The following is a 144,179-nucleotide window of genomic DNA, read 5'->3' as shown; positions in this document are numbered from 1 at the left end:
TTTCTACTAGTAAGCAAACTTTCTCCAAATTCATTTCAGTTACAAAGCTAGTGTCTAAGAAAGTTCTGACTAAACACCAAGCCTACCTATGCTATAGGTGACTAAGTGCTACAATCCAAAAATGAGATAGGAATTGCAGTTGGTCAAACTTTTCAGTAAATTCTACCTTGGGGTTACTTTGATTTGAATTTACTGAGGAAAGAATTGTCTTCCTTCTCATCTAATGTTCTACAAAGAGTAACTGCTTTCGTTCACTAATTATCAAATTTGTTTATGCACCTGAATACCTAGAAGACAGGTACTCTTTCTGAAACACAATGATATAAATGCTTTATTAAAATTCCACTATAAAATCTAAAATAAATAAAAAGTAGAGTAAAATGCACAACAAATCACACCCAATACTAATTGAAAATAATAACATTTTAGAAATCTATAAATACATAACATGAACCAACTAACTAAATCTAATGTGATGGCTGAGGATGACATTTGAAGCAAAAATGCTTGATTTAGACAATTAAAAACATTAATTTTGTCTTCTGATGAGCCTGTATCATGATGATGTAGGAGAGATTTTGGGAAAAGTGCTTAAAATTAAGAATATTAAGAATATTAAGAATATTCTAGCTATTATTGGATTTTTACTTTTGTCTGCAAATCAAGCAACTGTCACTATTTAATTTTAAAAGCCAACATTTGGACCAGCTTATGGAAAACTAATGCTGGCAGGCAAGACAGGTTGAGAAACTCTGGCCTCTGTAGTCATAAATTCTACTTAATTGATCTGTCTTACTTCTTACTGGGTAACATTATCAGTTAAAAAAATAATTAAAATTTTAAAATATCAATAAGAGAAAAGTATTTTTTTCATATGTAAAATAAAAACTAAAATGTACTGAACATTTGTTAATTATAAGACATTGTTCTAAGTGTTTTACATGGACCATTTTATTAATTTACATAGTGATAGCAAAAAGTACATGTTATTAGGGGGCGATTTATATTTGTATAACAAAATCTTATATATTTTATTTCATATACTACAAAACTGAGACACAGTGAGATTAAATACATTAGCCAAAAGTCATTAAAATCTTCAATGGTGGAAATCAGGCTTTGGATCTAGAATTTGGCTCTAGAGTCCATGCTTTTAAATATATAAAACTGCCTCCTACTCTGTGGACTTGGCATTTTAGATAATCTCATCATCCTTCCCTGACTTTCAGTGCTTTATTACCATGAAGACTTTATTACCAACTCCCAAATCTAGATTTTGGAAGTTAAATGACATACAGCTTTATGTGATATTTGTTCATTCATCATTTATTTATTTATTTATTTATTTATTTAACCATTATGTAACAAATATTTATGGTATGCCCTGTTATAGGCCTCTGATGCTCAAAAAGTTTGCTCTGGTTGAATATATCACTCTAAGTCTTAATTTAAACCATGATGGTAAGCCTAGATGATATTACCGAAGAAATACCCACTATGTTCTCACCTCTCAGAGAATTCTGGGTTGAACTACAGATTTAGCACAGCTTAAGCCCCAAAATGTAAACAGAGATGATGATATTATTTTCCTTTGACAGCCAGAATCTCAAAAATAGATTCTGGTTTGTCTCAATTAAATTTTCTCCTATATTTGTATTTTGAGAAACTTCAAATCTGCAGAGAAGGTGAAACAATTATACAACAGACATCCCTCTATGTTTACCTATTTTCAACATTAACGTTTTAACACATCCACTTGATCTCTTTTTCTCTTTCTAAATATTTGATGCAAGTCTGTGTGCATAAAACATATGCATATATTTGTGCTAGAACCATTTGAAAGCAAGATGCAGAGAGCATGGTATATCTTCCCAAATATTTTGACATGGATCTCTTAAGAGAAAAGGGCATTCAGTTAGATGTTTAAAATACCAGCATCTCAAGAAAAATAAAAATACCAGTATCTCAAGAAAAAACACTGCTATAATAATACTACCTAATATATAGTACATATCCAAAGTTACCAGTTGTCTCATTGGTGTTCATTATAGCTACTTTTCTCTTCCTTGTCTTTGTTTTTTTATCCAAGATTCATAGAAGAGTCATGCATTGCATTCACTCAGCATACCCTTTAGTATACTTGTATTCTAGAATGGTTCCCCACCCCCCTTTTCCTACTTTTGACTTAAATGACACTGAGACTTTTAAAGAGTTGATGCCAATTGTTTCTGAAGGTGTCCATCGATTTGGATTTGTCTGATTGATTCCTCATTATTAGATTCAGGTTAAATATTTTGACATACAAAAAAAAAAATCCTAGGAAGGTGTTACTGACTTATCTATTAAGATTCTCTTGCCCGAATATGTACGTTTTAAATTACCCTTGGCCTTTGTAGTCAAATCTTTTTTTTTTTAGAGTTAAACGCATTCTTTTTTTTTTTAAATAGATCTTATTGGAGTATAATTGCTTCACAATACTGTGTTAGTTTCTGTTGTACACCAAAGCGAATCAGCCATATGCATACACATGTCCCCATATCCCCTCCCTCTTGAGCCTCCCTCCCATCCTCCCTATCCCACCCCTCTAGGTCATCGCAAAGCACCAAGCTGATCTCCCTGTTCTATGCAGCTGCTTCCCACTAGCTCACTATTTTACATTCGGTAGTGTATACATGTCGATGCTACTCTCACTTCGCCCCAGCTTCTCCCTCCCACCCCGTGTCCTCAAGTCCATTCTCTATGTCTACATCTTTATTCCTGCCCTGCAACTTGGTTCATCCATACCATTTTTTTTTTTTTTTTAGATTTCATATATATGTGTTAGCATACGGTATTTGTTTTTCTCTTTCTGATTTACTTCACTCTGTAGGACAGACTCTAGGTCCATGCACCTCACTATAAATAACTCAATTTCATTTCTTGTCATGGCTGAATAATATGCCATTGTATATATGTGCCACATCTTCTTTATCCATTCATCTGTCCATGGACATTTAGGTTGCTTCCATGTCCTGGCTATTGTAAATAGTGCTGCAATGAACGTTGTGGTACATGTCTCTTTTTGAATTATGGTTTTCTCAGGATATATGCCCAGTAGTGGGATTGCTGGGTCATATGGTAGTTCTATTTTTAGTTTTTTTAGGAACTTCCATACTGTTTTCCATAGTGGTTGTATCAATTTACATTCCCACCAACAGAGCAGGAGGGTCCCCTTTTCACCACACTCTTTCCACGATTTATTGTTTCTAGATTTTTGGATAATGGCCATTCTGACTGGCGTGAGGTGATACCTCATTGTAGTTTTGATTTGCATTTCTCTAATAATTAGTGATGTTGAGCATCTTTTCATGTGCCTCTTGGCCATCTGTATGTCCTCCTCGGTGAAATGTCTATTTAGGTCTTCCGCCCATTTTTTAATTAGATTGTTTGGTTTTTTGTTATTGAGCTCCATGAGCTGTTTGTATATTTTGGAGATTAATCCTTTGTCTGTTTCATTTGCAAATATTTTCTTCCATTCTGAGGGAGAATGTCTTTTGTCTTTTTTATGGTTTCCTTTGCTGTGCAAAAGCTTTTAAGTTTAATTAAGTCCCATTTGTTTATTTTTGTTTTTATTTCTGACCTATCTCAACATAATAAAGGTCATATATGACAAACCCACAGCAAACATCATTCTCAATGGTGAAAAACTGAAAGCATTTCCACCAGATCAGGAACAAAACAAGGATGTCCACTCTTTCCACTCTTATTCAACATAGTTTTGGAAGTCCTAGCCATGGCAATCAGAGAAGAAAAACAAATAAAAGGAATACAAATTGGAAAAGAAGAAGTAAAACTGTCACTGTTTGCAGATGACATGATACTATACATAGAAAATCCTAAAGATGCCACTAGAATTAATCAATGAATTTGGTAAGATTGCAGGATACAAAATTAATGCACAGAAATCTCTGGCATTCCTATCCACCAACAATGAAAAATCAGAAAGAGAAATTAAGGAAACACACATGTTTACCACTGCAACAAAAAGAATAAAATACCTAGGAATAAACCTGCTTAAGGAGGCGAAAGAAACTATAAAACACTGATGAAAGAAATCAAAGATGACATAAATGTTTATGACATAAACATAAACATAAAATTCTCCAAGATGGAGAATTATGCCATGTCCCTGGATTGGAAGAATAAATATTGTGAAAATGACTATACTACCCAAAGCAATCTACAGATTCAATGCCACCCTTATCTAATCAGTCTTCATGTTCTCTGGCCTTGATGCTCTATGTATTTATGTTCTTCATTTTATTTCATGTGTTCTTGGAAGAAGTGTCCAAATTTCATGTAACAGAAGGGGTATTAATCAATCAACCCACTAACTTAATCACTTAGTAACTCCCTAACTAACTTTCATGATTCATATCACCCCCCCAAAAAAAATCAACTAAAAAGAAATTCTGCCAAGTATATCCAAGCCTTTTACCCTTACTATTTTATGTGTCATTAACATATGTCTGATGAATCTATGGACTAATACAGCACTGGTCCATACCATTGCCACTTTTCTCACTCAACAATATCTGTAAAGTGATTCAAGGTTTTCAAAATGTTTTCATATAAATTATGCCATTTGTTCTTTAAGACAGCCATGATAGGTAAGACTAAAATATAGTATTCTTCTTATAAAGGACATTGAACCATGTCTGTGTTCTAAAATTGCTTGTCCAATTTACTTTGTTTCTCTAATTTCAGTTTCCTCATCAGTAAGATGAGGATAATGGGGTTTTGCTAACACCACAGATGAAATTTACCTGCTTGACCCAACCTGGTCCCATCCACCACTCCTAGATTGCTTACTCAAGTGAGACCCAGCCAGCCACTGCCATTGATACCTCTCCTCACACTACCAGATGTCTCAGCCTTCCAGAGGGACAGAGGGCTGGGTTTCCACATAGCCTCCATCAAGTCTGCCCTAGCAGGAACCACAGCAGCTCATCACCCAAGTTCTACCTGACCAGATTCACCATGGCTCAAGCTTTCCCAACGCTGTTCTAAGGGGCCAGGTAACACAACCTGGAATTCAGGGAAATTTAAAATAATGGGATGAATTTTGGCCAGTAAGAAGCAAGACATAAGAAACCATTGATGGGGACTTCCCTGGTGGTGCAATGGTTAAGAATCCTCCTGTCAATGCAGGGGATATGGGTTCGATCCCTGGTCCGGGAAGATCCCACATGCTGCAGAACAACTAAGCCTGTGTGCTACAACTACTGAGCCCTCCTGCCTATAGCCGGTGCTCCACAACAAGAGAAGCCACTGCAATGAGAAGCCCAGGCATAGCAACGAAGAGCAGCCCCCACTGCTGCAACTAGAGAAAGCCCACATGCAGCAACGAAGACCCAACACAGCCAAAAATAAATACATAAAAATGAATAAATTAATTAAAAAAAACACTGATGAATTCATCTTTTTCTCTTTTTCCTTCCCAAACTTAACAGTCTGTTCTGAGGCATAGCGGATCTATACTACTTGTCAGACATCCCATGAGATGAGCATGTAGCCGTGTCTCTTTGCGAAGCAGTGGCCAGCTTGATAATACACCACTTTATATTTGCTTACCCTCTTTCTCTGCTTTACTGTCCTTCTTCCCTCATCCTTACTATCCTGCGAATCCACTCCAAATAAAGATTATATAAAAATAAACAGAATAAAATGATCTGCCCAAAGTCATATGGATAATAAGTAGCAACACTGAACTTAACCAAAAGTATTAGGATTTATCATGCTAATGCTATCTTTGTTGTTATTCTTCTACCACACTACATTATCCTTGAATAACATCAGTTAGAACTTTTCCCAAACAACACCACAAACACATCATTAGAAAGTCAGGTGTATTAAAAAATCTTTTCTGGGGAACTTCAAACACAACTAGCTTCCACACAAGGTTTCTTCCAATTATCACAGCAATTTGTGCCTTTTTGTCCCATCATTTTCACCTCAGCTTTGAGTTCCAATTGATTGAAGGCATTTCTACCTCATTAGTTTTTAATTGGCTAACATGGACACTTTTGAAAATGACCACCCTGACCCATAGCCCTCTCGGTGGAGATCCCCCGGTGCTAACATGCTAAGCATGTGTAGGGATAGTTGACTTCAGTATCACCACTGTGAGCAGATCTGGGCAAAACTCAGAAATTCCTGAAGAAAAACCAATTCTGGAATTGCTGCTGTGGCAATTGACTAGGGACTCAAAAAGAGAAGGATAGCAGAAAGAACTGGACTGAGAATCAGAAAACATAACTATGTGTGAAACTGATATGTTCTTTAACTTCTTTGTGCTGCAGTTTCTTAATCTTCCTAACACTTATTTATGCAAATAAAATAAGCCCATTGAACTTAATTAGCTCTACGATTTCTACCAGCTACAAACTCCAATAATTTCATTGGGTAAACACCAGGGATAATGTAAATAACTTCAAAGAAATTAGACTCCCCTCTTGGAGGAATATTCTATTTTAAAATCATCAGTGGTCCACAAAAGGGCACCAATACTTTCCTAAGAAAGCATTTTACTTTTCAGAAATACATAACAATACACATTTGACAGTCATTTTAATGAGACTTTTATATTTACTAATTGGACAGCATTTTTTTTTTTTTTTTTTTTTTTTTTGGCGGTACGCGGGCCTCTCACTGCTGCAGCCTCTCCCGCTGCGGAGCACAGGCTCCGGACGCGCAGGCCCAGCGGCCATGGCTCATGGCCCCAGCTGCTCCGTGGCATGTGGGATCTTCCCGGACCGGGGCACGAACCTGCGCCCCCACATCGGCAGGCGGACCCTCAACCACTGCGCCACCAGGGAAGCCCTGGACAGCATTTTAAGTATAAAATGCTAAAAGTACTGAAAACCTTTTTTTCTTGTTAACTATCATCCATTTTCAGTGGGTTTTGAGACTTTAATATTACCAATTGTATTTTGGATTAATCTATCTGTATAGCACTTAACATCTGAAGCAGTGCACCACTACATTAATAACTTTCACATGGGTGATCATGATAATAACAATATTAAAAACCTGTAACCACTTTATGCACCATACATTCAATTCCCCAAACTGCCTGTTACTTCTAATTTTCCTCCCTCACAGATGAAATTAAAATTTTTATATTCTTGGAAAAAGCTTCCAAAGGGCAGTAGAGATAACTTAAATTCACTTAGCCACTAGAAAGGCATATTTGTCTATCAGCGTATTCACAGTGGATGAAGAAACATAGAATAACATGTCCTAAGTATACAACAGGGGTCACACAGTGCTGGGCTTGAACCCAGCTCTGCCATTTGCTTATCTGCGAAGCAGGGATAATACTTATATAAGGATTATGACAAGTTTGGAGATAATAATGTGAAGTGTCTGGTGCAGTTAGAGCACTGTAGGCACTGAACAAATGGTAATTATTTTTAAACCTCAGTAATACTTCAGCATTAAAATTCTATCAGCTTAGCGGGTAATAAACCTACAGAACCAGGTTAGTAGATTATCAACGTCAATACTCTAGAGAGCTTTAGAAAATAGTTCTGCTCCTCTAAAAGAGCAGTTTTCAATCTTTCCATCTTCTTTCATTGTCCTTCCTCTCACAAAACACACCCAAGACATATTCAGTAGCTCATGCTAGAAAATTAGTAGTTTCATTGACATCCCACCCTGTCCTTTACCTCTGATAGTCATCATCATGAAGAAAATTCATTTTTATTTGCAAAATATCTCTCCAATGAATCCATTTTTTAAAATATCTTTGCTGCCATGGCCCTCTTTTAAACTCCTGTAGTATTCCTAAAATTGGTCCCTTATGTCCACACATGTCCCTGACTTGTTATATATACAGTAGTGATCTTTTTTTAAAATACTAATATGTTTAATGTCTTCCACTTGTCTTCAAATACATCAAAAGCATCCCAACCCTTAGAATAATAACACAGCCCACAAGACACTACATCATCTGGAACCATTATCTACCTGTTAAACTCAACCTTAGCTACTTTCTCCTTTACTCCCTATGCTTTAATTCATATTAGTCTTCTTTAATTGCTGTAAATGTCCTTATTGTCTTTAATCTCAGGGCATTTGCATATACCATTCCTTCTGTCTAGAATATTCGTCTCATCCTTCTAACCTCACTCACTCTGTTAATCCTTACTTACTTATCAGATCCAGATAAAACATACCTTCCTAAAGGAAGCCCTCACGACACCCCCAACTCAGAATAGGTTAGGCCTTTCTCTTCTGTGCTCTCACGGTGCCTGCTTTTTTCCTTCAGCATAAATACTGGTAATATATCAGGGTAACTCATATATGTTTCAGTGTCTTGTTAATTACATTAACAAATTTATAATTTATTAGTCATAAAATGTAAATCCCATGAAGACAAGCATCATGCCAATTTTTCTCAACTCTATATTCTTAGTGAATAGCAAGCACAGTCAGTATCTACCCAAAGTTGACACAATGAAAAATTAGTCGAACAGAATACAAAAAGAAATCAAGGATTATGTTGTCATTGTTATTTTTCCCTATGGCTTTTGTTTTGAACATTTTTTTCTTTCTACAAACTCTCAGTATGCTCTTTTCTTCTTCCAAAGATGGATTATGCCCTATATATACAATTCAAGCACTGTGCCCACTTATTATGGATCCTTGATAATTGTGTCTGATTAACCAACTGCATCACAGCTGTTTCTGCAGTTTGAGCAACAGACAGTTTTTCTGATCAGCATGAAAAAAATCACTATCAGAGTGAGTGGATATAATTTTGGGTTTTGTTAATATATAGAGCTTTATTATAGAAAAGTACATGATTTCTGCTAGGTTTTTTGAAATGTTAAAAATAGCGATCTAAATAGAACAAATATTTAGAGTACTTCAAAGGACGAGAAGAGATGTTCAATTATCTACATTTCTCTATCTGTGGACAATTCCCAAATTATAAGTTAACTGTGTTTAGAAGTTCAGACATACATAAGTCAATGGTTCAGAACTCAGAATATGTTTTCCTAGGAAAAATATACAAAACAATATATAAATTACTATTTAGGCCCACGTGGCACTATTTAATTATATAGCTGAATTTGATTGCTAGCAATCAACTATAAAAATCCATCTATGAGAAAATATATTTCAAGTTGTAGTTGCGTTAGGGGAGACTGTTATAAGGACTGGAGTGTTATGAAACTGATCACAACAAATATTAAAATGGGACTTTCTGGTTGTATAAGATTGTGCTCCTTCTGAGGAATAGACTGGCATCCTACCTACCTAGGAAGTGGAATTTCTGAATAGGATGCATGCAGGTTAGGCATCTGGGGTGCCATGCCAGCACTGGAATCACTATTTTTGGTCAGTACAAACAACTGAATTCCCCAAAGAAGTTCCAGTTCTGCATACACTGGATCCTATTCCACTGAGGTTCCTAGAAGCACTATTCAACCGGCTTAGCATCTTGGTAATTCATGTTGGAGCAATAAGTGAGAGCGACCTTACCGATAAATAGTGATTAGATTTGTACTTTTTTTTTTTTTTTTGGTCTATGGTGGGTAAATAAAACATTAAAAGTTTATTTTTTGTATTTATCCAAATCAAGAGAATATCCTAGAGTTCCTTTAAATTTGCTAAAATTCTCATAGATTTACCAAATCAATGAGTTATGTTTCAATTACAAATAAACCTAAAAGTGGATTATTCTGCTAGATCATCATGCTTTCAATTTACTAACACAGCCTTTAGCCAAACTCAGAAGTAAAATATACAGTGGGAAAAGAGAACCAATTTATTGCAGAGAAGATCAAGTATTAATATAAACAATGGCATTTCTAGAATTATTTGAAAGACTTTATTGGCTAATATTTATGATTAAGATGAAAATTAGAGACTGAAAGAATTGAATCCAAGTTAGAATTGCACTATGAGAAAAACATACATTTTTGTGGCAGTTCTAAAATGGTATGGTCCCCCTAGAAATAACAATTGGAAGAGAGAATTAATTCATAGTAGGCAGGAGTGCCTGAGTTAATGGAGTTTAATTAAAAAGACAGGGCTTCTTCAGATTTGAAGACAATGACAAATGAAGCCTTAATTACAGTCTAAGCTTCCAGGAACAAGTATGTGCCACCGGGTTTTTGTATAGGGTATATCATCATATTTACTCAGGCAATTCCTTTTATTGCTATTTCCTTTCTTCCAATTTTAAGGAAGACATGTACTGCTTGATTTTGTTTTTGATTTGCTGTTTTTACAGGAGTAGGTCTTTGTTTGATCTTCTCTCTACATAATGTCCCAAATTTATTCTAATGAGGCTAAGATCATCTTTAAAGATCAGAAGTGGTTGATATTAGAAAATCTGGGTTCCTAAAGTTTTATGTTGTCCCCTCTTTTATTATAAATGCCTTGGTTTTCTCTGATATGTTTGGCCATAGTAAAACTTTTCACAAATAGCTTGTACTTCCAGGGAGATGTTTCTTCTCTCAACTCTAATTAATCTACTTCAGTACCTGAAATCTTGTAAGAACAGAGTCCTTGTTGCTGACACTCCCAATATCCTCACACTCAGATAATTTTCTTACCTAAATGAAAATTATTTTCATTATGATTATTGCCCTTCTAAAGCTTTTCATCATTAGAATTATTTTTGATATGACAGTTTTGCTTAAAGGTAGGTAGAGTCGGTCTTGATGGAAAACTGAAGAAGAATCAGGGCACGCCATATAACTTGCACATCGTGACCTACTTGCTGGGGTGGCTGTAATGCCTATACTCACTGGGGCCTTTAAAACAGATTATTTTAAAAGTCTTACTTAAACAGAAGTGACAATAAAAACAACATCAGAGTTTAGGAAGAGCTCTCCTGAAGCTAAAGGTTCTGGGGGCGGGGGGTGAGGCTCAAGGAGGGGATAGTGAAGGACAGACAATGAGCACACATTTAAACAGTATCAAGCAAAAAAAGATAAAAGAACAACTTGCTATGTTTTCATGAGATAACATGTTAGAAACATTCAGGAGTTACCACTTGGGGAACATGAAATAAACTGAATATAATACTTTTAAATGGAACATTAAAAGAGAGAGAAAGAGGGGAGGGGAAAAATAATATAGAAATAGAAGTCAGAGCTCCTTCATATTACGGACAGAGATGAGAGGATATGCAGACGTTTAAACTGAAGAGGATCTACAGGATTTCAGACACAAGATTTGTTCACCAATGGGTGAGCCACATTGCATTAAGGTAATACAGGGCAGGGTATGGACAAGAAGAAAGCCTAATGTATGATCTACCATGAGTGAGGTCTATACACCATGTAATATTATCATAATAATGTACACAGTTTTACAGACACTCTCCTTGTCAATTTCTATTCCAAAATCTGGCAGAACACCTGAAAGTAGCTGCTCAATTGATGTTTGCTGACTTGAAGTCAACTGACATATAAGTCTCATGGTATTGATCTGTGCCTTGGAAAAGAGGGTGAAAATTTGTTCTCTCTAGTTATTAAGGGCAAGGGTCAGATGCACTCCATGGATTAAGGCAATAATCTGTCATAATTTGTCACTGGTCTAAGAAAGCTGTTGGCATTAGGACAAACTCTATGTCCCAGAAAAGTGGTTCTCAACCACTATGTCCTGACTGTACCTGATATTACGTTGGAGAGACCAGTAATTTATTACTAATATTAAAGAACAGTGTTAGTAGACGATTTGCTTTTTTTAAAAAAGTGCATGTTCAAGGTAATACTTATGCCACCTTGCTACTTTCTGATATGATAAGCTTTTCAGAGTGCATCTCACAGCCAAGCTACGAGCAAGAGAGCATGGCCCACAAATTATTTTATCTAAGCCACAGTCAGCAATATTATCTCACAGGAACCATCACCTTATGGGTATAGATATATGGGGAAAAAATGCTGAGAACTGTAATACCAGATCATGATGGTGGAAAAAGAAGGCCTACTGACCAGTGATTGACAGTGCTTCTGTCTGAAAAATATGTTCTCAATTTATTAAATATTTGTCCATATTTATGCCAGGATGACTAAAATCAACTGAAAAAATCCTATAGAAAGAAGCTCCAAAATCTGGACTTTAACTAGCTAACTAAATAAAAGAAGCATGCTGTTTTAGAAAGAAAACAGGGAATGAAAGAGTTTGCAGTCTAAGCTTAAATGTAAGGAATTGTGTTGAATCTTTTGAAAATAAAATTTTGAGGAATAAAGAAAGTCACAGGGATGAACTTAACACTCATTATTATAGAGTATTTAATTGAAATACAACCTTAGATATATATTTTTTCTAAGTGAATTTGAAAGTCTTTAGATATAGCCATATTAATTATAGTCTCTACTACGCCCTAATGTTGCATACATACGGTCAACTTTATTTGTTTACTTCACACTGTCTTCCAAAATGTTTGAGTTTGTCAACCTTCTTTAAAAAGTACCATAAGTAACTATAAAGAAAGGACCACCTTTGTGTAGTTTCATGAAAGACTGCTTCAACAAATTTAAGAACAGATTTATACTGTAAATGTTGATGCCAAATATAGTCCATTAAACAACACTGAAATATAAACAAGTAATTACATAATTTGATACTACAAATGGATATGAACAGAGGAAATAGTTTCTCAGAAAAAACTTGGAAACAGTCTAGACATTTATAGATTAAACATTAAACAAAGTCCTGATCAAATATAAACAGGAAAAAAGTTTAGGGAAATACTAATATAATATATAAGCATATAATTTTTCAATTTTTTCTTTTCCTAAAAGGTCTAAAATTCTCATTCATATAAACACTGGCATTCATTTCTTTGAATAATTTAAGTCTTATAAAACCAAAAGGACAACATTTAAAAGAGCTCTTATAAACTATTTGCTCAATTTACAAAGATACTGTCTAGACTTACTCTAGAAGAGACATTCCCTTGGCCAGACACCTCACTTGAGGAGCTGATCAAGGAAACCTACCTGTGTCCATGATGAATTGAGCCTTGAGTAAATGAACTATTTTACATTACATTTTTTGTTTAGAACTTAAACTTATACTCAAAACTTGGAGGCGCTGAGAACAGCAGTAAGCACCAGTGAGAGCATACTGTCCATTTAAAGCAGGAGAAATGAGTAGGAAGATTTGTGGGTGTTCCCGGGAACTCATCAGTCTCCTGTTCAATTTCAATAGGAGACTCACAAGTTCCTGCAAATGCACACAAACTTATTTTAAGCAGGTACCCTTGGCAGATAAGCAGATGCTGATATTTCCTCCACTTCAAGTGAATACAGTATTTTTCCTCCGTGGAGTGTCCTCAGCAGCTTGGCTGGTGCTTGTGATTCTGTCCAAGCAGTGTGGTGGGCATCACCATCCACTGGTCACTTTTATTCAACTATTCAACAAATATTGAGCATCTCCTATGCTAAGTACTGCTTTTGTCTCTGGGCACATAGTAGTGAATAATTCCTCGCCACTATGGCAATCCTACTGAACAAAGTCTAGTTCATTTTCAATCATGCTTGAGTCAAAATTTAGGTCTCCAATGTCATATGACAAGCAGTGGTGTTTAAAATTTCCTTTGTAATAAATGTGGAATTTAGAGTTCATGGTACAATGGGAAAAAAATATGAATGGGGACTAAGATCTAAATTCTAGTCCAAATGCAGCTAAAACCTAGCAATATTTCCATGGTCAAACCACTTAACCCTTTTTGGCTTCAGTTTTCTTATTTGTCAAATGACCATTTGGACTATTTCATTATTACTTCCAATGTGGATATACTCATAAATGTCTAATTATAAGATAATAGGAAACAGAATGAAAGCTTTTATACATAAAATGCAATGTTGTTGAAGTTGTGTTTTTTCAGGAAAGAGAAAAAAAAACCTGGGCTTCAGCAATCACTATAAAGTTTAAATATATAATTGATTACTGGTATGTTTTTCTACCACCTACCACATAAATTATTTTTCTCATATGGAAATAAATCATTGATTTGCATTTTCACTGGCTTCTAACATTGAAACGTTTTTTCCCCTAGGCTTTAACTTCCCCATTAGATCTAATTATTTATTTATTTTTGGCTTTTTGTCCAGTCTTCATTGCTGCTCGTGGGCTCTCTCTAGTTGTGGCAAGCGGGGGCTATTCCTCATTGCAGTGTGCATGCTTCTCATTGCGGTGGCCTCTCCCATTGCAGATCACAGGCTCTAGGCGCAAGAGCTTCAGTAGTTGTGGTGCATGGGCCCAGCTGCTTCACGGCATGTGGGATCCTCCTGAACCAGGGCTGAAACCCGTGTTCCCTGCACTGGCAGGCGGATACCCAACAACTTCGCCACCAGGGAAGTCCCCCGACTAGATCTTAGATTCTAGCTCATATATTACAAGGCAGGATCAGTTCTTGACCAGAAAGGTGAGGCAGATCATCAAGGTGAACATTTGCTCAAAACTAGGTTGTAATCTTTGTAGTTTTTCTGAACTTCAAGTTGAAGAAAATTCAGTCCAGCTGGTTGGTTTAGAATGGATAAATATTCTAGCACCCCTCTCCCCATAAAAAAGCATCTGTATAAGCAAATGTACCCATCCCCCCACACACACACACACAGAGTCTCCAGTAACCTTTCAAACTAAAAGTGTATTGCTGGTAAAAACAGCACAGTAGGGAGAGACCTTCAAGATGGTGGAGGAGTAAGATGTGGAGATCACCTTCCTCCCCACAAATGTATCAGAACTACATCTACATGTGGAACAACTCCTACAGAACACAGAACACCTACTGAACACTGGCAGAACCTCAGACTTCCCAAAAGGCAAGAAACACCCCACATACCTGGGTAGGGCAAAAGAAAAAAGAAAAAACAAAGACAAAAGAATACGGACAGGACCTGCACCTTGGGGAGGGAGTTTTGAAGTAGGAAAGTTTCCACACACTAGGAAGATCCTTCACTGGCGGAGACACGTGGGGTGGAGGGGAAGCTTTGGAGCCACGGAGGAGAGCACAGCAACAGGGGTGCAGAGGGCAAAGCACAAAGATTCCTGCACAGAGAATGGTGCCGACCAGCACTCACCAGCCTGGGAGTCTTGTCTGCTAACTCGCCGGGGCAGGTGAGGGCTGGGAGCTGAGGCTCGGGCTTTGGAGGTCAGATCCCAGGGAGACGACTGGGGTTGGCTGCATGAACACAGCCTGAAGGGGGCTAGTGCACCACAGCTGGCTGAGAGGGAATCTGGGAAAAAAGTCTGGACCTGCCTAAGAGGCAAGAGACCATTGTTTCGGGGTGCGCGAGGAGAGGGGATTCAGAGAACCACCTAAACGAGCTCCAGAGATGGGCACCAGCCGTGGCTATCAGCACAGACCACAGAGACAGGCATGAGACGCTAAGGCTGCTGCTGCAGCCACCAAGAAGCCTGTGTGCAAGCACAGGTCACTATCCACACCTCCCCTCCTGGGAGCCTGTGCAGCCCACCACTGCTAGAGTCCCGTGATCCAGGGACAACTTCCCCTGGAGAACACATGGCATGCCTCACATTGGAACACATTGCGTGTTGCAGTGTAACAAGCCTCTGCCGCCACAGGCTCGCCCCACACTCCAAACCCCTCCCTCCCCCAGGCTTGAGTGAGCCAGAGCCCCCTAATCAGCTGCTCCTTTAACCCCGTCCTGTCTGAGCAGGGAACAGAAGCCCTCAGGCATCCTACATGCAGAGGCGGGGCCAAATGCAAAGTGGAACCCCGGGAGCTGTGCGAACAAAGAAGAGAAAGGGAAATCTCTCCCAGCAGTCTCAGGAGCAGTGGATTAAATCTCCACAATCAACTTGATGTACCCTGCATCTGTGGAATACCTGAATAGACAATGAATCATCGCAAAATTGAGGCGGTCGACTTTGGGAGCAACTGTAGACTTGGGGTTTTCTGTATAAGACTGACTGGTTTCTGGTTTTACGTTTATCTTAGTTTAGTATTTAGAGTTTATTATCACTGGTAGATTTGTTTATTAATTTGGTTGCTCTCTTCCTTTTTTAATATATATATATATAAATATATTTTTATATAAAAAATATATTTTTTCCTTTTTCTCTTTTTGTGAGTGTGTATAGGTATGCTTCTTCGTGTCATCATTTTGTATGTATAGCTTTGCTTTTACCATTTGGCCTAGGGTTCTGTCTGTCCTTTTTTTTTTTTTTTTTTCTTTTTTAGTATAGTTTTAGTGCTTGTTTTGCTGGATTTGCTTTTTAGTTTGGTTGCTCTCTTCTTTCTTTTCTTTTTTCTTTTTTTAAATACTTTTACTTTATTTTACTATTAATAACTTTTTTTTATTTTAATAACTTTCTTTTTATACTCTTTCTTTCTCTCTTTCTTTCTTTCTCCATTTTCTTCTGAGCCATGTGTCTGACAGAGTCTTGGTGCTCCAGTGGGGTGTCAGGCCTGTGGTTATGAGGTGGGAGACCCGAGTTCAGGACATTAGCCCACCAGAGACCTCCCAGCTCCATGTAATATCAAATGGCAAAAGCTCTCCCAGAGATCTCCATCTCAATACTAAGACCTATCTCCATTCAACAACCAGCAAGCTACAGTGCTGGACAACCTATGCCAAAAAACTAGCAAGACAGGAACACAACCGCACCCATTAGCAGAGAGGCTGTCTAAAATCATAATGAGGTCCCAGACACTCCAAAACACACCACCAGTGCGGTCCTGCCCACCACAAAGACAAGATCAAGCCTCATCCACCAGAACACAGGCACTAGGCCCCTCCACCAGGAAGCCTACACAACATACGGAACCAACCTTAGCCATTGGGGGAAGACATCAAAAAGAAGAGGAACTATGAACCTGCAGCCTGCAAAAAGGAGACCCCAAACACAGTAAGTTAAACAAAATGAGAAGACAGAGAAGAACACAGCAGATGATGGAGCAGATAAAAACCTACCAGAGCAAACAAATAAAGAGGGAATAGGCAGTCTACCTGAAAAAGAATTCAGAGTAATGATAGTAAAGATGATCCAAAATTGTGGAAATAGAATGGAGAAAATACAAGAAACGTTTAACAGGGACCTAGAAGAATTAAAGAGCAAACAAACCATGATTAACAGCACAATAAATGAAACAAAAAATTCCCCAGAAGGAATCAATAGCAGAATAACTGAGGCAGAAGAACAGATAAGTGACCTGGAAGATAAAACAGTGGAAATAACTGACACAGAGAAGAAAAAAGAATGAAGAGAATTGAGGACAGTCTCAGAGACCTCTGGGACAATATTAAATGCACCAACATTTGAATTATAGGGGTCCCAGAAGAAGAAGAGAGAAGGAAAGGGTGAGAGAAAATATTTGAAGAGATTATAGTTGAAAACTTCCTTAATATGGGAAATGAAATAGTTAAGCAAGTCCAGGAAACAGAGAGTCCCATACAGGATATATCCAAGGAGAAACATGCCAAGACACATATTAATCAAACTATCAAAAATTAAATACAAATAAAAAATATTAAAAGCAGCAAGGGAAAAACAACAAATAACAGAGAAGGGAATTCCCATAAGGTTAACAGCTGATTTTTCAGCAGAAACTCTGCAAGCCAGAAGGGAGTGGCAGGATATATTTAAAGTGATGGAGAAAAACCTACAACCAAGATTACTCTACTCAGCAAGGATCTCATTGAGATTTCATGGAGAAATTAAAATCTTTACAGACAAGCAAAAGCTAAGAGAATTCAGCACCACCAAACCAGCTCTACAAAAAATGCTAAAGGAACTTCTCAAGGTAGGAAACACAAGAGAAGGAAAAGACTTACAATAACAAACCCAAAGCATTTAAGAAAATGGTAATAGGAACATACATATCGATAACTACCTTAAATGTAAATGGATTAAATGCTCTAACCAAAAGACTTATGCTGGCTGAATGGATACAAAAACAAGACCCGTATATATGCTGTCTACAAGAGACCCACTTCAGAATGAGGGATACCTACAGATTGAAAGTGAGGGGATGGAAAAAGATATTCCATGCAAATGGGAATCAAAAGAAAGCTGGAGTAGCAATCTCATATCAGACAAAATAGACATTAAAACAAAGACTATTACAAGAGACAAAGAAGTACACTACATAATGATCAATGGATCAATCCAAGAAGAAGATATATCAATTGTAAATATTTATGCACTCAACATAGGAGCACATCAATACATAAGGTGAATGCTAACAACCATAAAAGAGGAAATCAACAGTAACACAATCATAGTTGGGGACATTAACACCCCACTTTCACCAATGCACAGATAATCCAAAATGAAAATAAATAAGGAAACACAAGCTTTAAATGATAAATTAAACAAGATGAAGTTAAGTGATATTTATAGGACATTCCATCCAAAGACAACAAAATACACTTTCTTTTCAAGTTCTCATGGAACATTCTCCAGGATAGATCATATCTTGGGTCATAAATCAAAACTTGGTAAATTTAAGAAAATTGAAATTGTATCAAGTATCTTTTCTGACCACAACGGTATGAGATTAGATATCAATTACAGGAAAAAATCTGTAAAAAATACAAACACATGGAGGCTAAACAATACACTACTTAATAACCAATAGATCACTGAATAAATCAAAGAGGAAATAAAAAATACCTAGAAACAAATGACAATGAAAACATGATGACCCAAAACCTATGGGATGCAGCAAAAGCAGTTCCAAGAGGGAAGTTTATAGCAATACAATCCTACCTTAAGAAACAAGAAATACGTCAAATAAACAACCTAACCTTACACCTAAAGCAATTACAGAATGAGGAACAAAAAACCCCAAAAGTTAGCAAAAGGAAAGAAATCATAAAAATCAGATCAGAAATAAATGAAAAAGAAATGAAGGAAACAATAGCAAAATCAATAAACTAAAAGCTTGTTCTTTGAGAAGATAAACAAAATGGATAAACCATTAGCTAGATTCATCAAGAAAAAAAGGGAGAAGACTCAAATCAATAGAATTAGAAATGAAAAAGGAGAAGTAACAACTGACACTGCAGAAATACAAAGGATCATGAGAGATTACAAGAAGCAACTATATGCCAATAAAATGGACAACCTGGAAGAAATGGACAAATTCTTAGAAAAGCACAACCTTCCAAGACAGAACCAGAAAGAAATAGAAAATATAAACAGACCAATCAAAGCACTGAAATTGAAACTGTGATTAAAATTCTTCCAAAGAACAAAAGCCCAAGACCAGTTGGCTTCACAGGCGAATTCTATCAAACATTTAGAGACCAGCTAATACATATCCTTCTCAAACTCTTCCAAAATATAGCAGAGGGAGGAACACTCCCAAACTCATTCTACGAGGCCACCATCACCCTGATACCAAAACCAGATAAAGATATCACAAAGAAAGAGAACTACTGGCCAGTATCACTGATGAACATAGACGCAAAAATCCTCAACAAAATACTAGCAAACAGAATCCAACAGCACATTAAAAGGATCATACACCATGATCAAGTGGGGTTTATCCTACGAATGCAAGGATTCTTCAATATACACAAATCAATCAATGTGATACACCATTTTAACAAATGGAAGAATAAAAACAATATGATCATCTCAATAGATACAGAAAAAAGCTTTCGTCATAATTCAACACCTATATATAATAAAAACCCTCCAGAAAGTAGGCATACAGGGAACTTACCTCAACATAATAAAGGCCATATATGACCAACCCACAGCCAACACTGTCCTCAATGGTGAAAACCTGAAAACATTTCCACTAAGATCAGGAACCAGACAAGGTTGCCCACTCTCACCACTCTTATTCAACATAGTTTTGGAAGTTTTAGCCACAGCATTCTGAGAAGAAAAAGAAATAAAAGGAATCCAAATTGAAAAGAAAGAAGTAAAGCTGTCACTGTTTGCAGGTGACATGATATACTATACATAGAGAATCCTAAAGATGCTACCAGAAAACTACTACAGCTAATCAATGATTCTGGTAAAGTAGCAGGATACAAAATTAATACACAGAAATCTCTTGCATTCCTATACACAAATGATGAAAAATCTGAAAGTGAAATTAAGGAAACATTCCCATTTACCACTGAAACAAAAAGAATAAAATATCTAGGAATAAACCTACGTACGGAGACAAAAGATCTGTATGCAGAAAACTATAAGACACTGATGAAAGGAATTAAATATGATACAAATAGATGGAGGAATATACCATGTTCTTGGATTGGAAGAATCAACACTGTGAAAATGACTCTACTACCCAAAGCAATCTACAGATTCAATGCAATCTCTATCAAACTACCAATGGCATTTTTCACAGAACTAGAACAAAAATTTTCACAATTTGTATGGAAACACAAAATACCCAGAATAGCAAAATCAATCTTGAGAAAGAAAAACGGAGCTGGAGGAATCAGGCTCCCTGACTTCAGCCTATACTACAAAGCTACAGTAAACAAGACAGTATGGTACTGACACAAAAACAGAAATATAGATCAATGATACAGGATAGAAAGCCCGGAGATAAACCCAGGCACATATGGTCACCTTGTTTTTGATAAATGAGGCAAGAATATACAATGGAGAAAAGACAGCCTCTTCAATAAGTGGTGCTGGGAAAACTGGATTGGTACATGTAAAAGAATGAAATAAGAACACTCCATAACACCATACACAAAAATAAATTCAAAATGGATTAAAGACCTAAATGTAAGGCCAGACACTATAAAACTCTTAGAGGAAAACATAGGCAGAACACTCTGTGACATAAATCACAGCAAGATCCTTTTTGACCCAACTCCTGGAGAAATGGAAATAAAAACAAAAATAAACAAATGGGATCTCATGAAACTTAAAAGCTTTTGCACAGCAAAGGAAACCATAAAGAAGACGAAATGACAACCCTCAGAATGGGAGAAAATGTTTGCAAATGAAGTAACTGACAAAGGATTAATCTCCAAAATTTACAAGCAGCTCACGCAGCTCAATATCAAAAAACAGACAACCCAATCCAAAGATGGGCACAAGACTGATATAGACATTTCTCCAAAGAAGATATACAGATTGCCAACAAACACATGAAAGAATGATCAACATCATTAATCTTTAGAGAAAGGCAAATCAAAACTACAATGAGATATCATCTGACACCAGTCAGAATGGCCATCACCAGAAAATTTACAAACAATAAATACTGGAGAGAGTGTGGAGAAAAGGGAACCCTCGTGCATTGTTGGTGGGAATGTAAATTGATACAGCCACTATGGAGAACAGTATGGAGGTTCCTTAAAAACCTAAAAATAGAACTACCATACGACCCAGCAATCCCACTACTGGGCAAATACCCTGAGAAAACCATAATTCAAAAAGAATCATCTACCACAATGTTCACTGCAGCTCTATTTACAATAGCCAGGATATGGAAGCAACCTAACTGTCCATCAACAGATGAATGGATAAAGAAGATGTGGCACATATATACAATGGAATATTACTGAGCCATAAAAAGAAACGAAATTGAGTTGTTTGTGGTGAGGTGGATGGACCTAGAGTCTGTCCTACACAGTGAAGTCAGAAGAGAAAAACAAATACCGTATGCTAATGCATATATATGGAATCTTAATAAAAAGAAAAAAGAAAAAAAATGGTCATGGAGAACCCAGGGGCAGGACAGGAATAAGGACACAGACCTAGTAGAGAATGGACTTTAGGACATGGGGACGGGGAAGGGTAAGCTGGGACAAAGTGAGGGAGTGGCATGGACATATGTACACTACCAAATGCAAAACTGATAGCTAGTGGGAAGCAGCTGCACAGCACAGGGAGATCAGCTCAGTGCTTTGCAACCACCTAGAGGGGTGGGATAGGGAGGGTGGGAGGGAGGGAGACCCAAGAGGGAAGTGATGTGGGGATATGTGTATATGCATAGCTGGTTCACTTTGTTATAAAGCAGAAACTAACACACTATTGTAAAGCAATCATACTCCAATAAAGATTTTTTTAAAAGTAAATAAAATAAAACAAAAAGGCATATGTAGAATAAAAAAAAATGAACAAAAATACTACAATGAGGTATCACCTCACACCAGTCAGAATGGCCATCATCAAAAAACCTACAAGCAATAAATGCTGGAGAGGGTGTGGAGAAAAGGGAACCCTCTTGCACTGTTGGTGGGAATGTAAGTTGATACCGCCACTGTGGAGAACAGTATGGAGGTTCCTTAAAAACCTAAAAATAGAACTACCATAGGACCCAGCAATCCCACTACTGGGCATATATCCTGAGAAACCCATAATTCAAAAATAGCCATGTACCATAATGTTCATTGCAGCTCTATTTACAATAGCCAGGACATGGAAGCAACTTAACTGTCCATCGACACATGAATGGATAAAGAAGATGTGGCACATATATAAAATGGAATATTGTGCAGCCAAAAAAAAAAAAAGGAAATTGAGTTATTTTAGTGAGGTGGATGGACCTAGAGACTGTGATACAGAGTGAAGTGAGTCAGAAAGAGAAAAATAAATACCATATGCTAACACACATATATGGAATCTAAGAAAAAATAGAAAAATTCTGAAGAATGTAGGGGCAGTACAGGAATAAAGATGCATATGTAGAGAATGGACTTCAGGACATGGGGAAGGGTAAGCTGGGACGTGTGAGAGTGGCATGGACTTATGTATACTAACAAATGTAAAATAGATAGCTAGTGGGAAGCAGCCATATAGTACAGGGAGATCAGCTCAGTGCTTTGTGACCACCTAGAGGGGTGGGATAGGGAGGGTGGGAGGGAGAAGCAAGAGGGAGGAAATATGGGGATATATGTATATGTATAGCTGATTCACTTTGTTATAAAGCAGAAACTAACACACCATTGTAAAGCAATTATACTCCAATAAAGATGTTAAAATTAAAAAGTCTAAATATTATGCATATACCTTTATTCCAACTCTAAGAATTTATCACAAAGAACCAGAAGTGTGCTCTAAGATGCAGAGTATCAGGGCATTCACTGCAGCACTATTCATATCCATATATGGAAACAACCTACATGTCTAAAAGAAGATAACTTATAAGGTAAAGGAAGTGTGGCACATCTATGTGTTGGGATGTGATACAGCCATTAAAAATCAAACTGCAAAAAAAAAAAAAAAAAAACAGAAAGAAAAACAGCACAGTAAACAGGTTTCCTTTATTTTACTACTTGTATGCACTTAAAGGAGCCAGTCTGTTAAATGCTTTATGGGGAGGTTTAATTAAATTCTCCAATTAAAATTCCAAGTTAAAATTCAAGAATACTTGAAATAGCTTATGCAAATAAGAGTAGATCACATTCCTTATCTAAGGAATGAGCATCCACCGGGGCAAAAGCACCATCTCAAGTTTTCCTTTAGTTTCCACAACGGCAAACTCTTCAGCAGCTAACAAAGTCAATTGTAATGCTGACTAGTATTTGACATCTTTATTTTAAGTAAATAATAAATCACTAAGTCAGAGAACATTTACTGAATTGTTTCAAAATTTAGACTAGATGGCCAAATAAATATGGTCCAATTCCTTCCCTTACACTGTTGGCAATAAAGGTTTAATTAATAGCAAGATATAGGTTAATTGTGTCAAATGCACATCCCAGACTCATATATGCAGAGATGAACAAGGAGAAACATTAAATAGGGGTAAATAGCATAAGCCAAGAAATAGGACAAAATGTTAGAGTAATAGTGTAGCAATATGTCTTACTATGTAAAGGTTTAGGGTTCTACAGTCAAAGAGCTATACCCGAGTCTTTGGACCATCACATACTATATGTTTGTGTCGGGATGATATTTAATATCTCTGAGCCTCAATTTGTTCATCTCAAATGGGGATACTAATATTACCTATCTGATAGTGTTTTTGTCCTTCTTATTTTTATTATCATTATTGAAGGTAAGAAATGGAAGGGAAAACAAATTGCATTCTACAGCTCTTCTACTGACTTTAGACATTAATGCTATAATCTTGAAGCTAGAAAGGAATTGATAGAGAAGAAAAATCTCAAGAGTATCAGTCAAATTAACACCTGACTCATTACAGCCATGCAACTCTATTAAAAACCATTATTATTATGATGAACTCTTGTACCTTTGGGTTGAATATGGTTTCTATTCCCAGAGAGTTGTTTCCCAATTACTTGAAAAGTTATTTAAGATGATGGAAAATTATACACATTCCAAAATCATACACATTCCATATGATTTAAAAGAAATCTTTCATTGACATTATTACAGCTCTTTGACAATTAACCTTTCTGCTACTTATCATCAATACTGAAAGAAATTATCTAGGGAATGCTCATGCACTTAATGAGGTCACAGTAAGGAAAATGGTCAAATAAAGAGCAAGAAATATAAATATTTCTTAAGCACAGAGCAATATATTCTAGAATGGGAATTTAGACTAAATAAAAGCTGTAGGATACTTCGAAATTCTGAATTGTCATTTAAAAATTTTTCAGTGGTAAGGGAATTTTTCTTTTTTACTATTACTACTACCTTATTCATTTCACCACCCTTTTGTTGAAAAGTATTTTTTATCCTTATCCCAGTGTCCAATCTTTGAACAAAGTTTAAGAAATAACAACCTAGTTCTTTGTTGATAGAATTTTTTACCTCAGCAAATTACCATGTTCAAGAAAAATGTACTGAGTGGTTGAGACAGGTTGAGATACATCTGAATTTCAAAATTCATCTTTCATGCCAAAATCTAATAGCACACTATTAAGGCTTTTGATTGGAAAATAGGAAAACATTTATAGAGAGTTTACTGAGCTCTAAGAGGTCAAGTTCTAGGGCTTTGGTTTTTTTCCCCCTTATTTCCATAGTGATTGGGATTGCGTTCATAGACTTTAGATAAAATCTGTGAGGGTCATAATGAAATATTCATTTATTTATCCATTCATTCATGCTTTCAAAGATACCTAGTTTGACACTAAGTTCAGAACTGGTAAAAATGGTCCCCAATGCAACTGTACTTACTTTTCTAGCCTACTCCTGAAAACAAACCTATAAAAAGAATATTTTTGACAAACCACTCATATTTTTATTAATAGCTTGTTTCCTATAATTGAACAAACACTATATAAACATCTTAAAAACAAAAGCAACTTAAAATTTAAAGAAAAAATATTGAAAATACATTTTCTCTTCATATATACTTATTTAAAATTATTAGACAAACTCAAGAGCATAAGAAAAAGGAACAGTAACTTTTTTAAGTTTTATTTTGTCAGATACTTAAGTTTCTATGCTGAGTAATACTTAAACACATTAAACATTATTGTCTAGTAGTGTCCCTTCAACAGGTTTTAACTAGTTTTGGTTTACATAAAGAATATTATGCTAGTGCTACAATGACAGGTATAGTTAAAAATTAAATTATTATTATTACACTTCCAGAAAAAAAAATTCATTCGTATTCAAGTATCCCATGAAAAAATCCTGGTTATTTTTTCACAGAATTTAAATGTTGTCGGCTTTGATTATATTCAAGCAGTGACTGCATTGATAATGATTATAAGGAGTGTTTTCAAAATATTTTAAGTACCTAATACCTGTCTTTTAAATTTAAAAAACATATACATGCTTGTTATATAAAATTCAAATCATTTAGAAGTATACGCCATTAAATGTGAGGAATATACAGTTAAATGTGAAAGTCTCTCCTTACATATTCCCTTGTCTACCCAATCCAACAGTCTTCTTGGAAGTAAATATTGTTAACATTTTAATCTTCCAGAGTGTTTCCTACTAGTATGAGTTTTTGTTCGTTTGTTTTTCCCACACAAACCAGGTTCCTACTATCCATTCAGTCCTCCAAATTACTAGCATATTATGACCTTCTTTTAATGTCAGAACATATGTCTGTTTTTAATAGCTGGGTGATATTCCCTGACATGGACACTTGTGAATGTTAATCATTCCCCTACCAATGGCTAGTTTGTTTTGTTGTTGTTTTTTTCCCCTATTACAATCTTACAATTAACATCTAAGTAAGTTTACTTTTGTATATTGTCTGATTATTTTTTGGAAAAACTATATGCAATTTTTTCCTAAATTGCTAGAAGGCAACAAATTGTTCACCAGAAAAGCAATTTCTACTACCATCAACATGGAATACCATTGACAATTTCCTCCTGACCTTAACAACACTAGATATTATTATTCTTTTAATTTTTATAAATTTGGGGGGAGAAAATTGTATCTTATTATTTTTAGTTACTTTTCTGATAAAGAATAAAATGACATATATTAGCACATTTCATGTTTCCTTTAGTGTGTTTTTTCTATAAATAAGCTATTCATACCTTTTGACAATTCTGCTGTTATTCTATTTGGTTGCTCTTATATTGATTTTTATGAGCTATTTATATCTTTATTATGGTTAATAAGAATATGTCTTACATGTTACAATTATTCGCTTGTAGCTTCATGCTTAAATTTATCTTTATTTGTGGTGTCTTTCACTATAGACGTTTTTAATGTTTATATAATTAAATCTGTCAGTTCTTTTGTGACTTTGAGTTTCATTTCTTTGCTTAGTAGGAACTTTCTCACTCTAATATCAAAATAGACTGCTATACTTTTCTCTATTCTTTTACTTTATTTTTTACATTTAGATATTTAATTTAAATTACATTTTTATAGTGAGAAGTGATGGTATTTTTTTGTCAATCAACAACTAGTTGTGTCAGCCTTTTACAGCATTTTTTTAGAAGTACATAATTTGCTTACTGATGTGACAGAGTTTACAATGTAATTTCTATATGTTTGTATATATATGTATCTCTTCCTTGATCTGCTATATTGTTGAATTCATCTTCTTTGATATTGCTGCATCTGTTACCAAATTCTTTCCTTATCATAACTATATACAATTATTTAGTTTGGTAGGGCAAGTATCAGTCAGGAGGTAATTGCAGTAATTTGAGAAAAATCCTGATGGTTCAAAATGGTTTAAAAGAGAGGTGGATATTTGATAGATATTATAAGGCAGTCAGAACTGACAAAATCTGAGCATTATTTGGATGTCATAGGAGGGAGAGCCAAGGGTGACATTACTTTATAATGGGGTGAATTTTGATACTACTTACTTATATCAGAGACAAAGAATGTTGAACAGATCTAAGAATAAAAATATTGATTTCAGTTCTTGGCATGGAGGATGACTGCTGGTCATCTACATTTAAATACAGTGGTGCCCAGGTATACATATACCCATTTTAGGAAAGATCTAAACTAGAGATAAAGATTTGGAAATTATCAGAATAAAGTATTAATGAAATGCTTAGTAGTTAATGACATTAAGTATTCAGAGTAGCAAAAAGAAGATAGCCCAGGAATGAATATTAATGGACACAACATTTAAAAAACAAAAGAAAAGTGGACACAGCAGAGAGGTAGAGGAAATGCAGAAGAGTGTGATCTGAAAGCCAAAGGAAGCAAGCATTTCAGGTAACTCTGTTGATATTCAGGCTAGCTGTTTATAAAATCAGCACAATTTAGGGTATTTTTCTTACACTCAGTTCCAAAGAAATTAAATTTGAATTACTTGGTAATTTGTACCCTTATGCTAAACGTGGCTTTATTTTAGTTCATGTTTTGTTGTCACTGTATTAAATGAGAATATTTTCCAAGATCTGTTATGAATTTTATCATATGTATCACTATTTCAGAGCCAAGACAGATGTGACTATTTATGCATAAGGTGACAGCTAGAATATGAGCAAGAAATATCATAATGAGAATGTTGGTATAAAATCAAATAACAAGTTGCTTATAAACCTGCACTGTTATTTTTGTGTAATAGTGAAAATTTAGCTCCTTGTACTCAAGTGTTATAAAAAATAAAAATGAGGCAAAAAAAGAAAATGCACTATAGAACCTTTCGCTAAAAAGGCATGTGGTTTAGTAAAAAAAAAATACACTGGCTTGGTAGTCAGAACGACTTAGTTCTGAATCCCAGCTAAATTTTTCTGAAACTCAAGTTTGCTCATATTTAACATGATACCCACATATTATTCATATGATTATTATATAAAATAATTTAGGGATTTAAGTAATGCCATTACTTTGCCCTATCTCATATTCTTTACAAATACAAGTACATAAAATGTACAGAAACAAATAATCTTCTCTTTTCTGTGACTTACCTAAGACAGCATATAAAAGGACTTCAGAAAGCAAAGATGGCTTTATAAATGAGAAGTGCCTGAAAACATCAAATCACTCATGTAGATGTCCCTGCCAAGTCTTTTGAATTCATTAGCAGCTTACAATTCCATTAACTTTTGAAAGTATTAGTGGATAGTGAGGAGATCCCAAAATAAAAAGTTTTCATGGACAAGGGGAAGACATAGGGAGAGAAGGGTGTTCCATCTTTTTTAATGTATTAATGCATAGTTTGGTCTATAATTAGTACTAAGCCATCATATATACTTATGCACATTGATCTATCAACATGCAGTGAAACTCGTCTCCATTAATAACTGGACATAATCAAGATTAGAACATAGAGGCTAAAGGAGATTGGAGAGAGCAGATATAAAGATGAGTTTGAGTATTTGAGGAATGTTCCACAAAGACATGACAGAGAAAATGCTAGGCATACACCATATTTTGTGTTTGATATTTTTCCTTCCAATTCACAAAGAAATCTATACTTTCTAGTCCCTTTGCTGGGACCATGTGATGTATTCTGGCCAGTGACATTTGGGTGGAAGTGATATGCCCCATTTCTAGATTGAGGCAATGAAAAGCTCCTTCCTAATTCTCAGCACTCACTCTTTACTTGCTCAGCTGTATATTTTTTACCCTTTAAAGAGCTGGATAAGAGTGTGTGTTCGGAGTCAGGGTACTTGGCTCTGAATTCTGGCTCTGGCACTTTCTACTGGATATAATAACCTTCTACACCTAACTTACTCTTCTGTAAAATAGGAATAATAATTCTCTCTACACCACAGGGGTTATGAGGACTAATTTAGATGATATGTATAAAGTTTTCAGAATAATGCCAGAAAATAATAAACACTCAAAATGCTAACTATAATATTTTCATTAGTGTTTCCCACTCGTGCATTTTTCTATACTTTCTCCTATGATTCTTATATATATATTTTTTGTGTTGTTGCTGTTCGCATAAAGGATGGAACTTTTTTGGAATTAGATTTAGGCTTTGTTTCACTAAAAAACAAATTTTTCTAATAATTAAGTCCAATGTTAGAAGGTACTCTCTTTCTAAGAAATTAGTTCATCATCATTAGAAATATTTGGAAGAGGGAAAATGACTGTCAGTAATAGTAAAGAAATTATGTTTCCATATGTGGAAGTGTAAAAAAAAAAAGCCTCTAAGAACCCTTTGAAATCCACATTTCTAAGAGTTTATGTATCTTTGCACTGCCCTAAAGTTGTATGACTTTTAAAATTACCTTTCACAGGAACAGAATTATCTTGTAATGATTGAGAAATTGCTTTGAATAATTCTTAAATAATTCATCGAACTTCATCGATTAAACAATAGACCAAATCACTATGTATGAAAAGGATAGTCTGTAAAACTTTCTGTAGCAGTTATCATCTAAAATAAATTGGAAACAAAATGTGGTTTCCAGATAAGATATGCAATAACATGGACAAGCACAGTGAAAAAATCAAAACAATGAAGAATAGCACAAGGTGTTTTACTGACTAACGCACTTACACTAGGAGTTTAAATTTGACAGTTCATGAAAATGTTAAAGAATGAGGAAACCTATAAAATATCACAGCACTATCTACTCACGGTAGAGGTTCATGGTTAATATTGAGGCTATCCTTCAGCCAGACTTTATTTTCTCTATCTACTGGTTGAAAATGTGAATATTTACTAGATGTGAATATTTACTAAATCACAATTAATAGACATAATTAATTAATAAATATATGTCAGAAAAGAAGGCTAAATTTGATATGGACAACCTTTATAGGCATATGGGTTATTTCTTCCAAATGTTTGTTTTTATTTTTCGATTTCCTGAAACACTAACATATTCCAAAAATAATATGCAAATTCTGACTTTTAAATTCCATCACTGAAATCTTTTCTTAACGTAGATAGAGCAGAAATTCTCATTTCCAAACTCTTCTCAGAACTAGTTAAACTGGCAAGGAATATTAAGTGAAACAGGCTTAGGCACAAAGTAAGTTTGCAACAAATATGTGTTGCATTCTAAATGGTCAAATAATGGCAAACACAGAGAGAGTGCTTAATCAGTACAATCCACGTACAAAAGTCACCAACATCATATGGTTATCTAGCTGAGAATTTAGAAACCATTCAAAATGAAATCCTATAACTTCTAGTTATGGTGATTCTATTAATTTTATTCCACTAAAAAGTGAGCATCATAAATGTGAAGGATGCAAAAGAGGTATAAAATAGAGCCTCAGTCCTAAAGGAGTTTTCCCACTGGGAAATAAGATATACATGAAAGACAAAACAGTATTAACACACTCTTTGAATAAAAATTCTTTGATTTTCATATTCATGCCAGGTGTCTGGGCCTCATCAGTAGAAAAACTGATGTTTTGTTTGTTTATTTTTGTTTATTTTTACTTCACCAGCCCTTGGGAACTAATACATGCCTGACCAACACTCATCTAAAGCAAATCTTGTGAGCGAGGACACAGCATGTGCACAGGCTAAGAAAGCTTGATGAGTGACTATTTTATTGCAATCACCGGCAGATGGCGTTTTTCATGATTTCCATTTCTGATGGAATTTCTAGTCCTATGGACCTCTTGATTTTCTGTTATCTCTGGATTATGGTAACCAGATGTATAAAGATATTATGTGTGAGTAGGCAAAGCTATTCAGATAGTAGAAAGTAGGGTAGAGTAGAAAGGGGAGGAGAAAAGTCTTTTTTTTCTTTTCTTGCACAGGTGGTAAGGAAACTTATCAAAAAGAGTAGCAGGTTGTTACTGAGCTATAGAGGAAGGTAAGGTAAGTCTGGTAAACTGCTGTTATCACGAATGGCCTGGTAGGCAATGGGGAGAAATTGAAAACCTGAATATTGGTGTGAGATGATAAAAATAGCATTTAATAAGATGACTCTGGAAGACAGATACAGGTGTTGTGTATCAGTTTGATATTTCAAATCTACTGATTTATGTATGACAAGTGAAGTTGTTTTAATCCACATGTTTATGACAAAGACACAAAAGAGGCGTTTTTAGAATTAAAGTTGTTTTGATATGAGAATGAAGTAAGTGGAATCTGGGTGTCATCATGTCATCTGTTGTCACTGATAAGCTCAGCTGCTGAGGGGCCCCCACTGGGGGCTTATGGATAAGAACAGGTGGAGAAGCAACTATGTCAAGGGGACATTTAGACTATATATACTGAGGGTTTGTGAGGAATATCTGAGAGCTTGGTCTGGGAAAAAGCTCTTTGCTGATCTAGCTCTCAGAAGACCTTGGGACACTAGCTCCTGCACTGGTAAAGGGACTCCTTTGTCTGCAGTGGGGTGACAAACAGTGAAGAGGCCACAAAGGAGATCATCTTGATGGTCAACACCACATCTTGTTCCCTAGCAACATGCTCTAGCAACAAGGAACTTTTATTTTGTCACTGGCACCTGAACATCAGCTCTTGGTTGGCAAAACTATCTCTCTGGAGAGCCAACCTCTTAGAAAAGGTACACTTCAACGGAATTTGGACTTTATTTCTGTCATCTCCCCTTTCCTGGAACAATAATGTAATTAATCTATCATTTGTTTGGAGTCTGTTATTTCTTTACTGGCTTATTAAAGAGTCATTACTCTGCATGCTGTTGGCTTGTGAAATTCCCGCAGTGAACCTGTGTTAAATAAATTATTGGCAAAGACAACTTAAGTCTCCCAGCATAATCTGCTGTACCGCCAAAACAAAACAACAGGATATATGAGAGCAGGGACACAGGAGAAGAGGTCAGATCGGAAATTATGGTCACTGTGCTGGCATAAGGCAATATTAGCCCAACTGAGTATGGTAGCAATGATAACCTGAAAGGCACTGTGAAATCAGAAGTGGCCAGATTTAGGGACAAACTGTATATGAATGCACAGAGAATGAAGAAGCAAAGATGCATGAGAATTCTCCTATGAGGGTGACCAGGAAAATGAAGATATGGTTGATAGGGACTAATGGAAAAGGACTACTTCTGGAAGAAATTGCATTTGAGATGACTGTAGAACTTCTAAATTAAAGTGGACTTAGATAACTGGGAATAAATTTTAGTAATTTGGGAGGCACCTACATGTAGGAGATAAATGAACACAAAAATAGGATGGTTTTATTCAAGGGACAAGAGGAATAAGCTGCAAGGGGGCTGAAGGAAATAGGTGTCCTTTAGCATTACCTCACACCAAAATACATTTAGGTATAGTTCTGGCTTAAATGTTGCTTTCCAATGTATTAATCTATTCAGTATTAGCATTTTACAGAAACCATTACATTTCCAATCATGGGAGACTACACACATACACACACGCTCATACATGCACGCACATGCACACACACAGAACACTTCTCAACTAGTGGGACTGCTATATTATCAAAGGTATAGCATCCTGTGTGGTATAGAATGGCCTACAAGTAAGTGTGCTAAGGAAGGTCTGTAGATAACGTGGAGCAGATATCTGGCGGCCTCTTTCACATTCTCCTGAAAGTCAGTTTTCATTTTATTGCAGTGGAAATGAGCTGTTGTGAAAAGAACATCAAATTTTAAAAGACATTATTTCCTCAATTTTGCTCTCTCAAGTAAAAAGTGGTGTGGGAGAAAACAAACACAAATACCATGTTGGTTGCCTGTCTACCCTCTTTCAATTCCCATAATAAAAATGCAGGAAGACACTTATGGTCAAAAGAGTCAAAATTCAAGAATTCATCTAAAGAAAACTGCTTAGAAAAGTTAGAAAAAAATACTATGAATACAAATTCATATAAGGATATATGTATGTTTGAAACATGGAGAAAACTAAAAGGAAAACAATTATTTAAAATGGCCAGTTAATATTCAGATTCTATACAATCAGGATCCACAAGCGAACTTATTTTGAAATGAACTTTGTTCTGTAAAAACTGGTATGTCAATTATATATGTGTGTGTTTATTTTTTTTAATTTATAGTCATAGAAAGAATAATTTCATTTGTCAAGGTTCCTTTTTAGCCGTGGCAACAAAGAATTCAAAACTAAATTTCTTGCTGAATCACAGACATCATAGGTCTATGTTTTTGAATATTTATTCTTCTCTTCTCATTTTGTATATTTTCTTCTTTAACTGTCTTTTGGTACATAGGTATTTTAGGTGATAATCTAACTAACGTCCTTTGGAAAAGCAATTGGGCAAGAATTACAAAGAAGCAAATGAGTAACTACTAGATTTACATGCATCTTCCCAGGTAATTCTGCTTCTCAAATCATGTATCTATGTACGATTTTATTTTGTCTTTGCAAAATAATATACCTGATTATACTACTCTGTTCTGTCTTATAGATGTGTGGTATGTAGTAATCTTTCACAGCAAGATGTGCAAATATGTCACTTATTTTAATGAAGACAAATGTTTCTTGCATATATCATTTAGATCATAGCACACCCAGAGTTTGTCTAGCATTTTATGTAGTAATGCTTATTCTAGCTTAAGTAAATCAACATAGTTGTCTCTGAAGTTACTATTCTATCATTACAATGATGAAATGAATGTAAAGTAATTCTATAATGCAGATAATCAGTTTTCTCTGATTTCTACTTAGCATATTGGTAATTTTTTTTTAATGTAAGATACAGTGATTACTGAGTGTTAGGTGTGTGATTGCCTATTGCCTACATTTGCAAAGAACAAATGGAGTACTTCAACTCTTGTGCTCCACTGACTCTTGATTTCAGAACAAAATTAAGGATAACTATAAATGTATGTCAATGTATTGGCCTTAGTAACAAGGTTCATGAATGTACTGACATCTGCTGAATTCAGTCTCATAAAGTTAATTTACTCTCGGGGCTTCCCTGGTGGTTCAGTGGTTGAGAGTCTGCCTGCCGATGCAGGGGACACGGATTCGTGTCCCGGTCCGGGAAGATCCCACATGCCGCGGAGCGGCTGGGCCCGTGAGCCATGGCCGCTGAGCCTGCACGTCCGGAGCCTGTGCTCCACAACGGGAGAGGCCACAACAGTGAGAGGCCCACGTATCGCAAAAAAAAAAAAAAAAAAGAATTACAACTTCAACTGAATTTGAAACTCTGAGTCAGAAAGATAAAACATATACTATTCAAGAGTTAAAAATGTATGTAGATGCTTTATTTTGTTTTAAAACTCAGAAAGCATCATGTGTGCCAAATTACTCATTGAAAGCAGTAAGGAAGAGAAAGCCAATGAAATAATATGGAAACAAAAATAACAAAAACCAAAAAAGCAAGTCAGTTCTATATGGTACAATACTCTTGACCAAAGTTAAATGTTAACTTAAACAAAGCCATGACATTAACTGAACTATCTCCACTGTATGTTAAGTTAATTAAAAGGAAAAATTATATTCCTTTTCTCCCTCGAACTACAATGGTATTCTGTACCTTTATTGTGAGTAGCTGCAACCAATGTTTATATGGTATTATATAAACCCTGTAAATTATAATATCTGTAAAACAAAGTAAATAATATATTTTTATCTCTTTATCAAATGGTGATCTTTTGGGGACCAGAATAGATTTTGATTATCTTCATGTTACCCACCATGCTTAGCATAGTATCAATAGTTCTCATGTATAAATGCTCAGCAAATATTTTCTGAATTTACCAATAAACATACCTATATTTTAAAACAGTATTTAACTATGTTAAACTATATTTACCATAACTATATTTAAACAACTACATTAATGAATAAATACATATAGATCATGTGACTTATGGATATATTTCTTTAGATAAGCTGAAGGAAATCAGTAACAAGAAACACAACATTGTAGAAAAGGAATACCTTTCACACACTAAAGATATCAGTCAGGTACATGGGAAAGTAAATGTAGAAAAAAAATGACAGAAATGGAGAAGAATAGGAATAAAATATAAAGCAAAAAGAAGAACTGGTGTCTCTAGCATCCAATCACATGAAATAAAATACCTGCTTTAATTTTTCCTGCTCTTAGCCACTTAGCCAGAGGGAACTGAAAATTGTAGTGGGAGAAGAGATTTAACACAACAAGAGAGGGAAAACAGAGTTCGTGTAGATCATGTAAATAAAGGATGTAAAAACAGTTAAGGGTTAGAATATAAAGGGTTAAAGCATATGTGGTAAGAATTCAAATGACCACACATTTAACATTACATCTAATTACTTATACAAATTTTAAACTCTGTATATTCTTCATATATGTATACAAATCTATTGTGTAATTGCATTTTCCATAAATGAATACAATAAATGAAACCCAAGTGCCTCAACCTTATCTGGCCCAGTTTGGTGAGAATACTTCCTTTTCTTTCTTTAAAGAAATACATTCAACATTCATTGATATATGTTTAGATATTTTCATTACAGGTACTTATGGAAATTTTCCCATGATCTGAATCATATTAATATTTTTGATCAATATTCATTTGTTATACTAACAAATAGAAAGAAAGGGATTATGAATACAACAAGTATGGTTGCCCGGGTCTGAAAATAACACAGAAATATAACTATGAAAGTCTCCTTGATGCATTATTCATCATTTCTTACATCAAACAGCAATAATATAAAAGTGCCTCAACCTTTTCAAATTTAATATACAGCAAATATGTGACAAGTGATTTCAGATGGTATTCCAAAGTCTTAAAGAATATTCAACTTCACAGTATAATATTCTTCTCAAATTTATTAATAAGTTAGAGCCATTCATAATATTGAAAGGTACAGTATAAAAACACAGACTCACTAAACAAAAATAATACCCCATAGGGAGAGATGTATGATCTATTCAACCATATGGTCCAACAGTATTTTCCTGACAATAACCAAGTGATTCCCTCATGCTAATGATCTCAAATACCATATTATATATACCAGACATGTATGGTTTCAATTTAGCTCCAGACTTAAGAGTCAAGAATTCCTGACTCAGCCCTGCACTCCAGTGAGCTGCCATTAGCCATAGGACCAGACTCACTGACCAGTGGAGAGGCACCAGCTCCAGGACCACCTGAGCTCTGACACCTCTCCCCACCAGCAGGCCAACACGAGCTCTGGGAAACCAGAGCCCTGCAGCCAGACATGCCAGGACACAGCTACATCAACCAGTGGGTCAGCACTAGACCTAGGACTCAACCTTACCCACCAGTGGGTGGGCACAAGCCCCAGTATATCCTGGGCCTCAGCACTACTCATCAGCAGACAGACACCAGCCCCAGGGTCACCACGGCCCTGCAGCCTGCTGAGTCAGGACCCACCCTACTCCCTACCCACAGGCATGCATGCAGGGACCAGATCCAGGACCTTTGGGCCTGGCCCCATCCACAAGCAGGCTAACACCAGCTCCAAGATACCTTGGAACCCTCAGCCAGCTGCCCCCGAATACAGCCCCACTAACCAGCCTGCCAACACCCGATTTAGGTCAACTCAGACCTCATAGCCAGCCATGTCAGGAACCAGCCCCACCCATCAGTGGGTCAGCACTAGACCTGGGACCTCCTGAAGCTCTGCAGCCAGCTGCCTCATGACTCAGCCCCACCTACCAGAGACCACCAGCCTCCGCACAGGGCAGGACCTGGCAACCAACTGGACCAAGGGGCAACCAACTGGACCAAGGGCCAACCATGCCTACCACACCACCCATAATAGTCACCCTGCCAAAACAGAAGGACCCACGGGGGGCACCCCTAGAGCACGTAGCTCCTGTGACCAGAAGGGATTGTGCTGCTGGGATGCATAGGATGTCTCCTAAGGAGGGCACACCTCCAAGGTCAGGAAATGAAACCAACCTAACAAATACATAGAAAGAAAAACAGCAAATTAGGCAAAATGAGGTGATAAGGAATATGTTCCAAATGAAGGAACAAGATAAAACCCCAGAAGAAGTAAGTGAAGTAGAGTTAAGCAATCTACCCAATAAAGAGTTCAATGTAATGATTATAAAGAAGTTGGAAGAACTCGAGAGAAAATTGGATGAACAGAAAAGTAAGAAGTTTATAACAAAGAGTTAGAAAATATAAAGAAGAATCAAATAGAGATAAAGAATACACTAACTAAAATTTAAAATACACTAGAAGGAATACACAGATTAGATGATACAGAAGAATACATCAGACAGCTGGAGGACAGAGTAGTGGAAATCACTGAATCTGAATATAAAAATGAATAAAAGAATAAAAAGAAATGAGGACAGTTTCGATATCTCTAGAACAACATCAAGTGTACTAACATTCACATTATAGGGGTCCCAGAAGGAGAAGAGAGAGAGAAAGGGGCAGAGGACATATTTGAAGACATAATAGCTGAAAACTTCCCTAACCTGGGAAAGGAAACAGACATCCAGGTCCAGGAAGCACAGAGAGACCCAAACAGGATCAACCCCAAAAGGACCACACCAAGACGCACTGTAATTAAAATAGCAAAAATTAAAGACAAACAGAGAAAATTAAAAGCAGCATGAGAAAAGCAACAAGTTACATACAAGGGAACTCCCATAAGGTTACCAGGAGACTTTTTTTTTTTTTTTCTTGCGGTACGCGGGCCTCTCACTGTTGTGGCCTCTCCCATTGAAGAGCACAGGCTCTGGAGGCACAGGCTCAGCAGCCATGGCTCACGGGCCTAGCCGCTCCACAGCATGTGGGATCTTCCCAGACCGGGGCAAGAACCCGTGTCCCCTGCATTGGCAGGTGGACTCTCAACCACTGCGCCACCAGGGAAGCCCACCAGGAGACTTTTGAGCAGACACACAGCAGGCTGGAAATGAGTGCCCTGATACATTTAAAGTGATGAAAGGAAGAAAACGTACAACAAACAATACACTATTCGCCAAGGCTTTCACTCAGATTTGATGGTGAAATAAAAATTTTTAGAGAGAAGCAAAAGTTAAGAGTTCAGCATCACAAACCAGGTTTATAAGAAATGTAGAGGGACTCCTTTAAGAGGAAAAGAAAAAGCCAAAACTAGAAACATAAAAATTGCAAAAAGAAAAACCTCATTGGTAAAGGCAAACAGTAAAGGTAGTAAATCAACTATGTATAAAGCTAGTAGATTTAGCTTTAGAAAATTAGGTTATAAGACAGAAGTGTTAAAATCATCTATGTCCAAAAAAAGTAGTTAAGGGATACTTGAAACAAAGAGATGTAAAACATGATGTCAAAAACAGTAAACATGGGCTTCCCTGGTGGCGCAGTGGTTGAGAGTCCGCCTGCCGATGCAGGGGACACGGGTTCGTGCCCCGGTCTGGGAAGATCCCACATGCCGCAGAGCGGCTGGGCCCGTGAGCCATGGCTGCTGAGCCTGCGCATCCGGAGCCTGTGCTCTGCAAGGGGAGAGGCCACAACAGTGAGAGGCCCGCCTACCGCAAAAAAAAAAAAAAAAAAAACAGTAAACATGGGACAGAATATCGATAAGAAAACATTGACCTTAAATGACATATTATACCAGGTGAATTAATAGATGTATATAGAACATCCATCCAAAAGCAGCAGAATACACATTCTTTTCAAGTGCACATGGAATGTTCTCCAAAACAGATCACATGCTAGGCCACAAAACAAGTCTCAGTAAATTTACAAAAACTGAAATCATATCAAGTATCCTTTCTCACCACAACACTATGAGACTACAAGTCAATTATAGGGGAAAAAAACTGCAGAAAACACAAACAGATGGAGGCTAAACAATATGCTAGTAACAACCAATGGATCACAAAAGAAATCAAAAAAGAGATTAAAAAATACCTGGAGACAAATGAAAATGAAATCACAACAATCTAAAATCTACTGGACACCATAGAAGCAGTTCTAAGAGGGAAATTTATAGCAATACAAGCCTACCTCAGGAAACAAGAAAAATCTTAAATAAACAACCTAATCTTACACATAAAGGAACTAGAAAAAGAAGAACAAACAAAATCCAGTGTTAACAGAAGGAAAAAAATCATAAAAATCAGAGCAGAAATAAATGAAATAAAGACTAAAATATAATTTAAAAGATCAGTGAAACTAGAGCAGGCTCATTGAAAATATAAACAAAATTGATAAACCTTTAGCCAGATTCATCAAGGAAAATAGAGAGAGGGCCCAAATCAATAAAATCAGCAATGAAAAAGGAACAATTACAACTGATACCACAAAAACACAAAGAATCATGAGAGTTTACTACAAACAATTATATGCCAAGAAAATGGACAACTTAGAAGAAATGGACAATTCCTAGAACTGTACAATCTCCCAAGACTGAACCTGGAAAAATTGAAAGTATGAACACACCAAGTACCAGTAATGAAACTGAATCATTAATTTAAAAAAAGAAAAAACTCCCAACAAACAAAGTCCAGGACCAGGTGGCTTCATAGGTGAATTCTACCAAACATTTAGGAAGAGTTAACACCTACTCTTCTCATCCTATTCCAAAAAACTGCAGAGGAAGGAATGCTTCCAAACTCATTCTGCATGGCCAGCATCACCCTTATACCAAAACCAGACAAAGATATCACAAAAAAAAGAAAATTATAGGTCCATATCACTGATGAACACAGATGCAAAGATTTTCAACAAAATATTAGCAAACAGAATTCAACAATACATTACAAGGATCATAAACCATGACCAAGTGGGATTTCTCCCAGGGATGCAAGGATGGTACAATATCCACAAATCAATCAATGTGATAAACCCCATTAACAAATCAAAGAATAAAAACCATATGATAATCTTAATAGATGCAGAAAAATCTTTTGACAAAATTCAACAGCCATTTTTGATAAAAACTCTCAAGAAAGTGGGTACAGAGGGGCCATAACTCACCATAATAAAGGCCATATATAATAAGCCCACAGCTAACATCATACTCAACAGTGAAAAGCTGAAAACATTTCTTCTAAGATCAGGAACAAGACAAGGATACCCAATATTCCCACTGTTATTCAACATAGTACTGGAAGTCCTAGACACAGCAATTAGACAAGAAAAAGAAATAAAAGGAATCCAAATTGGAAAAGAAAAAGTAACATTGTCACTGTTTGCAAATGGCATAATACTATACATAGCAGATCCTAAAGACACCATCAAAAACTACTGGAGCTCATCAATGAATTCTTTAAAGTTGCAGGATGCAAAATTAATATACAGAAATCTCTGTCATTTCTATACACTAATGACAAACTATTCGAAAGACAAATTATGAAAACAAACTCATTTAACATTACATTAAAAAGAATGAAATACCTAAGAATAAATATAACTAAGCAAGTAAAAGACCTCTATTTAAAAAATTATAGGACACTAATGAAAGAAATTGATGATCACACAAACAGATGGAAAGATATACTGTGTTTACGGAATGGAAGAATTAGTATTGCTTAAATGACCATACTCTCCAAGGCAATCTACAGATTCAGTGCCATCTTTATTAAAATACCAATGCCAGTTTTCACAGAACTAAAACAAATAATTTTAAAATTTGTATGGAAACACAAAAGACCCCAAATAGCCAAAACAATCTGGAGAAAGAACAAAGCTTGAGGTATTATGCCCCTTGATTTCAAACTATATTACAAAGCAATCAAAACAGTATGGCACTGGCACAAAAACATACCCAGAGATCAATGGAACAGAACAGAGACTCCAAGTGATCTCACACTTATATGGGCAATTAATCTGTGACAAAGGAAGCAAGAATATATAATGGGGAAAAGATAGCCTCTTCAATATATGATGTTGGAAAACTGGACAGTACAGGTAAAAGAATCAAACTAGACCACTCCCTTATACCATGAACAAAAATAAATTCAAAATGCATTAAAGACTTAAATGTAAAACCTGAAACCATAAATCTTCTAAAAGAAAACATAGGCAGTACACTCTTTTACATCGGTATTTCTCATATTTTTCTGGATATTTCTTCTCAGGCAAGGGAAACAAAAGTGAAAAATTTTAAAAATAGGACTACATCAAACCAAAAAGTTTTTTTCCACAGCAAAGGAAACTATCAACAAAATGAAAAGGCCACCTACTTAATGGAAGAAGATATTTGCAAATGATATATCTGATAATGTGATAATATCCAAAATATACAAAGAATTCATACAACTGAATATCCAAAAACAAACAACCCAGTAAAATATGGGCAGAAGATCTGAATAGACATTTTTCTAAGAAAGATAGACATGGTCAAAGATATATGAAAAGATGCTCAACGTCACTAATTATAAGGGAAATGCAAGTCAAAGATATCACCTCACACCCATCAGAATGGCTATTATAAAAAAAAATAACAACTATTGGTAAGGATGTGGAGAAAAGGTTACCTTTTGTTGGTGGGAATGTAAATGGATGCAGCCACTATGGAAAACTGTATGAAGATTCCTCAAAAAAATTAAAAATACAACTACCACATGATCCAGCAACTGTACTCCTGGATATTTATCTAAAGAAAACAAAATTACTAACTAGAAAAGATATATCCACCCCTATGTTCATTGCAGTATTATTCACATATTCACATAATTCACATATTATTCACATACATATATATGCACGTATCACATATTCTTTATTCATGTATCTATTGATGGCCACTTAGATTGTTTCTATATCTTGATTATTGTATACATATATATATATACACATACAATGGAATATTATTCAGCTATAAAAAGAATGAAATCTTGCGATTTGCTCCAATATGGATGGACCTAGAGGGTATTATGCTAAGTGAAACAGTCAGACAGAGAAAGACTAATACTGTATGATTTCACCTATATGTGGAATCTGAAAAACAAAACAAATGAACAAACTTAACAAAGCAGAAAAAGAGTCATAGATACACAAAACAGACAGGTGGTTGCCAGATGAGAGGTGACTGGGGGAGGAAGAAATAGGTGAGGGACATTAAAAGATACAAACTTCCAGTTGCAAAATAAATGAGTTAGTTATGAAATGTACAGTGTGGAGAATATAGTCAATAAATATATAATATCTTTGTATGGTGACAGACAGTAACTAGACTTTTCATGGTGACCATTCTGAAATGTACAGAAATATAGAATCACTATGTTGTGTAACAGGGATTAACACAGTGTTATAGATCAAACATACTTCAAAAACAAACAAACAAACAAAAAACTCATAGAAAAAGAGATCAGATTTGTGGTGATCAGAGGTGGGGTTTGGGGCAAGGGGGAATGGGAGGAGGGCAGTCAAAAGGTACAAATTTCCAGTTATAAGATAAATAAGTACCGAGGATGTAATGTACAACATGATAAATACAATTAACACTGTTGCTTGTTATATGTGAAAGCTAAGAGACTAAATCCTGAGTTCTCACAACAAGGAAAAAATTTTTTTTCTATTTCTTTCATTTTGCATCTATATGAGATGATGGATAGTCACTAAACCTTTTGTGATCATCATTTCATGATGTATGTAATTCAAATCATTATGCTGTATATCTTAAACTTATACAGTGCTCTACATCAATTATATCTCAATAAAACTGGAAGAAAAATAAGAAAGAAAAAAGTCAGGTGCTTCTTAAATATATATACCATGTGTAGACCATGTTGTATTTGTTTTATGTCAGATCGGAACAAATATACTGTGATAATCATATAACTATTTCCCACTCCTCACCCTCTGGGTCCATGATGAGACATCACCTTCTGATTTTCTGAGGTCGGGTAGAATCTAGTAAATTGCGAGAAGTGTTGTTTGCCACTTAATTGTTGATTCTACACCCTCCACATCTCTAGTTTCCTTCTGGCACTGTGCCCAGCAACATTGTGCATGGTGGCTGCTTCTTCAGCCTGGGTTGCTGGGTAACTGCACTGAGCAGAGCCCCGCAGGCAATCCACAGTGAGCATGTATACGAACAAGAGATGAACTTTTGTTGTTTCAGTCTCTTTAATTTTGAGGAAGGCTATTTTGCAAAATAACCTAGTCTATCCTGACCGATACACATATCTTCTATATTTGGTAAAAATTCACACCCAATTTCAGGTGACTTAAACAAGTATCTTTCTCTTTGAGGTGCCTCCCCAGGATTATGTGTTCATAATATAACCCATATTTTAAGGCATAAAATTTCAAACATATTTTCCCAATTTGGTAGAAATCACTCCATTATCATTATAATAATGTAATTATTTTAAAAACATATATGCCATAATAATCATTATAAATTATTTTATTTATCCAGATGTCTATTTGTATAAAGGAAAATGCAAGGAAACAGAACTTCTTATTCTAGCCAAACCATGGATTATCTGGTCTGTGAAGGGAGAATAAGGCAAAAGAAAGGTTTCCAGTAGGTTTACTAAAATATTAACCTTCATAACTCCTATTTTAATTTAGTTCTTGAAATTTGGCAACTTTCATTGTACTGGAGAGTAGCATAGCAGTTTGAAATATTCCCTGTGCATTCTAAAATATATAACATAACTGTAGATTTACAGTAAGAAGGGATGGCAGAGTACATACAACAGATAGATAAATGATAGATTTATAGATATATATGTAAATAAACAATCTATTCAACAATTAGCACTAATTATATGCAATGCACAAAGATGCTGGGAATGAAATATGAGATCCTGGGAATATACCAGTTAACATTAGCAGTTAAATCTATTCAACAATTAGCACTAATTATATGCAATGCACAAAGATGCTGGGAATGAAATATGAGATCCTGGGAATATAGCAGTTAACATGAAAACCATGGCCTTTAACATCTAGTGGATATAAATGTATAGATGACAATATCCAAAACCTAAAAAGCTTAATTAAAATAAAATGGGATGATTATTTAGTCAACTGGAAGATCAGGTAATCATCATAGACCTTTAGCTTATAAATAATTTATCTCTCTGTTAAGCTTAAGAAGGTGAATATTTGTTAAAACACCAGGCATAATGTACACCCTTGTAACAAAACTTTGAGTGAATACAAAATAGGGCCACTAATGATACTGACATGAAATAGAACATGTAACACATTTATGCTCAGTGTGAACAGTTGACTTAGACTGTGAACCTAGGCCTCAACTGTTCAAAAGGCTGAGAATGTATTTCCCAATAAGTTCCATTTCTTAAAATTTTAATTTTAAGAAGCTTGATGATTATAATTAGGTTTAAGCTTATGACACATGGCAGGTGCATATCCCATTCCCACCCCATCCTCTTTTTTTTTTTCCTGTAAACAAGTTAGGTAAAAAGCCAACATCTTAAAACTCAGGGTTGGTATAAATACAAACCAAGAAAACTCCCTTACAAACATCTCATTAGGCCAGAAATTCCTTTTTAACACAAATCAAGCCAAACCACTTAGAGTTTGTGTAGAAATTCTGCTTGATTCAATACTACTTCTGTCATAGACAGAGACACACACACACCCTGTTGGGGCCCAGGGCAGGCTGCCCCAAAATGTACCTAAATTTCATATTGATTATTTTGAATTAAAGTTACTTAAGAAAGAGGGACAAGAGGGACACTTTGACCCTCCTCTCTGTCTCCCTGAAAGCAAGAAATAAATCTCTTACATGAAAGCTACACTCCCTGCATCTGGAAGTAGAAGGACATGCTTATCACCAGAGACAGGGAATTGAAGCCTAGAATCCTGTATAAAAAACCTTGTTACTTCTTTAATTTACTACCCAAGCCCAAAGTCTGTTTAGATTCTTCACTAATTAAGTGACTGAATCCTAAGTTTCTTTGTCCTGTCAATTCCTCACAAATTTATTGTTTCTTTGTCTAAGAAGTATAAAAGCTGCCTGCTTTGGCCACTTCTTAGATCTTATTTCTATGAGACCTCCATGCTCATGAATTACAATTTTCTCCTGTTAATGGTCTTGTTTCAATTTTATTACTAGTCCAAGTCATAAGAACTCAAGAGGAGTTGGGAGAAACTGCCCCCTCCCTGATACACGCGCACACACACACACACACACACACACTCACGCACACAACTACAAAATACATAAGTGTTTCTTTGTTTACACTGAAATTAAAGAAACAACATGGTGCTCCACAGAGAAACAGGGCTATTTAGGGTGGTTTATTAGACAATATTTTAGGGAGAAAGAGGCAGCACGAAATACTTTTATAAGTTTTATAGACTGTACAGAGAAAAGACCAAAAAATTAATATTAAATTGTTCACTGCATACTAAAATCCCCAGTTGCCACCTCAGGAAGTAAGCGGTCTTTACCCCATTTATACTAGGAGATCACGGTCTTAGGCAGCACTGCAGCAGGAAGGTCATCTCAAGGTGAGCACTTAAAATTCTTTCAAGTAGAATAATGCTTCTCTCTGTGTGTGCATATGTGTACCCGTGCAGTTTGGACTGGGAATGAAATCACGAATCTAAAAAAATGATTAAATTGCAGTATTTTGAAAGCAATGCATATTTGCAGATTTCATTCACTGAAGACTTTGTCTCCTGTGTTTTCCAGAGCTTAATGACCTCTTTTTCTTCTCCCTTTAGATAGATTTCTCACATACAGCTTGTATTTAAAGATCCCAACAAGAAAACCAAAGGAAAGCTCTGAGTGACTGCTAAGGTATATAACACAGCCTGAGTGGTTGTCTAACGAAGATTCAGTGAATTTCCACTCTTCCTTTATCAAACTCTCTTCCCTCCCTCCTCTTGCCTGACCAAATATTTTCAGTTAATAGGTTACTTTTCCTCTGTCATCTGATGAGCTAAATTCTTATAGCATAATACAAATGATTTCGCCTTTTTTTTAAATATAGGTGGATTTGAACCTAATAGAGTATCTTTAAGTGGGCAAGCCTAATAATAGCATCAACAGGGTAATTTACATATTCTATGTCCATGTTACTCAAGCCACATTCAATGACAAGAATATTGTCCCACAAGATGTTCATTATGTTTTCTAGGATAAAGTACTTTGGATCAAATACATTTAGATTATATTGCATTGTACAATATTATATAGGCATCTTTATTGAAGAAGTCAGACCCTTAAATGTGCTAATGTGCAATTTAAATCTCCAGTGGATAGACAGTATAAAGACAACTTTAATCAGAACTGGGAAAGTATACTGGGTACCCCATATAGTAGGTGCAATATGAGTTGTAGATGTGTCACGCTCTTCCACACTATATTTCCTCCAATATTAAATTCATCCATTTCTCGTGTAATCTGAAGTTACTTACTGTTTTAAAATGCTTCTTACATATTCACTATTTAAAAAATAGGATGCATATAATTTTACTATTTGCCTGATTTATTGATCCTGGACTCAAGGGAAGAGCCAAACCATAATAACCTTCATGCAACAATGTCTAGGTAAACAAGACACGCAGCACCGATAAGCACATAGAAAATCATATTTCAGGAGTTTACGAGGAAAATCTAGAAGGGGATCTCTAAGAACAACAATTTAAACAAATGCTACCCCCATATTCTTCATGAAATATAAAATGTTATGTTGCTGGAAATGATAAAAACTGCGAGCAAAGCATTTAAATATCACAATAAGAAAACATTACTTTCTCTTTCCAGTGTGTGCATTATTCAGTATGTACTTTATAGAGCTAGGTTGGTGATATTTGTACTTTACATCTCATATTGTACAACTTGGCAACATGACGGCAATATAATCTAGAATATTCCATCTAGATCTGTTTTTGCTATTCAAAGGATCATAGTACTAGACATATGTGCTGAATTAAGGGCAAATATAACATGCAGTGTTTCCTTGAATTTGAACATGGATTTTTTTCTTAATTTCATGGAATATCTATTGTTATCTTGAGGGATACAGGTGTCTCAGGAAATATAGTTTGAGAAGTCTTATTCTGAGTTGCCCTCTGACTAAACAATTATTAACAGCAGGGCTTCCTTTGATGCCTTTAGCAACTAACTATGAGAGGCTCCAAAATGTACTAACAGTGATTCTCTCTCTCTCTGTCTCTCTTTCTCTCTCTCTCTGGTAATTTCATCCCTGGATATATGGCATAAGGCAGTAGGGCAAAACATAGTGCTACCTCCATCTCTTCTGCCTTCTCTCATAACCACATGAAATTACTTTCTTTCTTCTGAGACCTCAAAGATGGTCATCATGTTGTTGACCTCAGGCTGGCTGAGTCTTTGGAAAAGCATATAGATGAGCAATTTAACTAGATAGGAATAGAAGTCCACTCTAGTTTGCTATTGGTATTGCTTGAAAATTTATCAATCAACAATATGATTCAGTATTATCAGAGGCCAGAAATAGCTATTCAGTTAAACATGCCAAGAACATATATCTACTCTTAAATATTTTCAAGCTAGTGAAAGTAGGCAAGGTCAGAAGCAAGACTTAAAAGAATGAAGTAAAATAGAGAATTAAGTTAGTGTCAGTTTTGATAGTTGGCAAAAGAGAAAACAAGCAGGACAGGTATCATTACTTTCACAAAATAAAGATAAGAACATTTAACTTTGATAATCAGATAAAATAATATAGTGAGTACATTTTCTTTGTAAAGAAGATTCCCCCCCAAAAAAGCAAATGCTTAGGACAAAACATGATTTTTTAAAATTTACAATGATAAATAGACATATGATAGTCACTGTCTTTGAACTGTAGTTTTAAATACTGTCACATCAGCTTCATAGGTTCAATTTTTTCTGAAAGAAAAAAATTAGAAGTCACAATTTATTCTACTCTCACTTCCCAGAAGAAAGCTGACTTTCCTGTGATATTGCTTGTAGCAAGAACATAGCTCATTAAAACACGAATGGATAAAAAAGCAGAAAACCATGAAAAGTAATCCAATGTTTTTAATTCTTGAAAACCAACTTTATGGTTTAAATAGATTTGTGTGTACAAATAAACAGTATATATGTACAAGATAAAACGATTCTATCCAAAGGGAGGTAGATTAGATAATTTAGAAAGCATAGACCAGATGATGATAATATCTAGAGATAAGAAACTATTTTGTAATGACAGAATGGAAGAATGGTCTTAGAGACTGCAGAACACAAAGTTAAAAGGAGCTTACATCCTTGACATCACAGAGTCTCCATGACATACTGATCCCCGGCTGCCTAATTTCAGTCTTCTATGACTTGGGAGAAAAATAAATTTCTATTGTATTTTAGTCACTGTTATTTTGTAGACCTCATCCATAGAGGCTGAATGCAATTTCAAATTGAAACACTCGCCCTATCAAGAAGTTCTATTCTTTTAAAGTGTATGATCACAATCTCTCTGAGTTAATGGCATGATCTAGCTGCAAAAAAAATGTATAAAATGTGGCTGTAGTAAAGAGGTATTGTACTCACAAAAAATAATCAAATAACAATTCCTTTATACTATGTGCCTGAGAGATTATTTCTGGAAAACTGTGTTCATGTTTACATGCAATATTTTAAGGAACGCACTGGCCGATCACAGTGAATCTATTCATAAAATAGTCCTGAAGGACCAGAAACCCATGTCACACGTTGGGGTGAGGGGTAGAAGCAGAATTCTTAACTGAAGAAATAATATTTGGACAAGCATAATATCTGTCATGGTTATTGAAAGTGTCATAAAAATTAGTTACTATTTAAAGGTACTTTATAGAATAAAACTATAACCCATGTATGTAAGAGATGATATTATCCCTTCAGTAGAGTATTCCACAATGGACTAGCCTGCTCCTTCACATAGTGAGTTTTTGCTACCTGGAATATGGAAGCAAATGCTTAATCAGCACCTCCCAAGAGTATCACAGGAGATATTCCTACAATTCATATAAAGACTTATCCTTATGATCTCTAGGAGTCACCCTAATATTTAGAGTCTTTAAAAATTCTTCAATAATTAAAAGAAAATATATAAAAAGGAAATAACAAATGGGCAGTCTTTGTAAGAACTTAAATGATTTAATAACTTTCTGAGGATGTAAATATGATAAAAAACAAATCATATGGGAAAAAGTATACATAATATGTGTATGAATATAAACACATGATAATCAGTATGTCAACTTATGAAAAAAGAATACATCTATTTTTCAGATACTGATTTGAAAGTTAGACTAAAATGCATATAAAATAGAGACATCAGAGTCAATACACCTGAAAAACTGTATTTCAACTCACAGAGTAACCCTCCAATCCTCTTTTACCCTTGCACCTGCACACTTTCTCTCTTCCTCTACCTCCATGTATATTTTGTTATCAGTAAGGAAAAAAACAAAAACAAAATGAGAACATAAGCAACAACAACAAAACTACAACAAAATATTTTTTTTATCACAAAGGAAACTCCAGTGAGCTGGCTATATGAATTCAAGGGAATCCACTAAGAGACTAAGCTAAGGAGAAGATATGCTCAAAGATTTAAGTAGAGTAACCCCATGGATATACTGCATTCTAATATGCTCAACTATAAAAGCTCCAGCCTCCGTCTATGAAAAATAGTTAAGAATTACCTAACTAATAGTTCAAGACAGACATTCCTCTCTTGCTTACCTTACATTCCCCTCAGGCATCTGCAGGATATTTATCTTCCTACAGCTCAAAATACATGAGCCACAGAAAATGGTCAGACATGCCATTGCACTGGTTGAACTACTTCCCATTACTAATGAAGTGAAGCTGTCGTGCCTAATGAGTTTACTCCCATTTAACCTAGCCTACAGTCATGCTTGAGGGTTCAGCCATGAATCTGTGTGACAATGATGATGACAATCATGGGGCACATTTCTTATCATTCACTACATTTTCTGCCTCAGTAGTTGGTAAGCCTACATGCCAATCCCAGGAAACATCATTACAGAATCCCTTTCCACTGACACTTTTTCCCAAGAAGCACGATATATAACATGGCATGCAATCTACTGTGAATTACTGTGAATGAGTAACATCAATTCATGACAAAGTCCTGGGACAGTAGCACACAAGGATCTACAATGAATCTTAAAATAGCCAGGCCTATGTATCATTTATACAAACCTAGCACAATAAGAAATCATTTCTAGGGCCTCCCTGGTGGCGCAGTGGTTGAGAGTCCGCCTGCCGATGCAGGGGATACGGGTTCGTGCCCCGGTCTGGGAGGATCCCATATGCCGCGGAGCGGCTGGGCCCGTGAGCCATGGCCGCTGGGCCTGCGCATCCGGAGCCTGTGCTCCGCAACGGGAGAGGCCACAACAGTGAGAGGCCCGCATACCGCAAAAAGAAAAAAAAAAAAAAAAAAAAAAAAAAAAAAAGAAATCATTTCTAGACAATGGACACAAAGTTGGAGGGAACACGGGAATTCTTTATTCAGGAGTACTCTGCAAAAAGTATATGAATACAGAAGGACAAAGAAGGTATTCTTTTTTTGCAGTATATTACAATTATCTATTTTCTTTATAAAAGTGGTATATTACAGATAATTCTAAAAATAAAAAGAAGGGAAAAAATTCATAGCTTGGGACCCCAACACAGACACAGCTAGCTAACATTTCACGTTTTGTCCTTTTAGACTTCTTTTGCTAAACATATATTTTATATAGTTATAATGGGACTGTAATGTAACTTTATTATGCTTTCCTCATTTCATTTAAATTGAAGTATATTCTCATGTTTTACATGAGATCAGAAAAAATACTATGACAACAAATTGTTGCAATGTAATATATTAACCCATCCTCCTCTATTTTGAACATTTATTTCCAAGTTTTCCTATTATAAAAAGCATTATGACTAACAATTTCACTGCAAGTGTGTGTGTATATATATATGTTTTCACATTTAAGATGATTCTTTTAAAACAGAGTCTCAGAAGTTGAATTACACAAAGGCATGGGCATTTTAAAGCAGATCTACACAGGCTGAGTTGCAGGCAACTGCCCTTACAGGTCAGAATATCTTTTCTTAAAGCACCTGACAAAGCCTAGTATCAATAAATAATTTGATTTCATAATACAGTTGCATATTTACAGAGGGCTAGTATAATCTATTATGGTTTTTAAGTTCAGAAGTTCAGATCTGTTATTAATTCAACTGAATTTACTCTTTTGAACAGGGAAATGTCTTTGTTCTCACTTCCTTTTACATCTTTCTTCCATAAAAAGTCTGTGTCGATGTCACATTCCCTCAGGATTTCATTTTTTATTAGAATATTTTCAGTTAGTTCAATAAATTGGTCAATGAAGCTATGATGGTGGAAGATACCATTACCCTTTCCTAGTTAATGTTTTTTCACTTTACTCAAATGTACATATCTACAGAACATCCTCAAAGAAATTCCTAATAAAGAATGCCTTGGAAATTTTATATGTAGTAATGGGTCACTAGGGAAGATATTTTGTGAACAAGAATTCTAGTCCTTATGAAATCATAAAATGTTCAAGCCGCTAGCCTTTGCTATGTCATCTACACACAACCATACACACACACACACTAGAATCTACATAATCAAATCTTGAATGTTTCCACATATGTCTAGGATCAGAAAAGACTTAGTTTAAATTCCTGGTCAAGTTCTTAAAAGCTCTTATTAAGTCACTTAATCTCTTTTTAGGTAACATTTCCAAATCTGTAAAGTGTAAGTAAACCACCCAAATTATAAGATAGTCATGAGATTACATGTGAACACTGTTAGAGAAAATGTAAAACTGTACACACATTTTTTGTACAGTGATAAGCAATAATAGAAAATGGAATTATAATGCGACAGCAAAATCACTTTTATCGCAATGGGGCCCAAGTCAGGCTGTGAAAAAATATGCAGAAATGGCATATATATTATTTTGAGTTAAAGTTACTCAAGAAACAACTGGTATAAAAAGAACACTCTGACCATCCTCTTTGTCCCTCTGAAAGCAGGAGATAAATCTTTCATGTGAAAGATACCCACCCTGTACCAGGAGGTAGAGAGACATCCTTATCAATAGAGGTAGGGAATTCAGGGCCAAGAATGCTGTATGAACAAACCTTGTTACTTCTTTACTAATTTACTACTTCTAGCCCAAACTTTGTCTTGTCAGTTCTTCACAACTTTATTGTTTCTTTCTCTAAACAAAATAAAAGCTGCCTGCTTTGGTCACTGAACTGGAGGGGTCTCATATCTTTGGGGTGCCCACACATATGAAGTTAAATTGTTTTTTCTCCTGTTGATGTCTCATTTCAATTTAATTATTAGACCCACCAGAAGAACCTAGAAGAATAAAGGAAAAATTTCCTCCCCAACAACGGTACATGTGAGGAAAAAAAAAAAATGACAGGTAACTTTAATTTGAGGGTATACTAAAAACGGTGCCTTATCTTGATCATAATGAGATTAAAATGCTAATCTTTAATAAACAGTTTCAGATATAAAAATATCTAATCACTGAAAAATAAACACATCCAGCATCCATTTACATTTCCCCTATAAATGTGGAGCTGTCATCTGTGAGTCCTTCTATCCCTCTCCTGTGGCACACAGTCCCATGTAGCCAATTCTACTACTGCTATACAGAGGCTATAAGGAGTCTGGCAGGGCTAAAGCCTCCCATCCCCTTAGCCACAGTGACAGTCTGAAAGACAGGCAGGTCATCCCATCACACCAAAAACATGATGGTGGATTTAGCTGAGGCTACTTGATTAGAGAGAGAGAGCTATTCTTTTCCAGGCACTTGAAGTTTTGAGACGAGACCTGATGCAATATCTTGGTAGGACAAAGGGGAGATTCTGTCTGATGCTGGGCAGACAAGCAAAAGAAGGAAGCAGAGCCAAGAAAGAGGAGGAGGGGAGTAGTAACAGAAAGAAGCTAACTTAACTCTGAAATGGTAAAACCAGCTATGCCTTACGCGAGTGCACCAAAACCTATTCACCCCTCTGTATCCACTCTCCAGAGTCTTCCATCTTGCTCAGTGCATGGACTGGGAAATGCATCTCTAAGGACTGTATCAAGGCGCTTCCTTGTCTTTGGCTACAAGTCAGTTTCAGCAACTACAAACAGGGCAGGAGATGGGAGAGAAGGAGGAATAGAAGGCTATTTAACCACCCTGAGGTGTTGAAACAGGTTTGCTGTGTACCTTGACTAAAGTCTCAGCTTGTTCTCTACCCTCTCTCCCCCAGGCCCTAGGCTTAGTAACAGCTCTCTGTTTATATTCCCCAGACTACTGTCTTATCTACCTCTGTGGTTTCCTCCTATCCTGTCCACACCATTCTACATACTCCCTTTAATAACCATTTCTCAAATTACCCAATTCCAGTGTTCCATCTGTTTCCAGTTTTGACTTGCAAAGACAAACCAGTCCTACACTGGACATTTCAATTACCTGAGCAGGAACATCCTTATTTTGTTTTGTTCAAAGTAGTGCAAACTGTTTTCTGTCACTTGAAACAACAGAAAGAATCTTAATAGATGAAAGCATCACTGTTTCTGCACTCACTGATGAATTCAGAAGTCTGACTTCTCCACCAAGGGTTGAATTTATTTTATGAATGAGGCAACAGGACATTCAGACTTTTAGATAGCAAGATTTAGCGAAGTTCTTTAAGAAAGTGAAAACATTTTCTGGTTCAATGGATGTCCGCTGCAGGTAAAAAGAGCAGTTAGCCACAGGAAATAATTAATCTTATTGTAAATCATGGCTAAATTAAAATCATCTCTCTGCTATTTATTTCCAAGTTAACTCCAGAGGTTAAAATACCAAATGGGATCAAAATGAATAAATAAATGAATGAATGAACAAATGAGTATTTATTGGTATATGTATTTAAAGTCTATAAAATCCCTTCACACACTTTCTCTTTTTTTATTTTATTTTTTTATTTTTTATTTTTTGCAGTACGCGGGCCTCTCACTGCCGTGGCCTCTCCGTTGCAGAGCACAGGCTGACCGGGGCACGAACCCGTGTCCCCTGTATCAGCAGGCGGACTCTCAACCACTGTGCCACCAGGGAAGCTCCACACACTTTCTCTTAATTGTCACTACCCTGTGACACAGGTAAGGCAAGGACTCTGGGCTGTTTACACGTGTGGTTGGCTAAATAATGGCTCTCAAAGATACGCAGGTCTTAATCCTTGGAATCTGTGAATATGTTACCCCATATGGCAAAAGAGACTTTGCTGATGTGATTAAGTTAAGGTTTTTGAGATGGGGAGATTATTTGGGACTATCCAGGTGGACCCTAGACGTAATTACAAAAGTCTTTGTAAGAAGAAGGCAGAGGGAGATTTGACTATGGAAGAAGGCAATGTAAAGACCAAAGTACCTTAGATGCTGGGTAGCTTTGTAGAGAGAGCAGGGGGTCAGAGCCAAGTAATGCATGGGATGAGGCTCTAGTGATTGAGAAAGGAACATTTCCCCGTGCCTCTTAAGGAAGCTCGGTCCTGCTGGCACCTTGACTTCGGCCCAGTAAAACTGATTTTGGATTTCTGACTTCCAGAACTTTAAGAGTATAAATATGTGTTGCTTTAAGCCAAAAAGTTTGTGGCAATTTGGTAAAGCAACCATAGGAAACTAATACACAGGTACATATCTGATAGGCTATTTAAATCCCAAGGGATTAAATGTCTCTATCTACAATCACAGTCTGTAAGAAAATAAAAAGTCACCAAGGAGTGATTCATTCCACATCCTTACATATGGAAATAATGCATATATAGAGATTGGGCACTTTGCAAGTGTATCTATCACTGTATCCTTTATCTTGTAAATTCTTAGATGGTGGCAATCACATTCTCTTAACTAGTTTTGCAAAGTTACCAGCAGAGCTCCCTGGGGACACTAGCTCTTAATAAGTGCTCAGGTCAGCTCTTTCACAGAAAGATCTGACTTCTCCAAATCTCACCAGTAGATTTTAAACCCAAGTTTTTGATGGCTGGGTTGCTTTTGGAGTTGCATTAATTTCTTGATTACTAATCTGAATTCTCTCACAGAACAAATTTATGTTTAGAAGCTTTAAAAATAAATAAGAGGTAAAATCTTTTAGCCTCTGTGGACCACTAAAAACTGATCAGCCAAAAATATTTTGCCTAGCATCTGAAAAAGAGAGACATATGTTTGGGACTTGGTTTGGCACATTGCAAGAGTGAATCCTGGAAGGAAAAAACAAATGAATTGCTTGGCATATAACAGGACAGGAATAGGCCACTCAGGGGACAAATGAATACAGACGGCATTAGAAAGAAGCTTCCCACTCAGGAGCTATCGACTAACAATTACTAATGAAGGAAGTATCAGAGGAGAAAACTTGATCCAGTTATAAGAGCAATCAGACAACTTCTGGCCCAAACCAAAAAAGGCCTCAAAGCTAATTCTCTAAAATAAGCCAATTATTAACTAGTAAGTGCCCAAATAGTATTTGAAAGTAAAGAGGAACAAATAGCTGTTAAACCTGGCAAGGTCAGTTCTGAACAGGACATAAAAAGTGAAAGTACTGGGGAAAAAGAAGTAGGTACTGTCACAGACTCAAATGACCACACTGGCTTAGCAAAATTAAAGAGGCACAAAGCAGTCAGATTGTTGTTTTCAAATGTAAATCAGATCACCACGGCACTTTTCAAAACCCTCCAAAGGAGTCAACTTGCACTTTGAATATAATTTAAGCACCTTAGCACTTTCTTTACAATCTGACCCCTGCCAACCTAAGGCCATTCTCATCTTGTGTGCTATGCTCTTGCTATCCTGGCTTTTTTTAATTCCTCAAACTCTTTCTCACCTCTGCCCTTTGCACAAGCTAACTGCTCTGCCCAGATAATTATTTTTCCTCTCAGAAAACAAAGAAACAAACAAAAAGTGGTTTACAGTACAGTATGACAGGCAAGTCTATCAGTTAGGAACGTCCTAACTGTAGATGTTTGGAAGGGAAATGTTAATACATAATGTCAACATATGTTATGCCTCCCCCTTTTAAAATCAAGATTACAGTAAGAAAGTTTGTTATAACTTTGCTGTATATAAACCTTTTTAAGTTTCTGAAATATTGGAGCAGGACTGTACAATAAAGCATTAACCTTGTCCAAAAAGAGGTCTTGCTCTTGGCTCCTGTGAGGTGATCTCTTGGAATCCTTGGAATGTCCTTCCTGAGAAGAGTGTTCTTGGTTTACCTGGGGGCTTGGGCCAGGCTGAGAGTTTAAAGGTGTGATTTATGGGGAAGCTTTGGGCCACATAGTACCAGCTTGACATCTGGAGGGCCTGGAGACTAACGGTCCACCCAGAAGGCAGTCAACCGTGTCTACGTGACTAAGGACGAATAAAATCTCCAGATACCGAGGCTCCAGTGAGCTTCCCTGGTTGGCAATACTCCCTGCATACTGTCACACATCACTGCCAAAAAGAAACTAGTGCTGTCCCTGACTCACCTGGGAAAGGATAAATGGAAGCTTCACATCTGGAACCCTCCTCATCTGTGCCCCATCTCATGTGTCTCTGCCCTTGGCTGATTTCATCTGCACCCTTGCTGTAAGAAACCATAACTATAAGTATTATAGATTTTCATTATTAAACTTGAAGGTGGTCTTGGGATCCCTGAACTTTGTAAGAATAATTTTTTTCTTATGTCAGTTTTAGAAATCAAGGAGATTAGGGTCACCCTTAGAAGCTTTGGTGGCTTGTCTCTTCAAGTACAGCTAAAGAACCCAAAACTCCTGCACTTCCAAGCAGTACACTTATGCCAGACAGAGAACTTTGAGTCCAGAGAAAATACTTATCCCTGAGCAGAAACGGGGAGCCTAAAAGGACAGTGAAGTGAGGAAGGCCTTGAAGTGTCCAACCTTCTATCTGGATATCCCTAAAAGAAACCATCAGATTCATAGTTCAGAATGACTATAGTGAAGTTTTCACCACATTAATATTTAACAGCCACTCTGCTAAGACAATCTTAAAACAGAGTGGAGCAAGTCTTATGAGCAGAATGGAAAAGTTTAGAATTTCTCACCTGTGCCACAGGGAAATAGGGATTTGTTATCTGTCTTAAAGGCATAATGGTTTAAAAAATAAGACAGCTTCATTTATATCTATTCTTAATATGCATAAGAATTACTGTGCATAACTATATACATGGTATTTTACTTCATGGGCTATTTAACCAATTTCTAAGAGTAACTTAGAACACATGCAATTTCCACCTGCTCTAAGCTCAGCCAAAATATAACTACAGTTACCTGTATTTCTCCGTTATTCTAATTTTCCAGGCAACAGAGATACCTCTTTCACTTAACACTCCCTGCCCACTTCCTCAGGGCTGCTCTCTCTTCATCATTCGGGTTTCAGTTTAAACGTCACTTCCACTGAGAAGCCTTCCTTCACTGCCTATCCAGATTGCACTGCTCTCCAACTGCACGGATTTTTTTTCTCTCATCTCTGTTTTTCCTTCTTAAAGCAAATATCACAACATGTGTATCTATATTTATATTCTGTTTAGTTTTTTTTAATACCATAAAGATTACGTCTTTTTGGCTTGCATTATATCTTCATCACAGCATTGTACCTGCACAAGTTATTTAAATGATTTAATTTAGCATTTTGAGCAGGTGGAGATGCTCTAGAGAGATTTGCTTTGTCACAAACACATTACCCTTTCTTTCCATGCCTTCTCTGTGGGCTTTCAGGCATTTGGGCATTGCAAACCCAAATTAGAGAAGGGCACAAGACCAAAGAGTTTCCCAACTAAATCTAGAACTTCTCACGAAACAGGCTGAGAAAACACAGTAAATCAATTAACCCATACAATATCTACTCTCTAGGAGGAGAACCAATCTAACAAGAGAAAAGGACAAAGAAGGATTTAAACAATTGAGACTGGTGCATTAGTGTACTGGAGAGATTTTGGTTCTCTGAATCTGTTTCCTGGTCTGAAAAATAAAGAATCCTTACCCCTCAAGATTGTTGTGAGGATTATAAGAAATGATATAAACAGCAGGTTTAAGATAATAGTTCATGTGTGATATACTTGATGAATATTAGTTCCCTTTACCCCATCTCATCTATGAAATATTAAAAAGAATTAATACCTGTTGAGCACTTGCTTAGTGCTAGAAGCTGCCATGGGTGATTTCTATGTGTTTATTCATTTCATTTTAGCAACTCTGTCAGGCCAGTGCTCTTATTATTATCATCCCCATTTTACAGATGAGGAAACCGAGGTACACTGATGTTAAGTCATTTGCCTAAGGCCACGTAGCTCATAAGTGACAGAGCTGGGTTTCAGAGTCAAGCAGTCCAGCTCTAGCATCTGTGCTCTTCACCAACATGCTCTGTTGTCTTTTCAAGAAATAAGTTAATAATTAATAAATATCTACTTTGTGCCAAGGGTTAGTAATTATCTCATGCAGTCCTTGCAACATGAAGTAAGGGCTCCTCACTCCAATTTTGCAGGAACTTGAGGCTCATGCAGATTCAGTGACTTATCCAAGATTTCTCAGCTCATAAGCTACAGAACTGTAATTTGAGTAAATGTATGTTAAATTTCTGACTTAAAAAAAAGTATCGGCTATCTTACAAGACTTCATTGAAGCCTTATTATATCAAAGCCCTTACATATGACTAATTCTTACAAGACATCTCTAAGGGAACACACACCCATAAACACCCTCATATATACAAGAAAAGGTAATATACTCACTGAATAAATTCTGTTATAACTGTTTCTGCTGATTTTAAATTGTTATTAATATTATTTGTCTAAACGAAAAATATACCTATCCCTATACCTATTCAGTTGTAAATAATAGTAATAATAATAGTATTACTATTAGTAATAGTAATACTGATTAGTACTAAATCTTATTACAACTAATGATTTGTTATAATCATCTACTTTTTTAGACCAATAACAAAACTTATAAAACCACAGCTTTAGTAACTTATTAACTTATGTTTATTGATTCACTAGTTTACATTAATGACAGAAACACTCACATCACAAGAGGATTGAACATTTTTGTGATACTTCTCTATATGTGGCAATCCACAAACGGCTTCTAGTGCTCCCTAGGTAGTGAATTCACCTCAGTTATTTCTATATCTTGTGAATATTAGTTGGTTATAATATGTTTAACATTTATTTATTTATAGTTAATTATAAATGCAATACTGAAATATTTAGAAAGTAGAGGGAAAACACTAATAATCTCATTATCGTAAAGTAACTTAGTTTTTTTGAAGTATGTCCTTCCAGTCTTTTTAAAATTAAAATTTAACTGTATCATATGAATACAACTTCAGACCTTGCATAACATCACTGTCTTCTAAAGTATCATTTTTATAATTTCATACAATTTCATTAAGTAAAGGGCTATACTTTACCATCACCCTATTGTCCTATTTTGGCAAATAATTAACTAAATTATAGTCCTTTCTTTGGTGTTTTGGTAAACATCTTGATAAATATAGCTTTCTCTACACTGGGATTATTTTCTTAGTTTAGATTTTTTAAATATATAAATTTATTTATTTTATTATTTTATTAACTTATTTTTTGGCCGCATTGGGTCTTCGTTGCTGTGCGCTGGCTTTTCTCTGGTGGCGGCGAGCAGGGACTACTCTTCGTTGTGGTGCATGGGCTTCTCATTGTGGTGGCTTCTCTTGTTGCGTAGCACGGGCTCTAAGTGTGCGGGCTTCAGTAGTTGTGGCATGCGGGCTCAATAGTTGTGGCTCTAGAGCACAGGCTCAGTAGTTGTGGTGCACAGGCTTAGTTGTTCCGCAGCATGTGGGATCTTGCCAGACCAGGGCTTGAACCCGTGTCCCCTGCATTGGCAGGTGGATTCTTAACCACTGCATCATGAGGGAAGCCCAGGATAGATTTTTTTTAAGAAATGAGATCACCAAATCAAAGGGTGAGCAAGCTTTTTGAGGATCTTTTTATCTTGCTCTCAAAAAGTAACACTCCACTTTAAATTGTAAAGCAGATTGACTTATTGGACATTCTACTGAAAACGGAAAAGGAAGAAAACATATTCAGTAATGGCAAAAATAATCTGCTTCTTATTTCTGGCAGGAAACACAGGTAGGTTTATCATTAAATCTTCAGAGCTGTTCAGAGAATCTTAAGTATAAGCAGTTCTGGACTTGAGGAAGGAATGTGTAGTGTGATTATTCAGAACACTGACTCATTTCTCCACAGAAAAACCATGTCATACCTAAGTTTTAGGTCGGTTGCAAAGGCCTATTTGGTTCATAAAGTAGTTGAACTATAGCAGCAAAAAATGCCATAGAACTTCCCACCACACAGACTTAGAGGCTCCCATTCAGGCCCTCACTCAGACACTGAGTACATCTATCTCTCTGTTAAACAAAGGTGTGAGAGTGCAAACTTACATTCCCTAGATTTTTGCACTGGCCAGGACGTGAAAAACAGAGTGGGTAGGGGAAAAGGGTTTCCATTAAGAAGAGAGTCCTAGAATCCTAACATTTTTCAAACCAGAGAGCACTTTTGCTATGACATACTGAAATCCTCTCACCTCATGATGAAGAAACTAAGAATCGCCTTGGTGTGCAGTGAATTCTAGGCAGTGCAACCAGCCCTGTATGCATGCTATCCTCAAGTGAGCTCCTGTAATACTGGGGACTGGCTCTAGGAGGTAGCTTGTGGTGTGCGGAGAAGATCAAAAAACTGAATCAGCAAATATGAATAGGCCAGCACTGAGGACTCCAGGAAGGAAACACTCATTAAGTAAGATCATTGAAAGCAAAGACATTCAGTGGAAGCAGTTTAGAAAGCAAGAGAGAAAACAGTGTACAAAGCAGGTGAAGCTACATGATTTTTGAGAGATTTGGTTTGCTTTCTGTTCTTCGGCCTGTGTTTCCCTTACTTTTAGACCAATTCAGGTGGGCTGTCTTCTCTGCACCTCACTGACTCGGGGATGTACCTGCCACATGGGAAAGCCCAAGTAGAGTTCGGCTCTTTCTGGCTTTTGTTTTTCAAAAGCTTGAATACTTAAGAGACTTAAAAGTGTTTGCTGAATGTAGAAAGGATAAAAGAGTATCGTAAAAAGCAGAGTGGAAGAAACACAAAGGAAGAAAAAGTTGTTAACCTCAGGCTTAAGGGTTTCAACTGGGCTGGCTGAAGAGAGGAGGGGTATGGTAAGAGGACTCCAGGTCCTGAGCACAGGTACCCACGGAGTCATCAGGTGGGCAGCTACCCAAAATGGCCAAGGACCCACCAGAGGCCCTCAACACAAGGCCTCAGCAAACAGCCCCAGTCCCCAAGTCCGACTGCTGAAAACTGCAGGAACTATGCAGAAGAAACTATGGATATTTCAATATCTGCATAAACGAACGGCCACCTGCCACATTTCTTTCCCCTGTGACAGCATGGTGCAGTGGAAATCTGGGCGTCGTGGTATAACCTGCAGAACTGAGGAAGGATTCACATTCTACCAATGACTTAAGTTAATCTTTTTCCAGCCTGTGGAAATACAAGTTCAGAATACAAATTATGTGAGCTACAAAAAGTAAAATTCAGCATTCCTGAGATTGAGACTAAGATCCATACCTAAATCATAAGGTTATCTTGCTGAGAAGGAACTAATTTATAAATGTCTGATCTCCACCCCATTCCCTTAATGCCATTCTCATAAGATGGTTTTTTTAAATTAATTATTATTCTAAATGCAAATCAGATCATGGAAGATCTGCTTAAAATCCTTCCGTGTCCTCAAGATAAAGCCCAGACTCCTTTGAATGGCTCCTCGTGACTTCTTCTCTACATCAACATCAAGGTCATCCATCCCTGCTCTGCCTCTGTTCACTCTGTGATGCAGGCGTGCCAGAAGACTGGCAAGACAACACAGTCTGCACTCCCAACAGCTCTTCTCTGCTTTGGAGGTCCTTCAGTCACCTCTGATGCACCAGAGCTACTCCTTCCCCAGCCTGCCAGCTCTTGAGTCTGCCTGACTCCTACTCATCTTTCAGAAATGGACTTAGACCTCAACTCTCCTGAAACCCTCCCTTGAATTCCTAAGAGAATGGTTGGTCCTCCTCTGTGCTCTTATTTCACTGAGTGCTTATTTCTGTGATGATCCCCCCCGTACAATGCTTGGCACACAGTAGTGCTCAGTAAATATTTATGGACTATTCTAATGCCTCTTGCAAGCCAGCTATGTGACCCTGATTCAAGATTGATTTTCTCCAAGTAATCAAATAAAAGAATGACATTGACTGTATGGTAAGATTTGGAACAGGAGAAAATCATGGAATATCAGAACTGCAAGGGACATGAGTCATAGGATCAGACGCCCACCCAATCTTCCCCAATACTCTTTCAAGGCAGAAGTAGCTTTTATCTTTGTATCTCAGTGGCTAACATGAGGTTAGTATATAGCAGAGACTTTGGAAATGATTGAGGAAGGAAAGAAGGGAAGGAGGGAGGGAGTGAAGATGGGAGGGAGGGGGAAGGAAAGAAGGGAAGAGGGCAGAAGCGAGAGAAGACTGGAATGGAGGGAGAGAGTTTAAGTTCATGTGGTTAAATAACGGCAGACTTAAGACCGGGCCTCACTGCCTCTGACCACTAGCCCCGTGTGCTTTCAGAGAGTCTTTGGGGATTAGAAAATCACCTGAGAGAAGAGGTTTCTTGGCAATATTACTCCACTGGTTTTCATTATATGTTGTTTTACATTCAGTACACTCCAGTCATATCAATGCAGGCAATTAAATATTTTCCACATGAGCCATTCCCTCTTCTGGCAGAACTCAGATTGTTTAGTAACACTGAGGAGAAAGAAAATTCCTGGAATTTCATTTTGCACGATAAATTAGATATGTGGTGATTTAGATTAAACTTGCAGTGGCAAATAAACTGCCACCATGTCCCCAGACACATACACTATGGTATGGATGTCAGATCCTTTTCAGTAAGCTTTCAAAATGACTCAAATATGTAAGGACATCATTCCAGATTAAATGACAGTTTTGAGCATGGGAAAACCCTAAACAGCATTTATAGGAGTCAGAGACACTAATATAAAACAGTGAATAACTGTGCCATGCTTAATTTGCAGTTCTCTTTCATTTCCCTGCAGACAGCTCAGTGTCTCTGCTGTTTAGAAGCTTGTTTTACAACACCTCCATGAGCATTTCTGACTCCATCTGGGCAGGTACAATCCATTTTGTCTGCTACTGAGTTTCTCATTGCCATCACACAAATTTGCAATGCAAGAAGACACCAGTTGGCCTGAATTCTTTCCAATAAAGGTATGCTGCTGTGGTCTGGGGCTGCACTTTACATGACTGTGCTTAACAGCCTATTGTTTTGTCAGTGGTCACACAGTTCATAGGCTAAAGTGAAGAAAAATGAAGACTCCTGTCAGAGGCATGGCACAGTATAAAATCACTTGCTAATTGTTTGGCCCCAAGGTTAGGTTGAGGAAACATAGGGCTGGAATATAAGTGATTACCAAGTATACTATTAGTCAATGATGTCAAATACAAAAGGTTTTTATGTTGAGGCAATGCTGACAGATGAGCCGAATATAAACCAAATAGGTGCTTAAGAAAAGGCTGGAGGAGGACTTGGCAATGTGATAGATTTTCATGAAGCAAGAATGTATCATATTCAAGATGTATTTATGAACACCCATTCCTTTTTCTGGCAGTCTAGAAGCCATTTTTCCTTTAATTTATGATGTAGCATAGTTCCCAGAACCCATCATTTTAATCATCCCTTCCTATAGCCTCCACTCTTTCTCTCTATAGCCCTCATCCATCTGATTCAGTACTGGAGACAAACGTCCATCCTAGACCAATCAAAATATTCACATTCTTCATTTTATCACCGGGAAAACAGTTCCCATTGACTGTATTTAAGACACCGTGCTAAGCATGTTAGAGACATTATCACAATTCATACTCAGAGAAATCCAATGACACAGGTACTTTCAAATCTTTACCTCTATTCCGAACTTCCAGAGTTCCAGAATATTTCCTCTAGTTGTTTAACACACTCCTCCCCCAACTTAACCTTTCTCTAACTAAGCCTATAGTGTTTCCTCCTAGAGTGTTCTAAACCAAATCAACGACCAGGGATCCATTTCTCTTTCCCTACCTCACCGGCCTGCCCAACATCTTGTTACAAAACTTTATAAATGTACCACCCAGATACTTCTCAACAATACTATTTACTCTCCATTACTCTCCATTGCTATTGCTTTACTTGAGACCATAACTACTTCTCACATACATAATTACAACTTTCTCTTACACAGTTTATTTGTCTTTAGTTAACTCTTTCCAAACTATTCCCCATCTTACTGCCAGAGGGGTCTTTCTAAAAAATAATTCTCAAATGCCACTCCTCTGCTTCACAGAGTTCCCCCAAAGTATTCAGTTTAAGCCCAAATGCCTTTGCAAGGTTTAAAAAGCTCTCTTTAAACCTGAGTCTCTAGCCTCATCCACCAATTGCACAAGAACTCTTTACTAACCCATCACTAGCCATCTCTAAACATATTTCTTGGTGTCAACAAATTTATTCCTCTGTTTGCAGACATCAGCAAGATGACAGCAGAAGACAATATGCTACATGGACAGAAGTCTGATGGGGATACAGAGTAGGTCTACAGGCAGGCACCACTGATTTTATGAGGATGTAGAAATATTTTGTGGGGGAAGAGAAGGGGAGGACTGACAGGAGTGTGACAGTTCTTCCTGGCCAATGTGAATGTAACCGGAAGTTGATATCCCTGCTGCTCGCCAGTGAAGGAAGTCAGAAAGAGAAAAACAAATGCCGCATGCTAACACATATATATATGGAATCTAAAAAAAAAAAAAAAAAAAAAAAATGGTTCTGAAGAACCTAGGGGCAGGACAGGAATAAAGACACAGACGTAGAGAGTGGACTTGAGGACACAGGGAGGGTGAAGGGTAAGCTGGGACGAAGTGAGAGAGTGGCATGGACATACATACACTACCAAATGTGAAATAGATAGCTAGTGGGAAGCAGCTGCATAGCACAGGGAGATCAGCTCGGTGCTTTGTGTCCACCTAGAGGAGTGGGATAGGGAGGGTGGGAGGGAGACGCAAGAGGGAGGAAATATGCAGATATATGTATATGTATAGCTGATTCACTTTGTTATAAAGCAGAAACTAACACACCATTGTAAAGCAATTATACTCCAATAAAGATGTTAAAAAAAAGAAAGCCAAAAAAGAGGCAAGGTTGGTGGAAAGGAAAGTTTGCTTTATTTTGGATGCCTGTCACTGACAGGGGGTGGGGCGGGCTGGACTCCTGTCCAAAGGCTGACTCCCCTACACTGACAATCAGGGGGCAAGAGCTTTTATAGACTTACAGACAGAGGGAGGGGCTACATGCAGAAACAGCACAGTCAGCTCTGACAGTCGTCTTGTCAAGTGGGTCCTGTGATGGTCTGATAGCATCATCTTGATTGTTTTATGTACGATTAATCTTCAGTTCCTGGGTAGGTTTGTTCCCATTTCCTTGAGGCCAATTCTTGGAATGGTGGCAGTTTATGTCATGGCTACAGTCTGGGCATCATGTAGTTACCTTCTTCCACCTGGTGGGGGTTTCAGCATCTACAAGACAGCTCACAGGGTATGGCTCTGAATATTGTCTAGAGCCCTCGAGAAGGAACTAAAGGTCCTTGACTTTGCTTACTGACTAAACTATTGTTGTTTTGTCCTGTTTGCTTTTCTTTGCTTCTGTATTTTCTCACTTAGAGAGAAAGATTAAACTTATTTTTTGGCTACAGTTTTTCCACAAAGGCAGGCTGAGGTATGGGGGGCAAGGACCACAGGGCCCTGCTCCTTTTCATGAAGATTTGGGGAGAAAAATACATTTAGCTCTCTGAAGATGCCAACTCTTTTAATAAGTAGCTGAATTCGGTTACTGAAACATGTTTTATTTCTCTTTGAATCATTTTTGTCTCACACATGACTTTCAACTCCTATTACATTGCTTTATGCTGATCAACATGGCTGTCTTTCAAGAGAATATTATCCTTCAGCAAAATAGAACCTAAAGGCAGTATGCCCAGATATGGGCAGTCATTTACAATAGACAAACTAATGAGTCTCTCAGAAAGAGCCTCTAAATGACTAATGTGAGCTAGGAGGGTCCATCAGATAAATGCCTACTTTTGTTTATCTTCTTTAATTGACTTTGACTGACATATTGACTAATAACTTTGATGTCAAGGGCTTATGTCTCTTCCATTCTGTCACAAGCTGTAAACAATTTCATGCTGAGTATGATAAAAATGAAACTTTCTGTATTAAAGGAGAAGGAAATAATTTCATTGTTAAAAAATTCATATAGCTTTTATTCTAGGTATTTGTATATGGTATTCCAGTATACACTTTTACACATTAAAAAAACAAAAAACAAAAAAAAAGCCTTCCTGTAACTTGCTCTTTGCAACAAAGGGATAAACAAGGTAAAACAAGAAAAGTAAGACAATAAAGAGTTCAATTTATTTTGAATTCAATTTAAAGTTTACAGCATGATATTTATATGTTTTAATCTAAAATTGCTTCAATTTCCCCAATGTTGGTGCAAGAGGTGATTCAATTTCAGATTAGTTCAGATTGCTTCGGTAATGGAGCTATTGTCTGCTGAATAAATTCATCATGATAACAATGAGGTCCATTTGAACTGGAATGTTCTTGTTTTCTGAGATCTGAGGTTTGATACTGGTTTTGATTTTGCTAAAGAATTATACCATTGCTTTATAATTATCTTTCTTTAAGAGAAACTGGTCAAAAATCCAAGAAAATGATACTCATCAATACTGGTGTTGGGGCGCAGGGCTGGCCACCCCAAAATGTGCCTCAATAGCATTATTGATTATTTTGAATTAAAGTTACTTAAGGAATGGCCAGTGCAAGAGGGACACTCTGACCCTCCTCTCTGTCTCCCTGAAAGCAGGAAATAAATCTCTCATATGAAAGGTACATTCCCTGCATCTGGAGGTAGAAGGATACTCTTATAACTGGAGACAAGGAATTCAAGTCTAGAATCTTTTTTTTTTTTTTTTTTTTTTTTTGCGGTACGCAGGCCTCTCACTGCTGTGGCCTCTCCCGCCGCGGAGCAGTGGCTCCGGATGCTCAGGCCCAGCGGCCATGGCTCACGGGCCCAGCCGCTCCGCGGCACGTGGGATCTTCCCGGACCGGGGCACGAACCCGCGTCCGCTGCATTGGCAGGCAGACTCTCAACCACTGCGCCACCAGGGAAGCCCCTAGCCTAGAATCTCATATGAACAAACCCTGTTACTTCTTTAGTGTACTACCCCAAGCCCAAACTCTGTTTAGATTCTTCACTAATTAAGCATCTGAATCCTAAATTTCTTTGTCCTGTCAATTCCTCACAAATGTATTTTTTCTTTGTCTAAAAAGTATAAAAGCTGCCTGATTTGGCCACTTCTTAGGTCCCATTTTTATGAGACCTATCTCTGTGCATGAATTAAAATTTGTTTTCTCCTGTTAATGTGTCTTGTGTTAAGTATTATCATTAGTCCAGCCATAAGAATTCAGTAAGTGTAGAGGGGTAAATGTCCCCCTCCCTAACACTGGTTTTTAGTTTTTGTTTTAAAAATACCTGTTTTTCTAAGATTAAATACAAAAAAAAAAAAATACAAAAGACGATGTATTACGACCTACAAATTCCTAGACATTTTCAGCAACTGACATGAAGAAAGGGATTGACATGTTAAACATGATAATTTTTCAAATGTCCCAATAGTTTTACAATTATTAGGACATTCAAATATGATAACAGCATGCCCCCCCCCTTTTATCCTTACTGGTAATCTTAAAAACGGAACTGTCAAAATATTCTATGCTAAAAAGGGCTCTTGGTGAAGTACTCTGTTATATGACTTATTTTTTTTTTAATTCTATTTTGTGGCTCTCCTATAGTTAAGATAATAGAAAAAGATTTTGATTGGGACAGTAGGAAAGAAGCAACATAAAAGTTAAATAATACAATATAATAAACCTTGATGGATACAAACACTTGAACTCCTTTTTTATATTTGTATAATAACTAAAAATACTTAAGTTCTTAATATATTCATATGCATGATGATGGGGGTCAAAATATGCATAGTGAGAGGTCTATTCACTTTTATTTGGTAAAAAGCAATAAGCAGCTGTATCTAAATCAAGTTGGCTAAGGACTATATGTTCTGGAGGCAAAAAGGAGTTAATTATAATGTGTGAGTTCTTTTTTAATCTGCATTATTGTTTTAACATCTTTGAAAGTTACTTCTTATTGTTAAGCTTTCTGATTACCTTACAATTCAGATGTTTGCCAAAAATTGAAATTTTTGACTCTAGTTAGAAACCCTGCTGAAATAAATGTCAACCTGAAGTATTAAAAAAAAAAAAGCTACTGTTACATGGGTAAAGAGGGACAGCTAGATTTTGTTAGAAAAACAACAGATAGCAAGGGAGAAAAAAAGGCACAGTGGTCAACACGAATATGATTAATACTAAGATCTATAAATTTCTTTCATGGTTCAATCCCTTTAACTATTCAATAAAAATAAGTTTTCACAATATTTCTATTAATATCCTTCAGGTATAAATTCAATGAAATCATTAGGAAATCAATCTTCTTTCACTGTCTGAAAAGAAGAATGTCATTAAAAACAGCCTTATCTTCAAATCCTTTTTCTAATGACAAATCAGTAGTCAGAACAAAAACCCACATAGGAATTCTAAAGGAAGAAACTGACAATGGTGTCAGGATGTCTTGAGAAAAGTCTTGTAAAAAGTCAGGGATCTGAGTGGCAATAGAAAGTCACCAAAATTTGATAGTGATGCTGATAAAGATATTCATGACCAGAGTACAAATAATGGATTTGCTTTAAGTCATTTTATTTAAGCCTTGCAAATAACCCTCTGAAGAGGACAGCAAACATAAAATCATCACTTAATGAACAATGAAACTAAAGCTCAGAGAAGTTAATCTCTTTGCAGATGGTCACATGGAACCAAACTACAGTGGAATAACAATGAGTTCACTGCTTGAAGACAGTGATTTTCCTGTTTGACCTGAATTTCTTAATCTGTAAAAATGTGATAATAAAAACTATCACCAAAGGTTTTTAAAGAAAGCATTAACGAGAAAATGTATACATGGGGTTTGATATATTATCTGACATATGATAAACTATTATTATCATCATGATATAACTGGTCAGTCACATATGAACACACCGCATTAGTCAACTAGGGCTATCATAACAAAATACCACAAATTGGGTGGCTTAAACAACAAAAATGTAGTTTCTCACAGTTCTGGAGGCTAGAAGTCCAAGATCAAGGCTCTGGCAGACTCCATTTCTGATGAGGGCCTCCTCCCTGCCTTGCAGACCAGCGCCTTCTCACTTCGTCCTCATTCAGCCTTTCCAGACCCATCTGGTGTCTTTTCCTCTTCTTTTAAGAACACCAGTCCTATTGGATTAGGACCCTACCCTTATGACCTCAACCTTAATTAACTCCATAAAGGGTCTATTTGTAAATACAGTCACGTTGAAGGTTAGGGCTACAACTTATGGATTTTGAGGGAATGTTGTCAGTCTGTAATATTCAGCCCTCTGCTACTTCCAAATTCATGTTCTTCTGGCATGTAAAATACATTCATCCCATCCCAACAGCCGCAAAATGTTTAACCCATCTGCCAGCATCACCTCCAAGTCCAAAGTCTTATCTAAATATCATCTAAAAGAGGTATGGGTGAGACTCTAGATATAATTCATCCTGAGGAAAAACTCCTCTCCAGATGTGGACCTATGAAACCAGGTAAGTTATGTGCTTCTAAATCACAGTGGGGGAACATACATAGGCTAGATATTACCATCCCAAAAGGGATACATCAGAAAGAAGAAAAGGGTGAGGGGTTCCAAGAAAGTCCAAAATCTAGCAAGGCAAATTTCATTAGTTCTTAAGGCTAGAGAATAATCCTCTTTAGCTTTATGCTCTGCCCTCCAGGTCCAGCTGGGTAGACAGTCCCACTGGGGCAGAGGCCTTACTCCTTCTGCCCTTGGGCCCTGGGTGGAGGTCCTACCCCTTTGGCCATGGATAGCAGCCTTTTCCTTGTGGTTTGGGCTGATCTCTGAATCACCCTCAGGGTCATTCTTCTCTTTTCCTGAAGGATAAGACACGTTCACAGTTGGATAGTGGATAGCCCTATTGTCTTGTCCTGTAGAATCCCCGAAGTCCAAAATCCTTTATTTCATAGGGTTTCTATCCCCTATGGTCCAAATTGGCAGTCAGTGTCTATACTGATATAATCCCATCTCTGTTCCTAATTTCTGCTGAGATAGCTGATGAACTCCATGGATAATTTCTTCATGACGTGATTGTCCAGCCATACTCTTGGTGTTCTCACCAAAACATACTTTCTCATTTTTTGCAATGTGGATAGGCAGACAATAGTCCAAACTCTAAATTCTGGTTCCTTTTGCTTAATTATTCCTTCTTCAATTCATCATCTCTCTTCTCTCACAATTTACTATAAGTAGCATAAACTATACACTATAACATACATTATACTAGTCACATCTCCATGACTTTGCCCAACCTGTTTTCCTAGAATATATGACATTAATCAAGAAGACATCTCAAGCAGAAATGGAAACACCAAGTAGGGACTGCTAAACAGCAGGACACTGTGTTCCATCACATTTATGTAAAGACAACTATTTAAAGACAAGAAACTGTGCTTTTTTTCATTATCTTCCTGCACTTATTTCAGCAAATTCTATCTGTGTAGCTGTATTCCTTTTATAATTCCCTGGGAACACATATGGTGCAGAAAGAGTGACCATGGGGGTGAGTGAGGAGGAGTGCCTTATGGACTATAGTTAGAAGGCAGTTAGAAGACTCTAAGAGGGCTGACAGAGAAGAAGTGACATACACGGAGATCATTCACTCTTTCCTCTGCTAGGACCTCATTCAAAGACCTACTATTTCATTCACCCTTGAGGCTGAAGCCATTGTTCACAAACTGGCTTCCTCAGACTGCTACGTCCTGTTACAAAGCCTCTATTTTGCAGAATTGCAAAAAATGTCCTATTTCTGCTCATCCCATGTTCTTTCATAACCCTGAGCTACCATGCTTTTTCATATATTTAATCATGGGTTTAATGCTCCCTAAAAGCGTCTCTTCTGTCTGAAAAGACTCATACAGCAGATTAAATAGCATCTCCTCTAAGCGGTCTTCCCTGATACCTCTAAGCAGAGGTAATCACTCCCTCAACTATGCCTTCACAGAATTTTAACTATGATAACATAATTGGCTCTTAATTTATAGGTTTCCTTCTCCCACTCACATGTGAGGTCTTGAGAGCAAAGTTTTATCTTACTAATTTCTCTATCTTCAAGGCGAAGTATAGTATCTGGTATACAAAAGGTACTTAAGAAATGTGTGTGGGATAAATGAATGAATGCGGTGCATTTCTATCCCCACTCTTCTGATTTTCTTTCTGAGACAAAAGCTGGTGCTTACCTTTATTGACCTGTAGTCTTTTACAACCCAGTGTAGAATAAATGGACCAACTTGTCTTTCAGCCTTTATAAGAATTAAGCTCTCTTTATTAGTGGGATCCAGCATTGCTTGCAGCTGTGTTTAACTTGTCAGTAGTTGCAAAACTAATCAGCATTTTTCACGCTGCTTGAGAAGATCAATATAATTATAAAAATCACTCATGAAGTACTGTGTTACATTTTATAATTTCTCCATTGTGTCTGCCTCTGCTTTTGGTCATCTTCTTCCCCTTTATACAAGGACTGATGACTGCAGTTTCAAAATCTTACATGTTGCTGGTTAGCTATTTGCCAAAACTGTGTTTTTTCCTTCCTGGACACACAGGTAGGCTCTATATCCCAGCCTCCATTCACTGGCGAGTTCTAGCCAATGGAACTTGAGTGAAAGTGTGAAACACCACTGCTGAGCCTGGCCCATAAAACCCCCACTAGTTTTCCTTACGCCTTCTTCCCTTCTACCAGCTAAATGAAACTAAGTACGGTGGTCTTGGAAGTCACAGTTTGAAAATAGCCAGTCACGAGATGGAAGGAGCCCAGACTTTTGAATCTCTGCTCGAATAAGAGTTGAGCAGCCACCTTTTTTGCCTTGAAATGACTAAAATAAAATTCTATTCTGCTCAAGCTATTAGACATTTTGGGGTTTGTTTGTTATTGAAGTTAGTATCATCTTAACTAACACAGTGGTTTTACTTCGGCGATATGTCAAGACATTCAACAAGACTGCAATGGCTAATGAAATCATCAAATAGGCCCTGGGCTTCCCTGGTGGCACAGTGGTTAAGAATCCGCCTGCCAATGCAGGGAACACACGTTCAAGCCCTGGTCCAGGAAGATCCCACATGCCACGGAGCAACTAAGCCCGTGAGCCACAACTACTGAGCCTGCGCTCTAGAGCCCATGAGCCACAACTACTGAAGCCCATGCACCTAGAGCCTGTGCTCCACAACAAGAGAAGCCACCACGATGAGAAGCCAGTGCACCGCAATGAAGAGGAGCCTCCACTCTCCACAACTAGAGAAAGCCAGCGCACAGCAATGAAGATCCAACGCAGCCAAAAATAAAATAAATAAATTTAAAAATAAAATGAAATAAAATAAAATAGGCCCTAAAACTTTGTATGTGTATATGTGTAAGAAATCAGAATGGGGAAGGAGATTTTGTGAGACGCTGGCTAGTGGCTTCTATAACTATGAGGATTGCTGACAGAACTTCCATTACTACAGATTGCCCCTTTTTAACAGGCAGCTCTCAGGCAGCCTGTGCTCCTGCTGCTTGCAAAACTTACTTTGAGTATACAATAGCAATATAGGGCCTGAACATGTCAAGATTTTGACAGGTGTCTACAGAGTTATGCAATTAATAATTTTATTCATGTACTTTCTGCTTTAAATGCCCCTGAAAAGAAGAAAATTGACTAATGCATCTTAAAAAGGAACACTCATATTTACCTCTTTACCCCAAATTACCACCACTCCCCCTTCACATGTACACACACAAAACAAACCAGAAAAAGGAAAAGAGAGAGAAAAGAAAGTGAAAAAAGAAAGAAAGGAAAAAGTAGAGTTAAAGGAAAATAAGCTGACTCAGTAATGGAATTTAGTATGGATATAAAGTGGCAAAAGTCTCTTGAAAGCTGCCAAGCTAGTCATTAGGTACAAAAGCTATAAAAAATGTTTAGAGACTGTGACAAGTGCCAGACAAGGCCTGACACTTCTTTTGAATTCCAGGACAGCAGGGCATTTATTAGTATCTAGATACTAATTTAATTTAATTATTTAATTATTTAAAGATTTAATTATGTTGCAATCACAATTTTACTGTCGTTTTTCAAAATTGAGAAGAAACACGCTTTTCTCTCATTCTCAATGATTGTGTGATATAGCTTGGAGCAACAGATAATGACAACACCATAAATGCCTCCTTGGTACTTACATGGTAATGATACTGTGCAATTAAATTATCTAATACTGTGTGATAAGCCCAGGCAGGATAAAGTAAGCTCCCTAAATCAGAAAATAAATCTTCAAAACTAGACAAACATGTATAAATATAACAGTATAAATCTCTCATATTTTCAAGAAATAGCCACAACTCTTATCACTCTGTTTTCTACATTAGATAAACCTTTCACCCATTTATTCATTCATTTAATACATAAGTCCTGAAACCTATTATAAGCATCAAAATTTTTAACTCAGATAAAATTAATGGCCTATATACTATCTATTAATTTCTTCAATGAAAAAAATGGTGGTAAAATCAACTAGAGAATAACAGCATTGCAAAATACTTGGGTGATATTTATCTTCAAAGGGTTGACTGCTAATGCTTGCATTATCCAAAAGGCAAATATCCAACAACCTCAAGAATAAGCCTGAAAATGCTTGGAGGTAGGGAGCCTGGGGAATGATGGAGACCTGGGAATATGTGTCTTCCTATCCACTCTCAGCAGCTTCCCAGAGAAAGAACACTTGGGAGGAGGTCTTTAAATGTATTTTTCTTTGAAATATTTTGAAACACACATACACACACACACATACACATATTACATGCTCCCACACCTTATTAAAGTTGACATCAAACACAAATTTGGCATATGTTTGTATACTTACAAAGCATACAATTTCTGGCTTATTATATAATTGATACATACTTTAAATATATGTTCCTTAAAACCTTGGGTAGGGGCTTCCCTGGTGGCACAGTGGTTGAGAATCTGCCTGCTAATGCAGGGGACACGGGTTCATGCCCTGGTCTGGGAAGATCCCACATGCCGTGGAGCAATTAGGCCCGTGAGCCACAACTACTGAGCCTGCGCGTCTGGAGCCTGTGCTCCGCAACAAGAGAGGCCGCGATAGTGAGAGGCCCGCGCACCGCGATGAAGAGTGGCCCCTGCTTGCCACAACTAGAGAGAGCCCTCACACAGAAACAAGAGACCCAACACAGCAAAAATAAATAAATTAATTAATAAACTCCTACCCCCAACATCTTAAAACAAAACAAAACAAAACAAAAACCTTGGGTATATAGATACTTGAAGCTTCCATCTTTAGAAAGGAATCTGAAAGAAGGTCGGGGTAGATGAATAGAAGACTGGATAAGTGGCACACAACAAGTAGATTAAGACAGTGTCATCTGAAAGAAATAAGGTGCTCCCCCCTCTTTTCTTCCTTGAGCATACCATTAGAAGTAAAGACACTAGTGAGAGGCATGCCTTTGTGCTGTAAAATGAAAGAGGAATAACTGTGAAAGTGGAGGTGGAAAAGTAGAACCGGTGGATCATAAGTAGAACCTTAACTGGACCACTTTCAGGAAAGGGTACATGTAGAAACTGAAGATTTAGAAGTTATTTTCTTGAACAATATCTGAATTTGTATATCATCTTCACTACTAAGTTAAAACTATAACTGAGAAGCAAGTGGAATAGGTGATGGGGGTCAGCAGCAAGAGGTACCAACTTGTGAACAGCATTCAATTACAGCAATGCCTAAGAACCAAAGAACTCTGCAGCAAGGGATGGGCTCTGACATCAGAATCACCTGAGTATGAATCCCTGTCCATCCTCTGCCATTAGCTAGCTGTGACATTATGGAAAAGCCACTTAATCTGCCCAAATCTGCCTCCTTATGTTTCTGCATTCAACTGAAGTAGATTCTCAAACATTTCCTGATCTGAGCCCTTCTTCCCCCTCTAGTAACACTGAGCAGTTTTCTCCCTGACTATAAGATTTAAGTTTTATACTATTATACTTAAAAGTTGGGGTTTTTAAAACTTATTTATCCTCCCTATTAGAGAGTGAGCAACTGGAAGGCTTAATTGATACCTTGCTTCTGATTGCTTAAAACAATGCCTGGTACAAATAAATCTTAAGTCAGTGACTCAGGTGTGGTCATTATACTTATTTCAGTGGTTTAGGGGAATTAAATGAGATACTATGTGTAGACCATTGAGTTGAAATTGCCAGCAAGTATACTCAGAGGTAGAAGAAGCCATCAAGGGAGTGACAGAGAGAATGATAAAATACTGCCTTGCAGAAGCCAAGCAACCATAAGATATTTTAAGGCACATACCAAGCATGCACACTGTTAGTCAGAAGGTGCACAAACTGTAGTATTAAGAGGGAAGATAAACAGCCAAGGGATCTCAGTCTAGGACTGAGTGCCAATATCATCATCCAACCAGTCATTTGGTAGGGGGCATTCTGTGCACCAGAATTTCAGTTAAAAAAGAGTGACTCCAGATTAGACTGTGAAGCTAGGAGAACACTGTGTCCATAAGATGCCAAGGCATTCTTTGGCTATGACGAAAATAAATATAGATTTTAAATCTTCTCTAAAATAAAGATCCAAGGAGACATACTAAAAATGTGCAAAAATAAAATTTAGTTTTGTCCTAAATGCAAAATGAGGACAGGCCAGGTGAGGCAAGGAACAATGAAGAAAATCTTACAGATTGTGTAGATTTGGACATTGTTATCTAGGTATCAGAAGTTTAAGAAGTCTACTTAATGTAACTATAGACAGTTTTATTTGGATAGCCTGGTATGTGTGTATGTGTGTGTGTGTGTGTGTGTGTGTGTGTGTGTGTACAGAGCTGGAGGAAAACAGAGCTGGATCAGGAGAATAGTATAAGGAGTAAGAGAGGCAAGGTGAGATGCTTCAAAGTCTAGATAAACTATATCTAGGAAGCCACCACAGTGTTCTTTATTTAAGGGAACTGTGCTTCTTTTCAGGCTAAGATTGACTTCCCAAAGGAGTCATAGTATGCCAGGTAGTCATGGCTAACACATTTATCGAAGAATGCATTCATTCATTAGGGTATATCTTCCGTCATGTAGAATAGCTTAATGGCGATGGCTAAACAAGCTTGTTTATCTTCCATACACCATTTAGTAGAAAAGCCATCCTGAACTGTTTTGCTCTATAAATTAAGCCAGGAAGCCAGGCTCCTATGTTGTTCTACCTTCAGACAATTGCCCTTGTCTACATGATACAAAATGGCTCACCATGACATCCCATCCCATGTTCATTTTCCAAGCTACTAGAAGAAGGAGGAGAAGCATGCACATGGGCCCTTTAAGGACATGACCTGGACATGGCACACATTATTGTAGCTCATATCCCACTGGAGAACTTAGACATCTAGCCAAACCTAGATAAAAAGGCAACTGGCAGAATTGATAAAAATCAATAAGAACACTGGTGAAAAACAACAAGAATCTACAGAAAATACTTGAATTTTTTTTTTCCAGAAGATTTCTTTCTGAGTGGTTTACAAAGCAGATGAAATAGGTCTGCTCTACTGATGCCTTTCAAAGTCCAACTCAGAGGGTGACAGTGAATTAAGTGTTCAGGAGCTTAAGCAAAACACATACAGGTTGATTGTCCCCGTATGTGCTTATGCTGCTGGCTGCCATAACAGTCTTTCATGACTGGAAAACTGAATTACCCTAGGATTAGGAAGCAGATGTAGCAGTTGCACACCGATGTGGTGCCAAGATTGAGTTCTGGCCCGATCATTTTCTACCTTCATAGCCTAATGAGCCAGTAACTTCTATGAGTCTGTTTTTATTAATATGTAGAATGGGGATATTAACTACTGAGAAGGACTAGAATTAAGATTTGATAAACTAATACATCTGAAAGCAACTGGTTATTAGAAGGTTTTCAGTAAACATTAGCCAACTCAGAACTCCTGTTCTTATTAACTGGGACAATATTTTTTTATTTATTTGTTCTGTCAACTTCTTACATGTTCTTGTAAACACTAAAACTTGAGAACTGTTGGACTAGATACAAATATGAAAATGCTCATGAAAAGGGACATTCTCATACAGGGAATATGAACAAACCTAAGGTAACTATTTGTTTTCTGTGGCTTGATAATTTGTGAGTAAAATGTTTAATTTCCTGGTTAGGGATGCATGTGCAAGTTGAGGCTTCCTCTTATACCCCTGTCCCCTTTCATGAGTCAACCCAATCTTTTAAACCAATTTTGTTCTTTTTTGGAAGATTACAAGGAATTCTTGATGAATATTTGGGAGAGTCATGTTGTCCAACCTACAAGCAGATCTAGATATAAAGCTGCCATTTAAAATCATCAGCAATGTTCTAAGCAGTAGGTGATTTACACATATTCCTTGTGAATCTGAAAACATGTGCAATATAATTCTTATGATCCTCATATCAGGATGAATAATACTGAGATGAAAAGAGGTTAAGTAACTTGATCACTACCTTAAAGTTAGCAAGACATGAAGCAAATACATGTTATTACAGAGAAAAAGCAAAAAGAAATGAGGGTCTAAGCAAAGAACACTATCCCTTAGAAACAATAACATCTTGACTCAATCCAAAGCTGGATGTAAAGTGGGAATTTGGGATTATTTAACAGCCTCTGTTCAAATGCAAAACTCTTAAATTGAAACGTAATACAGCATAGGAGGGATGTGAACAATTTTGCAGGTGTTTTCAGAATGTAAACTAATTGAAAATAGCTTAAGTAAAGAATGGCCTAGATTCCCCTCCCATGGTGCTCCAAGGGAGCCTTTGTCTACTTATGTTGGAGATTCTAGTCGAAGACCTTCATTGCATTCATTAATTTTATAGGCTCTTACTGTACTATAAAGGAGGGAAAACACACATTGGAACTCAAGGATGATTGAAGGCTTCTTCTCAGAATCTCACATTGAAAGTTGTTTGGTTTTATTTTTCCATTTCACGACATACAAAGTGAAAATGTAATCTTCAACTGCAGGCATGGTATCTGTTCCCACAGAAACGCTGCTCATCAAACCAACACACAAGCAAGACTCTGAAAGCATGAAGGTCATGAGAGAATGCTTTATAGATTGTCAAGGTGTCACTGTTGAATAGCCCAAGCAAATATGACTCACAGGGACACAGTGGGCATCTAGTTTGAAATTACTAGGGAAAATTTGTTTGAAAATTTTTAGGTAAGAAAGTGAGATCAACTAAATCCAATGGTACTGCTTAATCCCTAGAACAAAAGAGCCTGCGTATTGTCATTTATAAATTAATGCACCTAAAGTGTCCTGGAATTCTAAAGGTTTCATCAGCCATCTGCAATTACCTCAAACAATTCTATTTAAATAAAATACATTTGAGCCTGACTTTAAGTAATGTTGAATGGAGAGAATCTTTCACACATTAAACATTTCTTTTTATTTTATTTTATTTATTTATTTTTGGTTGTACCAGGTCTTAGTTGAGGCTGGTGGGCTCCTTAGTTGCAGCTGGCGGGCTCCTTAGTTGTGGCATGCAAACTCTTAGTTGTTGCATGCATGTGGGATCTAGTTCCCCGACCAGGGATCAAACCATGACCCCTGCATCGGGAGGCGAATTCTTAACCACTGTGCCACCAGGGAAGTCCCAAACATTTCTTTAATTACAAGTCTTTATGGATGGAACTACAACAAAATAATAGTTTATTTTTGACAGCTTTTACATCATCAATTCTTTGATAAGGATTCTACCTTAGTGCACCAGGCAGAGTTACAGGTGCTTTCCATATGTTACCTTTTATTTCAATGGAATCTTGCAACAACCTCATAGTAAAAGTAACAGGAAAGGGAAGAGACTCAAGTTGCTTGAGTCATATACCAGTTATCTGTAAAGGAAGAATTGGTACCATTTCCATTAAAGTATGTTGTCGGCCATGACAGGTGATTTGTTCAGAGGAAGCCTACAACAGATTTTCATTTTATAGCAAAGGTGAATGGGAAAATTATAGCACACATTTTCCATGTCATTTTTCTATAACTTTCAATTTCTTTGAAACACCATCATCTATGTAACTAGTCAATGACTTACAGAAATCTTTCTCTTTTCAAGAGTAGTGAAAATATAAAAGAAATTCCTTCACTTTGGTTTTCTATTTGAGGGAAGGCAATTATGACTCTTTTCTAAATAACAGTTTAAAACTTGAGGGTCTTGCCTTCAAGACCTATGTTAATCCTTTGGCTCCGCACCTATCACAAGTGCTATAGGCAGCAAGGCAGCAGAAAGAGTAGAACAGGGAATCAAATCACTCTTGTGTCATTTACTAGCTGCATCGTCTTGGACAAGATTTTAATTTCTCTGAACTTCCATTTTCCACATCTGCACTGTGAGAATAATACCTACTTCCTATGGTGGCTCTGTTGACTTAATAACTAATATAAATAATATACATACACACAGTAGGAAATTAACAATAACAAATTTGTGTTCCCTATTGTGTTCCACTCAAGGCACCAAAAAATAATCATGGCAAAATAATAAAAAAGAGTCATTTTTGAAACCCAAACTTATGTACTAGGTTACAACCCTTCATAACTTTTATTTATGCGCACCCACACAGACACCCACACACACTTCTCATCACATTCTTCAAAGGCCAATCCAATATATTAAGAGTCATTTCATCTTACCACAACATGAAGAAATTTCAATGTGGATGCTCCAACTTCATTTGGGACACTTCACATATAAAGGTTCTACATCTTGAAACATTCTCCAATGGATTCTCTAAATGAAATGAAACAAAAACTCTTGGGAACATGGTAAAAAATAAATAAAACTTAGCTCCTTCTAATAGTGGTCATCTCAAATTCCTCATGTCATTTCCATCTGGCTGCTTTTGCTCTAATTCTGAAAAAAATTCACATACATATTTCTAGACTGCAGATTCACAATCCCATCTGATGTATCCATCCCTGATGGCAATATTGCTCATATTTTTGGATAATGAATTTCATTCTATTTGTTTTTATAAGCCAATGGGTATTCTTAAATAGATACTAGAAAATAATAATCGGGATATAATTTTCACATCAAACTGAGTACTTTTACTCAATGTTTCAAAATAAATGATCTAAATATCAGTAATAGCATATAAATGATAAGAGAAACTATGAGAGCAATCAAGTTATAGCAAGAAAAAAAATTTGAATGTTATAGCTTTTCTCTTTTTAAGATGCTTCTGCATGTCCTTCTAAAAGATGAATACAGGGAATTCCCTGGTTGTCCAGTGGTCAAGACTCCACGCTTTCACTGCCGAGGGTGCGGGTTCAATCCCTGGTGGGGGAATTAAGATCCCACAAGCCGCGTGGTACGGCCAAAAAAAAGAAAAAGATAAAAGATGACTGCACAAAATAAAACCATCATATAATATTGAAACATATTTATTCATTTTCCTTAATTACTTTAAATATTATGAAAAACATATAACTTTATATATGTATACACATATATATTTATGTGTATGTGTGTATATATATATATATATTCTAGCCTTGACACTTTGCAAACTGAAACCTCATTTATAAATTCACACGGTACTATGCCGTGTCCAAAAAAAATTGGCAATTTTAATAGTCCCTATTCTTATATACCTTTCTCTCTCTTTCTCTCTCTCTCTCACACACACACACAAACACACACACGGACACACACACATACCTTAGAAGTCAAATCTACTGCAAGAAATTACAGTGCAATCACATAAAATACAATGAAATCGCATTTATTCATCAGCCCAGGTCTATCCTTTTAATAGCTATGTTGGTTTCATTACAATAGAACCCTCTATAAAAAACTCAATAAAATCTTGGTTATGCAAATCACACTAATGAAAATACTGAAAATCTGATTGTGTGGAACATCTCAAGCTTAAGGAGGCATGTCATAGTGATCAACTTTAAATTAGTCACTTTAGAACAAATTGTGTTGCTTCACTCTGCTGGTGGCTTCCCAGGCTTCTATTTCTGCAAAAATAGTAATTACAATTGCACTGGATGGAACAAGTGAGTCTCTTTTCCCAAAAACTAGATATGAAAATGAGTCTACTGGGTCCATCAAATAATACTGATGCCTCAAGTCCTCTTGACAGGTTCACTTCACAGATTTTGAACAAAGAAGGCTGCTCTAATTTCCCTCTCAATAGAGGCCTGGTAAGAATGTTGTCAGTTTTTAAGCTATTGTCTCATAGCCCCCAAACCAGCTGCTGTAGTTTGCATTGAGATTTCAGGGCTGGGTCTCTGCACACCACATCCCTCTTTTGCCAGCTGGTTTCCTGTTAGGCACTGGAAAGACCTTGGGGGGGCAAGAGAAAGGGCAAAAGGGACTTATTACTTCATGTTCATTTGCTTCCAGCATTGCCTTAGCAACATTCTCTACTCTGTTAGCAGAAAGTAGCTTCTGTCCATAGATTTTTCAAGGCCTTCCAGAACCAGCTCATTCTGTCCTCTCAGAGGTGCCAGCAGTGGGCTGCTGGCATCTCCTCCTGAGAGATCTTGAGTTTGTGTGCCCTAAGGCCTGTCCACTGAGCTCCTCAGATACCATCACTGGTTGCATATCACCACCTCCAAGAAATATGCCTCTTTTAAGCGGCAGATCTTGTAATCAAATCTAGGTTTGCCTGATTCCAAAGTCTAAGTTCTTAAAGATGCTGCTCCATTGCTAATTATTTTTGATACAATGCAATCATAGTAGGAAAACAAAAGACAGAAGATTAAGGCTCATGTCACGTAATCTGTCCGAACTCTGCATTTCATATGGGTTGAGTCCTGGGAACTACAGTTGTGTCTAAACATTGTGATGTAATTAACCTCAGTGGTAAGATGTAGAGCTGAGGAAAATTTCAAGATTATGTTTAATGGTGACCCTGCAATAAAGAATCAGACTTTAATTATGAGCAAAGCATCTACCCAAAAGATCTAGGCAAGAAGAACAAATGAGTTCAAACAATGGGAGCAAAGGAAGTACAATAACAGCAAAGTAGGTTTGAAAGGGCAGCAGGGGGAACCGAGAAAGATCTCCTGAGGCACTGGAGAGAGAGGTGCAGATACCTTATAGAATGCCTACAGACTCTCCTGTGTGAGGAGAATGTTTTTAAAAATACCAGGTAGATCTGACCGGATATACAGACTTCCAAGAATCACCATTTCCCTTACCATGCTATTAGTTCTAGATGCCATTAGAATAATTAAAAAACTGTGGATAGATGGGAATAGAAGGATTGGAGTAAATTTAAGAGTAAAAGATGTGAACAAAATAAAAGGGAAGAAGAGACATCTAGCAGGAGAACCAAGAGGGCAAAAATGCCTCAAGAGACAAGGAATTCAAGGAATTAAATTTCCACATTATTCATATTCATATTCATATTTCTTCCCTTCTCCCCCCTTCCCTCCTTTCTTCTCTGTCCCTCTCTCAGACACACACACTGAACAATGAATCCCAAAATTCAGTCTATTATACTTATCTTGATATTTTCTATGCTTTCACACATATATATATACACACACACATATATGTATGAACAATTAGTGTCCTAGTCTACTTCTGTCTAATTTTGAACAGCAGCAGACTTCTGTGACTATTTATTTACAAATGGCTACTGCTTTATGGCAATTTTCAAAACCTGAAAGAGTACAAATGTCATCTAGAGTAGTGAGACATAAAAGACATTTTGAATGTTAGACCTCAGACTTTTAATATATACCAAACTCTAAAAGCTGAAATTATGTGATGGCAATAACCATGTGGGTAAATATAGTGTACATCTCAAAGATAATAGCAGAAATGCTCCTCCAGGGATATTTTCAGTGTTAAATTTTATGTTTGCAACAATTGCATTTTAAATCTTCAATGCTGGTATTAAGATATTCAGCATAAGTGAATTAGGTTTTTCAAAATAATCAGACTCAAGATGTGGTACATATATACAATGGAATATTACTCAGCCATAAAAAGGAACAAAATTGGGTCATTTATAGACACGTGGATGGATCTAGAGACTGTCATACAGAGAGAAGTAAGTCAGAAAGAGAAAAACAAATATTGTATATTAGCGCATATATGTGGAACCTAGAAAAATGGTACAGATGAACCGGTTTGCAGGGCAGAAATTGAGACACAGATGTAGAGAACAAATGTATGGACACCAAGTGGGGAAAGAGGTGGGGAGGTGGGGGTGGTGGTGTGATGAATTGGGCGATTGGGATTGACATGTTTACCCTGATGTGTGTAAAATGGATGACTAATAAGAACCTGCTGTATAAAAAAATAAATAAAATAAAATTTAAAAATTAAAAAAAAATCAGACTCAAAAGTAAGAGAAACATTCTTTTTAAAAGAAAAAAGTACATAGAAATTCTGCTTTAATGAATATATCCTTGATTATGCAGAAATCTGACTAAAATCATATTTATTTTTAATTATAAAAGACAGCAAAAAAGTAGAAACAATTTAAGTGTTCATCAATAAGGGACTGGTTAAAATGAATCACGGCACATTCATTACTTAGAAAATTATGTTACTTAAAATGTCTCTCTGTGTGTGTATAAAGTATAGAATATGGAAGTATCCCAAAATGTTAACTGTAGTCATTTGTAAATATAGGAAAAACATGTACTTGCCATTTTTAAGATATTTAATATGACCTTCTTTTGGTAATAGGCATATATTGCATTCATAATTGGAAAACTGTCATTTCCAAAAATATATAGGTAAATCTAACTTATAAATGGATCACAAGAAGATGACTTTTAAATTCAGTAATCCAAAGCATTTTTATGTAAAATAATGATAGCTGAATTATCAGAACAGCCTGTATTTCTAGAATATGTTGATGTAATAACTGAAACACTTATTAAGCCCTTCATTCATTCATTCATTCATTCACATAGCACACCTTTATGTAATATTCATCACACATCAATCACTAATCTTCAGGTATACAGAGATGGAGGAAGCAGCATATTTGTCTTTAAGGAAAGCCATGAAATCAGAAAATGATTGAGAAAGATTATACTCAGATCTATTGGCTAGGAAGCGTTCTGATATTGCTAATATCACAAACCCAACTATATATTGTCAAGGTAGGTATAACTGGGGTAGATATAATTCTTTAGGTGGCAGTCCAATCTGACAACAGTACGATCCCCAGCAGGAGTCCGGTCTGTGGCAAGAATGGAACTGAGCGCTACAATGCATGTAGATCTATCTTCCCCTTCCTCATTTTCTCATCCTGGAAAACAGCACTTGGCTTTCTAGCTCCCAACAGCCAAATGAGGACTCTGAGCTAAATCCCTGCCCCTGGCAGATTTCTGCATTTGGGATATATCTGGTTCAGGATTTCATAGCCAGGGAATCCTTGTAAAGTAATCCATAAAAGATAGCCCATGATTGTATCTTGCATGTTTATTAAAAAGGAGTAAATGAATCAACGGAATCATCCATATCCTTTCCTCTGGGCTCAGGAAAAGATAGGATATGTACTTAAACCACAGTTTATAATCTTAGAACCTCCATCAACCCTGGTGGAACTATTTATCATCTCAGTGTAAACATGGCCCAGAAAGGGGAAATGAGCCTTCTGTAATGAAAAGTCTGTACATTGGAGCTATAAACAACTGCATGGAGAGCTCTGTGCTGAATTTACACGGACTCAAGCCACCGCTCAAGGTGAAGAAATCACAGCACAAAAACCTGCCACTGAACCTCAAGAGATGCCTCGTTTTCTGTACTTTGCTTTTCTATAATGTCTCATTCCTGATCAGGTTCTTTCCCTAGGGAGTGGTAATAGGCAAAGAGCAAGGAACGTCTGTTTTGTTCTCTAAACCAACAGGGTCAAAGTGTGCTCCATGGAAAACTGAATGCTACTTCTGACTTTCTCCAAGGGCTGCTATCCCTCTACCATTACTTCTGATGCTGCTTTGGAGTCTCTTTCCCAAGCTCTTCAAAATACTTAACAAGCTTTAAGAAAAAAATACAGTTCATTAAAAAAAAAAGAACACCTGGTTCCAAGGATTAAAGAGTGCACCTACTAAAGATGCACAATTCTAGGGTGGAGAGAGCTATCTGTATAGTAATTATTTCCTAAAATGTCCATTTCTTAACAATATTAGCCAATATTTACCAGGTACGAAGCCCTATCTTACACACTGTACCTATAAAAATATTCAATCCTCATGACAGCCTCAGGAAGTTGATAGTATTTTTATTCACAATTTACTAAAGAGGAAACTGAGGTTTAGAAAATTTAAGACTAAATATTTATCCAGGATCATGCAGGTAGTAAATGTCCAAGTTTTCACTCTCTTATATTTTGATCAAGAATTTCTTATTTCTGAATCAAACTCAGTTAAAACCTTTTTGCCTTTACTTTTAAATGTTCTTAAATTATAAAAACCAAGAAAAATAAATGTCTAATATTTTAATTGGCACAAATACCCATTCGTACCATTTCCTTCCAGTTTTTCTTTCACCTATGCTTAGTATATAGCTGAAATTATCATGTGCATGCAAATTTTCAAATATTTTCCTATGAAAGGTTTCAAACACAGAGAAAAGTTAAAGAATTGTACAGTAAACACCCACATGCCAATAACTACAATTTACCATTAACATTTTACTATATTTTTGTTTATCACATATCTATCCATCCATTATATATAATTTTGTATCCTTCTTTTTTTAATATTTCATTATAAGAATTTTCGTTGTTGTGTCACATCATTTTAATTATCTGCCAAGTCTTTTAAACATCCCTTAGTGTAGCCAATCCTCCTTATCTTACTTTACATTTTATCTTACATTAATCCTAAACACACTCTATTTACCTCCCTTAAAATGATTTATCTACTCATTCATGAGATCATGCTCAAGCCTAATCCTGGAATTTTACTCACTTGAAATCCTGGCACTGTCCTAGGCACATAAAAATGACTCATAAATGCCTAAGGATTGATCATGGCACTGACCTAGATGACAGGGACAGAGGGAGACTATAATGGATTATTATTGTTATGATGTTATCATAACCTTTTCAATAATGAATCAGGATTATACCAAATTCTACCTTAGTATCAGTAAATCCTAATTATCCCATTTACCATAAATGTAAAAAAATCTACATTTATTATAATACCCTTAAGTAATGTTACAGATAATTAAAACTCTTAAGCCTGTATGGGTAAAGGCCAGTATTTTCACCCCTTATCTGCTTCCACACCTCTAATTTGGGGAAAATCAAGGAATCTGAAATTCCAAAGGAAAGTGGGTGCTACTAATCCCATGTTCTATCCCACACAAAAATCCTTTCTGGAGCACATGTATGTAACAGATGACTAAATGTGATCCAAACACATGTGAAGGTTTACTAGGGACATTCACATTATTATATTCATTCAGTCAACACATTTATTCAGCATCTACTCTGTACAGATACTCTGCCAGGTTCTAGAGATGCAAAGATAAATAAATCATTTCAAAGAGCTCACACAGTGAAGGACAATTCGTGAGATATAACACTCAGTTTAGAAATTATATGGAAGCGCACTGTGTCATTACTGGAGAATAGAAAGGGGCACCTAACCCAGCTGTCAGCATCTGGGAATAGCAGAGGAAATACGCCAAGGAAAAATTCCTACAGTGGAGTGTGAGCCCAGCCTTGGAATCTAAACAGGAGCTGGCTAAGGATAAAGGTACAGGGAGACTTTCCCAGAGCGAGAATTTTAGCAAAAAACTTGAGGCAAGATGCATCATGATTCACATGGAAACTTCTAAGCAGTTCTGTTTTTCTCAGTTAGTTTCAGATAAGAAAGATGTGAAAGATAGATAGGCAAGGCAAGATCACTGAGAACCTGATATACTCTATTAAGGAACTGGGACTTTATTCTCTAGGAATGATAAACCATTGAGGAGGTTTAAGCAAGGAGTGACATGGTGAGATTCTTGCTTTAAATAGATCATTGTAGAGGCAAGGAAACTATTTAGGAAAACTTGCAACGACCAAAAGAGATATCTTAGGGGCCTGAATCAAGACAGTAACAATAGGGTTGGATTCGAGGAAAGTTAGTAGTTTTAGTGAAAAAGGTAAAAAGTTGAATTTCAGGTAAATTGAGTAGAGGTGTTATGAACTATACACATGGAGTGGTCTGGGGTAATGGCAGGAAGCAACGGAAAGAAGAAAATATTTCTAGTGCAGTTTCAGGACTTTTATTTCTCGATAACACTGATGTCTTAGCTGAGCTTCCCACTAATGATCAATACCATGGTCTGAATGTTTGTGTTCCTTCAAAATTCATGTGTTGAAATCCAGACACTGAAAGTGATGGTATTAGGAGGTGGGGCCTTTGGGAGGTGATTAGCTTTTGAGAGTAGGCCTTCATGAATGGGATTAGTGCCCTTATAAAACAGACCCCACAGAGGTCCCTAGTCCCTTCCTCCAGGTAAGGTTACAGTGAGAAGATGGCCATCAATGAGGAAATGAGCTCTCACTTGACACCAAATCTGTTGGCAAACCTTGGACATCACAACCTTCAGAACTATGAGAAATACATTTCTCTTGTTTGTAAGCCACTCAGTTTATAGCATTTTGTTATAGTAAGCCTGAACAGACCAAGATTATAAGGAATACAAATTTTAAAAACAGAGTATAAGACAGCTAAACCACATGTCTCTTTTGGAGACAAACTGCCATTTTGTGCATCAAAAACAGTTAAAGAGCAAAAATGTCAAGAGTTTCAACCCAATGAGAAAGTAGATTTGATTCTATTTAATTAAATCATTATTTAAGATAAGAATTCAAGAGTTAACTTAGTATTTCTTTGCCTGTAAGTGAAAAGTCAATAATAAAATATTTACATAAAAGTATGACCTGAATATCTGTATTCAAACCAGAATGTTGAAATCAGAACATCCAAATAAATTAATGAGAACATGAATATCTCTTGCCCTCTTCCTCTTCAAGGAAACAAACTAGTATCAAGATTTGATTTCAAGAAAATATCAGAAGGAAAGCAAATTCCAAAGTATGCTCAAGCATGGGAACTACTCATTCCAACCTCTTACATATTTAAATCACTGGACAATGAGTATTAGTGTTCAGAATCATGATTCTGTATCATTGCAAGTTTTGTAATGAGATGATTTAATTACTACTATTACTATACCATTATTCCTATAGACAGAAAATTTGTAAATGTACATTAAAAAATACTCAATGAAGGTCAAAACAGCAGGTTTTCCTGCTTAAGCTAGAGTTACTCCAGTTAATGAGAACTACTCAGCCACTATTTCTTTTTTAATCACTTGAGCTTCCTTGTTTGGTTTGTATCACCTTAAAATAACTTTTACCTTTATGCAATGTCCTTACCAAACAGAAGTAATGATCACCCTCCCCTGATCAAACAAGAAGTAACAACATACAAGAAAAAAAAACCTTGTAAATAAACATAAATAAGTATAAATGAATATATCCATGTGACAAAGTAATTCTCAGGCATGAATTTATCTTCATAAGGGTTATATGCAGGAAATTTAAGTATAAATTTCTCTAGACAGGATGTTTGTGTGAAACAAAACTTGAAAGCTTCCAAAGCCAGTTTGATTGACTCCCAGCTTTATCCCACTGTGTGCCTATAGGATCTCAACTCCACAGATTTAGGTAAATAAATTACCTAAATTTATTGATTTAGGTAATCTCTAGATAGATGGAAACCCCTCTTACAGCATCTTCTCCAGAGTCTGGCCAGAGGAAGTTGATCGGTAAAGCCTTAAAGCCTTCTTGACATAAAAGCTGAGAACGAAAGTTTATTTTCTCTCAAACTTCTGCTGAATGTTCTTATCCTGTGAAATCAAGAGGTCGAATAAAATGACTAGAGTATGGAAAGTAGTTTAAGAAAAAAGTACAAGGGAGGTTGAGAAGCAGCATAAGAATCAAGGCCCCTTTGCCTTTGAAAGACTATGAACAAATGGTTAGAGGATCACATGCACGATTCATAATAATCATGCTGTTCCTATTCCTTAGATGCAGGCTCTTTTCCAAATGCTTCCATACATGTAACTAATATGATCTGCATATCAACCTTGCCAGGTAGGCAGAGGAGATTTTTTTTCTACGTAAAGCGAGGTTGGAGTCAAAATCAGCATTTAAATGAGTAGCCACCACGTGCTGATGATATATTAATCCTCACAATCACTGTGTGAAGTGCATAGTATCATTCTTATTTAATAAATAAACTGATGCATGGAGATATCAAGTGACTTGGTAACTTAAGTCACTTTGTATATAACAGAATTAGGGTTAAAAAATCTAAGTAGGGCTTCCCTGGTGGCGCAGTAGTTGAGAGTCCGCCTGCCGATGCACAGGACACGGGTTCGTGCCCCGGTCAGGGAAGATCCCACAAGCCACGGAGCGGCTGGGCCTGTGAGCCATGGCTGCTGAGCCTGCGCGTCCGGAGCCTGTGCTCTGCCATGGGAGAGGCCACAACAGTGAGAGGCCCTCGTACAGAAAAAAAAAAAAAATCTAAGTATCATGACTTGTAGCACTGAGGGTGTGGGTGTGTATGGGTGTGTATGTGTGTGTGTGTGTGTTTTCCAGTATACCACACTGCTTCCCATGAGAGAGTTTAATGCATTTTGTAAAGGTAATGAGGAATCCTTAGGATGAACTGCTTTCAAACTTAAGAATTATTAAATAAGAGTCAAAAGCATAACTATATGAGAAGAAAAATAAATAAACTACATTGAGTATAGTTTAAAGTATGCTCCTCTCTAGATAAAGGGAAGGACAATGTAGTCCAAATAGACTACATTGTCCTTCCCTTTATCTAGAGAGGGGCATACTTTTAACTATACTCACTTACTGATGCATTACATTGAGTCTCCCCTTGACCTTAAGGAACACAGGAACTAACACATATTGGGAGTTGAGTATATGCCCAGTGCTTGTTATGAGCATTATCCTTCAAGATTTTACCCATTTTACAAAAGAAAAAATGAGGCTCAGGGAGAACTTTGCCAATGGCCATAGAGCCTTCTTGCTATGGGGCTAGGCTTTGTCTCCAATGCCCACCACCTCACAATGAAAATTTTCTATTACATGAGCCCCCAGAGTCAGGTCCTCTTCCCACTTGCCTTGTGCAAATCTGCACGGAAAACTCGGTGTCCTAATTTCACACTCCAAGTTGAGGCTTAGCCTAGTTCTTATACCTATCATGGTTCCCAAATAAATATTTTTTACCGAATTAGGAAAATGGCATGAATTAGAGCCTAAAGAAATTAACTGAAGGAATACTGAAGGGAAAATCAGTGATGGAGGATAGAAACTATTCCACCACTAAGCCAAGAACCAGGTCCTAGGGGACTGAGGAAAATGGGAAAAGTGAAGCAGAAGGAGAGAATTCTTGTTTCATTTCTGGAAGTCAGTGTGAGGATGATAAAACCAGAGGTGACCTGGGGGCATTCCTCTACATTTCAGTCACCTTTTTCTTCAGAGAGAGAAGCCAGTCACATGGCCGGTCATGGGATTACTACTTAATTCTTGACTCCTCGTCCCCTACAACATCCAGTTATGCTTTATCACCTTCTATTCCCCTTGGCAATAAGATTGACTGTTAGTCTGAGTTGACTGTGGAGACCTAAGAGAAAAAGCTTATAATGCATGTACACAGTCCTTTCAGACAGGGTTAGGATTTATTTCTGATAGACATGAAGGGAACAGCTGTTCTCATATCACTCAAAATGTAAGATGTGTGGCATACAATGTTTCGTCTTTTTTAACTCTCTAAAAGAGAGAGAAAGACAAGGAAAGAGAGAGAGAGAAAGAGAAAATTAAAGAAGACTTATGCAACTTGTGCAACATTTTCCAATAAGTTTTGGTAAGAAAGCTTTATCAAAACCCTTAAATTATTCTAAGTATACACTGCTTTGCTTTATGCAAGTAATATAAATGTGTTAGTGAAGTCACATTCACCAAATTGAACGCTGGATTAAACTCTCAAGTTTGTACTGCTTTGACAACCCAAAATAGCATTTTCAGTCATACTTTTATGTAAACAATGCAATAGACTAATAAAATCGGTAAGAATATTATAAGATCAGACTAATCTGCAACATTTAACAGATACGCCATATATCACAGAGCAGCTGTGCTATTGATAAATGGTTAACTGAAGGAAAAACACCTTTTAGACTTAAAGAAAACAGACATGCTGACTATTTGCTCTATGAAGATACTCCCTTGCAAATACTAGAGGGGTTGGGCTGCCTCTCCTTTTCCTTTGTTATAAAGCCTGGCTCCTCTTTCATCCTGGTACAGTGAAATAGGAGATGAAGAAGCACAATTGGTCCCAAGTGACTTTTCCAAGGCTAAATCTCAAGCAGGGCTCTTCAAGTGTTTCCTATTAAAGTAGAAATCACATTGTAATGAAATTAATGTTTATTTACGTATCCTGCCTACAAGACTAGAAGTTATTGAAGGTAAAAAATAATGTCACACTCACTTTTGTACTTCCAGAGCCCATGACAGGGCCTAGCATATAATGGGCAGGTAAAATACAACTTCTGGATGAGTTAGACTTCTCTAAGTATAAATTCAGGGAATAGATTAGGTCTCAGAAATCCTTTTTAGGTATAAAACTTCATGTCCTTATGATTCTGTAACTAGTTTCATTTTCAAAATAGAGAATATATGCATTATCCTTATGTTTCTTGGTACGTGCGTTAATTTTGACTTTTAAAGCACAATTTTAGTAAAGCTGAAACCTTGAAAAAAATATACATGGCAATCAGCTATGTATTATTATCAAACCAGAACACAGTGTAATTATGGGGTATGCCTGTGAGTAACACCATTTTTCTGTAGACATGTTGTACCAAGGGAACACAAGTGATTCTTGTCAGAAGTCAGAAATGGAAGAGGATATGGCAGCACAAGGATATAACATATGCATCCTTTCATTTCATCAAGAGTTATATGTGGATTTCATTCTTCTGTGAAAAAAGACAAAAATATCTGCTCTTGTGGAGATCACATATTAGTGGGGGAATATAAATAAATTATAGTAAACATAACATATTAGGAAAGTATTTGCACAGTAGAAGAAGATCAACACTATGGTAAAAGCAGATTGAGGCATATTGGAAGTGCTAAGAGTCAGTTTTATATAGAGTGGCCAGGGCACACCTCACTGAAAAAGTAACATTTGAACAAAGTCTTAAAGGAAGGAAAGATACCTGAGGTACGATTCCAAGCAAAAGTCACAGCAAATGCAGAGACGGGCAGTGTGCCCAGTGCTGGCAATTGAGGATGAAGTAGAGTCAGCAAGAGGAATAAAAGTTGAAGATAGGGCTTCCCTGGTGGCGCAGTGGTTGAGAGTCTGCCTGCCAATGCAGGGGACACGGGTTCATGCCCCGGTTCAGGCAGATCCCACATGCCATGGAGCAGCTGGGCCCGTGAGCCATAGCCACTAAGCCTGTGCATCTGGAGCCTATGCAAGTTGAAGATAAAGTCTAAAAGGTAATAGAATCATAGGTCTTTAGCTTTTGACCTGAGAGAAATGAAGAGCCATTAGATGGTTTTGAGCTGATTGGTTTGAGATTTAACAAAATTACTCTGGCTTTTATGTTGAGAAAAGTATATAAAGAGGCAAATTAGAAGCAGGGAGACCAGTCAGAGGCTGCTGTAATAATCCAGGGGAGGACACAGGGTAGTAGCAGCAGTGATAATGAGAAATGGTTGGCTTTCAGATATGTTTTCAAAGAAGAGCTAGAAGAATTTGCTAATGAATTGATAAAGGTATAAAGGAGAAAGAAGGTTCAAGAATAATTCTGAGGATTTTGAACTGGAGCAACCATGAGTGGAGATGCCATTAAATGAGACGAAGTGAACAGTATGCAAAGCAAGATTTTTTTTTTTCATTTTCTTTTTTCTTTCTTATTTTTGTGTTTAGAAACTTGAAAGCTCATGTTTGTATACAATGAGATTGGGATGTCTATTGGACATTTTAAGTAGGCAGCTGAATATAGAAATATGGAAATTAGGGGATATTTTGAGCTAGAGATATATATTTATGAGTCATCAGCCTATACTTGGGATTTATTAAAATGACATGTGATGTGCTCACTGAGGAAATCAGTGTAGATAAGAAGAAAAGAGAAGGAAAGGGAAGGGAAGGGGAGTAGAGGGAAGGGAAAAGAAGAAAAGGAAAGGAAACAGAAGAGAAGAGGTCCTAGTGCTAAGTCTGAGGCCACATCAATGTTAGGAGGTCCAGAGGAAAGAAAGAGTGAGAAAAAGAGACTAAAAAGACCAGGCTGATGTGACTGGTCACTAGAGAGTCTGGGGTCCTGGAAGCCAAGTGAAGAAAGTTCTTCTAGGATAAGGAAGACACTTCATTGGCCATTTTGAAACTTAACATTCATTTGAGAACTTTAAAGTATTCTAGGCATTTGAAGCCCACACAGACCATAGGATTTCACAGGAGAACATTGGGGTGTTGCCAATGGCAATATCTAGCTCATGAAGCACTTTGCTCATGAAGCAAAGTGAAAACATGTCAGTTTATTTGGACATGTAGATTGAACAGAATTTTTCCAATCATAACCAAAGTGCATAGGTTCCATCATCTAAAACATAGTTTTCTCATAATGTTCTAGAAATGCAAGAGCAATCATATTTGTGTAACTTATCTGCCATATGTAAGTCTGCTATGTTCTTTCTTTTTTTTTTTTCGGCCACGCCATGCAGCATGGGGGATCTTAAGTGTTCCCTGACCAGGGATCAGAACTGCGTCCTCTGCACTGGAAGCGTGGAGTCTTAACCACTGGACCACCAGAGAAGTCCTAAATCTGCTATTTTAGAAAAAATAATTACTTGTTGTCTCAGCTTGAGAAGGCAATAGCTTCTTGCCCCTAGGATTTTTTCAAGTGGTTAAAATAAATGCACTAAAAATCTTGGAGGAAGTCGGGGGAGAAAAGAACATATAATTTTTGGTCTACAAAGAAGACACAATATGGTAATAACACTAACAACTGGAACAAACAGAATTGCTTTTTATTGAAGGTCTGTTATGTGTTTTTTATTATCTCATATTCAGCCATTCACCTACAAAGTTATGAGATATTATTATCCCTATTTTAATGAGGAGAAAACCTTGACTCAGATGTTGTATGACATTTCCATGGTCATGTAGATAGTGAGTAATAGAGTCAGGATTGGAACTCTTTTCCAATGGACTAGGAGTCAGAATTTCTTGGGATGTATTCCTTGCTTTGTTATAAATGACCTGGTAACCTCATTAAGTCACCTGGAATATCTGGGCTTTAGGTTATTCAGCTGTAAACATATGGATACTATCAACTTGAAGAATGACTGTGAGGGTGAATGTGGGCAATAAGATAAGATGGCTCTAAGATGCTGGCTCCTCCACCACTGATGTGGTTTACATTACAACAAAAGACGAAAAAGAGAATCCTTAGAGAATCCTAAGAGAATCCTTAGAGGGAAAAAAAAACCCAGTCTATAACCTTAAGGTTCATGAAAAGATAATGCCCTCAATTAATATATTTAAATCTAATTTAATTTATATTTTAAGGCTGAAATTTATACTGACTTCTAAACCTCAGATAATTAATGCAAAATAAATGCAGTAGTAATAGGGAATTGCCAGGATGACTGTGGCATAACCTAAACTTTTAATTTTAGAAAAAAAGACTACTGATCTTAACAATTCTGCCTTGAGACATGACACTTGCCAGTGCCCAGTGCCACTTGCTCTGTGGCATATGGTTATGAAATGGCACTTCCCCTACCTACGACAATAGGTCTGATATTCAAGATTATCTGCAACATCCAATCCAATAGGGCTCATGTACAACCAATGTTTTTGTTATACAGGATTATGATGGGTCTTTATATTCTATCATTCCTTTGCTTCAATATTTTTTCATCGATTTAAGGAACTCAAGATTGGGCCTTTGCTTAGATTGGCTCACACTGTCACCCAAGGAACTCCATCATCCTATAGAATTACACAGTTGGTAATCTAAGCCAGCAAGCTTCCCAGAAGTTTCAAAGTATTCACCATACATTTGTTAATAATCTATTGTCAGCAACAGGAATATGAAATTACAGATGACTGAATGCCATTTTCCTGGTCCTCTATAAATTATTTAAGTAACTAAGTCTTTAGCACTCACCACATCAATTATGGGACTTTTTAGGTGATTGCTTTTACTGGGTTCAGCCTGAGTTAACTTAATTTTTCAAGTGTCTTTCTTCCAGTTTCTTATTAGAATTGTCAAGCAAGGAAATAAATTCCCTTGTTCTCCCAGCATCTACTCTTAGGCTATGATTCTCCTTTGACAAGTCCACATGCATTTATCAGAGGATTAACAGTAGAAATGACACATTATTAAAGGTCAAGAGGGTGCTTTCTCAGTATCCCGTAAGCAAGCGGCCCTATCTAATACCTTTGAGAATACTTGAGCTATATTTTTTCTTTAAAGTTACAATTTAGAACCCTAGACAGCCGACCTCAGCTATATTTCTTATGCCTAATGTAAATGTTATTCCCAAACCATATCAGAGGCAATAAAGATTATCATTCAATTTCATACTGTGATCTGGAGAAAACTGGATCTAAAATCTGTACTTTGGGAAGTTCATGCCAATTGATTCAGATAAGCAGATAAGTCCACCATATAAGAATGTAAACATGCTCAACATTGCACAAGAAATGATTCTCCTGTACTAAACAATGGGAATTGCAGCTGTTTCTAGACACTTCTTACCAGACTGAAATTTAAAGTACATTTTGTGACAAAACGGTAGCACCGTGTTGAATTTCTCTACTATGTTATCTATAGTGAAACTATTTCAAAACACTCATAGGAGATCAGTTTTATAAGACATCCCATTAAGTCACAGAAGCACTGAGCTCTAAAAAAGCAAAGAAGAAAGCTATTGGTATTTTCTAAGTTGCAGTTCAAGGAAGGCTGAATCATTTTTTTTAAAAAATTGAAAAGGTCCCTTGTCAAGCTGGTATTGACTCAAATTCTGAGGAAGAAAGATATGAAATGGTCCATCAATTCTCATTAACAAACAGTGTAAAAATATCTGTTGGACTCACTGGCAGATGGCTTGAATTAGTCAGCAAATATGAGTTAGGGTTTAGTAGCAATTTATACTTTGTTAGGAGAATATAACCATAGTGATATGGTGTCAGTTCACTCAGTGTTTATAAATATAAAAAAAGATGCTAACACTGAAAACTTGACATAGGTCATTTTGCCCTCTTTTGCTGATTAGGAGTTTTTAAAATTTATCTCAACAATTTCTTAGATAAAATACCAATCTTCCTAAAACTCAGAGACAATGAACAGAAAAGGATTTTACAAACATGCATAAATTCCTAGGGTAACTCACTCAGCAAGACTGTGGCCAGCAATAAGGCAACCCATGTAATGCACAACCTGGTAAGGGAGGTTTGGTTATACTATAATGCAATTAGAGATAGGCTCCTGCACTGCATCAGCTCCCTTCTTAGTCAACACAGGCTAAAGTTCTAATCTTTCAGGGGGAAAACGTGGACTTCAGAAGTGGTTACTTCATGACCATTGGGGACTTTCTTAGTTCAGTATATATTCTACACTGATATGTGTATACAAGTCCATTATATTTAATTTATGCTTTTTGATAGCACAGACTGATTGAAAAACATTGATTTCCTTTAATTTTACAATACTAGTGCCCTACAATTTATGTTACTGAATGTCATGGACATAGTTTATAGTGTTATGGCACAGTTTTACCATATTGTCCTGATGTGTGATTTCTAAACATTAAGATATGGCTAAATCAGAGTTTAAACTAAAATAAATTTGTATGTAAGTATCTATCTCTATATATGTGAAACGACTTCATAAGACACTATTTTTTTTATGCTCAATGGATGGACATTTGTGAGTTTAGTCCCAGCCAGAATGCAATTGGTCCAACTACACCTTGACTCTGAAGGTTTTATATTCTAGTGTCAAAAATTTGCTTGTGACACATTGAGCTGAGCAGAAATCTGAAACCAGGTTTATTGGGAGCTGAGTTTCTGACTGAGTAGTATAATGATGTGGCTGTCTTAAAATTGAAGCCTTCTGGATTCCAAGACTGAAAGGATCTATGGAGACCTGGAAGGATTTTCAGGGGGAGCCATTTCTATGATCACTAGAACTGCTGGGATAATGAAGAAACTAATATTATTCAGTTAGGGATGGCAGAAAGTATAATTTTGTTTTATGTCATATTGCTGTGAAAAGGTGTTATTTAGACTATGGTACCAAATCTTTTCCATTTCCACCATATATGTAACAGGAAAAAATACTCTTTAGGGAATTAAGAATAATATCAAAACTCCCTGAAGCCCAAAGTCATTAAATAATGAGGATATTGCACTGTCAATACTGGAATGGATTATTACAATGAATGTGAAATCAACTGCTTTGAGAGCCTACATTAACTTTCATCTTCCAAGGGTGGAATGGGTCAAACTGTAACTGAAATTAGTATTTTGGAGCTGTATTAACAGTCAACCAACAGTATTCATGCAATAAATTTTCCTAGAAATTTCTGTGCCCATGATAAGGTATACTGTTGAGATTATTGAAGTCCTGCCTCTTCTTTCCAGCCAATGGTTGTGAGACTTTCAGGGAAGAAACCCAATTAGTTGTCAGTTTCCTCTTTCTATAAAATAGGAATAATACCTTTAAGATCGTTGACAGGAAAATGGGATTAAAGTAGAGTAAGTACTTTGCACAATGTATGACACACATTAAGTGCTCAATAAATGTTGAGAGTATTTTGTTTCCTTTTAAACTTGGAGGAAATAAAATGGTAATGTTGGGTACCACAGTAGAATTTACTACCATCAATTTTTCTTTCCCCAGAGCTTCTCTTCTTTGACCAACACCAAGAATTTCAACTGAATCTTAGAACACAAAGAACATAAACAAGATAACAAATGAAACAAAATTATTCCTCCATTTTACCCTAGAAAAAATACTTCACAGCATAGACATCTTGAAGAGAAAATGTTGAATAAATTGAACATTGCCTTTAAAAAAAAGTGATATTCTCATTTTAGTCTACACATGTATGCAGTCATGCACTGATTAAGATTTTTGGATTCCAAGAATCATACAAATTGGTTTAACCAAAATGATTTACTTTCTACAAAGCTATGGGAATGACTGGAATCCAAAGTCAGGAGTGAGGCTGGGCACTAAAAATTAGAAACTCCAACACTATTAGGAACCTCTGTTATTTTTTATTTTCTGCTCTGTGTCTATTTCTTTGTTCTTAATCGCATCTCACTCTTCCTTCTGTTCTGGTTGTCTTAGTGTCTATCTGTTTTTGGCTGCTTCTTTGAGCCATATTGTAAAAATAATGTTGTTATAGCTGTCTGATTTTTAACTTAGAGGCAACGTCCCCAAGGAAACATTGTCCTTTATTTATTAATTTCAGTACCAAAATTGTCAGGTAAGGACTATGATTGAATAGTGAGATGCATATGCCCTCCGCACTGGACCTTTATAGTGTACCACATTGTAACTTCCAAAGCAGCCACCTGGATGGTGGAAAAGGTGAAAAGGGATAATTTCCCAAAAGAAAGCTGATACAGGGTTAACAAAACAGAAGTGTCCACTTCAAGATCCATCCATATCCAAAAATATAGCACATATATACAGGGATATATATATGCATTGGTATACATATTATATCATGATTAGATAGACAGATATATGATTGATAGATAGACAGATAAATAGATAGGGTGAGCCTTGGAATATTTCAATAGATTTGCATTCTAATATATAGCAGGCTGGTTGAACAATATATATTGATTCTAGTACACAGATGGAACTGTCCTACTAGTACAAAAAATGTATACATTGATTCTATAAAATAATGTTTAAAAACCGAGAAAATCCACCAATTACAACAATGCACATGATAGTAATTTTGGTCACATTATGGATTTGTCCATGGGTACAAATATAGATTGGACAAAATAAATGTAATATCCCCATTCTAACTTAGAGAATAGAGTCCTTCATGATATTGAGTGTCAAATTTGATGGTATATGAAGACACTGTTTATCTATAAAGCCAGCCACTTAATGTCAGGTCAGTGAAAAGACCTGACATGGTTTTGGAGCATGATTTTAGAGTCCAAATAAGGTGAGGAAAAATAGTAGTACATTGAGTATCAGGCATATTCATGTTTAAATGCTTTATGCTGTACAATGAATACTATTCTGACGTCTTCGCATGGAAGTATAATATTTATCATATCCTTACAAGAACCACAAGCAACCTCTTGATCTTTGCTCCTTCCAACCCAACTTGCTCTTCCAACAGTGTTTTTAATTTAAAAAAGGAACCTCTTTTTTTTGAGTCCTTAGGAAAAAAATGATGACCTGTTTTCTTATACATTCTACATCCAATCCATCACCAAATTACATGTACCTTCAAAGCACACCCAGAATCTCAACACTTCTCTCAACCTCCATCATAAACACCTACGTCCAAGTATCATCATCTCCACCTGGAATATTGCAGGAACCTTCTAACTGATCTCCTTGCTTCCACCTGTACAGCTCTATAACCTGTTCTCAACAGCAGCCAGAGATATTTTTTTTTATTTTATTTTAAATCAAACAATCTCTATCTTTTGCTCCAAACCTCCCAATGCTTCTCTTGTCATTCATACCCAAAGTCTCTATCATGGCCTACAAAGCCTTACAGAATCCACACCCTCTCCCAGTTCCACCTTCCTTGACCTCTCTGGAGAGGATTATATTAATCTCCTACTATTCTCCCCTTTAATAGCTCCATTCCAACCACACTAGTTACTTTGCTGTTTTCAAAAACACTAGGCACGTGTGCACCTGAGGGCCTTAGTACTTGCTGTCCTCTACCTGGCACGCTCTTCCCCTATCTCTATATGGTACAGTCCCTCCTTTTCATTCTTGCTCAAAGGTTACCCCCTCAGTGAACTCCTCCAAGTCCATCCTATTTAAAATTCTAGACCTTCAGCTCCTTATCCCTATTCTCTGATTTATTTTCCTATACCCTATTTATTTCCACCTGATACACTATATATTTTATGCATTTATTTGTTTATTATCAGCATCCCCCTCCCCTAATAGAATGCAAACTCCATAAGAATGAATATTTTGGACACTTCTAGTCACTGTTGTATCATTAGTGCCTAGGATTGACTTGACACATAATGGATGCTCAATAAATATGTGTGCATGAATAAAGTGATTATTCAGAAAGGAGGGATAAAGCTGGAGAATCTGTAATTTGACAAGACAGGGTGTGTTGGCATGAACACTATTAATAACACACAGGCTCTGGCATTATAAACCATATTTGTCTTACTGCCATAATCAATACATTGCTTCTCATCAAGTGAATGACCAAACTAGAATAGGTATCATTCTGGGACAAAATGGTTAGCTTTGCAATCAACAATACACACATGTGTGGTGTTCTTATATGTATTGCTAGGTTTACCTTCCAAAGAACCCTAAGAGCAATATAGGGCCACCTCTGGCAATAAGAGGAGCTGTGGTTTACTAAGGTTAAATGACTTACCAAGGATCACATATCTGGTGATAGAGTCTGAGATTGGACTTTTGCTTTAAGTCGGGAATGTCTACATCATTTAAAACAAAATCAAGTTTATTTTTCCTCTCTTTAAGATCCTTAGAGAGATTATAAAACCACTTTCAAAAGAATACAGTGTTTATTAGCTTGAAAACAGATTTTTTATATACTCATGAAATTTCACTAACTTTCATTTAAAACCATGTCATCCTAGGGAATTCCCTGGAGGTCCAGTGGTTAGGACTACTCGGTGCTTTCACTGCCAGGGCCCGGGGTTCGATCCCTGGTCAGGGAACTAAGATCCTGCAAACAGCATGGCCAAAAAAAAAAAAAAAAAAAAAAAAAACACACACATGTCATCCTACTTAATTCTCTGCTGCTATGAGGAATGGTGTATTCCCTTATACACCACCTTCAAATGAAAGCACTTAAGCAAGCCTCATTCTGTTCCTATCTTAACAAAGCCATCCTGATTCCACTCAAAAAAGTACCAACTACTTGGAGTGGCAGACATAGTAGTAATGGCAAAATTCAAATGACATTGAATCCAGACCTATGTGGAAGGCACTGATTCCTGCCATCACTGCTGCACGCCTGCCACTCCAAACAGTATTTTATTGAATGGTGTTTTCAAGAACCTCACCTTATTTATTGAGTTCCTAATAAGTGTTAAACACAGAGCTTCAGGAATAGATACACAGATGAATATGGCAAGCTCCATGGCTACAAGGAGTTTACAAGTGTCTGAGGATGGCACGTGCTGGGAAATGCAGCATGGTATATTGCAAAGAGCATTGGAATGAAATTTGAAAACCCAGACGTGATTTTCCCTTGCTCAAGATCACACTTTCATTCAATGGCAAGCAAAGTGTAACAGCGGAGAAACAGAAGTTGGTATGGAAATACAGAAAAAATACAGTTCATCTTATTTCAGTAATTAGGAATATAGGAATTACCTAGATGACAACAGTATTTCTCAAAATGTGGTGCTATTGGGGGCCTCCCTCCCTGGTGGCGCAGTGGTTGGGAGTCCGCCTGCCGATGCGGGGGATGCGGGTTCGTGCCCAGGTCCGGGAGGGTCCCACGTGCCGCGGAGCGGCTGGGCCCGTGAGCCATGGCCGCTGAGCCTGCGCGTCCGGAGCCTGTGCTCCACGACAGGAGAGGCTGCGGCGGTGAGAGGCCCGCGGACCGAAAAAAAAAAAAAAAAAGTGGTGTTATGCATTATTATCTAAATGAGAAATGTCATAAACACTTTAAAAAGTGCAAATTCCTGGGCAGCACCCCATAACTACTGAATCAGTCTCTGTGGGATAGGGAAAGGACTTAAGAATGTACATATTAATAAAGCCCTCCAGGTGATTCATATCCATTGTACAGTTTAACAGCTGCAGAGCTAAGGGAAAGTGTGACACTTAAACTAAAACAAAGTATCCTTTAAGTCATTCATAATAATTGAAAAATTCCTCTGGGGGCAGGAAATGAAGGGAGATTCTCAGGAAGAGAGCTTGGATATTTCTGCTCTTGGTAAAAGCTTTGTATTACATGCACTTTGACAACTTTTACAATGCAGGTCAAGACCCACAAGTTGACGGTTAAATTTAACATTCTAAGTGCTGTGGAGAATTGCCTTGGTTATGAAAACAAGCTAAGAACCTAAGTGGTTTAATCCATTTCCCAAGGTGAACGGCTCAGCCAATTTTGCAAGAGCTATATTTTCACAATAAGGCATCACATTCATTTCTGTGACAGTATGTAATGCTGGAACAAAACAGAATTTTAGTTACTACCCCTTAGAGATTATTTGTAAAGCCTTCACAATAAATATCATACAATTTCTTATACCAAAATATAGGGTAATTTTAAAGGATTGCATGTAGCAGCGACTTTACCAAATATCAAAAAGGAAGGGGGGTTGTTTTATCCAATAGAATCTTAAGCATTGTAATGTCTAGGAGCAAAATAATTCTGAAAGTGAAAAACTTTACTGTATAGATGCCATTAATAATATACAGCTCATCTACACATTTACCACTGAAAAATCTATGAAGTAAATTACAGTTTAGGTGAAATGTGTCTCCATTTGGTTTGTTCACATATGAGTCTTCTGTTTGCTAGAGACTGATAATCCATTTGGTTGTTTTTCCATGTTTATCACTCTCCTAATTTTCCCTACTATTTTATAACTAGAGGTACACAAAACAGCAATCACTTGAACTTAGAAGTCAATTGAACTTTAAATACTGCTGACTTCATAGGTTATAACTAGGGGTTGACAAAGTACAACCTGTACGCCAAGTTTGGGCCACAGCCTGTTTTTTTTCTTATTGCTATCAATCTAAAAGTGGTTTTTATGTTTATAAAGGGTTGCAAAGAAAAACAAAGAATACGCAACAGAGATCTTAGATGTCTCCAAAACCCTAAAATATCTACTATCTGGCCCTTTGCATAAAATGTTTAATGACCTCTTTATTGTATTATATGAAGAATCCTACAAAAATCTAGTGATTAAGTAAATTTCTCTGCCTTCCATTAACAAGGCTGAGAAGTTCACTGTGGAATTTGGAAGAGTGATGTAATAGACTGAAACTAGCACACAGTGAGGAAGCAGATAAAAAGGAATATACAATATAGCAATAAGAAGGGAAGATTCTAAATAAGTATAGTGGAAAATTGTGAGGCCATTTAGTGACAAACATGGACAAATATCTACAATTTTCAACAAGTTGAAAGTACTAGTATATTCCTAAAACTATAATAATTGATACTCATGATAATAATAAATAATAATAAACCTGTGACTACAGAATTATGAATTGGCTTATTAAAGAATGTGTTTAAGTCTACAATGAACTCTGTGAGGGTAGGAATTACATCTGTATAGTACCTAGTCTAATACTTGATTTGTAGAGTTCAACGATGTTTGCTGAAGAGCTTCACCATTTTGCTCCAATAAAGAAATTAGTGTTCAAAGGGTGCCTTCCATTATTGTGGCATCAACTCCTTGGTACTGCTGATATATAAGACAGCACTATACATGAATATGCACACCTTGCTCCTTAGTCCAGCATCCTTTGTTTGTATTGGGAGGGTTTATAATGTCAGTCACCCAAAGCCTTCCAGTTTTCTCTAATAGGGACATTCACTTCTGTCTTTGTACAACTTTGAGAAGAAAGTAAAAAGCAAACAAAGTACACAAACGCAATATTATCCCTTCTTCTGTCTCTTCTCATTATGTCCCACTAAAAAATTTCTGTTATGTCTATAGTAACCTTATACTGCCTAATGTCAAAATGTTTTAACAGATGATACAAAATCCCTTCTCTAGCCCCTGGCTCAGCCACAGAGAAGAATCTGTGCTAGCTGGGTAACAGGGGTTTCTGAAGTTTTCACAAGGGTCTAGGATGCTTAGGAAAAAGGAACATGAACACGGGAGACTTCCCATGGTGGCAGAAACTTCTGCTCAAAATGATACAAGTTATAAAATGAATTAAAACTAAAACTGGTTCCTGCCACACTTAAAAAGAATTTCACTGTTTAAGCCTATCAACTTTTTTCTTACCACTCTCTTTTGTGATACTTGAAAACCTTTCAATCACAATACAAAATAACAATTATTAGAATCAGAAGGCACAGGGATTTAATTGGATTGCACAGAACTTGAAAGGCCATAAATTACTATTGTACCATTTGGATGTTTTCCAGCATATGGACAATAAAAGAAACAACACTATTTTTTAATTATTAAAACAGGCAAAAAAATCACCTTAAATTTCAAAAGCAGTTAAGAAATAGAGACAAAAAAGAGTTTCCTAATACGTTGTCTTATACAAATTTTTAAGAGTTTACCATATTTATATAGTACAATAAAAGATAAATGGCACTTAAATAACACTACAATGGGTATTATAACTAGATTATCTTTATCTACCACCAGTACTTTCAAAGGAGGCTAGAAAATGTGTTAAATGGCCTTCACTACCCATCCAATGTATTTACAATCTTAATTACTAGCAACAAATAAAGGAAAAATGAAATGAATGATGTTTCAATGACTTCTAATTAAACTAATAGGTTTCAGCTGTGTCCACATTAGCAGTGAGTCAAGAGAAAATAGGGTGTGTAAAATATTCTAAATAAAACTATATGTATTCATTATTTGCATTAACTACAGAAATGCTTCTGGGAGTAATTGAACATGACAAATTATATCTCAATTACCAGATGGCATAGTAAAAAAAAATGCTAGACTGGTAACTAGAGCCTTTATCTCCTAGGATCTTCTACTAATTAGCAATATGATTTTAGGCAGCCACTTAAACTTTAGATCCTGTGGTACAGATTCACCCACTGTTAACCTGTGTGTGTAATTACTATTATATAGACCATATGTTTAGATTTTGGCCTTTGTATCAAGGTATAGTTATTGGGGCAAGGACTACAAAATGTTCATCAAAATACACAGCCTCTTCTTAGGTACACAGTAGACTCTATTTCCTGTTTTCTGTAGCAATTATGTATGACCATAAGATTGAGCTTTAGACAATGGAATATGAGTGGATATGATGTATGCCCATAAAATTCTCCACTTTCTCCATAGTTGGCATGGAGATGACCATGGCAACATGGAAAGCCATGAGTTGAAGACTGTGTAAAGGAGGGTTCCCTTGCGAAACCATTCACCCATCTAAGGTCACGACCTGAACAAGATATAGTTTCTATTGCGTTAAGTCACTGAAATTTTCAGTATTTTTGTTAAAATAGATAGCACTACCTTACAGTACACTAGGATGGGATTATACGGTCCCTACTCTCATGGATATTAACTGTACTGGTACGTTGACAATGACAAAAACATTTGCTAAACACTATGAAGTGTTCTGTACTGAATACCCTGGTAATATATGAGGGTCTCCTAAATAATAAATGTTGTAAGTTATTCATCACTTATCATGCATTATGCACTTATTCTTCACAAATCTTAGCTCATTCTGCCTTTGCTAACAACCCTATGAAGCAGCTTTTATTACCATACTTCATAGGAAAATAAAATAAAGATCAGAAAAGGCTATATAGCTTTCCCAAGAGCATGAAGCTAATGAGTAGCAGAGCTGAGATTTGAACAGGGGCCTCCTAATCCCAAAACTGATACTTAAGAAGCAGGAATGGCAAACCAGTAGAGGCGCCTCAGATATTATTTTGAGGATGCTGAAAGGCTCAACAGCAAAGAGTGGTGTGATTTATGACTAATGTCTGTTATGGGTGTAGAGTAGAAGAGTGACACATAACAGCACAAATACCATAACTGACATTGTATTTGAAACATGCTACCTCTCATGGCTGTACCTTGCAAACAAAATGTGAGGATGAGGAGGGAGAAAGGTGAAATATATGTTATGCTTAAATTAGGTGGGATTAGTAAAGTGAAGTTGAGATCCGGCTCAAATGCCATGTTCGCTTTAATTTTTTCTTTTTGAACACCAAGAGTTTATTTTTGGTTAGTTTGTTAGTCACAGAGCTAACCACAAACTTCACTGAGATGGTTGATATCACAGCCAGACTGCCACTAAATACAAATCTAACCTGTTGGTCTAATCTGAATGCAAACTTTTTTTTTCTCATAGAACACAAAGAAGGGAAATGAGAATATCCTTCTTGAAATGAAACAATTCCTTTACCCAAAAAAAAAAAAAACTCCATAGAAATATTTAAATTTACAATTTAGTTTAAGCTGTGAGTTCCCTAGCTTACCACATATAGAATAAGTACTTATGGGATATGGATGTTATCCAACACAACATGGTTCTGCATCATGAGGGTAGGTAGTGCTTCAGTGTGGTTAGAAGGCTCTAAGTCATAAACTGATATATCAGATCACTTTTTTTTTAAAATAGGAATTACTAAACTCCACTAATTCACACTCAGATTAACATTTTATTCCTATACTGCACAGGTCTAGGGACAATATATGAAAAGCTCTAAACTACCCCCCCGAAAAAAAAACAAAAAAAAAACAGTTTTAAATGAAATGAAACAGATACTAATCAAATCCTACCAGGAGTCCAAAACAGAGTGAGTTGTTATGATATACATAGGCTCACATGATTCTTGATAGAGTTGTGTTTCCAGTGGCTAAATGAATTTCAGTGATCGTTTATTCCTGAGGGTACCATGGATGGGATTACGCATTTGAACAAAAGTCTTAATTATGATACACTTACTGTGTTGTCAGTGTACACAAGCTTTTAGTCACATTACTCAGGAAATAAATACAAAGCCAGGAGTTTGCTGTCAGCACAATGATAACTCTATCTGATCAGAGCCAAACAGATGACTGATTCTATTTGTCTAGCTCTGTCAGACATGTAAGTGCCACTTTCCAGAGGTGATGTGGTTGCTTGCACACTGTCAAAGGAGCCAATAGAGAAACAGTGGCATATCTTGGAAATTTCTCATCTGGTTGAGATTCTCTCAGATAAAAAAAGTAATATCTGATTTATCTCTGTATATCTATTTATCTAGTGAAGGGCCTTGATATAGAAGGTGTCCAATAATTATTTTTGAGTAATAACTGTTCATTCCATAACTATTTAAGAATTCTTGTAATAACTACACTATATATGAAAGGAGTTTCCTACTTCTATCATTTCTGGGATTGGTAATCTGGTAAAGAGCCTATACTCTTGTTAGGTACTATCTAAGTACTTGATAGAATAAATTACAGATATAAGTGAAGTAAGAGTATGCATGCTTTGGAAAAAATGGGGGTAATTTTGCTGATAAATGCATCTTGATGTGCATTATACACAATTTCACGCAATCTTAGGAAAAAAAAAAGGATTTCAAAAAGAGAAGGGTTCTCAATAGAAAATATTTTCACCAAAGTTTGCAAATTTGAAGCATTCCTCTTACTTCTCTGATAAGTTCTAATCCTCTGATACATTCCTAAATAAGTGTATGCATGTTTCTCTCTGGCTTCCATTCAGGCATCAGAGAGCCCCATATACTGTGTACCTCACCCCTCTCTCAAACTTCTTCCCCAAATTCCTCTTCCTTATGTGCAGCTTATTTTAACTAGGTGTTAAAACAATATGATTTTGCTAATATCCATTAATGTGAGCATAATTAATAAGGTAATTTTCCAAGGAGCATTTGTTCTTTTTCAGGATAGTTGCTTACTCACCCACGTATATGTCTAATCACACAGTTTTAGGCATCGTGACAAATATTCCTGGAGGTGGCCCTATGAACATGATGTACTCCTCTTGCTATGACTAAATCTGGTCGTAGTTTTCAAATGACCCAGGTTCTTATGTTTTCTATTAATTTTGTGAAAATGTTTTTTAAAAGACACTAGCTTAATATTAATTATAAATTCACTACACACTGCATTAAAAATACCCAAAGTATATAGTTCCAATTTAACCTCTTTCAGGAATGAATTTTCTGGAGACTATATTACACTATGTGTAATATGCTTTTTTTTTGCGGTACGCGGGCCTCTCACGCTTGTGGCCTCTCCCGTTGCGGAGCACAGGCTCCGGACGCGCAGGCTCAGCAGCCATGGCTCATGGGCCCAGCCGCTCCGCGCCATGTGGGATCTTCTCAGACTGGGGCACGAACCCATATCCCTTGCATCGGCAGGCGGACTCTCAACCACTCCGCCACCAGGGAAGCCCGTAATATGCATTTTTGAACTACCTTTATGAAACGTGAGCACGCCAATTATTCTCGGCAAACGAATTTAATTAGTTTACACAGTTTATCCCTCCTGAAAACAAAATTACTTAGAAATTAGAAAAGATGAGAGCTTTAGAGCTCTAGTCAAGAAGTTAGTGTACATTCCCGCATTCTGAAATTACCTCTATGCAGACTCACACTGAAAGCGCTATGTCCTCAGCAGAAGGAAGGAGTCCAGAGAGCTTTCATTCCTCACATGTGCATATGCCTCCTTTGTCTCCCACCGATTTTAACAAACTTATCTCCACAGATACTTTGTTCCTCTTTCTTCTTCCTCTTAGTTACATTTCCCTTCACCCTTTTCTAATGTGTAATTAACTATATCCTGTGTGCCTGCTGTGCTGAGGCCCTGTTGAGTTTAAGGGATATTCACAGAGGGCACATGTCATGTTCCATGTCTCTTGGGCATGTGTAGAACAGCACATTGAAAACTGTACCTTGTAGCTTGAACCATTAATAGGTTATGAAAGCAATTTAAAGAAGGATTAGAGAATTTCTTAAAACATGGAATAGACTGAGTGGGAATGGGGCAGAACAGCAAGAGAGCATTTCCTGCATAAGGGTAAAGGGTAACCACTGTTCAATAGAACTTTTGAGTCACTGTGTGTGTGTGTGTGTGTGTGTGTAGTAGGTTGTAATGTGAAATATGTTACTCTGGTTCATAGTCAAAGGGTTCAGAAAGCCACTTTAATTAAGGAAATGAGATCCAGTTGCAGTCTTCACAGCGGTAAAGTCTACTTCATCATCAAACACAAATAGTGCTCCCTCTTTATAATCCAATATAGTGACTACTAGCTTTTCCCTCCTATGGCTAAACATGCCATAATATAATTTTTGATAGCTCATGTGACTAGTTTGTTTATTCAGCTATTCTTATAATGTTATTTTTAACCACACGCTATTCTTAATAATGTTTAAACAAAAAGAGTGTTTCACACAGCTCACTGCATTCACAGGCATATCACAAAAATGAGAATCTTCTTTTGAATTACAGAGGGAGCTGACCTCAAGAGATTTAAGATCTCACATGATCAACAACTTTGCTTCCTTGCTACTTAGCCTGTTTGATCAAGAGTAAAGATAATCAAATACAAATTTAAAATGAAATAGATTTTAATAATATATGTATATTACCTCAATCCACACAGTTATTCACAAATCTAACCTAAGAATAAGGATCTTTATCATCCATTTTCTTTCAAGAAATTTATTTAATTAAGAACACCTTATTGCATATATATCAAGCACTAAGTGCACATAAACTAACTGCAAATAAGCAGTAAGATTTCCTTGGCAATCTCAAAGAGCAATTCCATTTCCCTCACCATGTAGAAGTGGAATTTTATTTAATTTCTACATTGGCTATGAGAATCAGTACCCACTTGCTTTGCTATTTAGTCCTATAACTTCCCTGGGCTTCTAGGCAGCTATTAATTCTTGGAATTGGATTGGAATTCCTTTGAAAACATTTGTCTTGGCATAACTCTTGTTTCTGTTTTCTTCCGTACTTGATTTCACCTTTTTGACTGCTTGAGTTATATGCCCTTCTCTTTCACTTTCTGGGAAGATAGGAAACAATGTCGTTAAAATCTCCATCGCTTTCCCTGTCTCAAAGAGAGGTAGTCCTACCACACAGAATTCTCCAGCATCTTCATTGCCTGTCCAATTCTTCCATCCCTACCTTCTTTTAACTTCTTCAATTTACTTAAAAAAGTAAAATAATGAATTTATCATAGCTATTTCTGATTATCATCATCAGCATTCAATAATCTGAGCTATGCTTGTGGAAATATGCTTCCTGTGATATTCACGTGATTTAAACAGTTAAGGTTATGACTTCTTTTTCTGAAACGATGCTTTAAAATATTCAGCGACGTAACTCACTTCAACTTCAAATACTGATTTTCCATATGGCTCCCAAGAGATGGCAGTTATGGTTATTTAAACATGTAATGAACAATAATGTTTTGTATAGGCAAGAAGTAGAACTTATGTATCAGGGGTGTCCAGAGTTAACTTGACATATGAATAGCACATACACAGATCTGAGCAAATAACAAGAATTTACTCTGGACAGTGATTATCAACAGAACATTCAGTCCTGTTGCTCGTGTACCAGATGTAGCTGCTTTGACACTGGGAGGGAGTACGCACGAGAGCATTTGCAGGGCTGCAGGGAGTAGCCAAAGTTTTGAGGACAGAGTTCACCCAAGGACAGCACTTTGTCAGAATTTAATATTTGGTGAACAAGCTGGTCTCAAATCTGATGTTAATAATCTTCCAGCCAGTGTGGGAGTCTGTCTTCCCAGCAGTGAAGTTACATGTGCTCTGCCACCATAAATACCCTTGCTGCACTCTCTCTGTTTTTTCTGTGAAGACTTCCTGATGCTGTTCAGGTGAGTGCGCTGAAGCTGACTCTGCTGGCTTCTGATTTTCATTTGCCCCATTTAATTTTAAATTAATGTATAGTATTCTTTAACTTCTACTTTTACCACAGGTGTTTTTATGGGTAGAACTGTGTTCCCCAAAAAGATATGTTCCAATGCCCTGATACCTTTAAATGTGACCTTACTTGGCAACAGGGTCTTTGCAGACGTAATCAAGTGAGGTCACAGTGGAATACAGTAGACCCTAAATCCAGTTTGATGGGTGTTCTTATAAGAAAAGGAGGAGAAACAGACACATGAGAAAAACACCATCAACAGTGGAGACAGAGGTTAGAGTGATGCACCTCCAAGCCAAGGACACCAAGGACTGCCAGCATGTGTGAGGAGGTTAGGATTAAGCTGTTATTCTACAGGAACTCAGAATTTCAACCACCTTTATAGTTGTATCGACAAGAAAGAGACTGGGGACTAAAATAGCCACTAGAGGCCTGAATGTGGAAGAGCAAGAGAAACACACACACACACACACACACACAATAAAGAAAGAGAAGGAATGGCGAAACTTTGAGCCATGAAGTTGGGTTTCCTCCCTTCTGGAGGTGACAATTGGGGAGGTGACAATTGGGAAGGTGACTGTGCTTTGCTTTTTCTGAGACTTAGAAGCTTAAAAAATGTAGTGATTATATCTTGGATACTTTATGGTTTTACGAGAATCTAATCTAGGGTCAAGCAGGAGAGGTTATGAGCAGCAGCTCCATAGCACCTCCGAGCCTTTTTCTTTTCTCTAATCCCAAAGTTAATCTTGGTTATGCATTGTGTAGGTCAATGCCAGGTCATATAGAAATGAAAGCCTACATCTGAAGGAGAAAATCACTCTCACTAGGTTTTATTTTATTGTAGTCTTTATTATTTGTCTAGAAAAGTTCCCCTTGGAACAATCTCCCTAATAGCTCCAAGTTATCTATTTCATGATCTACAAAATCTAAATTGGCTCCATTCCTATTTAAAATGACACTTTCTCCCCTTCCTCTTCCATTTCAAACTTCTTCCACCTCATTTTATAAGCTAAGAAAAGCTCCCTGACTTATTGCCCCTAAAGTACTAACTAAATATTTCCCATAAAATTTCATTAAATAAGGTATACAAAAAAGATAAAGTATTCCATGTATATATTTTAGATTTATTATCTTTCATTTAAATTTCAATTTATGTGTGTACATGCTCATTTTACCCTTTAATTAAAGTGATAAGATTTACAATATATATTATATATTATAAGTAAAATAAATATATATAACATATGTATTTAAAAGATAGACTTGAATTACCAATCCAGAATTTAAAACTTCACTAATCCTCCCATGAACACCCTCATTGAGAAATTTCTGGTAAATCAATGTTTAGATAGCATATTCAGAAATAGCACAAATTAAAGGAAGCGCAGTTATTGACCATTATGTGGTGCAACACCATGTTGCACACATTCTACCCTATACACAATATTATTTAATTCATTTACTGTGTCAGAAAGATGTGCCTATATCTACTGAGACACACAGAATGCAAATACTTCCTGGGTTACAGAACTAGCAAGAGGAAAAGCTGGAATATAAATTCAACTCTGTACTGCAACAAATCTAAGTCTATGTTCTTTCTACTCTTCCATCTGCGTGTGTGTGTGTGTGTGTGTGTGTGTGTACCCACAAACATATACATCAGTGATTAAGAACACTGACTCGAGTCAGTTTCCTTGGATTCAAACTGCAGCTCCATGTATCATCTGTCTCCTTGGGCAAGTTAATTAATCTTTTTATTTATTTATTTATTTATTTAACATTTTTATTGGAGAATAGTTGATTTACAATGTTGTGTTAGTTTCAGGTGTATAGCAAAGAGAACCGGTTACACATATACATATATCCACTCTTTTTTAGATTATTTTCCCATATAGCCATTACAGAGTATTCAGTAGAGTTCCCTGTGCTATACAGTAGGTTCTTGTTAGTTACCTATTTTATACATAGTAGTGTATATATGTCAATCCCAATTTCCCTATTTATCCCTCCCCTCATGTTAAGTGATCTTTATGGGGCTCACCTTCCTAGGGTATAAAATGGGGTTAATAATAGTACATTTTTTGTAGAGCTATTGTAAACATTAAATAAGTTAATATTTCTTTAATTTTTAGAAAGTACCTGCCACATGCTAAGTGCAAAAATCAGTATCATAAGCTGCAAGTATTAGTTTATTCATACAAATACTTATGTGTTTCTTTGTGTGTATAGAGTCATCATGATGGTGATTATATAAACCACAAAATATTAAATACAAAGTGCCCAATTTTATTATTAATATAAAATGTATTGTTTTCACAAGATTTTACGAGTTAAAGCACTATACATGAATATGGCCAAAAAATTTACTCATCAATTTCTTAGCACACACATTATATAGGTTCAATTATAAAAATTTAACAAGAAGTCAGGATTATCTTACAAATGTTTCTACTATATCTATGAAATACTCACATATATTTTGCATATATTACATATATACATATATATCTGCGTGAATATATATAACAAACTATGGGAAAACTAGAGAAGCTATACAGATTGATAGAAAATATGCTCATTTTTAGGAGATTTGAATTAAACCTAATCTCTGTTTTTCTGTGTTTCAGTCCACACTAACAATCAATTAGCAAATGATTGCTATTATATTTTAAAAGGACTATTATTTTAATGTCATACTTTTTGATGCCTAGTACAGTGCCTAGCACATAGTCAATACTCAGTAAATATTTAGTGGATTTATCGACTGTTCTTAAGGAAATTATAACATGTAAACAAAAAGAATGTCATAATCTTCATTATTTAACATCCAAACACATGGGGAACTATTTGATAATACCTTTGCCAGTTTCTTAACCCATATTCTTTTCCTTTGAGAAAAAAAGAAAATTTCCGATTCAGGGCTCCAACTGCTATGACAACTAATACTAATACATCAGTTCTTGTTTTTACTCTCAGCCTAAAGACAGACTCACCAACAAGATGAAAAGCCATATAATTTACACATCACTTAATTTAGTCCAAAATGGCCCTAAGTGTCTGGCATCCAGATCTTTAAGAAAAACTTTGAGGATTAGTCTGTTACCTAAATCTTATCAGATATGCTTCACAGGAGAGGCATAAAAACTATTAGTAAAAGGGAAATATAGTCTTTGGGCATATGGTTTAGGAATGTCCTCTGGACTATTAATGAACAAGTAATCAAGTTACCTTTCCTTTCCTTTTTTTTTCCCTCCTCTCTTGTAGAAAAAGTACAGAGTAGTAGACCTTAACTGAGTAAAGGTGGGTTTTCTTAACTGCCTTTATTGATTAAATATTCAACAGTAAGCAGTGTAGAGTTGTGTTACCTGACACGATCAAATGAGCCAGAGCCTCTAAATCAAACACAGGAAAAGCCAAGATAAATGAATGAAAAACCTCATCTCTAAAACAGAGGCTAGAGACCAGATGCTCTCCCAGGTCCCTTGATGCTTTAATGCCGCATTAGCAGTATTAGCTTTGTAACATGGTAATGCAGTAGCGATGGAAATCAGGCACCACGGATTACTGCTCATGCTACTTCAATCAGCAGAATAGGTTAAACTCTAAAAGTGATCTTACTAAGCATGAGATTTCTGAATGTTGAGCTGGGGAGAAATAATTTTGTTTATATCATAAGTGTAATTATTTTGATACAAGCTATGATGAAATCTTCAATCAATATATAATTTAAAGAGACTTTGTGAATGGTAATAGCAGAAAAGATTTTGGAAGGTCAACAAAGTTGTAGTAAAACTATGTACTTGATACTGAACACTTCTTCACAGGTCATATCATGTAAGGAATTTCACTAGTCGCCAGTGAAATATTGGGGCCATCTGCTGAATTCCATTGATAGGGTACTTTATTCAGTACACCCAGTTGTACACTTTTTAACTATGGGAATTTTCATTTTGGAGTTTTCTGCACTCCATTATATGTTATTTCCCAAAATATAGGCCTGAATAATTAAAGGATCCTCCAATATGATGGCAAATATATCTATAATATAAGAGGGTTTTTTAACATATGCAGCAGTTGTTGGAAGTGCTCACAGCCATATCAGTGTGTGTTTGTGTGTGTCTGTGTTTGTGCTCCCCTAACCTCATTTCCAGGTTATCTACATTTGTATACCTGAAAGCTCTTTTGCTGTAACCTTGGAAGTTTAGGATAGAGAGGCAGGCTAGAAATACAAGGTAATTAACACCTCCCTGGGAGCAGCCCTCAACTAGTATTCTCAGAAATTGGTGGGTCAATGCATCAGCTTGCCTTTGCCATAAGTAGATAAGTTGAGGCATGTGCTTTGCAGAATTTCGCAGGGAGAGTGAGTTTCAGTCATCCGTATGGAAGCCAGCTGTCATCCCTCCCCTTTGGCACCTTTCTATTTCCCTTCCATGTTCCATGCACTTTCCAAATAAACTATTTGAACTCTAATTCTGCTTCTGAAAGAACCAAAACTTAGACAATGTGCCTCTACATTCTTTAAATAAACATTTGCTTAGTACCTCATATGTCTAGTTACTAGATATACAGCAGTCCCTGCTTTAATGGTGGAAGAAAAAGAAAAAAATAAAGAGAGGAAGGGAGAGAGGGAAGAAGAAAGGGATGGAGAGGGAGAAAGGAAGAAAGGAAGGAAACACAGGTGTGTGTGGAGGGAGGGAGGAGGGAGGGAGGGAGGCAAAAGGGAGAGAAAACAAAGGAATAGGAAATCAAGGGAGTGCAGAGGATGGGGAATAGGGTTATGATGACCAGGGAAGACCTCACTTATGATACTGGAACAGAGGCAAGGAAATGAACAGGTTATTCATGTTAGTGTTGGTAGAAGAAATGTTCTTGGCTTAGAAAACAGTGGTGCAAATGTCCTAAATCAGAAATATGCTGACATTTTAGATAAAGAGCAAGGAGACCAACATGTCTGGAATGAAGTAAACAGGAGAGTAATAAGAGGAAGTCAGGGAATGTTTTGCAGGAACAGCTTAAGGACTTTCGCTTACATGCTGAGTGAAAAGAGAAGCCACAGAAGGTTCTGATAAGAGGAGTAACATGATCTAACTTGAGTTTTAACACCATCATTCTGGCAGTATTGAGAAGAGCCTGGGGGATTCTGAGCACATTTTGATGGCAGAACCAACAGGATTTGCTAAAGGGTTAAAAATGAGGTTGGGGGACTTCCCTGGTGGTTCAGTGGTGAAGACTCCGTGCTTCCACTGCAGGGGGCACGGGTTCAATCCCTGGTCAGGAACTAAGATCCCACATGCTAAAGCGTGGCTTAAAAAAAAAAAATGAGGTGGGAAAGAAAGGGAGGATTCAGGGATAATCCTAAGGTTTTCGATTTCAGTAGCTGGATGGCAGGAGATAAGGGAAACTACAGAAGGACCAGGAAATTGATTATGGACATGTTCAGTCTACAAACTCTTTGAAATCCAAGTGAATAAGTTAAGTATGCACATAGACCTAAGAATCTAGAATTTCTTAAGAGTTAAGGGCTGGAGATATACATTTAAGAATTGTCAGCATGGAGAGGTAACTTGAAAGCCCTAGGAACTGATGAAATTATCTGGGGAGAGAATAGAGAAGAGAACACTTCTGAGGACTGAGCCCTGAGCACACCAATATTCACAGGTTTTGGATGATGAGGATGAGACAGCAAAGGACACTGAGAAGAAGCAGGGAATGAAGGAGGAAGAGGACCAAAACATAACAGTCTGTATTTTTGTCATTTTTCTGTAAGTTAAAATTTTTCTAAAATAGACATATATTCCTGTTATTTAAAAAAAATGAAACAGGTAAATTTTTGTGCTCCCACAATAACTAAAATATAATACAATTTTTAAACTAAAGTCCACAAAAAATTTTCTTACTTATTATGTAACATCTAATATTACTTTTAAATATAAAATTAAAAATTTTTTTTCTGTGAATGAGGTTATAGACCACATATATTTAGATTTCTCTAAAACAGCTATTACCAGGGAATATATAAGCTAAAGTTAAGATAAATGTGGTTAACTTCAAATTGTAATGTACATACGAATCATCTTGTAAGCCTACTCATATATATTTTTTCAGATTGAAGAGGTCCAAGAAGGACTCTGCATTTTAAATAAGAATCCTGAGAATTTTCATTTTACAGAGGAGAAAAACAAAACAGTCTTCGAGGGATTAAGTTATGCAAGTTCTCACAGCTACTAAGCAGTGAAATTGGTATCTGAATGCAGATGATAGAAGCAAAATACATAATTAGGAATTAAAGGAATGCATCATTCTTTTAGAAAAAGCTGAATTATTTTAAATAAAAATGGCATAATCTACATACATGACCAAAAAAAGTCATATGAAAATGCTTGCTTTATTAGGCATAGCAGTATAATGGAAAATGAAGAAAGTCTGTGATTTTTGCACCCAAACTCTACCATTTAGTAATTGTGTGGCAATAAGCAATTTACCCGACCTACCTAAGACTCAATTTCTTCATCTGTAAGACAGAAACATCTATCCTCACAGTGCTTACAATGGTTTCAAAACTCAACTAAAACATTGATTTCTTAATCTAGAATGTGCTGTAGTTCTGAAGTGCGAAGTCATCATATGTGTATACTAAATGTGAATTACTGTACACATATAAAATTATTAGAAGCAAAATTAAACACTTCCCAATAAATGGATGCAAACCAAATAGCCCCTTATATTCAGACATAGCTGAGTATAAGCACTGTTTGTAGAGGGGTGAATTTCTTCTTCACTAGTCCCAGTCATGTGTCATCTCCATGGCTTGGTCTGGCACGTCCTGGGACCCATTCACACTATCTCCAGGTTCTAAGAACTGGGATCTTTACTTTTTTTTTCCCTTTTAGTCATTAGGAGAGAGAAGCTTCACTCCATTTGACTCTGTGAGAAAGTTCTTATCTTCTGCACGTCTATCGCAAGATGTATACAATTGTGAAAGGTGAACAGAATGAAATCTTTCAAGAAGTAATGGTCACCTTCCATATTCTAGCGAGTGCATCTCCAGAAACATCAGCAAGATCATTAAGGCATTATTAACTTCACAAAACGTTAAAAATATAAATGAATTTAATAATTGGCCATGATCCCTTGGCCACCTTTAAATTAGCATCCATCACCTACATAGACATCCACATAGACATGTGTCCATGCTTTGTGAATAAATTAGGCTCACTTCCTTTAGCACTTTACCATTCATTTGCCACTTAAAAAAAAATAATAAACATCATACCTCAAGAAGTAATTCTTCATATAAAGACGTTAGTTAACATCTATTCATTAGCTAAGAAACAGGAAATTATTTTTAATGGATCAACCAACTTAAATGCCAATGGCACAACTTGTAAACGTTGCTGAAAAGCTATGGGGTAAAGAGACAAAAATAAATAATGGCAGAACTGACAATATGTCTTCACCTTTATGATTGCTATGTGTCAGACACTGTGACATGTACCCTTTGGCTGCATCATTCAATTTAATGATCTAAACATATAATTATGTTATGTTATATAATTATGCATAATTAGAGAAACAGAATTTTAAAAGTTAACAATTATGTAAGTTCACCTAGACAGTAAATAGTGGAACCAGATTTTCATCACAGGTGAACCAACTCCAGAACTTTCCCTTTTAACCATTGCAACTTACTGTCTCCAGTTGTCTCTACTGTGCTTTTTCATGAGTTGGAGGATATTATCATTCTCCCATTGGTAATTAACAAAATGGTAAATAATATTAGATATTTATAGCTTATCATTAACTATCATTACTATTCCTAGTAACAGGAAATTTTTGATTTGAAATAACTGTAACAAAATACCTACTTTTATTTTTAGTCACCTGAAGATATCTTTCATAGGTTTAGTTTGGAACAGTGACTAAATCTATCCATATTGTACTTTACCCTCTGGAAACCATATTTAATTTTAGGATTCCAGGAAAAGTTCTTTTCTATTAGTGCTGGATAAAATCTCTATAGTTCCTCCAACCAGTTCATCTTCTTGTTTCCTCGAAATTCCTAATTTCAGCCATCCCAAGATGACTGCAGTTAAAAGAGCTTTTGGCAAGGGAAGCCTTAGACACAAGTTTTAGATTACTTCTCCCCATCCTAGCTGGTAAAATGGGAAAATCCTGTATTGACTACAATTGTTCTGTGAACACACAGGGAGGGAGAAGCCATTTATTCAAACAGATTCTTCTAATTTCAATTGTTCCCCAGTGGAAAAACAGGCACTTTGAGAAACTCATTCCTTTCTTTCAGACCTCTTGGGAAGTTTGCAAAAACTACTCCAATGTGCTAAATGGCACCCTAGTTAACTCTGAAAATGCATGTACCTAACAAAATACCTCATTCACTTTTCAGATGTAGTTATTCTTTAGGGAGAACGTCTAATTTAATATTTTATTATGAGTTTCTCTTGGTGGTTCACTTTATAGCTCTTTAGTTTCTATAGCTATAAAATGATCTAGATTAGCATAGAGTAACCCAAGACAACAATGTAAAGAACCCTGAAACATTTTCTACAATAGTGTAATTCCTTAGACTATGAAACATGGAAATATAGTCACTTGAGTGCTGGATGCCTTTCAAATGTAATATTATGAGAACTTTGCTTTTCTTGTAGGATAAGTACAAAGAACTCATAATTAACTTGTAGTCTAGTAGCTGACAAAATGAAAAGGGCCTCAGCCCCAGATTCAATTAACATATTATATCCTTATTGAGGTGTAGAAGTATATAGCCTTGATTTAAATAAATCTCATCATATTTCCATTGGGAGCACAGAAATTTCAACATCTTTTATGGATATCCACGTTATACTTTGATTAGCAGGAAAATACTATAACAGGCAAATTTTATACATAGTGCCTAATATATTCTCAACTATCTATACATCTTATTAATTCCTTATCAGACACTTCATTCTCTTACTAATTCTCCTTTGTACACTCTTCAAAATCTTTATTGCCTACTTGACTTTCTGACATTTAACATTTTCTTACTGGTTCTTCATTTCCTTTCTCTCAATTTCCTTCTCTCTCTTTAAGCACATGTATGTACAAATTTATTCATTTTCCCCCAGTCATTCCTTCAATAAAACTGGTTACTTACTGGACTTCTCTGGTGGCAGAGTGGTTAAGAATCTGCCTGCCAATTCAGGGAACACGGGTTCGAGCCCTGGTCTGGGAAGATCCCACATGCCGCAGAGCAACTAAGCCCATGTGCCACAAACACTGAGCCTGTGCTCTAGAGCCTGCGAGCCACAACTACTGAGCCCACGTGCCATGACTACTGAAGCCCGCGTGCCTAGAGCCCGTGCTCTGCAACAAGAGAAGCCACGGCAATGAGAAGCCCGTGCACCACAACGAAGAGTAGCCCCTGCTCGCTGCAACTAGAGAAAGCCGGTGTGCAGCAACAGAGACCCGCCACAGCCAAAAATGAATAAATTCATTTAAAACAAACAACAACAAAACTGGTTACTTACTATGAGCTATGCAGCATATATGTTATGGAGGCCTACGTTTCTTATTTCCTTCTTAGAGAAGATCATAGGAAAGTGCAGTACAGCTAAGTCCACGTAAGTCTTTACCACCACCATGTCTGGCCAGCAATTAATATTTGATGTCTAAGCCACACTAAAATGGATGTAAATAACTGAAATATCTTGTCCCAGAGACTTCCCAGAGCAAACTGTCATTAGGTCAGGCTGGGTCAGACGACATCACTTCATCAGGCTATTTTGGGTTAGCACCTCAGGACTACTCTAGTCCTACGTGTCAGTGCTGCAAAATAACAATAAATACTGCAAGTATATAGCAGCTTATATTTGAACAGTGCTTTATGTTCTTCAAAACACTTTTACATATCTCCTCTCTTTTCTTGTTGCTAATACTATGAAGTATAACTGATGTAGACAAAACAAATGAAATATTATAGACATCTTTTATACAAGGAAACAAAGACCAAGAAAGAATAAGTGATTTGCTCAAAACCCAATTAATAAGGATTATGGCCTAAACACAATTTCTGGTCAAATGTTCCTAATAAAATACTACTGCGTGTCTGATTTACACAGGCACACTTACCTATAACAGAACAGAAATTGAGATAGTCAAGTTCTCACATCGGGGGAGCTGGTGGAGAGGTAGGGTGGTGATTTGGTACTCTGGTTGTACCAGCTTCTCAGGGGAATGAGGAAGCAGTGCCTGCACCACAGGTGAGCAGTAAGAGCGTAAAAAGCAATGACCCTCTGATTAACTTCTTGCTTTCACCTTGTTTCTCTAACATCTTCCGGTCAGAGTCTTAACAATCAATCTGACCCAAATTATCACAAAGAAACAAAAGGGAACCCTTTTTAAAACTGTGTTCCACTCTCATGTTCATTGCAGGATTAGTCACCTTAGCCAAGACATGGAAACAACTAAATGTCCTTTCATGGATGAATGGATAAAGAAAATATATGAAATAGAATATCAGTCAGCCTTAAAAGAAGGAAACCCTGCCATTTGTGACAGCATGGGGGGGACCCAGAGGATATTATGCTAAGTGAACACAGAAAGCAAGTACTGCACGATCTCACTTATATATGGAATCTAAAAGAGTTAAACACATAGAAGAGAGTATAATGGTGCTTGCCAGGGTCTGTGGGGAGGGGGAAATGGGGAGGTGTTTGTCAAATGGTACAAAGTTTCCATTATGCAAAATAAGTCTTGGAGATGTACTATTTAGGAAGAAAAAAAAGAGTGTATTCCACTGCTCACCCTTGCTACACTTCTCAACTGTCTTAATAGCTTCTAAAGATGGTCCCCTTGTTTGCTTTGGTAGTATCACTCACGCCACAGGACTTAATAATTCTTCAAAGGTCTGTCAAAATATTAAATTATGCATGTGTGTTTGAACATTTAACATATACCTCCTACACTGTTGTCTATATCAGGGGTCAGCACATTTTTTTCTATAAAGGGCCAGCTAGTAATACTTTAAGCTTTGCAGATCATAAACTTTGTTGCAACTACTCAACTCTGCCATTATAGTACAAAATAAGCTATAGAAAATATGTAAAGAATGAGCGTGGCTGTGTTTCACCAAGACTTTATTTACAAAAATTATAGTAGCTTTTGTTCACCCTCTACCTTAGATCACTATGGAAACATAAAATATAAGCCAACAGAACATTTTATACTTTTACTTAAGTGAAGCTATCAGCAAGAGAGAAAATCAAGTGTGGTCATTTTTACCACCTAGTAATGAATCCTGTGATTTAGAAGCTGATAAGAAATAACAAAATTCTGCCATTAACCCAAATTCTCAGGCCAAAATATAAAGTATCTATAACCACTTCACAAATACCTTCCAATCTTATTTTTGAGGGATGTACTTGTTCATGAATCTAATTTTTCAAAATGGTATAAAATGTTAATGAGATACTTCATGCTAAAATGAATGCAATAATTGACCAATAAAACTGAATAGGTAGAAAATCCAACTTCTACATATGAGGTCACTCTTTAATGGCTGTAACTTACTAGTGTCTGTATGCTTTCTTCTGTGGCTTATTTATATGACTTTTGTGACCTGACTCTTCCAGGAGCCCAAATTAAGTCAGAGAGATTGAAACTATACTTCAATCCATCTCTAAATATCCCTTATGCCTTCACCCTCTATTTATTTTGTGGCATAATATAATTATGCTATAGAAGGTTGGACGTTCAAAATATGTACATTTTATTTTCACTTTTAAATATGTTGTTTTAAAAATTAATTAGGGGCCTTCCCTGGTGGTCCAGTGGTTAAGAATTCGCCTTCCAATGCAGGGGATGTGGGTTTGATCCCTGGTCGGGGAACTAAGATCCTACGTGCCGTAGGGCAACTAAGCCCTCATGCCACAACTATTGAGCATGCGTGCTCTAGAGCCCATGTGCCACAACTAGAGAGCCTGCGTGCTGCAACTACTGAGCCCCACATGCTCTGGAGCCATTGATCTACATTTCTGTTTTTCTGCCAGTAACATATTGTCTTGATTACTGTAGCTCTGTAGTAAAGTCTCCAACTCCATTTTTTTCCCTCAAGATTCCTTTCGCTATTCAGGGTCTTTCATGTCTCCATACAAATGTTAAGATTTTTTGCTCTAGTTCAGTAAAAAAAAAAGGCCATTGGTAATTTGATATGGATTACACTGAATCTGTAGATTGTTTTGAGTAGTACAGTCATTTTCACAATATTGATTCTTCCAATCCAAAAACGTGGTATATTTCTCCATCTGTTTATGTCACCCTGATTTCTTTCATCAGTGTCTTATAGTTTTCTGAGTACAGGTCTTTTACCTTCTTAGGTAGGTTTACTCCGAGGTATTTTATTTTTTTTGTTGCAGTGTTGAATGGGATTGTTTCCTTAATTTCTCTTTCTGAGCTTTTGATGTTAGTGTATAGGAATGCTAGAGATTCTGTGCATTAATTTTGTATCCTGCAACTTTACCAAATTCATTGACTAGCTCTAGTAGTTTTCTGGTGGCATCTTTAGGATTATCTATGTATAGCATCATGTCATCTGCAAACCATGACAGTTTTACTTCTTGTTTTCTAATTTGTATTCCTTTTATTTCATTTTCTTCTCTGATTTCTGTGGCTAGGATTTCCAAAAGTATGTTGAATAATAGTGGTGAGAGTGGACATCCTTGTCTAGTTCCTGATCTTAGAGGAAATGCTTTCATTTTTTTCACCACTGAGAATGATGTTTGCTGTGGGTTTATTGTATATGGCCTTTACCATGTTGAGGTAGGCTCCCTCTATTCCCACTTTCTGGAGATTTTTTATCATAAATTCATGTTGAATTTTGTTGAAAGCTTCCTCTGCATCAATTGAGATGATCACATACATGGTTTTTATTCTTCAATTTGTTAATATGGTTTATCACATTGATTGATTTGTGTATATTGAAGAATCCTTGAATTCCTGGGATAAACCCCACTTGATCATGGTATATGATCCTTTTAATATGCTGTTGGATTCTGTTTGCTAGTATTTTGTTGAGGATTTTTGCATCTACATTCATCAGTGATACTGGTCTGTAATTTTCTTCTTTTGTAGTATCTTCCTCTGGTTTTGGTAAAAAAGTGATGGTGGCCTCATAGAATGAGTTTGGGACTGTTCCTTCCTTTGCAATATTTTGGAAGAATTGAGAAGGATAGGCATTAGCTCTTCTCTAAATGTTTGATAGAATTCACCTATGAAGCCATCTGGTCCTGGGCTTTTGTTTGTTGGAAGATTTTTAATCACAGTTTCAATTTCATTACTTGTGATTGGTCTGTTCATGTTTTCTATTTCTTCCTGGTTCTATCTTGGAAGCTTAGACCTTTCTAAGAATTTGTCCGTTTCTTCCAAGTTGTCCATTTTATTGGCACAGAGTTGCTTGTAGTAGCCTCTTATGATGCTTTGTAGTTCTGTGGTGTCCATTGTAACTTCTCCTTTTTCATTCCTAATTTTATTGATTTGAGTTCTCTCCCTCTTTTTCTTGATGAGTCTGGCTAAGGGTTTATCAATTGTTTATCTTCTCAAAGAACCAGCTTTTAGTTTTATTGATCTTTGCTATTGTTTTCTTTGTTTCTATTTCAATTATTTCTGCTCTGATCTTTATGATTTCTTTCCTTCTACTAACTTTGTGTTTTGTTTGTTCTTCTTTCTCTAGTTGCTTTAGGTGTAAGGTTAGGTTGTTTATTTGATATTTTTCTTGTTTCCTGAGTTATGACTGAATTGCTATAAACTTCCCTCTTAAAACTGCTTTTGCTGTATCCCATAGGTTTTGGATAGTCGTGTTTTCATTGTCATTTGTCTCTAAGTATTTTTTTGATTTCCTCTTTGACTGTTGTTTGGCCTTTTGTTTAGCCTCCATAAGTTTCTGGGTTTTTTTATGTTTTTTTCCCTGTAATTGATTTCTAATCTCATAGTGTTGTGGTAGGAAAAGATGCTTGATATAATTTCAATTTTCTTAAATTTACCGAGGCTTGATTTGTGACCAAGATGTGATTTATCCTGGAGAATGTTCCATGTGCACTTGCAAAGAAAGTGTAATCTGCTGTTTTCAGATGGAATGTCCTATTAATATTAATTAAATCTCTCTGGTCTATTGTGTCATTTAAATCTTGTGCTTCCTTATTAATTTTCTGTCTTCATGATCTGTCCATTGGTGTAAGGGAAGTGTTAAATTCCCACACTATTATTGTGTTACTGTTGATTTCCTTTTTTATAGCTGTTAGCATTGTCCTTATGTATCAAGGTGCTCCTACATTGGGTGCATATATAATTGTTGTATCTTCTTCTTGGATTGATCCCTTGATCATTATGTAGTGTCCTTCTTTGTTTGTTGTAACATTCTTTATTTTAAAGTCTATTTTATCTGAGTATTGCTACTCCAGCTTTCTTTTGATTTCCATTTGCATGGAATATCTTTTTCCATCCCCTCACTTTCAGTCTGTATGTGTCCCTAGGTCTGAAGTGGGTCTCTTGTTTTTGAATCCATTCAGTGACCCTGTGTCTTTAGGTTGGAGCATTTAATCCATTCACATTTAAGGTAATTATCGATATGTATGTTCCTATTACCATTTTCTTGATTGTTTTAGGTTTGTTTTTGTAGGTCCTTTTCTTCTCTTGTGCTTCCCACTTAGAGAAGTTCCTTTAGCATTTGTTGTAGAGCTGATTTGGTAGTGCTGAATTCGCTTAGTTTTTGCTTGTCTGTAAAGCTTTTGATTTCTCCATTTTATCTGAATGACATCCTTGCTGGGTAGAGTAATCTTGTTTGTAGGTTCTTCCCTTTCTTCACTTTAAATATATCATGCCACTTCCTTCTGCTTGTAGAGTTTCTACTGAGAAATCAGCTCTCAACCTTATGGGAGTTTGCCTGCATGTTATTTTTCATTTTTCCCTTGTTGCTTTTAATCATTTTTCTTTGTCTTTAATTTTTGTCAATTTGATTACTATGTGTCTCAGCATGTTCCTCCTTGGGTTTATCCTGCCTGGGACTCTCTGTGCTTCCTGGTCTTAGGTGGCTATTTCCTTTCCCATGTTAAGGAAGTTTTTGACTCTAATCTCTTCAAATATTTTCTCAGCTCCGTTCTGTCTCTCTTCTCCTTCTGGGACCCCTATAATGCAAATGTTTGTGCATTTAATGTTGTCCCAGAGGTCTCTTAGGCTGTCTTCATTTCTTGTCATTCTTTTCTCTTTATTCTCTTCCGTGGCAGTGATTTCCACCATTCTGTTTTCCAGGTCACTTATCCGTTCTTCTGCCTCAGTTATTCTGCTATTGATTCCTTCTGGTATATTTTTCATTTCAGTTATTGTATTGTTCATCTCTGTTTTTGCCTTTGCCTCCATTCTTTTTCCAAAGTCCTGGATCATCTTCACTATCATTATTTTGAATTCTTTTTCTGGAAAATTGCCTATCTCCACTTCATTTAGTTGTTTTTCTGTGGTTTTATCTTGTTCCTTCACCTTGTACATAGTCCTCTGCCTTTTCATTTTGTCTATCTTTCTGTGAATGTGGTTTTTATTCCACAGGCTGCAGTGCTGTAGTTCTTGCTTCTGCTCAAGCCCTATTCTTAAGTTTCTAAATAGTCAGGAAAGAGAGAGGGCCAAGAACTCAAGCTCCATGTGGAAACAATATTCATCCTTAGAAGGCAATAATAAGATCCATTACTTGACTGCAAGAAGCCAGAAGGCAGATTCTGGTCATGCAGGTAAGAATAGAGCTGGACTTACCAGAAATGGACCTATCAATGGCATACAGGGAGCTCTCAGTATCTGTAATACACCATTTTATAAAAGGGACTTAAGCATCTAAGGATCTTCGTAGCCAAGCATTTGCAGATCTGGAACCGATTCCTTGCTAATACAGAAGAACATTTCTATCATTCACTGAGAAAGGAAGAACTGTTTAATTGGAGTAATGGCACTGAAGTGAGCATGACAACAGGAACTAAGGAAGCCAGAGAGTAGTGAGGAAACTGCTAATTTAAGCAAAAGGTGTGTTGTGTAGAAATGAGAAAAAATGGTTGCAACAGGGAATATAACCCTTCAGGTTAAGCACAGAAATTGAAATTTAGTTTAAGAAAAATCACAGAAGAGATGAGGATTTTAGGCACAGGCCTGAGAGCAAGGAAGTGATTTTTTTTTTAAAAAGAAGACTGGCCTAGCTATGTGAATTGAAGGAGAAAAAAGGAGAGTCAATTAGGATATCTCAGAGGCTGGTGTTCAAACACTAGCTTATGTGCAGTTATTTGCTATGGCTTCTACTAGACCATATATTGCTCAAGAATAGAGAATATTTGGAACAATTTTCTAATCCAACAACACAATGCTTTTCTTTGTTCAGATCAGACTCCAGATGGATTATTGCAAAAGGCAGGTAGAGGAGGAGGGAATGAGTAAGAACAAAAGGCCTGTAGTTATATTTAAGTGTGATATGATGGAAGCTTGGCCAATGTGTGGCAGTGCAAACAGCACTCCAAGGGTGTGAGTCAAATTTGCTGCCTTCTCATATATTTTCAGTAATCTACACTACATTAGAGCTGTATATGTAAGTGTAGTTTATGTAAATCCCGGTAGGAAAAAAACCTAGGGGTCTAAAATATTATTTAATCCAATCAGTCACATTATTGATGACAAAACTGATAGCCAGACATCCATAATTACAGAAATTCATAAGGAAAATTCAGACATTAGAGCAATGAAACCATCACTGCAACTATTTGAGTACCTCTGTGCCTCAGTTTCCTCACTTGTAAAATGGGAGGAATACCAGACTAACTACTGGACTGACTAGTATGATTTAACTATCGGACAGATTAATATGACTGACCTTAAATAGTAATTCTACAATTTTTACTGCAGGTCAGGAAAATGAATGTTTACATTTTTGTTTGCCTTCATTTTTCTTTTAAATAATATTTCCTGAACTATTTCCTGGGTCTCAATATGAAGCACATTTCAAATAAGAGTTTTAAATGGATTAAGACAATATATAACTCTGCCAGAGTTATCATGAAGTAGCACAACTATTGGGCTTAAGTCAGTGTTGCATATGGGAGTGAAGTTGGAGCAGTTAAGGAAAAATTTTTCTGCTTATCTTTGTTTGTTTGGTTTCTCCAAATCTTGGGATATTGTCTTGCTTTCTTAAATTACTGCTGATCTTACCACTGAAGATTTGATTTCCTTTCACATTTTTCTCACACTACAAAGTTTCTGAAAACCACTGGTTTTCTCCTTTGTAGGATGATAAAAATACAATTTTGGATATGGAAGAAGTATCTTGAAAATATTTTCCATTTTAAAACAGAAGAAACTAAAGCACCAAGTGGTTATGTGTCTTACTCAATGCTAACAATTAAATTAGTAAAGTGCTTCTTCTCTCTACCTCCCACAAGATGACGCCTAGGCTTGCTTTCACAATCATCCAGAATAGGGGCCTGATCCTGAATAGACAGTGCTCATAAGATGATTTCTCAATTAATGTCTTTTCTTTGCATCGTTTATGATAATTGAGAGGTCTAAGTTTTGATTATATTCTTTCTGTTGGGCAATTATCTTTCAAAACCAGGATTGAAATTCAATTAATTCAATAAATACAGTACTCATTCTAAGTGGGCTTTTACAGTTGACAATTCAAAATACCTGCAAAAAAACAAATGTTTTTTTTAAAATGCTGAACTTTGAGTTCTCAGATATCTTTTCCTGAAACAATGCTCATAACTAGACTTTGCTTCTTTTTTTTTTTTTTTTTTTTAGATCTTTCCTTGAGGTATGCAGGATCTTAGTTCCCAACCAGGGATTGAACATGCGTCCCCTATATTGGGAGCTCACAGTCTTAACCACTGGACCACCTAGGAAGTCCCTAGACCTTGCTTCTTTATACTCTGGACTTCTGTATGTATTGTAGTGGATTTTTTACCATATTGAAGTAACCAAGCATTTAGACATGTTCTCCTAAGCAAAATTCATCACTCTCATCTCTGTGAGTCAAACAGTACTCTCTTCATTGTGATATAAGGGCACTTATCAAAAGGCCTTGTTACTCTCTGTGTACATTCTCTCTTACTAACAGTGAGTTGTGAAGACAGCCTTACTCATCTTTGTATTCCCAATATCTATCTAGCATGATATGTGGTATTTGATAGGCACACAATATACATTTCTGAATAAGGGAACCCAAACAGTCAGTGTATCAAGGAAGGTCAAACTATTCTCTTTGAGCCAAAAATTAAAAATTATTATAAAATGCCTTGTATTTTATTAACTGACACCATGTACTTTATATAGTATTTAAATAAATACTTGTTGACTCAGTAATTAAATATCCAACATCCTGAGTGGCCTCACAACTAGGACAGACCTGGACACAACCATAAGGGCAAGGTGAAAGAAATGGTTCTGGCTAATCAAATTATGTAACCTTTGAAAATTTGAAAATGGACTACATAATACACAAAAAGTATCCATACTTCATTTTCCAAAATAAATTCTTTTGAAAATGAATGGAATTTATTTTGGAAAATGAAGGAAAAGAGGATATTTATGATAGAGGAATACAAATGTCTAAAAATCTGAGGATAACAGCATACTGTATATTCTTTTAATATTTTTTAAAATTTACTTTTCAGCAATTGTAATAATGGGTACAGGCTTAAAATTACCTTACATTTGAGAAATTACATTATAAATATAAATGAACATTATAGTAATTTGCTTTTGATTACCACTCTTTTTTGTGATTACCACTCTTATTTAAATGATCTTGTTAAAATTAATCTTTAATGTGACTAAAATGCAGATCTAATAGTTACAAAATAATGCTTACAAAATATGAAATTATACTTTAAGTACTTTTATGTTAAACTGTTAAAACCAGTCTTCCTCTAGAAATTCAAATCAATAAATACGTTCATTTTTACAGTAAAAAATAGAAATATATTTATATAGTTTTAGTCTAAACCCCATTAGCTCACATAAGACTAAAAATCTGACAATCAAATTACTCAATTGGAAGGAAAGTAATTTCAGAATACCTAGAATCTTTTAATCTATGGTCATAGATAAAAAATATTAGACCTTTAGGTATGAAGCTATATATTAAGAGAGCTGCTTGCATTCTTGGTATAAAACTGTATGTACGGGCTTCCCTGGTGGCGCAGTGGTTGAGAGTCCGCCTGCCGATGCAGGGAACATGGGTTCGTGCCCCGGTCTGGGAAGATCCCACATGCCGCGGAGCGGCTGGGCCCATGAGCTGTGGCCGCTGAGCCTGCGCGTTCGGAGCCTGTGCTCCGCAACCGGGAGAGGCCACAACAGTGAGAGGCCTGTGTACCAAAAAACAAAAAAAACAAAAAACAAAAAAAACTGTATGTACAGCAAAGTTTAATGTTTTCTGATGAAGCATTAACTTTTATTTTGCTAATGTTAACACCTTTGCATGTCCAGAGAAATACAAATATTCCCTTCTTTCTCCTTCTGTTATAGAATTAAGCCCTCCTTCTGCCCACTAACAATACAAGCTTCAGTTTTGCTGCTGCTAATGGAACAGAAGTCTCTAATCAGTCACCCTAATTCCAATATCAATAAACCACCCCTTCACACTGCCCTCCACACTCTGTTAGAATTTTCTGGCTAGAGCAAAGATCTGATCATATTCATTTCCAGTGTTGTATCAGTCTCTACAGGTAGCCAACCCCCTTAGCACCTTTTAATGATATATGTGATTTCTTAGAATGTCTCTAATATATCTATTATAGAATTATTAATGTAGTGTAATAGTTACCTATATTCACAGAAACTTGTGCAGATAGAACTTTGAGGAAAGGGATTGTATCTCATTCATCATTTCATTTCTAGACTTGAGTACACAGTAATCAATAAATATCTGTCAAAATAAACGCTGAATGTATAAATATTAATCATAGGTAAATGTAGATCTAATGACGTTACTTCCCATTCAAGTTACTGCTAATTTGACTATAGTTGAGCCAACAATCTTCCCCATGTATGTTTAAATACATTTCATTAAAGATACTAACAGATTATCATTTTAATAAACAGATTACCCATGGAAACAAGCTCAACTTTAGAAAATGATCTACTTTAACAATCTGGTGCCTGATGAGAATGGGAGAAGAAGAAACAGAGGAAGAGAGGGAAAGGAGTGTTATTGAAATGTGTCTCCTACATAACGCCAATAAGCCCTAACCCACTGAGGTACACATTGTGATCATTTTCTTACTACAGTTGTGTGAATTTGCTAGATGTATGCTCAACAGGAAATCCACTTTGATGAAATGCATTTTTCAATCTGGAAGATTAAAGTCCAACTTTATTACTAATCTCATTTCTACCACTTTGTAGTTGCCTTTAGTTGTATTAAACCTGTCTGGTGGCAAAATGAATGACCTCCTCTTTACTGAAGCCATACAGTGACTCGTATTGTTCACCAAGAAAAAGAGAATTCTTGTTTTAAAAGAATACCAATTACAGGTCCCTGATGGCTCATTCATAATATCTCCACTAACGGATGAAAAAAATGTTCCCAGCACAGACTCCATCTTTTTTCAAACATTTGTGGTGTCCCAGTTTAATAAAAAGAGAAAAAAAGAGGCACGCATAAAAATCAAGGAATAAACTAAAAACCCCTGAAAACAGAAGCAAAATAAAGAATAATGTGAATCTCATAAACACTGTGAGGAATCACATCCAGGTCAATGCATGTTACAGCTTCCCTTTGCAAATACTAAAATATTAACACCTATGGGTCTTTAGTGAAATACTAGGCTTTTTTTATGTATTAGAGTAAGATGTTTACTTATGTTTAGAATGTATGTATGTTTAAATGTCAAGCAAAATAACACACAAAATCACAAAGAGAATTCTAAGTCTCATCAATTGTATTACAATAATAACTCATTCCCCAAGAATATTCCCTGTTCTGTATTATCTACAGAACACTGCAGATACTTCTATTATTGCTATTCTATCATGAAATTGTAATTTTACTATCTGGAGTTTCTTAAAGAAAAGGAGTAGATTTCCATGTTTTTACCAGTGCCTAAAAAGTAAGCTTTCTATAAATGGTCTTTCAGTAAATGATTAAATAAATGAATTTTAGAAAATTTTCATTCTAATAATCATCTTAACACAATGTTCTTTCATTCCTTGATTTTCTTATTCTTCAATCTGTTAATGCTAAAAAGCATTAATGTTATGTGCTATATTATACGTAGGAAGAATAGTATATACATTTATATAGAGTATGATATCAACTAGGCAATTTTAAAAATCATACAAAAATACTGGGAGGAAATGTCTCCCAGTATTAGGAATTATTTCTGAGTGTTAAATTCTGGCATTTATTTTTATTCTCTTTACTTTTTGTTAATGTTCTGTTTTTCAACAATTAATATGCAATGCTTTTATAATCAGTAAAAAATCCTTTATTAAAACATCCCATTATGATTCTCATTGATCTGACCAATCTAAGCTGTGATAAGCACCTACTCTTACCACCTCTATAGGTAATAGTGGTAAGGTAAGAGTGGTCTTAGTCTCCTATAAAATCACATATTATTCATTCAAAATAAATGAAGTCATTACCAGTCCATGTATCTGGACGATATGGCTAGAATGTATTCCACTTAGCAGCAATATATTTAAATTGTACAAAATAACCACAAAACAAAAATAATATATTTCAAGGACATTCGTTTTTAAGTAGTGAGTTTTTTTTAATAAAGGTAAAATATTATGTCATATTTCAATCAGTGTTATAAATCAGTGATTAGTTTATAATGAACAATCTAGAAAGAAGATTAAAAAATAGTTATGGTAACACCATATATAACGTGCAGTAAACAACTCAAGGAAACTAAAAAATAAATAGGTGAAATAACAGGTCAACATATTGCTTTAAAAGCTTTAAAAAGCTGAGGTCTAGATCTTACTAAGAATATTAAAAGAACACAGCTCCATCATCAAATGAAGAATTGCTTTCAGTCATAAGTTACAACCTCTGAATGTGTGAGGCAGAGATGACTTTATATATTGTTTTTCTTAGAATTGTAAATTATTCTAATTGCTTGATTGTTCTAAGATTTCCACAGTACAATTTCATTTTTAGGAAATAAACTTCTATGTTAAATAGATGTGAATTCAAACTCTGCTTAACAATTTAACTGTGTCCTAGCCAATTTACCTAACTGCTGTAAATTACACTTTTCTGCCAATAAAGGGGGAATAATACCTAACTCATGGTGATGCTGGGAGGAATGTAGAGTAATGAATACAGTACGTTTAGTAACTTAGAAGGTAGAGTAGCAGTAGGTACCCCCTCCCCACTTCCAAAAGGTTAAACTTATGGAAAGTAGGTGATACCAAACTTTCCAGACACTTCCAGAAAACAAGCTATACTAAAGTGATCCTAACAATGGAGTGCAGTGTATCTTAAATACGGCTATCCAGAAAGGTCTTCTCACTCTCAGCAAACTCATAAAGTTGCTACACATAACATTTGAAACTAGGTAGAGACCAATCAATCTTCCACAGTCTATCTTCTAACTACTCCCATTAAGGTTACAACTGCAGATTGAATCCTTTCATTTGTGTCAAGAAGTCAGACCAGTATTCGTGGGTTCTCAGAAGTAAGAGACATCTAGGATATGTGTGGGCAAACAAAGGTGAGATGGAAATGGTGCAGTTGAGAGTGTTTCAGGTGATGAAGTCATAAAATTATCCATGTAGAAGATAGATACCTTATGCAAGTGGGTATCTGTGTGTGTGTGAGAGAGAGAGAAACTGATTGCAAATATATCTCCAATTCTTCACATCTCCTTTGAAATGTGACTTTACAGCTCCTCCCATCAACAGATGGACTGTGTTTATCCTTCTTTTGAATCTAGGCTAGCTTTGTGATTTGTTATGTCCGATAAAATGTCGTAGAAATGACGATGTGTCTGTTCTGAACCTCGGTCTCAACAAGCCTTGTATTCTTTCTTAGAGTCCAGTTCACTGTGTAACATGAGGCCCAATCTCTCCCTTTGCACCAACAGTCAGCTAGTCAATAGCCAGACCTGTGAGTGAAGCCACCCTGAATGGCTGTCAGCAAAGTTAGAAAGAGAGGTGAGCCAGTCACGATTAGCCAAGGCTGGTTCATAATACAAGAACTATCCAGCAGGGCTTCCCTGGTGGCGCAGTGCTTGAGAGTCCACCTGCCGATGCAGGGGACATGGGTTCGTGCCCCAGCCCGGGAAGATCATACGTGCCGTGGAGCAGCTGGGCCCGTGAGCTATGGCTGCTGAGCCTGCGCGTCCGGAGCCTGTGCTCCACAATGGGAGGGGCCACAACAGTGAGAGGCCCACATACTGCAAAAAAAAAAAAAAAAAAAAAAAAAAAAAGAACTATCCAGCAAACCCACAGATTCTTGGACTATAATAAATGATTATTATTTGGAGACAAATTTTGGGTAATTTGCTACACATCAATAGCTAGATACACTATGTGAGGTTTACAGCATGACCTGGGAAAAAAATAAATGTTCTAGTTAATTTCATGGTTAACTGAAAACTCTCAGCCCTCATTACTTCCTTGACACTATCTTGTGGAAACAAGAAAACTTAAACTTTCATCTCTGAACTCTTTAAAAGCTAGTTGATTGTTTTATCAATCTTTGAATGTAAAACTGTTCAGTGAGGTACAGGGGTTAAGAATACGGGCTTTGAGATTAGATTTCCTACGTCTGAAATCTGCCTGCGTGACCTGATGTAAACTGCTTAATGTTTACAAGATCAAGTTTCATAATCTCTAATATTGGGATAATAATGCTACCTACCTAATAGAAATTAAATAATGAAACCATCATAATGACTGATGCTGATGCACTGTAAGTATAATTATGTTAATTATTATTAGATGATAAAAGAAGTATGGCTAAAATCAACCTTTAAAATGGGCAAGCAGAGGACTCTGTGGTCTTTATCATCTGTGGTCCTACAATTATAAAATTCAATATATACCCCTCAGGAAACTCAGTACTATTTGACTAGTCATGCTTAGAATGACTACTTGTTGGGTTGAGGATGAAGAAAACAGTGATAGATTTTACATGAAGACTGCCATCCTGACATCTTTAAACTCATTTACCTCAATACATTAAACACCAGAAAATTCAGCACCTTGAAATATAGATGTAAAAAGCTAGTGGATGTTGCAGGCACTTAATACATTTGGACACACACCAGCAGGTGGATCAGGGTGAGGGGCAAGATCCTACCCTTTCCTCAAGGAAGTTTTTGCCTCAGTTATTCTCCAAGACTATGACATTTTGAATACATAAAATGATATTGGATTATGCGTCATCTGAATGGAGGCAGAAATTCTACTGAAAACAGGCTCCGATTTTTTCCTGAAAAAGTGATTTGCATACTTTCTGTGCATATTTCCCAGAACTTCTAGACTGTATTTATAATCACTAGACTGGATTAGGAAATAGTTTTGCACCAATTGCTATGACAATGTGTAGCCACTTACAGAAGTTAAAACTTGACACTGACTACTATTAGGGGTAAAATTTCAAATGTGTTATCTGTAAGGAAAAAAAGTGAAAGACTGTTGGGGTGTTCCGTGGAATGTGAGTGTATTTAATATGAATTTTATATGTACTAAATTGAGCCCTATTTTATTTTATTTTATTTTTATTTTTTTTGGTGTGAACTGGATATTTATTACAACAAATAGGTGATGTGATAAAGAAAGTGTTAACATGGACTGAATGTTGCACAGAATCACAACAAAGCTTACAGCCAATGCAGCACATGCAAGTGAAAATGTAAACTCTGAAGATATACATCAGGGAAGGAAACTGCCATAAGTGAAGGGAAGCAAATTTTTTTTTTTTTTTTTTTACCAATCTTTGCCAGTTAATCTGAAGGAAATCTTTTTTTTTATAATAAATTTAATCAGTTATACATATACATATGTTCCCATATCCCCTCCCTTTTGCATCTCCCTCCCACCATCCCTATCCCACCGCTCCAGGCGGTCACAAAGCACCGAGCTGATCTCCCTGGGCTATGCGGCTGCTTCCCACTAACTATCTACCTTACGTTTGGTAGTGTATATATGTCCATGCTGCTCTTTCACTTTGTCACAGCTTACCCTTCCCCCTCCCCATATCCTCAAGTCCATTCTTTAGTAGGTCTGTGTCTTTATTCCTGCCTTAACCCTAGGTTCTTCATGACATTTTTTTTTCTTAAATTCCATATATATGTGTCAGCATACAGTATTTGTCTTTCTCTTTCTGACTTACTTCACTCTGTATGACAGACTCTAGGTCTATCCACCTCATTAAAAATAGCTCAGTTTCGTTTATTTTTATGGCTGAGTAATATTCCACTGTATATATGTGCCACATCCTCTTTATCCATTCATCCGATGATGGACACTTAGGTTGTTTCCAGCTCTGGGCTATTGTAAATAGGGTGGCTATGCACATTTTGGTACATGACTCTTTTTGAATTATGGTTTTCTCAGGGTATATGCCCAGTAGTGGGATTGCTGGGTCATACTGTAGTTCTATTTGTAGTTTTTTAAGGAACCTCCATACCGTTCTCCATAGTGGCTGTACCAATTCACATTCCCACCAGCAGTGCAAGAGTGTTCCCTTTTTTCCACACCCTCTCCAGCATTTATTGTTTCTAGATTTTTTGATGATGGCCATTCTGACTGGTGTGAGATGATATCTCATTGTAGTTTTGATTTGCATTTCTCTAATGAGTAAAGATGTTGAGCATCCTTTCATGTGTTTGTTGGCAGTCTGTATATCTTCTGTGGAGAAATGTCTATTTAGGTCTTCTGCCCATTTTTGGATTGGGTTATTTGTTTTTTTGATATTGAGCTGCATGAGCTGCTTATAAATTTTGAAGATTAATCCTTTGTCAGTTGCTTCATTTGCAAATATTTTCTCCCATTCTGAGGGTTGTCTTTTGGTCTTGTTTATGGTTTCCTTTGCTGTGCAAAAGCTTTTAAGTTTCATTAGGTCCCATGTGTTTATTTTTGTCTTTATTTCCATTTCTCTAGGAGGTGGGTCAAAAAGGATCTTGCTGTGATTTATGTCATAGAGTGTTCTGCCTATGTTTTCCTCTAAGAGTTTGACAGTGTCTGGCCTTACATTTAGGTCTTTAATCCATTTTGAGCTTATTTTTGTGTATGGTGTTAGGGAGTGATCGAATCTCATACTTTTACATGACCCTGTCCAGTTTTCCCAGCACCACTTATTGAAGAGACTGTCCTTTCTCCACTGTACATTCCTGCCTCCTTTATCAAAGATAAGGTGACCATATGTGCGTGGGTTTATCTCTGGGCTTTCTATCCTGTTCCATTGATCTATCTTTCTGTTTTTGTGCCAGTACCATACTGTCTTGATTACTGTAGCTTTGTAGTTTAGTCTGAAGTCAGGGAGTTTGATTCCTCCAGCTCCATTTTTTGTTCTCAAGATTGCTTTGGCTATTTGGGGTCTTTTGTGTTTCCATACAAATTGTGAAATTTTTTGTTCTAGTTCTGTGAAAAATGCCAGTGGTAGTTTGATAGGGATTGCATTGAATTTGTAGATTGCTTTGGGTACTAGAGTCATTTTCACAATGTTGATTCTTCCAATACAAGAACATGGTACATCTCTCCATCTATTTGTATCATCTTTAATTTCTTTCATCAGTGTCTTATAATTTTCTGCATACAGGTCTTTTGTCTCCTTAGGTAGGTTTATTCCTAGATATTTTATTCTTTTTGTTGCAATGGTAAATGGGAGTGTTTCCCTGATTTCACTTTCAGATTTTTCATCATTAGTATATAGGAATGCCAGAGATTTCTGTGCATTAGTTTTCTATCCTGCTACTTTACCAAATTCATTGATTAGCTCTAGTAGTTTTCTGGTAGCATCTTTAGGATTCTCTATGTAGAGTTTCATGTCATCTGCAAACAGTGACAGCTTTACTTCTTCTTTTCCAATTTGGATTCCTTTTATTTCCTTTTCTTCTCTGATTGCTGTGGCTAAAACTTCCAAAACTAGGTTGAATAAGAGTGGTGAGAGTGGGCAACCTTGTTCCTGATCTTAGTGGAAATGGTTTCAGTTTTTCACCATTGAGGACAATGTTGGCTGTGGGTTTGTCATATATGGCCTTTATTATGTTGAGGAAAGTTCCCTCTATGCCTACTTTCTGCAGTGTTTTTATCATAAATGGGTGTTGAATTTTGTCGAAAGCTTTCTCTGCATCTATTGAGATGATCATATGGTTTTTCTCCTTCAATTTGTTAATATGGCCTATCACGTTGATTGATTTGCATATATTGAAGAATCCTTGCATTCCTGGAATAAACCCCACTTGATCATGGTGTATGATCCTTTTAATGTGCTGTTGGATTCTGTTTGCTAGTATTTTGTTGAGGATTTTTGCATCTATGTTCATCAGTGATATTGACCTGTAGTTTTCTTTCTTTGTGACATCCTTGCCTGGTTTTGGTATCAAGGTGATGGTGGCCTCGTAGAATGAGTTTGGGAGTGTTCCTCCCTCTGCTATATTTTGGAGGAGTTTGAGAAGCATAGGTGTTAGCTCTTCTCTAAATCCTTGATAGAATTCGCCTGTGAAGCCATCTGGTCCTGGGCTTTTGTTTGTTGGAAGATTTTTTATCACAGTTTCAATTTCAGTGCTTGTGATTGGTCTGTTCATAGTTTCTATTTCTTCCTGATTCAGTCTTGGCAGGTTGTGCATTTCTAAGAATTTGTCCATTTCTTCCAGGTTGTCCATTTTATTGACATAGAGTTGCTTGTAGTAATCTCTCATGATCTTTTGTATTTCTGCAGTGTCAGTTGTTACTTCTCCTTTTTCATTTCCAATTCTATTGATTTGAGTCTTCTCCCTTTTTTTCTTGATGAGTCTGGCTAATGGTTTATCAATTTTGTTTATCTTCTCAAAGAACCAGCTTTTAGTTTTATTGATCTTTGCTATTGTTTCCTTCATTTCTTTTTCATTTATTTCTGATCTGATCTTCATGATTTCTTTCCTTCTGCTAACTTTGGGATGTTTTTGTTCTTCTTTCTCTAATTGCTTTAGGTGCAAGGTTAGGTTGTTTATTCGAGATGTTTCCTGTTTCTTAAGGTAGGATTGTATTGCTATAAACTTCCCTCTTAGAACTGGTTTTGCTGCATCCCATAGGTTTTGGGTCGTCGTGTCTCCACTGTCATTTGTTTCTAGGTATTTTTCAATTTCCTTTTTGATTTCTTCAGTGATCACTTCCTTATTAAGTAGTGTATTGTTTAGCCTCCATGTGTTTGTATTTTTTACAGCTCTTTTCCTGCAATTGATATCTAGTCTCATAGCATTGTGGTCGGAAAAGATACTTGATACAATTTCAATTTTCTTAAATTTACCAAGGCTTGATTTGTGACCCAAGATATGATCTATCCTGGAGAATGTTCCATGAGCACTTGAGAAAAATGTGTATTCTGTTGTTTATGGATGGAATGTCCTATAAATATCAATTAAGTCCATCTTGTTTAATGTATCATTTAAAGCTTGTGTTTCCTTCTATATTTTCATTTTGGTTGATGTGTCCATTGGTGAAAGTGGGGTGTTAAAGTCCTCTACTATGATTGTCTTAGTGTCGATTTCTCCTTTTATGGCTGTTAGTATTTGCCTTATGTATTGAGGTGCTCCTATGTTGGGTGCATAAATATTTACAATTGTTATATCTTCTTCTTGGATCGATCCCTTGATCATTATGTAGTGTCCTTCTTTGTCTCTTCTAGTAGTCTTTATTTTAAAGTCTATTTTGTCTGATATAAGGATTGCTACTCCAGCTCTCTTTTGGTTTCCATTTGCATGGAATATCTTTTTCCATCCCCTTACTTTCAGTCTGTATGTGTCTCTAGGTCTGAAGTGGGTCTCTTGTAGACAGCATATATATGGGTCTTGTTTTTGTATCCATTCAGCCAATCTGTGTCTTTTGGTGGGAACATTTAGTCCATTTACATTTAAGGTAATTATAGATATGTATGTTCCTATTCCCGTTTTCTTAATTGTTTTGGGTTCGTTATTGTAGGTCTTTTCCTTCTGTTGTGTTTCTTGCCTAGAGAAGTTCCTTTAGCATTTGTTGTAAAGCTGGTTTGGTGGTGCTGAACTCTCTCAGCTTTTGCTTGTCTGTGAAGGTTTTAATTTCTCCATCAAATCTGAATGAGATCCTTGCTGGGTAGAGTAATCTTGGTTGCAGGTTTCTCTCCTTCATCACTTTAATTATGTCCTGCCACTCCCTTCTGGCTTGTAGAGTTTCTGCTGAGAGATCAGCTGTTAACCTGATGGGGATTCCCTTGTGTGTTATTTGTTGTTTTTGCCTTGCTGCTTTTAATATGATTTCTTTGTGTTTAATTTTTGACAGTTTGATTAATATGTGTCTTGACGTATTTCTCCTTGGATTTATTCTGTATGGGACTCTCTGTGCCTCCTGGACTTGATTAACTATTTCCTTTCCTATGTTAGGGAAGTTTTCAACTATAATCTCTTCAAATATTTTCTCAGTCCCTTTCTTTTTCTCTTCTTCTTCTTGAACCCCTATAATTCGAATGTTGGTGTGTTTAATGTTGTCCCAGAGGTCTCTGAGACTGTCCTCTGTTCTTTTCATTCGTTTTTCTTTATTTTGCTCTGCATCAGTTATTTCCACTATTTTATCTTCCACCTCACTTATCCGTTCTTCTGCCTCAGTTATTCTGCTATTGATCCCATCTAGAGTATTTTTTATTTCATTTATTGTGTTTTTAATCAATGTTTGATTCATCTTTAGTTTTTCTAGGTCCTTGTTAATTGTTTCTTGCATTTTGTCTAGTCTATTTCCAAGATTTTGGATCTTGGAAATAGAATACTGGATCATCTTTACTATCATTATTCTGAATTTTTTTTCAGATAGACTGCCTATTACCTCTTCATTTGTTAGGTCTGGTGGGTTTTTATCTTGCTCCTTCTCCTGCTGTGTGTTTCTCTGTCTTCTCATTTTGCTTATCTTACTGTGTTTGGGGTCTCCTTTTTGCAGGCTGCAGGTTCGTAGTTCCCGTTGTTTTTGGTGTCTGTCCCCAGTGGCTAAGGTTGGTTTAGTGGGTTGTGTAGGCTTCCTGGTGGAGGGGACTAGTGCCTGTGTTCTGGTGGATGAGGCTGGATCTTGTCTTTCTGGTGGGCAGGTCCACGTCTGGTGGTTTGTTTTGGCGTGTCTGCAGACGTTTTATGATTTTAGGCAGCCTCTCTGCTAATGGGTGGCGTTGTGTTCCTGCCTTGCTAATTGCTTGGCATAGGGTGACCAGCACTGTAGCTTGCTGGTCGTTGAGTGAAGCTGGGTGCTGGTGTTGAGATGGAGATCTGTGGAAGATTTTCGCCATTTGATATTATGTGGAGCTGGGAGGTCTCTTATGGACCAGTGTCCTGAAGTTGGCTCTCGCACCTCAGAGGCACAGCACTGACTCCTGGCTCCTCAATTTGGGATGATGTGTTGTCTATTCTTGTATTCCACAGATGCAGGGTACATCAAGTTGATTGTGGAGCTTTAATCCGCTGCTTCTGAGGCTGCTGGGAGAGATTTCCCTTTCTCTTCTTTGTTCTCATAGCTCCCGGGTCTCAGCTTTGGACTTGGCCCTGCCTCTGCATGTAGGTCGCCAGAGGGCATGTGTTCTTCTCTCAGACAGGACAGGGTTAAAGGAGCAGCCGCTTCGGGGACTCTGGCTCACTCAGGCCAGGGGGGAGGGAGGGGCACGGAGTGCGGGGCGAGCCTCCAGCAGCAGAGGCCAGTGTGACATTGCACCAGCCCGAGGCGTGCCATTCGTCCTCCCAGGGAAGCCGTCCCTGGATCCCAGGACCCCGGCAGTGACGGGCTGCACAGGCTCCCCGGAAATGGGGTGTGGACAGTGACCTGCACTCGCACACAGGCCTCTTGGTGGCGTGAGCCCTATTTTAGGACTGTCAAGAATAGTTACATGTACTTTATATTGTGGCATTCTTGTAAATACTTTTGACATTCTCTAAGGAAAATTATTATATCAGAAAAAAATCTGAATAATCTAAATTGCCTTTACATTGAAATATTGGACCCAAATTACATAATTCATCAATTCCATGATGCATATTTTTATTATTTTTATTTTTAAGGTAATGTTAGACTCATTGAAAAGTTGCAAAATAATAGAGTTCCCATATACCCTTTACTCAGCTTCCCGTAAAGTTAATTCATATTTCACCAGTTTTTCTATTAATATCTTATTTTGGGTTCCATGATCCTATCCAGGATCCAATATTACATTTAGTTGGTTTTTTCTCCTTAGTTTCCTCCAACCTACATTAGTTCTTTGACCTTATTTTGTATTTCGTCATCTTGACAGTTTTGAAGTTTTGGCCAGTTATATTGTAGAATGTCCCTCCATTTGTATTTGCCTGATGTTTTCCCACAGTTAGATCCTGCTCAGTCCATCCTATCAAGCAGTTTGTGATGTTGCTATGTCTTTCAGAAGTTCATGTTAACATTATTCACTTGATTAAGGTGGTATCTGTGGGGTTTCTGCACAGTCGAGATCTGCATCTTAAAATGGATGAGCCCTCATGATTGCTATCAGCCAGTTAGTGGTCATGAGTGGCTGCCATTGCCTGGGCATGATCAGATGTGTTTTGCATTTCTAGTTTCATGACTGGACAAAGGCTACCACTGTATATTTTAAATGAAAAACCATTTATAGGTTAATTGAGGCAGGACTATGAATCATGGTTGCCGTATGAAAACCTTCCATTCTCATTGGTAAGATCAACAAGGTCCAACAACAAAAAATACAGAATGGATGTTGGCAGCTGTGAAGAAAATCTAGCAGATAAGAGATTTCATGATATGTTGCCTCCCAATGACCATGATAACACAGAGTGAAATAAAGTGGTTTTTAAAAAAATTTTTTAATCTATATCTATGACACTGTCAAAATGTAATTTAAAAATGTCAGACCCAAACCTTCTTGAATGTTTGGGAATGCTAAACTAATTTATTTCCTTTATATTTTCCTTTTTAAGTAGTGACAACAAAATAATATATAATTTTTAATTGCATAAGTTAGTCTAGAATACTTCTTCCAGTAAGTATGAAAGTCTGAGTGATAAACCAGTGCACCACTGCTTGATAGTGTTTACTCTTTCTTCAGCATCTTTGAGATAAATTTTTTAAATGAGATATCTTTTAATCATTGGCCTTTATTTCAAATATGTAGCAAAGTACTGAATTGAAGGTGACCCACATTTTAAGTGGGGATTAGGATTTCATTTTGTAAAAAACTCAGATGTGCTATGAGTTTTTGTTCCTGGAATAGTTTCCTGTACACTAACACAGATTAGCAGTTGAAGGAAGTTATAGTCCTGTGTTAGCATTTAGTCTTCTACTGGGCAAGTGGGAAACTTGACTTGGGTAGTGTACATCCCTCATACTTTTAAATATCTCCAAATAAAAAATACAGTTTGTCCATAAATATGATTCATACAGGAAGAAGCATAATATAGTGGGTATGTTCGGTGGTTCATTTATAGCTACCAGTATACACTCTGACTGAAAGGTAAATGTCTGTTTTTAAGGTGATCTGCCAAATGCAGAACAATAGTTTTCAGCTAGACTTTCCTGACATAATTAGAGGTTCTTCCAATGTTTCTGGAACACAGTTCCCTCATCTGTAAAATGAGGCAACTGGAAACAGCAAAATTTGTTTTGAAATATAGACAACATTTTAAAATGAAATGAAATAGA

Source organism: Mesoplodon bidens, assembly GCF_964165515.1.
Source record: "Mesoplodon bidens genome assembly, chromosome: 6".
In the NCBI taxonomy this organism is placed as follows: domain Eukaryota; kingdom Metazoa; phylum Chordata; class Mammalia; order Artiodactyla; family Ziphiidae; genus Mesoplodon; species Mesoplodon bidens.
This window is presented reverse-complemented; position numbering follows the sequence as displayed.